This window comes from Esox lucius, chromosome 21, assembly GCF_011004845.1.
Source record: "Esox lucius isolate fEsoLuc1 chromosome 21, fEsoLuc1.pri, whole genome shotgun sequence".
In the NCBI taxonomy this organism is placed as follows: Eukaryota; Metazoa; Chordata; class Actinopteri; order Esociformes; family Esocidae; genus Esox; species Esox lucius.
This window is the reverse complement of record NC_047589.1, coordinates 26332949-26434664: the sequence shown is the minus strand read 5'-3', so window position 1 is coordinate 26434664 and position 101716 is coordinate 26332949. Positions and strand designations below refer to the sequence as shown.

General features: G+C 44.7%; 5 protein-coding genes across 20 annotated transcripts; all 5 read right to left on the bottom strand.

Annotated features, from left to right (window-relative positions):
• Positions 1-703: 703 nt before the first annotated feature.
• Positions 704-6524, bottom strand: LOC105022020 (probable cationic amino acid transporter). The gene is made up of 8 exons (XM_034289245.1): positions 6464-6524; positions 5292-5740; positions 4279-4515; positions 3918-4135; positions 3429-3575; positions 3101-3309; positions 2171-2982; positions 704-2002 (listed from the first exon to the last, which is right to left on the bottom strand). The coding sequence occupies exons 2-8, from the start codon at positions 5584-5586 to the stop codon at positions 1581-1583; spliced, it is 2340 nt and encodes a 779-aa protein (XP_034145136.1). The 5' UTR covers positions 5587-5740; positions 6464-6524; the 3' UTR covers positions 704-1580.
• Positions 6525-9112: 2588 nt separating this feature from the next.
• Positions 9113-11434, bottom strand: rpl22l1 (ribosomal protein L22-like 1). The gene is made up of 4 exons (XM_010890117.4): positions 11333-11434; positions 10462-10575; positions 10147-10268; positions 9113-9365 (listed from the first exon to the last, which is right to left on the bottom strand). Exons 1-4 carry the CDS (start codon positions 11405-11407, stop codon positions 9218-9220), a joined length of 459 nt encoding a protein of 152 aa, XP_010888419.2. The 5' UTR covers positions 11408-11434; the 3' UTR covers positions 9113-9217.
• Positions 11435-14509: 3075 nt separating this feature from the next.
• Positions 14510-20161, bottom strand: eif5a (eukaryotic translation initiation factor 5A). 2 transcript variants are annotated; one of them, XM_034289189.1, is made up of 5 exons: positions 19430-19478; positions 18187-18374; positions 17369-17473; positions 16241-16372; positions 14510-15344 (listed from the first exon to the last, which is right to left on the bottom strand). In XM_034289189.1, exons 1-5 carry the CDS (start codon positions 19461-19463, stop codon positions 15279-15281), a joined length of 525 nt encoding a protein of 174 aa, XP_034145080.1. In that variant the 5' UTR covers positions 19464-19478; the 3' UTR covers positions 14510-15278.
• Positions 20162-27047: 6886 nt separating this feature from the next.
• tnikb (TRAF2 and NCK interacting kinase b) lies at positions 27048-62663 on the bottom strand. 12 transcript variants are annotated; one of them, XM_029116194.2, is made up of 34 exons: positions 62228-62661; positions 59961-60026; positions 54331-54387; positions 54102-54227; positions 53303-53413; positions 53077-53167; positions 52857-52987; positions 51951-52005; positions 51130-51208; positions 50836-51011; positions 50689-50755; positions 50386-50584; positions 49804-49962; positions 49254-49340; positions 48200-48376; positions 47561-47896; positions 45275-45439; positions 44573-44818; positions 43268-43377; positions 42732-42847; positions 42532-42623; positions 42371-42394; positions 41816-41997; positions 41160-41274; positions 40643-40783; positions 38107-38218; positions 37265-37435; positions 35828-35971; positions 35508-35642; positions 35017-35117; positions 34646-34795; positions 33932-34091; positions 30806-30945; positions 27048-29609 (listed from the first exon to the last, which is right to left on the bottom strand). In XM_029116194.2, the coding sequence occupies exons 1-34, from the start codon at positions 62282-62284 to the stop codon at positions 29526-29528; spliced, it is 4362 nt and encodes a 1453-aa protein (XP_028972027.2). In that variant the 5' UTR covers positions 62285-62661; the 3' UTR covers positions 27048-29525. The 12 variants fall into 12 exon arrangements, with proteins under 12 accessions (XP_028972027.2, XP_028972028.2, XP_028972032.2 ...); XM_029116195.2 differs by having other exon boundaries at positions 49816-49962; XM_029116199.2 differs by lacking the exon at positions 40643-40783.
• Positions 62664-65220: 2557 nt separating this feature from the next.
• Positions 65221-98574, bottom strand: pld1b (phospholipase D1b). Of its 4 annotated transcripts, none has more exons than XM_029116314.2 (26): positions 98226-98574; positions 84743-84917; positions 84280-84443; positions 84042-84184; positions 81412-81523; positions 81146-81211; positions 80742-80800; positions 80556-80648; positions 80217-80369; positions 79491-79640; positions 76881-76964; positions 76425-76506; positions 76132-76236; positions 74713-74898; positions 74351-74549; positions 71488-71625; positions 70340-70458; positions 70126-70239; positions 69815-69925; positions 69213-69301; positions 68512-68625; positions 68207-68256; positions 67912-68076; positions 67550-67703; positions 67273-67390; positions 65221-67156 (listed from the first exon to the last, which is right to left on the bottom strand). In XM_029116314.2, exons 2-26 carry the CDS (start codon positions 84879-84881, stop codon positions 66932-66934), a joined length of 3132 nt encoding a protein of 1043 aa, XP_028972147.2. In that variant the 5' UTR covers positions 84882-84917; positions 98226-98574; the 3' UTR covers positions 65221-66931. The 4 variants fall into 4 exon arrangements, with proteins under 4 accessions (XP_028972147.2, XP_028972145.2, XP_028972148.2 ...); XM_029116312.2 differs by having other exon boundaries at positions 76132-76242; positions 98226-98573; XM_029116315.2 differs by having other exon boundaries at positions 67912-68046; positions 76132-76242; positions 98226-98572.
• Between the last annotated feature and the right edge of the window lie 3142 nt (positions 98575-101716).

Here is a 101716-nt window from a genome sequence, read left to right as displayed (position 1 = left end):
AATGTATCAAAATACAAAATGTGTTTAATCGTGACAGGATTGAAAACTTTCTCATTGCCTCCACATACAAACATATAATTTAGCCGTTTGACAAGTTACTTTTGCATTGACAGATTTTTATGTGAGTTGGGGCCCTCGCTCTGCCTCTTCCTCTCAACCATGACCTCATCCTGTCGGCCATGACCTCACATCCTGCCAGTCAGGAAGCTGGCCAGGTAGTACTATCCTGAACACTTTATTTCCCAGAGTTCTATACTGTTCTCTGAAATTCAACTCCTTGCTGAGGTTGTGTTCTAGTGCAGTGAGTGGACACACCACTCATCTCAGATGTGGTAACTACATACAATGTTTTATTGAACATTTTTATGAAGACAATAGAATACAGATCACTCTCAACACATTGCCACACTCAACACACAGTACTTAGCAAATGTCTTAGGCTACTGAAAGTTGAACTAAACACATTTATTTGAGTAGTAAGTATTTATTTGCACAAAAAAAATCTATTTTTTTACAAATTAACCCTTACTAGCAAACTATATGGCTTTAGTTTGAATTTCATCTGGCTAAGACTTTTGCCCAGTACCATAAATGTTCTCCTAAATTATCCTCTTATATCACTTAAATTAGCTTAAATAATTTCAACCAACTTATCCATGTACAATGTCACACCAGAAATGTCAGAATATTATGTAGTGTGAAAGCATGTTTGCTCCCATATTACTGATTGATTGGTTTTGTACACAGCGTGTCTGTATATTAAAGTTTTTATTAAACCATTTTGTGCCTGAGGGACTCACTGTAAGAGAAATATCTGTAAATGTTAATAAAGTTGAATCATTCACTCACTCATTCATTGATCATTTCACCTCTCCTTCCCCAGCAGGATAAAAGGAGATTCTCTTCCTATATCCTAAATTCGTAGCCACACCCACACAGCCACACCCACACCCCCATAGCCACACCCACACAGCCAGTCAGAGCCCCTACGATTTTCAGCATAGGTTGGTGTTATTTTTCAGCATAGGTTGGTGTTATTTTTCAGCATAGGTTGGTGTTATTTTTCAGCATAGGTTGGTGTTATTTTTCATGACCAATGGGTGAAACAAACAAAACAAGAGGTCGCTTCATCCAGTCCATAATTTCACCATGATTACTGCAGTTAGCCGTCTGTTAGAAGTCTGAAAAATGGCAACCATCACATAACTGACGACACACCTAATTTCAAATGGCAGCGTGTCTGTTCTGCCATTCTAACTTGTTAAGGCCCCAGCTAAACATTTTATATGAACAAAACACAATACAAATTATAATGGAAATGGATCTACAGGCCTTTGAAAGGGCCCAGATTTACCAGTCCCTGCTCTGGGTCCTACTTTAGATTTAAGAGGATTGGAAAAGGCACAGTTATGTTTAATATTCTGCTCTTTGATTGGCCTGGGTAGAATTGGTGCCATATTTCTCACCTGTCCTACTCAAATGCCTTTGCAGTATGGGGCGGAGCTAGGGTCTGACAGAGAATTAAGGAAACATCTGCCTTCCTCCCCCTCTAGTGCCAGAAAAACAGGAAGTTACAGCTATTAGTCACAAGAAGAGCCCTCTGGTTCCTGTGGATCTATGTAGCCCTGATTGGTTGGTCCTCTGGATCTTCCTGTAGAGAAGCCCAGAGGCCCGGACTGGTAACCCAACTGGTTTTCCTTCTGGTACAGGTTGTCATATTGGCTTCCTTCTTGATTTTGGTACTGGTCACCCTCCTGATACCGGGTTTCATCCTGGTTCTGATCTTTGCCTTGCTGTTGATATTGATAGCGCTTTTCAGCTGACCAGCCCTGGTAGCAGCCCTCTTCCTGGTTGTCCTGGGGGTCAAGGTCGTTGTCGGGGGAAAAGGTGTCATCGAGGTGGTCGTCATAGTGCTGGTAGGCACTAGCATGCGCTTGTTCCTCTCTGGTGCTGATTTCCAAAGAACTGTTCCACATCCCGTAACAACTGTAGATCAGTACACCTAGAGAGACAGACCATAATAACAGCACATCCCATAACAACCGTAGATCAGTACACACAGAGACAAGACCATAATAACAGCACAACCTGTAACAACAAGGGGCAGTATAACGAGACAGAGGACGGGGGAGCGGGAAAGCTGGTGTGGAAGTGACAATGCATAACTTACCCAGAATGCACCAGACTGCAAAACGTGCCCAGGTGAGAGGAGACAGTTTCAGCATCAGGTAGGAGTTCACCAGGATTGCGGCCGCGGGGACGATTGGCACACAGGGGGCCATGTAGGGCAGTCTCCGCCCACTCTCCGGCTGCCGTGCGATCACGACCAGCAGCGCCACGATCTTGCCCGCCAGCAGTGTGGCCACTAGACCGGAGACGGCCGATTCCGCGCCGGTGCTTCGCTCCACGCCGAAGATGACGGTGGCCCAGAGGAGGAAGGAGAGGAGCAGGAGGAGGAGGGTGCAGCGTGTCACCACGCGGCCGGATGACGGCGTAGGACGGACGGAGGCGTCCGGGAGCCCCAGGAACACGCGCAGGGTGGAGTAATGACTACCTAAAGCCCTCTTCAGCAGCGAGGCGGGGCCTGTGTGGAAGCTGCCGGAGTCCTCTGGTTCCCCGGCAATGCCACCTGACTGGTAGCTGGAGCCGTCAGGCTCAAAGGTCGATGACTCTGATCGTCCAATCAGCATCTGCTCATCGGTGTCGGGCGGGGTTCCGTCGTCGCATTCCGCCAGCACACCCGCCTTCTTGGGCCCCTTCTCTTCCTCTCCGGGCAGGAAGTTGGGTGCGTCTGTATCGGGCTGGTAGCGGAGCAGCAGGATACACATGCTGACCAGCGTGTAGGCCAGCAGAGTCCCAATGGACATCATCTCTATGAGATCCCGCAGGGAGACGAGGAGGGACAGGACAGCAGCCAGACAGCCGGACACCAGACAGGCCACAGCTGGAGTTTGACTGAATGGAGAGACTGTGGCTAGAAACCTACAAACACACACACACACACAGTCACACAGGAATCTGAGTTAGAGCCGCTAGCATAATATCCTGCTGCTAGAAGAACGGTAATGAAGCCTCGAATGGCCACCGCTAGTGGTGTCACCTGAAGAGCAGCCCGTCTCTGGCCATAGCGTATATGACCCTGGGCATGGGGAACAGAGATCCCAGTAGGCTGACGGTGAGACCAGCTACAGAGCCCATGGCCACGATGTATTTCCCCCAGAGGAAGCCGTGCACTGCAAACATCTCCATCAGGGGGGCGGAGACGTCAATCAGGTCATAGGGCACCATCAGAGTCAGGATCACAGACACCTGTGAAGAGATATGCATTAACACCACACAGACACACACACACTCACCGACACACACACACGCCCCCAACAGAACAATTCGGCCAGTACTAGCAAAGTGGATGTAGCAGGTGTGCTTACAGAGACGTATGCTGTCAGGCAGGTGATCAGACTAGCAGTGATAGCATAGGGGATGGACGTGTTGGGACTCTTTGCTTCCTCTCCTGTCGTGGCGATGATGTCAAACCCTATGAAGGCATAGAAACATGTGGCAGCTCCCTGCATCACCTGTTAAACGCGCACACACATACACACAAACACACACACACACACACATACAAACACACAAACACACACATACAAACACACGAACATGAACACATGAAGAAGTTACAGTTTACTGTTTGCCAATTCTAACTTTTCAAAATGCCTTTGTAGGCTTATGGATTAGGGTTAAGGTTTGAGTTTAGGGTATGGTTTAGAGAAGCTAGGTCGGTAAAATAAGAAAAAAAGTTTGATCCTGAAAAGTGATTAAAACTTTTTGTGTGTGTGTGTGTGTGCGCGCATGTCTGCATGCTGGAGTGTGTATGTATGTGTGCTTGAGTGTGTTCAACTGCACTCATCCCTTACCCCTGACCATCCGTAGGGCAGGAAGTTACCCGCCTCCCAGTTGTCCGCAGAGAGGAAGAACAGTCCGGCGATGACCATAAAGCCCCACACCACCAGGTTGACCAGGTTCAGGACGTTATTCAACCCCACCGAGTTACGAACCCCCAACGAAATGATCACTGTGACGACTAGAGAAATGACCATGGCCAGGACGTCAGGGTATGACTCCTCCCCTTTACCTGCCCGGTGGGAGGGGTTTAGAGATTACACACACACACACACACACACTGTAGAAACACACACAATATACTGTACACACAGACACACACACACACACACTGTAGAAACACACAATATACTGTACACACAGACACACACGTACCCAGGCCCCTGAGCGTGCCCAGGTGTGTTATCATGTAGCTGGAAATGCTGTGATTGGCCAGCGAATCAAACATGTTGCTGAGAGCCGACGCCCCGGCTGCTGTACCAATCAGGTACTCCAGGATCAAATTCCAGCCAATGAAAAAGGCTGTACACTCCCCCACGGTGACGTAGCTGTATGTGTAGGCTGACCCCGTGGTTTTTGGGACGCGCACGCCGAACTCTGCATAACACACACCTGGAGGAGAAACACATGTCAGACTGTGACGAGAGAGCGTGTGTGTGTGTGTGTGTGTTCGTGTGCGTGTGTGTTTGAACGAGTTCTATCATCCGGGTGGTTACGAAAAATGCACACATGAATAGTAAAACAGGGAAAATGTGTTGTGCCGATGAAACTGGCTATTTTAGGCTGTGTGGTTGAGTGGTAACATTGTATGTGTGTGTGTGTGTGTTTAGTGTATGTGCATCTGATCTGACAGTATATAAGTGTGTGTGTGTGTGTGTGTTTAGTGTTTAGTGTTTGTGTATCTGACCTGACAGTATAGAAGAGTGTGTGTGTGTGTGCCTGACCTGACAGTATAGAAGTGTTTGTGTGTGTGTGTGTGTCTGACCTGACAGTATAGAAGTGTGTGTGTGTGTGTGTGTGTCTGACCTGACAGTATAGAAGTGTGTGTGTGTGTGTGTGTCTTAACTGACAGAATAGAAGTGTGTGTGTGTGTCTGACCTGACAGTATAGAAGTGTGTGTGTGTGTGTGTCTGACCTGACAGAATAGAAGTGTGTGTGTGTGTGTGTGTGTCTGACCTAACAGTATAGAAGTGTTTGTGTGTGTGTGTGTGTGTGTGTGTCTGACAATATAGATGTGTGTGTGTGTGTGTGTGTGTGTGTGTGTGTCTGACCTGACAATAAAGAAGTGTGTGTGTGTGTCTGACCTGACAGTATAGAAGTGTGTGTGTGTGTGTGTGTGTGTGTGCGTGTCTGACCTGACATTATAGAAGTGTGTGTGTGTGTCTGACCTGACAGAATAGAAGCCACAGCAGCAATGATGAAAGACAGGATCACTCCTGGCCCCGCCATCTCCTTGGCAACCAGACCAGCAACCACGTACATTCCTGTGCCCACGCAGCTGCCCACGCCTAGTGACACCAGGTCAGCTGTAGTCAGGATCTTGGCCAGTTCCCCCGCCTCTGTGATGTCATCGCTGACCCCTGACCCTTGACCCATCCTGCCCACGGGTTTGGTCCTGAGCAGGCGGTGGTACAGATTGTACAACTCGTCGCCCAACGACACACGCCTCAGCCACTCTGCCATGGCGGTGGAAACGGGAGCGGTATTGGTGTGTGTGTTTCGTAAACGTCTTTTACAGTTCTCTCATTTGGAGATATCTGTCACTCTGTCCATCAGAGAGGATCCATGCCAGCCTCAGACCACACTGTTCTGCAGTTGAAATATGTCCTTGCAGTCTCTCCATGAAAAAAAAAAGACAAGCACTTTTGCTGTAATAAATGTTAGACAGACTTTTGGGGGGTGGGTAAGAGGGTCACCTGAACACAGGGGATGTCAGTAAGCCTATAGCTAAAACACAAGAATGGACTGGGGTCATCTTTTCTCCTTTGTCAATAGAGCGAGACTCCCTCTAAAACATTCATCAAGACAGCACCTGATCTCTCGTCACAGAAGAAAGCTCCTACCAAGGTTAACATGTACCGGGTTGATGTCAAGAGGAAAGTGTGGGAAAAGCTGAAATGGGCATACTACATCTGTGAAATAGGGTTTGGGGTGTTATATTTTGGGAAAGTTACCACTGGTGTTCAGGGATTATGTAACCACAGTCACAAACAGCAGCTGGAAGCATTTTGAAGTGTACAGAAACGTCATGCCTGATCTGATACAACCCAATGCCTCTAACCAATGACTTCCACTCACCTGCTCTGAATTTAATTGAGGCAAAATGGCCCCAGAACAAGCTGGAAATGATGATGGTTGAAGTATCTGATGATCTCTATGGGTCACAGCCTTCACGCAATCATTGCATGCAAATTACATACATTCAAGCATTTAACATGATAGACTCCTTGTAAATAATGTTGATCTTTCCCAATAACACCTGCAAGGGGGATTATGCACAAAATGTGCTGCTATCTTTTAGATCTTCATAACACCCATACACAACAAATTCAACACTCACTAGTTTGCTGCTTTACCCCTGGGACTTGAATTCAGTTCCATGTCTTCCGCAGAGAGAGAGAGCAGCCAAGGCCAGGCTAGAAGGAGGACAGAAAATGAGCTAAGGGAGTAAATTATTCAGTAGTCAGTCCATGTGATCAAAGGCAGATCTATTATTCATCATCATTAGGAGCCGGCCGGTTCATGGACCTGTCCTGGCGCTGGTTTGACGACCCAGTGGGTCGGACCATGGAATATGCAAGGCCTGTACAAATGCCCCAAACTGGCATTAAACCCGAGACATTCTATTAATGTGGACATGTTCTCTGTCCCCAGCTAGTAGAAGCTACTTTTTTGATTACCGTTTGAATTTGGGTTAGGTTAAAGTTAATTTAGTGGATGCTAGAAGTGGATGATGGACAGAAGTTTAAGGAGAAGCAGGCTTAATGTAATGACCCTTCTCACTGGGTTATTTCTGTCCAGCTGACGGTGTGGATTTACAGTAGACCAGAGGGACTGGTGGGTTATGTATATGAAAGGCTATACATGAACCACCCAGAGCTGGGTGGGTTAGGTATAGGGCTGGATGGGTTAGGTATAGGGCTGGGTGGGTTAGGTACAGGGCTGGGAGGGTTATGTATAGGGCTGGGAGGGTTATGTATAGGAAAGGCTATACATAAACCTCCCAGGGCTGGGTGGGTTAGGGATTGGGCTGGATGATTTAGGTATAGGGCTGGGTGGGTTATGTATAAGGCTGGGAGGGTTATGCATAGGGCTGGATGGGTGGTGTATGGGGCTGGGTGGGTTATGTATAGGTTTGGATGTGTTATGTATAGGGATGGGTGGGTTAGGTTTAGGGACGAGTGGGTAAGGTATAGGGCTGGGTGATTTAGGTAAAGGGCTGGATGGGTTATGTATAGGGATGAGTGGGTTATGTATGTGGCTGGGTGATTTAGGTATAGGGCTGGATGGGTTAGGTATAGGGCTGGGTGGGTTAGGTATAGGGATGAGTGGGATAGGTATAGGGATGAGTGGGTTAGGTATAGGGCTGGGTGGGTTAGGTATAGGGATGAGTGGGATAGGTATAGGGATGAGTGGGTTAGGTATAGGGATGAGTGGGTTAGGTATAGGGATGAGTGGGTTAGGTATAGGGCTGGATGGGTTAGGTATAGGGCTGGATGGGTTAGGTATAGGGATGAGTGGGTTAGGTATAGGGCTGAGTGGGTTAGGTATAGGGACGAGTGGGTTAGGTATAGGGATGAGTGGGTTAGGTATAGGGCTGAGTGTGGACAGAGGACAAGGTTTTGGCTACTGCACTGTTCAATACTGCATTGTTCTTGCAATCTGCTTGTCATCTGATAGAACAGATCGGGTTTACCTACTGCAGTCTGACGAATTTGTGGTAATGATAACATGCGCACGCACACGTTTTTCTATCCTTGTGGGAACTATAAACTCAGAAATCCCATAGCCTTAAACCTAAACTTAACTTTAATAACCTAACATTTATGCCCACACTTAAGCTGTAATGCCTGATTCTAACATGTAATGTTTAAAAGTAGCCTAAAAGTAACACTAATTATTGTTTTTATTTAATAATCATTGTAGAAATCATAAGTGCACTGTCAGAGCATGCTTAAAACATAATTATTAAACAAGTATTCAGCGATATGCTACAGTGCCTTGAAACAACAGACGGTATTGATCCTTTTGCATGCCTATTTGCAACAAAGTACCGGTTCCACCGGCCCAACAGACTGTAGCACTATGCACTACTGATATCGAAAATCAATTCTCATAAAAATATCAGTTCAACTGGTCGGTCCGAAAAAGTCTCTCAAATCGAATATGTTACTACTACCGTGATCTACAGTTTAAGCATAATACAAGTTTTAATTTCACAGATCTTGTCTCTCAAACAGGAAGCCTGGAGTATGGTCAACTTTCCTGACTGTTCAGTGTGAGGAAACTGACACATTTTTAGGTTAACTTTTGAACTTTCCCAGAGTCTCCCTTTTTAATTTCAAAGCACCAGTGTCCTTGGTTGGTGCAGTGGTCCAAGACACTTCTTGCTCAATTTTCCTTAATTTTTTAAAACAAACTAGATCTTCAACCAGGTCACAAATTGGAGGTGCTGGTTTGAGACCTTTATGTATCCATTCCGGGGGCAGTGATGCAGTATTTCATTTTATATTGTTTGACATTTGTAACACAGGACTCGTAGTGAAGAAACATGCTGGTATTAAATGACCCCCTATAATGCAGTGTTTAACCCTGCTCCTGGGCGCCCCTCTGGCCTGCATGTTTTAGATCTCTACCTGCACTGGCACACCTGTCACATTCTGATTATCAGCTCTTTATCAAGTCCTTGAAGAGCTACATCTGTTTTTTAGGGCAGGGAGAGATCTTAAACATGCAGGGCAGGGGGGTGCCCAGGAACAGGGTTGAGAAACACGGCTATAATGGAAGGTCATTATTTTATGGTTTTAGTATTGTATCCAGCTACAGCGAAGTTGTACCCACTCTCCGTTAACCAACAAACGCTTATCCAGCACTGCTGATAGTAGCTACAACTACAATACATTACATCTTCCTCTAGTGACACCATGTGGACACAATGAGAATTGAAAGTCATGACCATGCTAATATAATACAGAGCTCAAGACCCGTGGTTGGTTTATGCCATTTATTATCCTATGAAGACTCCAATTAATGACAAAGGCGTTGTAGAGGCCAGCCTCCAGTCCGACACGCTTGGAGAAGCCGGAGCTTGGCTCTACTCGTCGTTGTCCGACTCCTCCTCCTCCTCCTGGCTGATCTGGAAGTATCTTAGCTCATAGGTCTCCTTGTCAGAAGCCACGACCCTCAACCAATCGCGGAGGTTATTCTTCTTGAGGTACTTCTTGGTCAGGTACTTCAAGTACCTGTGGAGGGATGGGAGATGAGATCATTATCCATGAAGAACACAAGCCTCCTCCGGATTGGTCCTGTAATGCAGAGCACAGCATGTTTCTCGATCATAGTAATGCCTTAAAAGACGTGTACAAAACACTCTCCTTGGCATGTCCAGCCATGGATTATCAATGGTTTTATGCAAACCAGTTATTTAAAACGTCGCTTTCTTTGCGTATCAAAAGAGGCCCAGTTACATGCAAGACTTCATTCATTGAATGCTATGAAACATTACAAAAGATACATTTTCTGCTGAAAAAATATAAATGCCAACAGGATATATATCACAAACAGACGATCTATGCATTTTGAGTCAGTAGCTTCTAACCACACATTCAGCCCTCACATTGTCCAGACCTACTTTAAAATGTCAAATAATTTTTGTCAAAGCATGGAGCCTTTGGGAAGGCCCATTAAAACTGTGTTACTCTAAAAGTGTAATCCGGTGCCGCCCTGGACCCTGGAGATGTAACTGTCCTGTAGTTTCACTACCCAGCCCAAATGACTAACCTGTAGCTTTTCATGTGTGATAAATCAGGGCCGAAGAGAAAAGCTACTGGACGTAGCACCCCAGGGACAGGAACGGACAAACCATTTTATAATGCACAGGCACGCATTTTCTTTAGGTGATATTTTTTTAAACTTTTGGATATTACAAGAACGGTACTTTTAGGAAACCATTTTATATAAACAATAGATTTGCATTGACACTCGCCTGGCGAATGTGCCTTAACACCAAGCCCTGACACACACCTCTTAGAGAACTGCTTATTTGAGGTGACGTTGATCTTGTTCTTCAGGCGTGCAATCTCGACTACATTCGCCAGATTTCCCGTCTTGCCACAGACCTTGACCCGCTCTTTGAGAAAAGTCTCCTGTTGGACAAAACACAGTGACACTAGGGAAGGGAACCCTAGGGTTTGAACTAGGGAAGAGAACCCTAGTACAACCGCAGAGTTAGAAAACCACAGCACTACAGCAATCTCCATGGCAATAACCTCCACAGCATGTGTACAGTGAGGAAACAGGAGTCCTGTGCCACAAGTCAAAACCAGGCTGGTAACTTACAAAGTTGGCAGAGTCCAGGATACCATCTTCCACAGGGTGGGTAAGGTCCAGTGTGAACTTCCAAGAAACACCCTTCTTGGCTCTCTTGACCATGGTCTGCTTCTTCTGCTTCAGCTAGGCATTAAAATCAAAGAAACGTAAGGAACATGAAGGCCATTACGAGCATTCAATGCACTGGCGTAGCGTGATGACACCGGACCTTAAAAAGTAACGCTGATTTTGCTGTAGATTAACCTACCAAGCTTGCATCTGAATGTGATAACAAGCACAGAAAATAGTGTATTTTTAGTATATAAAATAAAAATCGGATTGAGGCCAAGAACGCCCCCCCCCCCACCACCAACCGCGGGCCCTGGTGCGACCGCACCTCCTGCACCCTCGATAGCTACGCCAGTGATTCAATGTAATATTCCTCCTGATATGAAACCAGGTGGCTGTCGATTACAGAAAATCCAGCATAAGCCTTAAAAAAAAAAAAAACGCTCAATCGATCCGATTCATTCACTACACTCAAACCTCTCATTCAAAGTTCGGCAAAGATTCATTTACGCAGGTGCTAATGTACGTAGAAGATATGCCTACGCATGTATAACATGTTTTTGGGGAAAACAAACATTGTATTAATATGGAAAACGACATGTTAGGAACCTAATTTACTGCAGTTTTGATACGGAACACGTGCACTGTAGTTGGCTAGAACTTAGCCTAGGTACATTAGAATTGTTTGTCATATATAAACCCCGAAACATATCATACAAAGTATAATATCATACAGCGTAACTTAATGTGATATTTGTGTACACTTTCATCACTAAAAATTACAATTTTACAACAATAAAACGTATTTTTCCTTCGAGCACTTTTCACATACCGGCGCCATGTTGAAGCAGCGGAGTAGAAAGGAAGTTACGCCACTCGGGTGCGTACACGTAGACATCAAACCCATGCTGGGTTCAAAAATAATTCAATTCGGGAACTCGGAATTCTCTGATCTCCGCGCTTTCAACACAACTGGAAACTCAGAAAAAACGGTTTTTGATTTTGTCATTCAATAAGTAATTTCAAGCCGGAAAGTCCGGCAACATCTTTTGCCAGGACCAGAGGGATCCGGGAAATCTTAGTTTAGATTAGGAATCTTGGACTATAATGAATTATCAACTAGTTACAAAGAGGGATGTTCATATTAATTCACGACGACAAGAAATCGTGGTCTATTGCTACGTCTTTACACTCCATGTATATGGCTTTATTATGACAGTGAGAGCACCAAACACTTATGACCTACTATGACCTCAGTGACCTGTCTAAATGAACAGAACTTATTTAAAAATATATATATATATTTCAAATAATATAGGGCTTTTATTTCCCCACTCAGCCATAAAAATAGTATATACAGGTGCTGGTCATATAATTAGAATACCATCAAAAAAAGTATTTATTTCAGTAATTCCATTCAAAAAGTGAAACTTGTATATTATATTCCTTCATTGCACACAGACTGATATATTTCAAATGTTCATTTCTTTTAATTGTGATGATTATAACTGACAACTAATGAAAATCCCAAACTCAGTATCTTCGAAAATTAGAATATTACTTAAGTAGTGTGCCTTTGGAGTATTGAAAATATTGAACTTTGTGTTTTGAATACCATGATCTGTGTAAGATCTTGAATTGTTGAAGTCTGGAGTTGATTCAACAGGCAAGAAAGTTGTCTAGGCTATCCTCACCAGTTTTCTGTTAAGATTTCAATGCCCCTCTTTCCCTCATGTCACCTTGATGTCTACAAGCTCTTGGGTTACCGGGGCCTGGCTCTCATCTCACACCTACAGTACCCGAATGCCAACATTAAGCAACAAGTTTAGAAGTTGTGTATTGTCCCAATAAGTTGCCAATCACTGGCCACTATTATACACATAGTAAAATACTGGGTATGTATACAGAAATGGGAAATGTTCTGATTTTAATAACTACCCACCCATTTTTTGTCTAAATAAAAATGTTATGTGCAAATAGATCTAAATGAATTACACATACAAAACAGAAAATAACTGTTTGTATTCCCCCTCCTTTGCCATGACAACTGATTTGAGTACTGGTGCTACCCATTGTTTTTAGAAGTCGTATAATTCGTTAAATGGTGTATGTGAATACGTTAGCATAATAAACTATCCAGGGCGGTCTGGGAACTGTGCAGGCCATTTAAGTGAACTAAAACAGGGTTGCCAGTAATAGTGATGTGTTTTTGAGAAACAGTTTTACCTCAGTTAAAGGTTAGTTCTCTCATATTTTGAGAGTTAAGCTCTAGCTGGCTGAAAATATTTCTGAAAAGCACTGTATACTATGATTTGCTGAATACATTTTGTAAACCACTACTTGGAACATCTGAAGACCACATTTACCTAGTCAGTACAAGGAGGCTAGTTTGGGACATTTTGTATTAGTCCAATTTGAAAAGAACTAACTTCATTTCGGTCCCTGGTTGTGTGAAAAATACTTTTTACAGTTTGCCTCTGAATGTTACTCATGCTTTAATTTTTTTTTTTTATAAATCAAATGTATTACTTGAGGCCCACTGATGCCTTTAATTTGTTTCGTTACAGTACTCATTACAGTCCAAAGACCGGCTGAACAGTCCTCATCACGCCCAAACACAGCATGTCGTCAATAATTGACAGATAACCGGGCCCTCAGATGGAACAAATATTGCAGCAATTTTATGGCCATAAGTTCACTTTTTGGGCCTGCATACATTTTGTAATCAATTATGTCATCGGTTGAATGGACCCGCTGTCTTCATTTTAAGTTAAAATTAATGGTAGCAATTAGTTTAGTCTCATCAGAATGGGATTCTGTTGGAATAGGAGTTGGTTTGAAGCATTATAGAAGACTATTATACACACTCTAGCAGCACACCGAAGTTCAAGGGAAGCAAATGGTGGCAACATACTCAGTTTGGAGAAAAAGAAGCATAAAAAGGCCAAATGTAAGAAACCAGAACAGCACTTTTAAAAAGTTATTTTTAGATCCTTTCCATGATCTTGTCTACATACCGTATGGCAGACTGGCGTTACACTGATCTCACTTAAGCGCCATTGAGAGCTTGGGGTGTGGACAATGTGCATTATTGCACGAGGAAAAGGAATTAATCATCTTCACAGGGCAGTGTGGGACACGCACATAGGGTGTGGCTGAACGGCACTGGACACACCCCGGCTCAAACCCCGGCTCAAACCCAGGCAGTATTGCCCATACACTGCAGGCTAAAGGCTCCATCTTGGTTCAAAAATCAACCAGTGCCACATTCTTAGTTGAGCTTGTGAAGGTTAGTGGCCTTTCACAACCACAAGGAGACTGACCGGTCACCTACAATTCAAAAGTTAAGTGGCTGGAACTCACAGCTTCTTCCTTCCAGACGACCTGTTCAAGCCGGCAGGGGATGACCGAAGACAAGGCGTCGAGAAGTATTGAGGTTCAAGGGGGTAGAGGCTTCCACATGCCCAAAGCCCACCTTCAAACCAGTGCAGTTTGTGCCACATTGCAGATGCACCAAATTGACCAGGGATTAAACGGATCTTCAACACACCCATTGCAACAGTGCCGAGGAACTCAAGTTCAAAGCTCTGGATGCGTCCTTCCCCCACAAACAAATCAGACATTGTTGACAGCGGAAACGCTCACTGTCTAGAGCAAAGAAACACAACCAAGAAAAGCTTTTTCTTTTGACTTTATTTTTTTGCCATCTCCAGTCAGGTGACAAAGGCCTCGAGTGAACAAAATAAGTTTGCAACTCCACCCCCCCCTCCCTCCCCCTGATCGAGCCCCTCATACACACACACCTTACTGCAAACTGCCTTCCAGAACATTCCGGAAGCCCACGCCGCCACACTAACGCCTCACTCTTGACTATTATGGGATGCCCAGGGCAGCTGGGCGGGGCCAGGTTGCCATGGTGACAATAGAGGTAAGCGCACAGGGCTCTCAGCTTTCTAAACAGAGAGAGCGGCATTAACATGAGAAATCACTGAAGTTTGGTTCCATATTGAGCATGTTCTCAAACGTTTTTTTTTGTTGGTTTTTTTTATCTCATAAATCGAAGGGGCTTTGAGATGCCGGGGAGGGACTTAAGACCGCTCGTTAAGTGCTAGCCACCAGCGTCCCTGCGGTTCGAGAGGAAAAGCATCTTGATTTGCCAGAGCAGAGAGGCCATGCTGGGAAGTAGCATTACGGCTGCCGGAGAAGAACAACCTTAAGGGAGTTTGTCAGTAAACGGGGCCAACCTCACCCGGACGGGGCCCCCCCCGCCCCCGCCCCCCCCCAAAGGCGTCAGACCTGCTCTACTCAATCTAAGGAATATAAAAAAATAATCATACAAAAAGCTGGATCCCATCATTATTATTTTAAACATTCAGGAATGTATGTGGCAAGACCAAAAACATCTCGAAGGCAAAAATAAACAGAGGAATGAGGAAGTAGTAAAAAAAAAAAAAAGAAAAGAAAAAAAGATTCTCTATATTTTTTTTAAAGTACTTTTCTTTATATAGTAGATTATGTATAACTAAACAAAACCTCAGTGATCCGGCAGAATGCCACTCTGCACAGCCAGTCAGCCGCGGTAACAGTGGGACAGTCCGACAGCATCGGAGAAAGCGAGAAACCAAAACAAGTGTGAGAAAAAAAAAAAGGAAATAATCACAACAGAAGGATTGAGGTTGTCTGTGAAGGCCGTCGCTTTGGTGACAGAAGAACAAATAAGAATGCTAGAGACTGGTTGTGGGTGGAGTTTGATGCCTGGGCAGCCCAGTCCGGTCTTTCTATTTGCCGGTCATCTGCTTAATGGCCACAGCACACTCCTCCCCCATAGCAGACAGCACAGACACCTGTGGGCAGAAATTATTTGTTGAGGGCAATGTTGAGAACTTCTGGTCATTTACATATCAAATGCACTATGAAATGCCATTAAAGACATGGAGTTGCCAATAATCCCAGTCATGCAGTGTTCACACAGGACTTGCGATACATTTCAGAGCTGCACATCATTTCATTAGTCTGTTTTCACCACTCACATTAGCAGCCAGATAGGCATGTTGTTCTGTACTTCCCTCGCCCACTTAGCTTGGATAGGTTTTTCGCTACAGGCGAGCAAATGATAGACACCTAACACTACGGGAGAGCTCCTCGTTTTAGTCAATGAAGCAAGTCTCAATTGTTTAGTTAGTTCTTCAAAGTAGATAAGTTAGACTTTCTAAAAACCACCTGTTATCTCACTTAAAACAGTCTCTACTCATCGTTGTGCCACAGAGATAGCAGTGTTGTCAAATAATCAACAAAACAAAAGACTTGGTTAAATGCTACAGGTTAAAAAAATAAAAATATCATGGTAGAAGAAAAGTGTGCCATGTAATCATTTTGTCGGCAATCACATCAGATGCGTGTGATCTGATCACTCTGGTGAGACTGTCATCTCCAGGGAGATCTCTGTAGCAAGAACCATTCACACTTACACCACAGATAACAGGCGCAGTGCTGGGTGATCGTCTTGCATTAAAGAATGGTGCTTCTACACATGGTGAAGTCGCCTTGCTTTAGGAACTGTGTTTAATGACAACTGGCCAGGATGAACATGTAAACCAGACACACACAGACCAAGGTAAGGGTTTCAATGACACCTTTCAAAGGGTCTAATATTTCCCAGCCAAAGGTCAGTGAAACCACTGATTCAGTTCTGTCAAGCACCACCCCAGTTAACAGACAGGCATTGCCATGTCAAACTCACCAGGATGTCCTCCTGGGCAGCAAACCTCTGCTCGATCTCCTTGCCAAGCTCAGAATCAGGCACACGCAGATCCTCCCTGACGTCTCCGTTGTCAGCCATGAGGGACATGAATCCGTCGTTGATGTTCAACAGCTGGAGACAAACAGAAACACACGTTTGACCGTCGGGCAAGACATACGAAGGCAAACTCCAGTCAAGCTAAACAGGTAGACAAAGCAACATCCAAAACACTGGGTGAGGAAAACGACCGTGTTAGAGAAAGCATGTTATGCGTTTGTTTTGTCGGCAATCACATCAGATGCGTGTGATCTGATCACTCTGGTGAGACTGTCATCTCCGGGGAGATCTCTGTAGCAAGAACCATTCACACTTACACCACAGATAACAGGCGCAGTGCTGGGTGATTGTCTTGCATTAAAGAACGGTGCTTCAACACATGGGGAAATCGTCAATGCAAGTTGAAAAACATTTACAAACAATGCGTTCTTTGAGTGACGTTCCCACGGAGACTGGCGAGAGAATTACTCTGAACCAATCCTAGGTCAGCGCTGACAGGGCAGATGGACAAAAGCTGGTCCCCACTAAAAGAAACAATCCATTGTCATCGGAACAGCAGCATTATGAACCCCGGAGACTGCAGAATGAAGTAGGACAGAACTAGGAAGGCCCCTATTAACCAGGTTCAGGCCCAAGCAAAAGGCCTACATACAGGTAACAGTACTACAAATTTGAAATCCCAACCAGTAAACAAAGGGTTCCCCTGGAGGCCTCTTTCTGCAGTACAACTCCCTGAACACATCTCTTGATAAGGCGACGTCATGTCGATGAGAGCCAGGGGTTCCGGTCAGGCTGACCTTGGGGCACTGGCCAATAGGGTTTAGCCACCTCACTGGTGATACAGGCAAGGCCAGGAGAACGGGGGCAGTGGCAGACCCAACTACTCCACGACCACCACCGGGACAGCGTGGAAACCCTGTGACCCAACCAAACGACAGGCCAGTCTAACCTCAACGCCTTTCACTTAGAAAATACCCACAAGCCCCTGGCATTGTTCTAACGGCGCAAGAACAAACATGGGATAAGAGCACCTGCGACACGAGCCGCGGGACACATGGAAGCCTGACTGACCTGGAACTCGTTCCTCTTGATGTGCGGAACATCCATGTTGTGGGTAGAAGGACACATGTCCTCGTACTTCTTGTTGGTGAAAATGTCGATGCCCACCATATTAACCTAGAGAGAGGAAGGGCACAAACATCCATTAAGCAAGCAAGTTGAAAGAATAAGAGCAAATTTTACAATCCAGACCGGTATTTATTGATGAACGACCACATATTTAAACCTAATGTCACTTCTGCTAAATTCACCAAAGACTGACAATAACAGACGGAGCATTTAAGGATGGACACGGGGAGTGTGTGTGTGTGTGTTTGTATACGTGTGTGTGTGTGTGAGACGAGCCACTCGCATCAGCGGGGGAATCGAGTGGCGTAAACTGCAGGAAACCAAGATCAAAACCAACCCAGAGATGACGACAAAGCAAACTGCTCAACTACACTACATACAGGGGACACCAACCAACCTCAATTTAAAACAAAATTGATTCTGAACCCCAGCCACCCAGAACCAAACTTGGCAGTTCTTGGCCATCGGCTGACATTGGACACCCCAGCGCAGGCTCGGGTGGCCGTAAGCAGAGACGCCGACTTCACTTCTTGGTTGCTCGTTCATCGCCCCAAACCTAATACCATAATTGTAATCCTGTCGTACATTGGATCAGTGAGCTCAGTAAACTTACTAAGCCCCCCCACCCCCCTTGTTTGTACACCAGTGAAGGAACGCACATGGCCAACTCATTGGTACTGGTCAGACTGAGCTGTCTCATCCACGTTGAACGGCTACAGCCGCCACCTCGCTCAACTTCAGGGGCGTATCAGTCCACCTACCTTGGCGTGACCGTGCTTTCCGGTCTTGGAAGTGGACATCTCCACAATTTTGCAGGGGCGTCCCTTGAGCACCACATAGCCGTTCTTCCGCAGGGCAGAGCACTGCATGGGAATGGTGGCGGAGGCGCCAGACTCTCCAGTGGTGAAGTCGAGTTCGGGGTCTGCCATGGTGCGGTGGATCAGGGGCACTGTGGAGGACATGGGTGAACGGTCACGGCATCGCCTGTCGAACGGAAGTACAGCTTGTGCCTAACGACTGACTATTAAAGTACCAAGATAGACAATTGTGAAAGACCCCAACACTTAATAGAATATTTAGGAATAGTTTCGGATATGTTAAAACCTTTGGTTGCAGAAATATCAAAATTGCAGCCACCCCTTACAAAGGTACCTTTAACAGTATGCATTTTTATTCTAGCCAGGAACACCAAATCTGATTCAATTTGATTCATCATGACCAGATAAGCTTTCAATTATTGGAATTGGCCATTCATGTCTAGGGCTAAAACAAAATTGGGTGCTATCGGAGAAAGCGAAGACATGGAGTCTGGAACCAAAGCAATACATTTATTCAATTTCACAAAACTATACGCCCGTGGTTCGCGGGGGCTACGTCATAGCCAACATGCGGAGGATGACAACGTGGGAATGACGGTCGCCCCGGCATGCGTGGACCGCTAGCAGACAACATGACCGCGAATACCAACGTCTATCTCCACAAATCACAAAATGACTGGATAACCGCCCGACCCATGTCTGGTTAACGATCATCCACACGGCCCACGCCCTGTCCACGTGTCTCAGTTTGGCCTGCACCTTCGTTTTTGAAGCAGAAACAGCAGCAGCTCACCTCGCGATAAACCTGCCGCATAATTCTAGTGTCCTGTTTAATAACGGTGCAGGCTGTCCCGAAGAGCTATTAGCCGACATGACAAATTTTGACAACAACTTCATCGGGTTTTAAGTAGAATAGTTACTGTTATCAGCGTTAACCCAAACGATACCGTTAAGTCAACTTCAGCTCAGACAATAAGTTCGGCTAGGTTAGCAGAAGAGGCTAACAATAAGCTAGCAATTCGTCCGGGCCCGGCCTACACAAAGGAGGCTAGTTATTGTAAAATGAACAAGTTTGGGAATACTTACAGATTAACAAAACTTTAAAGACATAGCATACCACAGCTAAACCAATAAACGACTAATTGGATTTTACACTGTGACTGACCCGACAATTAGCCAACATTACCCAGGTGAAAGAAATGTTCGCTTGCTAGCATCATGACAATTCCATGCCGTTAGCGGAAACCTAAACGTGCGGGTGTAATTTCAAAGAGTTTTGGAATGTAATCAAAGCCAAAATATTACATATGTTACGTCAGCTCATTGTATTAAAGTACGACACATAGCTAATTAGCTAGAAACTCGCCATCTGCGAACGTTAGTGATCACCAACACATTTGTTTCTATACTTAGTGTAGCTGCTAGCCAATTACCGAACGAACGATTACCTAAACAAAATGGTTTGTCTACACGAATTGAGATTTTCAGAAAATGACAACTAATTTGATTCATATGACACATTTTAGATGTTTGTATTGACAAATGGTATAATGACAAGGTGGTTAATTAGCTAGCCTATCGGAGTTGTAAACATTCACCTAGTTTAGCTAACTAGGCAAGTAGCATGGCTAACAAGACATGACTAGCAACTTCCAGACAGAGCGCGGAAGGCCTCATGCTTTTTTTCATTAGAACCGATGATACAGAAACGTGAAACATGGGACCCACAGATCGCGGAGTAGACCTACACTGTGCAAACAAACTGAATTTCGAGCTTTTTATGTCTCTTTCGACTAACACAATGCAAAATGAATATGCCAAGTCAAAAATAAACTGACACAGAACTACTAAAAGTTATATATATCTCCCGTGAACATAAGCACGCGCCATGCAACACCTACCTTCCAAGAAAAAGAGGAACGGGACTGCGCACGCGCGACCAACTTTACTGCGGCATCCGTAGAGGGAGGGACATTTATATGATTTCCGGTTTAAGCGGTAGTCCCGGGTAGTACGGTGTCTGAACGATGTCTCGTAGATACTCCCAGCAAAACACGTCTATTGCATGTGATAGCCCTAACATATTTTAGTATCTTATATCATTCTGACATACGATAGAAACGTTTTTGGGAGGAAGAACGTTTTAAATTGCTTATAACAAGCTATTTTATGACACAGTTGTAATGAAAAGGGGCATTTTAGTCCCATTGTAGATCTACGCAATATGCCTCTTGTTAGCTGAGATACTCGCTGTTGTATGAGTGCAGACTGAAGCGCTAACTTTAGTTTTTCGAACATATTGACGGATTTCATCCCAAAAAGTATTTTTTTTGGCTGTTTGTGTGTGTGTTCGACATTCTGCACACTAATCGCTCAAATTTAGTATATTCAGCTAGTTTCCTTTGGGACCCTAAGAACTATGAAATGCTGGGCTGACCTGCTGAATGAGCAGCCTAAGTGACTCCTGTACTCGTGGCCCCAGGCCTTTAAAAATATATGTCCTCCTAAAGCAGCTAATTACACACAAAATAACTGTCCTGTCTGTGTTGATGTTGTCCTGACTGAATGTCACTCCCGTTCTTGCATGAATCCTACTGGATTATATACATTTGGGAGGACAGCACATTACTGACATGAGAACATTTTCTAGTAAAGCTATAAAAATGCATCTTCCAATTTCATAATTGGTGTAGGACATGTCTCCCTGCTAATTCCACAATTTTGGCTAGTAATACAGTTATTTAGGATGCAGACCTGACAAGGTTTTTCTTACAGATCCTGATCTCAAAGGAAAACCCATTATAGAAATCCTCTCCTTTAAACTAAGAGGTTGAAGCAACATGCAGCTATCCTGTTGATGTCCCTCCATTTCACACCTTCAAAGTCTGATCATGCTATTCAGATACAGACAACAAGTGTCTAACACAAATACGCCTGAAACTAATAATTCTCATAGTAAAAAATAACTTTTAACAAGGTCATTCTTTCTCAAAAGCAAATATTTTAATTTAAATAGAGAATTGTTTACTAAAATCAGACTTTTATTTAGAGAATATATATAAACCTCCCCACTACAATTTGCAATCATAATTTATTTCATTAATATAGTTATAATATTTTTCTTTAATAAAATAATATAAAAAGCACATAACGATTTTAAATATATGTATGCTCTGAGTTATGGGATTTACACAAAGAGATTGTCAAACTTATATTGAGATTTGCAAAGAAAGGGAAGGCTTTTATCCTTGCTAAAACCACATAAAAACTGAAAAATCATTGTCTGGATTGTTCCATCATTCACATCAAGGGTCGGTTGGTTGAATGGTGTCCTTCAAGTGATACATAGAAGATATTTCGATGTTGGAGTTCCTCTTTACTTGAACCTTTGGGACTGAATATAACCTTCATTCCTTGTGGGAGGGAACAGGTTGCGACTCCAGAGGAAAGACGCATTGCGAATGGGTAACAGTGATAACATTCACAAACACGCCTGATAAGGCCCTGTCAGACAACCATTCAGAAAGTTCCCAGGCGAGTGCACACTCACCTGACCGCTACCACCTTGAGCCGTGGCTTTGACTTCCACAACCCCAGAAGTATGGACGCCGCTTGGGAATCACACCGGTCATACATCGTTCATGAGTAATGAGGCTCACAATGAAGGGGCAAAATCTGGACGGTGGTCGTAAACAGGGAGGGGCGGCAATGGAAGGAGGTCAAACCCTTCATTTCGTGCACTGTAGGCACAAAAGACGAACAGGACGGGGCGCAACCTTCGAAGCCACCGACTGCAAACGGTGCACAGAAGGGATGGACCGAAAACATTTGTGGGCTTCCGACATGCTGGGCCCCAATGCCAGGAACAAAAAGGACGCTGTGGGCCTGGTGAAGGCGCATTCATCCAACCCCGAAATGATTGAATGGGGCCTCACATAGTGCGTGGTACAAGACCAGGCGCCGTCACAAGTCCAAAATGCCACGCCGAGGTGGCTGCAGGGACAATATCAAACGTAGCAAAACAACGGCTACACCCCAGAACTCTGCCAGGTGAGCAAGCACATCTGCAACTAAGCTAGACCTCAAGCGGACAAATTTCAGTCAAAAATTGGATAGGACTCTCCGGGACAGTCCTTGATTGGTTCAGATCTTATCTAGATGGCTGGAGTTACTTTGTCACCATTGGTAATCATGAATCTGATAGGGTGGTTATGACATGCGGAATTCCACAAGGATCAGTTCTTGGACCGCTTCTGTTCAGTCTCTATATGCTACCTCTGGGCCAAATTCCTCAGAACAACAACATGATCTACCATAGCTATGCCGATGACACTCAAATATATATGGCTCTCGAGCCATATGACAACAGCTCAATAGACTCTCTGTGTCACTTTATAGGGAACATAAATACCTGGATGAACCAAAATTGTCTACAATTAAACCAAGATAAAACAGAGATTATTGTGTTTGGCAACAAAAAGAACAAGTATTAGTAAAGAGCTGGATTCTCAGGCCCTTAAAACCAGAGATCAAGTGTGTAATCGTGGTGTTCTAATAGACTCAGATCTCCCATTTAACAGTCATATCAAAGCAGTCACCAAAACAGCATTACATCATCTTAAACATATAGCCAGATTCAAAGGCTTGGTGTCCCAAAAAGAACAAGCGAAGCTCATCCATGCTTATATCTAGTAGGATTGACTACTGTAATGGCCTCTAAACTGGACACCCCAAAAAGACAGCTGCAGCTCATTCAAAATTATCCTGCTAGAATGTTAACCAGGACCAAGAGCACATCACCCCAGTTCTCAAATCTTTGCATTGGCTACTTGTCAGTTACAGAATAGATTTTAAAGTGGTGCTTTTAGTTTATAAATCTCTGACTGTTTTAGAACCCGAATACATTTCTGATATGTTTGAAGAATATAAACCGAGCTGGGCACTTAGATTCATGAACACAGGTCAGCTAGTAGAGCCCAACTAAACATGGAGAAGCTGTTATGCTGTACACAACTGGAATAAACTACCAGAAGATCTTAGACGTGCCCCAAACGTATACATTTTTTAAACCAGGTTAAAAACACTGCCTGTGACTGAGTACTTAAACTTAACCGCATTGTTTAGCCTTACAGTTTTTACAGCTTCCTATGTTTTTATCCCGTTTTTATTCTTTTTAATATTTTCTTATTTTATTTTTTATTATGATGTTATCTTGATGTTCTCATTTGAGTATTTGTTTTTATGCTATTGTATTTTTATATTTTCTATTTTTCTTTGTAATGCACACCTTTATTGCTTCTATGAATTGTGCTCTATAAATACACTTGCTTGCTAGAGGGACCGCGTTGAGGAAGCCAGAGCGGCCTGAATCATCGCAACCACATTCAAGGGGAAGCCCCTGTCCTACATATAAGCCCACTCAGGGGCTGGCCCTGCCATTCTCACCTTTATTAGCCGGGCAGCCGACTGTTGGACCCAAACCAGGTTCCTGGCACCACTTGAAATGAATGGCTGCTCAGGGGAATGACGCACAGATCTCACTCCCAGGACCGAAGATGTCAAAAAAGGGTCCAGAACCTGGGCCTGGTCAAGCAGTGGATGAGATCTATGACTGGGAATGCATAAAGGAGAGTCTGTGGCCACTGGCATGAACATGTCCACCCACAGAGCAGCACTCACATCTCCCGCAAACAAACAGCGTCAGTGTGCTTTCCCTGGCAAGGCAAAAGAGAAACCCGGGGGGAGAGGTACTGTGGTGCTGGACCGGCCCACATCTATGACTGCCCAAGAGTGGTGACGGCCACAGGCGGAACTCTCTACCAGATCCACTCTGGGCCCCTGGAGAGTGGATGTGACATAATTAGAGAGTACACTGCCACCTACTGGCGGTATTCCGCTAGTGTAGCCAATTGCCTGAACATGCCACAACAAGACAAATAGGGGACAGATGGACACTGGTCATCACCTAATGGTCACCTGAGGCCTCTAAGGGAATAACACCTGTTGTATTTTGTCTTAATCATTGTACATAAACTGTATGTGTAAATGTATCCGCAGGGCCCAGCTGTAAGAGACTTTGATTTCACTATCTGTTCCTTAATATAAAGGTATTACAATGGTGGTAGCTGGGCCCATGTCTGATAACAAAAGCACCAAACCGCATCGGGGAGACAGCAAAAGGGGCACCCAGTGAGTGCGATGAGCCCGGCGGAGCGGCAAAATCCCTGGGGGGGAATCCTTTCCAACCTGAGGAAGTCACCAATGCCCTCTCCAATGACCCGAACAAAACCCATAAATATCTGTCTTTGGGGCAGATCTGCCTCCAGGGAATGTTTGCGGAAGTAAAACTCCCAACTTTCTGTCCAGAGTGGGTATATTCATTAAAACAAATAATTATGTATTAGGAAAAAAAAGTAGATTTTTCATAATATTACCTACTAATTCATATTCTAGGCCAGGACTAAAATCTGCATGAAACAGCACTTTTTATTCACAACAAACCTTTCAGTCGTAAATTTACTTTCAAGTTATTTTACCAAGTCAGTATTCTAAAATAAACATTGTAATCTACTGCAAAGACCTGGGAGCAAAAGCTTTACACCACGATCACAGTACCGTTTCTTTTCTGACCTGCTGTAACATGTAACAATGACAAAATGTGTAGAATTGCAGGAAATTACATTTAAAATGGAAATAGTTTTCCTTCTGTCCTACAGAAAAAACATCTATATTCTTGTATTTCTTTTGGTGAATGTTTGTACAATTGCCAAAAACTGTCTTCCACATGGCTGAGGACAGTCCTGGTGAACTGTACTTGAATGAGACAACGTCTTGGTGTTGACACTGCTCTCCTCATAGTAGTAATTTCTATTGGATTGGATGTCTAGATATTGAATTACACAAGAAACAGTATGATAATTGAGTTGCCTAGGGTAATCAACTCCCTGCCCATGTAGCGAACAACAGAGTTGTAATTTTAATTTATCAGGCTACTCCAAGGTGGAGTATGGGGTTTTTGAAGTTATGAAAGAGACTACAGAGACAAGGCGTATCTACCTCAAACATATCTGCCTCAAGCAGCCTGCTCGCCTTTGGACAACAAATCCCGTTGTTAGCCCAGAGATTAGATTAGTTTGCTGACAATTCATTTTTATTTTTTTGAACATATTAGCACCCCCAGGGAGGTGAACAGGAAAACAGATCCAACTGAAACTCCCTCTGCTGGTGATTGGCTGAATGTGTAATCCTAAAAAAGGTGGGTTGTGTTTGGTTCATTGCCATATAGTATTGTCAGTTTTTATTAATAACACAGGGCTGGCGTTCAACAGTACCAGAGAGCACACTATGAAAATGAGCTTGAAGAGTACAGCGACACAAATAACGTCTAGAAACAAGCCAATTCAAATCATATTTTTGGAAAATATATATTTAGAATATTTAATATGTGATTTTTATTTCAGAATCTAAACCGACATCCTACTGAAGAGCACACTAACAAGGAGTATAATGACAACAACAAAATGGAACGTAACCACAGCTACTATCAAGAACGCTTCACAGATTATAGGGGTTTATTGTTTTTAGGGCTTACAATGTCATAACTAACTTCTATTTCATTGTTTGCGGAACAAATGTAGTACTTTACTTCCGCCCAATTCAGATTTTACAAGAATGTCCAGAGTGACCAAAGAAACCAAATATACTACACAGCGCTTCAGTGCTACAGAGCTTACCCTGAATATAGGGCCATGGCAACTATGTTTTCATGATAACAGAATGTGTTGTAAACATAAAAAATTAAAAAAGTAATTCACACTAAGTTCACGTTTAACTGATTTTATTTAAGAAAGAAACAGCACATCTTCTATGCATGTTGTCATCTGGAAACATGTAATGTGTGAGAGTAGGCTACATGGAAAGTCATAAAATGCACCCAAAGTCACATTAATGAATCACCATTAACAATCACATCTATCCATGCTCACCTTCAGCCCTGTACCCCACCTGCCTGTGTGTCGGTCATGGGGACACAGAAAAGCAACAGAAGACTGGTGAAGTCAGTAGCTAGCTCTCTTTATTGCTCTTAAGGAAGCTAGAATCCAGTGTGCAGATACCATATAAACCTTCCCTTATAATCAATAAACATTTAGCCAAATTCTACAAACTAATTAAAACAAACATTTGTAATGTGCAAACCTTAGAGACCCCCCCCCCTCACAAAAAATAATTATCTATGAGCATGACAACCGCTGTCCATTCTGCATCTCCCTGCACCTGCCTCTACATACACAGTCAGAACAGAACACTGGATAACTGCTACCAGAGAGGTGACTGAAGTGGGCCGGCACTGACTGGTTCTGGTACCAGTACGCCCAAAATAAAATAAGTACCAGCATCTTGTTCATTCCCCTTCAAACACACACTACAGGTTATGGAGTTGAAGCAAACATAGTCGTCTACTGTAAAGACCATTCTACCGTGACAAGCCATCAACCATACAGGGCAGACCACCATACAGGGCAGACCACCATACAGGGCAGTCCACCATACAGGGCAGTCCACCATACAGGGCAGTCTACCATACAGGGCAGTCCACCATACAGGGCAGTCCACCATACAGGGCAGTCCACCATACAGGGCAGTCCACCATACAGGGCAGTCCACCATACAGGGCAGTCTACCATACAGGGCAGTCCACCATACAGGGCAGTCCACCATACAGAGCAGACCACCATACAGAGCAGACCACCATACAGAGCAGACCACCATACAGGGCAGACCACCATACAGGGCAGTCTACCATACAGGGCAAACCACCCAATAGGGCAGTCCAACTTGCTAGATCACACAGCTAATCCCATTGAGACAGCCTCAGTGACAAATCTACATGCAGAACTAATAACAGACGTTTCTGCAGAAGAAAAGTGATTAGCAAACAAGAGAAAAATCATACGGCCCCTCAGCAGAGCAGGATTTCATCCCATGTTTAGTATGTTAGTGTGTGTGTGTGTGTGTGTATGTGTCAGACATCATGCGACCCAGAGCGTGACGTAATGCTGCTGTGTATTTTACATGTCAGTCACAGACATCGATACAATGTAAAGTGAAGCAGTACAGGACGCCTCTGTGATCATAATCGAGTGTTGTTACAACGTTACATCGTGGAGTTACCACTCTGGGTATTGGTTATTGATCCCAGTGATTCAACACTCATTCTTGCACACGTGTTCACAGTCTCATACTAATAAAAATTGAAATACAAATTATATCACGATAAAAACACGTTTTAGAAATCCCTAAAACCATTTTCTCTATTCTGTAGAAAGTGATGGAAGCCGTATTGTATAAACATAATGGCTGTGTTTCTCTAAACGATTAGGTATTATCACAATGAAATGCTTTATTCATATTTCCCCTACTGTGTTTTGGGAGTCAGCTCCCTTTTCACCAAACTATAACTCTGCCCTGTTCATAGATCTGACAGAACTAGACAGGTGAAAGCAAGCTGCCTGCCGACATGTCCAAGCACCTGTCGGTCATGCTCATATTTCTCTAGTTATTTCAGATCTATGATGACTAATGTGGTAAGGGATTTGTGGATGGAATTGGCTCATTTTGATTAGCCTTTAATTACAGACAAACTCAACCACGATCTGAATCAGGAACCAGACCTTAAAAAACATTTTGACTTCCAACTTAATATGGTTAGGAGTAGCAATAGTAGAATGCCCAATGTACTATTAAAATAAACGTTGTGCATGGGCAATCTTCCTCAAATTTCTTTGAAATCTCTGTACATTTCCAGTTGATCAGCTAGCAGATGTTAGGTAGTTAAGTCATCATCTAAATAACGACCAGCTCATGTGGACTCGTCCAGGACTAATAACCATGTGTAAAATTAGGCAAATGGTGTAGACTTGCAGGAATTTGGCTAAAAACTGTAACTACTTTATTTCTCCCAAAAAATAATGGTCCGAACAGCTTAGGGTCACATGGGTGCCAAAGTTGGAAATTGTTACTACTCCGATATAGGCAATATCCCTCAAGATGTTTTCCGTTTAGGCAGCCTGTGACCGGTCATTCTCAGTGAACAGTTGAGTAGCCACATTTTATGACACACAGCTCCACATCAGTAGTCTATAATGACTGGTTCAGTACGCGCAGACACCCATCTTTTCTTCCACCAACTACCTTGACATGGCTCAGTCACACCCAGTGTCCTCAAAGATTAAAGGTGATTAAACCCTAATGGTGGACTGTGGTCGTTCTACCTGGCCGTGCATTTAAACCAACCCAGTCTAAGGTACTGACTGACGCGGACATTCTGGAAACGTCATCGGTTCCACGGTCACACCTAGTCAGTTATTGCCTTAGTCCAGAAGTCAGAAGCGAATGGGCGTGTTACTATGCAAATATAAAGGACAATGTGAGCGGACGACATGGAGCGATAGAGAGGTAGAGTGCATGAGAAAGTCTGACAAACGTCTCTGTCCATCTCTTCACCTCTCTGTCTCTCTCTCTCTCTCAATCCCGAAGACACATCGAACAGACACCGCGTTTACAGGAGGAAGATGAACTAAAACTCAAGACTGCCCCCTTCTCTCAGAATGTTGTTCGGTCTTACTACCAGAGCGTCAGATTAGAGAAGCAGGTCTGTTTTGGATCTTAGAATGTGTATTTACAGATGTGGAATAGATGAAAAGTCAAACAGAGCAGTCACAGAGAGGGAGCGTGGCTGACATTGAAGAGTGGCACACACACGCCAACAGCATCATATATTCTGTGACCACTGGGGACATTATTTGTATTTTCTTTCAAGTGCTCCTGTAGTCATGAATCTATCCTCAGCATGTAAATCCACACAGGTCAGAGATCCTTGACCCCATGAGGGGAACTAGCCTAGCACGTCCCGAAAACACCCACTGAAAATAAAACACCTGGAACAAACATGGAAGCTACGTCCATAATGGCACCCTATTCCATAACTGGCTAAAGGTATTGTACTAGTGAGAACAAGGTGATGCTCGGGAGTGAGCCTGAGAGAAACTAAATGCACCATAGAGAGGGAAAGAGTTGTCCGTGTGTGAGCCTGAGAGACGCCGTTCCTCTCCGTGTCCTCTGGTGATTGACGATGCTACTACAACCGTCGGAGAGACAACTTCCTCCTCCCGTCTTCGCAGGAGCTCCGCGTTTACCTGTCTGTCTCAGTTCTCCTCGTCCCTCCATCCTGACTACTGGGTAAGGGAGATACAGTGTGGAGGGAGGATGGCGAGGAGGTGGGGTTACCAGTTCATCATGGAGCTGCGGTTCAGGGTCATGAAGAAGACTTGACTACTGCCGCCGGAACGCACAGAGGCGAAAAACACCTGCAAAAAGCAGCATGGCAGGAGATGTTGTGGAAAGTCTGAGACCTGATGCATTCTTACTGTTTAAAGGACTGAGTCCCATTGTTTGGATGTGAGAATGAATGAGTTACTAGTTAGAGATGCTGAGAGGGATTTGGTATTTGTCCTAGGGGGGCATCCTTGACCAGCATCTTTGACCGGCACCAGTGGATTAGATGGTTACTCTGTGTGTGTGTGTGTGTGTGTGTGTGTGTGTGTGAGTGAAAGTGTTGAGTGTATACTGTGTGTGTGTGTGTGTGTGTGTGTGTGTGTGTGTAAATGCATTGAGCAATGAGTGTATACTGTGTGTGTAAATGTGTTGAGTGTTGAGTGTATACTGTGTGTGTGTGTGTGTGTGTGTGTAAATGCATTGAGCAATGAGTGTATACTGTGTGTGTAAATGTGTTGATTGTTGAGTGTATACTGTGTGTATTATAAATGCGTTGAGTGTATACTGTGTATGTAAATGCGTTGAGCGTTGAGTGTATACTGTGTGTATTATAAATGCGTTGAGTGTATACTGTGTGTTTTAAAAATGCGTTGTGTATACTGTGTGTGCAAATGTTTTGAACATTTAGTGTATACTGTGTGTGTGGGTGTAAATGCGTAGTGCGTTGAGTGTATACTGTGTGTGTGTGTGTGTGTGTGCGTGTAAATGCATTGAGCGTTGAGTGTATACTGTGTGTATTATAAATGCGTTGAGTATACTGTGTGTGTGCAAATGTTTTTAACATTTAGTGTATACTGTGTGTGTGTGTAAATGCGTTGTGCGTTGAGTGTATACTGTGTGTGTGTGTAAATGCGTTGTGTTTATACTGTGTGTGTGTGTGTAAATGCGTTGTCCGTTGAGTGTATACTGTGTGTATTATAAATGCGTTGTGTATACTGTGTGTGTGTGTGTGTGTGTGTGTGTGTGTGTAAATGTTTTGAACATTTAGTGTATACTGTGTGTGTGTGTGTGTAAATGCGTTGTGTTTATACTGTGTGTGTGTGTGTAAATGTGTTGTGCGTTGAGTGTATAGTGTGTGTGTGTGTGTGTGTGTAAATGCGTTGTGCGTTGAGTGAATACTGTGTGTGTGTAAATGCGTTGTGCGTTGAGTGTATACTGTGTGTGTGTGTAAATGTGTTGTGCGTTGAGTGTATACTGTGTGTGTGTGTAAATGTGTTGGCGCTTTTACCTTGTCGTTCCTCTCTGACAGGAACTTCAGTCGCTGAGCTCGCTTGTGCATGAAAACTCCGTCGAGGTGTCCCGTCTCCACGGAGCGGATCTCAATGGCCTTCTCTCCCCAGCCCATGATCTGATTGGAGTGGATGTAGGCTGGGGGCGGGACAGGGACACACACAGACAGGGGGGATTGGACAGGAGAGCACTCACTCAAACTACAGTCACAGATCACGACCCTAAGCCACACCTCTGGGAGGAAATCATTGCAGCAGTTTCTGTTTTCTGAACGACGGATACAAACTCGGGTGACGCTAACAGGAGAGACGCCCAGAGTTATTGGGGGAATTGCCAAAGGTGACTGTGGAAGTAATTTGAAGGTCTAGTGGTTTAAAATGCATGTCAGCCTGTTGGCATAGGGATGGGCCTAAGCCGTGGTTCTGTAAGGTACTGATGACTATGACTGGGAGGGTGGTTACAGCAAGACCACACTGATGATGCTGGGATGTTTAACCAGTTCTGTCATTCAGCTCCTGGAGTGTGGGTGTCAACAGTGTGTGTGTGTGTGTGTGTGTGTGTGTATGAGCAGGGGTGGGAAGGCCTTCAAAGGAGCGCGATATAGGCAGCTCCTTGGACTAAGTACAGTTTAAAAACAACACAAGGTCACAGTGTTTCAGACTGAGACAGAACTAGTCGGATGAAAGCAGTCAGACAGACGCAATAAGCTGAAGGTTGACAGAAGAGTGGAAGGACAGGAGAAGTATAAATCGGATCTAAATCAATATCAGATCCATTTTAGGATTGAAGCAACCTGATCCTGGTTTCTCCATCTCTGCCTAACCCTGAGCGGTGTTGCATAGTTAAAGATGTGATGTTAATAAGCCTGAATCTACTACAGTCTAATACCTGAGCTGGGCTTGATTTAGCTCGGAATGTACGGTTTTGGTGCTACTCAAACTGTACCAAGCAAACTATATCAATCACAGCACAAAAGTATTTGAAAGTAGGAGATATTTCACATAAAGAAAAACAATGTATTTGACACATATGCATAGAAGGACAAACAGAAAATGAAACCATCCCAAAGTAGGACAGGTAGATATATCCACAATGTTTCAGTATTATAAAGTGGTACATGTAGATATATCCACAATGTTTCAGTATTATGAAGTGGTACATGTAGATATATCCACAATGTTTCAGTATTATGAAGTGGTACATGTAGATATATCCACAATGTTTCAGTATTATGAAGTGGTACATGTAGATATATCCTCAATGTTTCAGTATTATGAAGTGGTACATGTAGATATATCCACAATGATTAAGTAATATGAAGTGGTACATGTAGATATATCCTCAGTGTTTCAGTATTATGAAGTGGTACATGTAGATATATCCTCAGTGTTTCAGTATTATAAAGTGGTACATGTAGATATATCCTCAGTGTTTCAGAATTATGAAGTGGTACATGTAGATATATCCTCAGTGTTTCAGTATTATAAAGTGGTACATGTAGATATATCCTCAGTGTTTCAGTATTATAAAGTGGTACATGTAGATATATCCTCAGTGTTTCAGTATTATAAAGTGGTACATGTAGATATATCCTCAGTGTTTCAGTATTATAAAGTGGTACATGTAGATATATCCTCAGTGTTTCAGTATTATAAAGTGGTACATGTAGATATATCCTCAGTGTTTCAGTATTATAAAGTGGTACATGTAGATATATCCTCAGTGTTTCAGTATTATAAAGTGGTACATGTAGATATATCCTCAGTGTTTCAGTATTATAAAGTGGTACATGTAGATATATCCTCAGTGTTTCAGTATTATGAAGTGGTACATGTAGATATATCCTCAGTGTTTCAGTATTATAAAGTGGTACATGTAGATATATCCTCAGTGTTTCAGTATTATAAAGTGGTACATGTAGATATATCCTCAGTGTTTCAGTATTATAAAGTGGTACATGTAGATATATCCTCAGTGTTTCAGTATTATAAAGTGGTACATGTAGATATATCCTCAGTGTTTCAGTATTATAAAGTGGTACATGTAGATATATCCTCAGTGTTTCAGTATTATAAAGTGGTACATGTAGATATATCCTCAGTGTTTCAGTATTATAAAGTGGTACATGTAGATATATCCTCAGTGTTTCAGTATTATAAAGTGGTACATGTAGATATATCCTCAGTGTTTCAGTATTATAAAGTGGTACATGTAGATATATCCTCAGTGTTTCAGTATTATAAAGTGGTACATGTAGATATATCCTCAGGGTTTCAGTATTATAAAGTGGTACATGTAGATATATCCTCAGGGTTTCAGAATTATAAAGTGGTACAGGTAGATATATCCTCAGTGTTTCAGTATTATAAAGTGGTACATGTAGATATATCCTCAGTGTTTCAGTATTATAAAGTGGTACATTCCGGGTTGGGGAAGATGCAGGTTGAGTGTCTGTTTACGTGTAGTAATATATGATGTGGAAGGGATACGCTTGATAAGGTTAGAGTTGGATTAGGAGCAGAGTTTCTGGTTTGAGTAGATGCTGGGTTTGGAGTCGATGCAGACAGAGTCAAAGCAGAGGTTGGAGTTGATTCACAGGTTGGAGTTTGAATCAAAGCACAGGTTGGAGTCAAACTGAGATTGGAGTTGATTCACAGGTTTGAGTCAATGCAGACTTTGGAGTTGGTGATGGACCATAGGTTGGAGTTGAAGCAGAGCTTAGAGTTGAAGCAGAGCTTAGAGTTGAAGCAGAGCTTAGAGTTGAAGCAGAGCTTAGAGTTGAAGCAGAGCTTAGAGTTGAAGCAGAGCTTAGAGTTGAAGCAGAGCTTAGAGTTGAAGCAGAGCTTAGAGTTGAAGCAGAGCTTAGAGTTGAAGCAGACGTTGGTGTCGGTGATGAAGCAGAGGTTGAGGTCAAGACTGGAGGAGGTGTTCGGGGTTGAAAAGTGAGGCGCAGCCCTACTGGAGGAGGGCGTGAGCAGGGGAGGAGAGCGGTGCATTTTGTGACACAGTGAGAGTGCACAGAAGTGTTTACGGGGGCGGGGGGTGCGCCGTGAGAGGCGTGGAGAGGTTTACGGGGGTTGTGTGTGTGTGTGTGTGAATACAGGCTGATGTGTGTGTTACCTACCAACAGAGGTGGGCATCTCTCCCCACTGCAGCACCACGTCTTTCGTGATGCGCCCATAGGTGTTGACATACACGCCCTCGTCCTCATAACACAGCAGCATCTCCATCCCGTCGGTCCGCGGCAGCACCACGATGGCATGGGGCGTCACCTGACTCTGAATCTGCCGGGGGGCGATAGATACCACACAGTGGAGGGGTGCAGCGGGTTTGGGGGGGGGGGGGGGGGGGGCTGGTGTCAGCCGGGGCGGAACCCGGAGCACCGCCCTGGCAGCTCCTCTGACCGGCGTTTCTCAAATTCCCGTTTTTTCCCTCCGTCCCTTCATTCCAACCCTCCCTCGGCCCCCCTGGCCCACCCCCAAAACCCCAACCCCACCGCCCACTGTGGGAGGAGAAACTGCTGCAACAATGGAATCTCCCGCTACGTCAGCCACACAGTCACCATGGCAACACATGGTGCAAACAAAAAAAACAAAAAAACTGTACACTGTGCAGGCAGGAAGTGTGAAATCTGCTGCGGTAATCTGCATGGTTGGGACATCTTGATTCATCCACCGTCTTTGGTAAGGTTACCATTTCAGAGGGGTGGCAACATCTCGCCACCAGAGAAAGCAGATATTAGGTGTCCTTCTCTCACCCTGCTTGTGCATGCACACAGACACACACAGACACACACAGACACACACAGACACACACAGACACACACAGACAGCCTTACGTGGGAGGGGACGTAGATATCGTAAGGGTTGCCAGAGTCAACATCAATGACATGGAACCCAACACTGGAGCCATAGATGACCTTCAGCCTCTGACCTTCCTCCACAGTGAGGTCAACGAGCTGGGGGCGGTGCTGCAGGTCAGTGAACGACTGATGGGTGGACGAAGAGAACAAAAAGACACCGGGGAACAGACGGAGAGTAGAGATGGACATTTTTAGTAAGATGCCGTGATCCCTGATGTATGGAGAGCCATCTGCTACAAAATGACTTCAGCGGGAGGAGTTGGGAGCTACATAATGCTAGAAGACGGAATTAAAGTGTGTGTGTGTGTGTGTGTGTGTCTCTGTGTCGGTGTTTATGTGTGTGTTACCTTGAAGGCCATGAACTTGTGGTAGGGCTTGGGTGCCCAGGCGTAGATCTCCACTGAGTTCTTCAGAGCGATGACCAGAAACTTGATCCTCTCATACTTCACTGGAAACAACAAAGGAGTCAGTCACTCACTGAGACCTGCATTAGTAATCCGTCGTGACATTGGTGATGTGGTGCCATAAGACAAGCCAGGTTTAAACTTCACCGGTTCAAACCATGTGTGAATGGGTCTCCCACTTCACACATGCACACACAGGCACAGCATTACACGCACGCACACACATATCCATACACATCCACAGCCATACACATCCACAGCCATACACATCCACAGCCATACACATCCACAGCCACCGCCATACACATCCACCGTCATACACATCCACCGTCATACACATCCACCGCCATACACATCCACCGCCATACACATCCACAGTCATACACATCCACAGTCATACACATCCACAGTCATACACATCCAGTGTTTCATACCGACTTTGTAGTGCACACAGCCCTCCAACTCTCCTACAGTAATCCAACCCTGCTTCTTCTCCACCTCTGGGTCATTGTGTAATATCCTGTTCCTCAGCCAGGACAGGTAGTACACACGCAGCTTGTTCTTCTTCCCTGGAGGAGGAGAAAGATGGGAGGAGTGGGAGGGATAGGTCTGTAAAGTCATTTTTTAAAAAAGATCTAATTTGCACAAAGCAATGTTAAGTCAGCCTTTTTAAGCCAGTCAAAACCACGAAGTCAACAGCAGAATCACACCAGGTACAAGTTCTTGGTAAGCTTTGGTAAAGTGCTGGTCCTACCTGATATGGTGACTAGGACATTGAGTCCCTCCAGAACATCCATCTGTTGGAAGCGTCGGCGGCTGATCAGGTTGTAGACTTTCCCCTGACCGCTGCGGTCCAGCAACATCAGACCATTCTCCGTTCCAACTAGCAAGTTCACACCTAAAGACACACGCACGCACGCACGCACGCACGCACGCACGCACAGACGCACGCACGCACAGACGCACGCACAGATGCACACACTTGCTTATTATAAATAAAAAGTGAGTAGTGATGTATATAAACATATATATACACACATAGATAGACAAAATTAACAGTGCAAATGAAGTATGTTCTTTTGGCTAAAAGTCTGTATTTGTAGAAAAACGTATGAAAATGTGTCAGCGTGCTCCTAAGAGCCATTCCAGATAATAGGGTCTGGTAAATAACTCAAATATATCTGGGAGACCAGGTTTCGAATCCTGACCCCAAACACACTGTCATAGCTACAAAGTCTATTTTAGGCCCAAGAACTGGAAAGTCTTGACTGGCCAAGACAAATACCCAATCTGAATCCAAGTCAGAAGTTCTTTCACATGCTGAACACTAGACTGGAAGCAAAATAGGCCCGAAACATGAAAGAACTGAATACGGCTGCAGTACAGGCCTGGCAGAGCATCACCAGAGAACATACCCAGTACAGGCCTGGCAGAGCATCACCAGAGAAGATACCCAGTACAGGCCTGGCAGAGCATCACCAGAGAAGATACCCAGTACAGGCCTGGCAGAGCATCACCAGAGAAGATACCCAGTACAGGCCTGGCAGAGCATCACCAGAGAAGATACCCAGTACAGACATGGCAGAGCATCACCAGAGAAGATACCCAGTACAGACCTGGCAGAGCATCACCAGAGAAGATACCCAGTACAGGCCTGGCAGAGCATCACCAGAGAAGATACCCAGTACAGGCCTGGCAGAGCATCACCAGAGAAGATACCCAGTACAGACCTGGCAGAGCATCACCAGAGAAGATACCCAGTACAGACCTGGCAGAGCATCACCAGAGAAGATACCCAGTACAGGCCTGGCAGAGCATCACCAGAGAAGATACCCAGTACAGACCTGGCAGAGCATCACCAGAGAAGATACCCAGTACAGACCTGGCAGAGCATCACCAGAGAAGATACCCAGTACAGACCTGGCAGAGCATCACCAGAGAAGATACCCAGTACAGGCCTGGCAGAGCATCACCAGGGAAGATACCCAGTACAGGCCTGGCAGAGCATCACCAGGGAAGATACTCAAATATATTGACGTCACAGTTTTGTTTAAGTCTCTCACACCAGAGGATATTATATGTAATATATAGTATAAGTCTCACCCCAGAGCGAGACCCCAGAGTGAGACTTATGCTATGGGTATAAGTCTCACTCTGATCTTACATTGAATGTGTAAATTAGGTGTCTCACCCCAGAGGGCAGCGCACAGGATCTCAGAGTTGAAGCGTTTCTTGTATTTGCGGATCTCTGGCGTGTCGCTGTGAGGTCGAATGTTGGTTGGGTTCACGTTGACCACGCTGATCTTTCTGGCCTCGTTCAGTCGGGCCTGCTCATGCAGTAGCAACTCATTTGGAAAGAGGGCTGCAAAGGACAGGACAATATCAGGCCAACATTCACAAGCGCCTTTCAAACTTTTAACAACCCCAGGACAACCACAATACTATTTTCAGATGGGCTCCCGGGAACAGAGCGGCATTAGTCACTGCCTCGCAGAAAAGCTGCACCACTGCATCCAAAACATCCAGGTGCCTTGTAGGTGGTGAGGCTAACGGTCTCAGCTCTGTCTCCGGGTTCGTGGAGTTGGTGTTGGGTGGAGTCAGCCAGTCAGCCAGCCTTGTTGCCCTAACAAAGCCTCGTATTGGCTTCTCTGTTGGCTGGTAATTGCGTGGTCCTTCAAATGCGTAGTTGTGGTGCGAGAAATGCGATACGAAGCTGATTATTTTTTTCCGAGATTTGCTTTAGTGCTCACACGCACACGTCTCAATATTCAACTCCCAACCCTGCGGGGAGTGGCTACTTTGAGGCATGGCCGTAAGAGTGAATTCAAATGTTTGATATCGGGAGGGGAGAAACAAAATTGTATGAAAAAAATACAATAAAAGAAACAAAACCAATAAACAAGAATGGTCACAAAATATTGCAGCTGTATCAAAACATTCACGCAAACCTGCTCCTTTTCCGAAGCCACATACTGGCAAGAACAAGCGAGGCAGAAAGAAGGGAAAGAAGGACTGACAAGATGACCAACTCACCCGGGGCAGAGTTTTCATCATCATCTTCAGTTGGTGACGTTCCATAGACTCGTGGATCAACAAAGGGCGTGAAGGAGGAGGACTTGGAGCCACTCCCACTTCCCATGCCATACTGCCAATCAGAGAGAAGGGACTGGCATCAGGGCCACTGAAACCATTTGTGGGTCAGAGTTGTCCCTGAACATGTGACCTGACGGCCAGGGGGCGGAGGGTTTTTCAGCCTCACAGGTCAGCAGTGTGGAGTGGATTAAGCAACAGGAAACCTGGTTGGCCATGCACACACAACATGCAGAGAAGGGAGAAGAGCATGCTGGGAGAAGAGCATGCTGTCAGCAGCGGGTGAAGAGAATGGATGGGAGATACACCGGGGGGCCGTCTCCTGGCTAAAGAGTCTCATAGGGCAGATTCAGAATTTAGGTCTGAGTCAGACCACAGGGAGGTTTTAGGACAGGACGCAGAGAGAGTACAGGGGGACAGAGGCAAGGAAGGTACGGTGCAAGGGGTACTTTTAAGGACCAGCATGTTAAGAGTGTGTGTAGGGACCAGCCTGTTAGGAGTGTGTGTAGGGACAAAGGTTATTATAGTTTTGCATTTTTTATTAGTTATTTTTTTTATTTCGTTTAGAAATAGTGGGTTTGCTAGTTTCGTTTTTATTTTTTGAAAATGCTTAGTTTTAGTTGAGTTTTTATTAGTTTTAGTGTTAGTTTTAGTCTTATTTTGTAATATGGGCTATTTGTCAGGGGCAAGATTCAAAAAGGTCAGAAAAATATTGTGTAATAATAACTCAACAAAAACTATGTTGTTTAGGGGCAAAGTGTCATGATAGGTAAAATTGGAGCAAGGCACAGATTCACAGATGTTTGCACTCAAAACCTGTAATAACCATGAATCATCATACATTTATATGTCTAGCACCAGTTTTGTTATGACCTTTGCCAAGAGCATAAATAGATAGAACTCAAAATGCAAATGATGTTTTTAGCCATCTGATCGCTATTTAGTAGATTTGCTTTAATGTTTTGAAAAAAGTATGAAAGGGATAGTTAAAATAATTCCTTCTTTAATAATGTTACACAGAACTTTATTATATTAAATATGGTTCACGCCTTCACAAAATATACACATTTAACACCCTAGAGGCCTACCAAATTCACACCCCATGGAAATTCCTTTAACGTTAAGGTTACCTCTTACAAAATCCACACGTCGTACCAAAAATCTAACGTTACACATCTTCTAAACAGAATTCACACTCTATACAAATACCACAGCTGTACAATTTTCACACCCTATTCTAAATTTATACAATAGCCTTCTGCCTACTCATCTGGATTGAAGCAGCAAACATTCAGTGTAAAAGTAAAAATGACATAACATTACTTAATATTTGAATCACAGCTTATAGTGTTTTGACATCGACAACCCAAGTGCATTTTACCTCAAACTTGCGACTAGTTAACTTTCTAAAGAAGGCGCAATCGCTTCTCGGGTAGACATTAACACACTGACAAAATTATATTCAGAATTAAAAATATTTTTATACCACTTTTTTAATGTGTGATTGTGTAAAGGTGTTCACGAGACACCAACCTTTCGCGAACTTGCTTCAACGTCGAACACTCGTTCTCATGGAAACGCGGTGTGCACGGAGGGGAGGTGTGTGTGTGTGTGTGTATGTATGTGAGTGAGTGACAGAGAGACGGAGGGAGAGCAGGGAAAGGAAACACAGCTGAGCGAATACTCTGCATGTTTTAAATATCGTTAAAAAAGGAAAGACATTGACAAAGACGAAAACTAAGAACATTTACTCTATAATTATATTTTATTATAGTTAGTTTTGTCAACAACACATTACAGTTTTAGTTAGTTATCGTTTTTTTTCTAATGCCTCGTTTTTATTTTTTATTTCGGTTAACGACAATGTTTTTTCCCACCTAGTTTACGTTTTTTTCGTTCGTTTTCGTTAATGATTATAACCTTGGTGGGGACCAGCCTGTTAGGAGTGTGTGTAGGGACCAGCCTGTTAGGAGTGTGTGTAGGGACTAGCCTGTTAGGAGTGTGTGTAGGGACTAGCCTGTTAGGAGTGTGTGTAGGGACTAGCCTGTTAGGAGTGTGTGTAGGGACTAGCCTGTTAGGAGTGTGTGTAGGGACTAGCCTGTTAGGAGTGTGTGTAGGGACTAGCCTGTTAGGAGTGTGTGTAGGGACTAGCCTGTTAGGAGTGTGTGTAGGGACTAGCCTGTTAGGAGTGTGTGTAGGGACTAGCCTGTTAGGAGTGTGTGTAGGGACTAGCCTGTTAGGAGTGTGTGTAGGGACTAGCCTGTTAGGAGTGTGTGTAGGGACTAGCCTGTTAGGAGTGTGTGTAGGGACTAGCCTGTTAGGAGTGTGTGTAGGGACTAGCCTGTTAGGAGTGTGTGTAGGGACTAGCCTGTTAGGAGTGTGTGTAGGGACTAGCCTGTTAGGAGTGTGTGTAGGGACTTAGCATGTGATTGTAATGTGAAAGAAGGTAAAATAGGGTTTAGGGGGCTAGTTAACCTACTTCAGGGTGGCTGCGCCCAGAGCCATCACCAGGGGAGACCAGGGGGGAGGGGCTTTGCTGCACCAGATCGGGCAGATTAGCATTGTAGCAGAAACCGTTGCCCTCAGCGAGCGTGGAGCTCCGCCTCCTGTCCCCATATGTCTGGAACAAAGAGAGAGTGAGGGGCCACTCTAGACGCTGATCTCAGGTCAGTTGTATTTCCTTGCAGGATTTTGGGGGGGGGGGTAAACTGACTGTAAATTTGGTCTACGGTAGGACTGGGGTTTATGGGGTTTATGACTGGGAATCTGATGTCAGATCTGTGCTAAAGGGGCAAGGCCTGCCCTTGATGTGGAAGATGGGAAACCCCAGAGGAGTGAAGAAGAAGAGTAATGTGCTAGTGACTATGCAGACAGACAGACGCACGCACACACACACACAGGTGCACACACGCGCACACGCACACACACACACATTAACTGCATGCCTGGATGCAGGGTATATAGCGCTGTCCAAGTGAGGGTCAGATGTGACTGACCTCTCTCATCATCAGGGTGCTGTCTTGGGAACTGTTGCCATAGGAATCGTCGTGGGAATCATTATGGCCTCCTATCACGCCATAAGCATCCCCACCGCTCTGCCCCGCAGCCGGCCTGACACACACACACACACACACACACACACACACACACACACACACACACACACACACACACACACAGACACACAGACACACACAGACACACACAGACACACACACACAGACACACAGACACACACACACAGACACACAGACACACAGACACACAGACACACACACAGACACACAGACACACACACACACACACACACACACACAGACACACACACAGACACACAGACACACAGACACACACACACACACACACACACACACACACAGACACACACAGACACACACAGACACACACAGACACACACAGACGCAGACACACACAGACGCAGACACACACAGACACAGACACACACAGACACAGACACACACAGACACACACACACACAATCCCTACATTTGTAAAGAAATCCATGTATTCTGAAGGACGAATTATGTACATTTAAAACAATACATGGCAGCCCCATGTCTCTTATTCAGACTATTCGGCATAGCGATTCAAACGACGCCAAATTATATATCTCACAAACAGATGCGCTCACATGATCCGTGGGATGTCGCTGACCGCTACGGAGCCGTCGTTGCTCCTCCCCTCCCCACCCTCATCCTCGTCACTCTGTGACTCGTCACTGGATGAAGAGTAGTCCGTCACCTTGGCAGGTGGCCGGTTAAGCTCCTCCCCCTGACGTAGATCCCGCAGCTCCTTGGCCAGAGCGGTCAGGTCCTGGAGGTCAGGAGAGATGTACAAAAGGTCAGCGGTCACCGGCGTGTGAAGCGACATTTGCTTGGATTCAAGGGTATTATTTTAGTGGGACAATATCTTTAACGTGTTAGTGAACACTGAACAAAAATAAAGGGTTCAGAGGTCAGTGGTTTGGGTTCATCGGTCTACGGTAATAGACATTTTACCCAACCTAGACAGGGCAAGCGTGTGAGAGAACAGGAAAAGAAATGGACAGACAAAACAGACAGTCGGCGACACGGAAAGAAATTGTGTGTGTGTGTGTGAAAAACCACACGGGTGACTGAGTGAAAGAGCCTAGGGAGTGAACGGATGACGGAGAGGAAGACGGATGAAGTGGAGGAAGGACACTAACCTCATCCACAGCTCTCTTATAGCTCTAGAGAGGATGGACACGCAGACACGGGACAGTAAACAGGGACGTGGGAGGAGAAGACAGGAGAAAATATGACAGAGGAGTGACTCGTGTATTGGTTAGTTCAGAGACGAGAGGGGCGTGCGTGCGCGTGAACTCACAGCAGGCCTGCTGGGCCGCGTCAGGGTCACGTCTCTGTTGTCGTCTTTGGTTTCCTGGGCCGGCCCCGCAGACCCCTCCACCTTACTGACTCCTGTCAACCAATCACACATCTGCTCATCGAGTAGCCAACCAATCAAATATTTTTCCATGTTGGTTAATCCAATTGGAAACCGCGAGCGTGCCGTGTTCGTGTGTGCACCTCGCTCGTTGCTGCCCCCCTGGGAGGAAGGGGTAGATGAGCTGGAAGAACTGCCACTGCTCATCCTCTTCAGGGGAGTTTCCATGGAGACATCAGTCCTCCGCAGGTCCGGGTTACTACGGCAACACAGGCAAAAACACAACATCAACCGTCTGATTCACAAGTGGGACGTGGTGCTTGAGTCTGTGCGTAGTTAGGGGAGGCACTCTGTCTGTGCGTAGTTAGGGGAGGCACTCTGTCTGTGCGTAGTTAGGGGAGGCACTCTGTCTGTGCGTAGTTAGGGGAGGCACTCTGTCTGTGCGTAGTTAGGGGAGGCACTCTGTCTGTGCGTAGTTAGGGGAGGCACTCTGTCTGTGCGTAGTTAGGGGAGGCACTCTGTCTGTGCGTAGTTAGGGGAGGCACTCTGTCTGTGCGTAGTTAGGGGAGGCACTCTGTCTGTGCGTAGTTAGGGGAGGCACTCTGTCTGTGCGTAGTTAGGGGAGGCACTCTGTCTGTGTGTAGTTAGGGGAGGCACTCCGTATGCTCAACACATCTACCTGGCTCGTATCAGGTGTGCCCCAGCTCTGGGAGCGAGGCCTCCTAGACCATTCCCAGGAGAGTTCTTCCGGACCAGGGCTGGAGAGATAGACGTGGTCCTCTGGGGCACCTACACAAATGCAGGAGCGTAAGGAACCGTACGCCGTGTTCTCAATCTGAAAACTGAGTTTGGGACTCCAAATTGGGTGTTGGTAAACAGGCTCAAAATCAGATTTGTAACAGATTTATCTCCCCATATTCCTAAAATAAAGTATGTCCAGTAAACATATAAACTAAACCTTTCTTTTCATAGTAGTTTAGGTTTACCTGGCATGTGTTCAAAACATAGGGAAAAATATGTGTGGTTCCAAGAAACCTGAGAAGTAAATTATAGTACGGTAGATCAGAGTATAAAACATTTCACCAGCCTGCAAAGGCACACTGCAAACTGCAACCTATTTTCCAGTCAGAAAGCAATATCCAACACGCCCGTCATATTTTGCAACCAAGCGCTTCCGCCGTGCCCCAGGAAATGACACTAATCAGAAAATACACCCGGTCATTACAACAGGTTAAATATTGTTGTTGTGACAAAGTTCATGAGTTCCTTGTAGACAAAGCCAAATATACAGTTTGTCCAAACGTTTGTGCAAATGGTTTGGCCTAACAGAGGACTGGAGAATGTTTGGGCTCTTTTAGGGTTGGAGCCCATCTATTGGCTATGAGTCTCTATATTCTAGATGTAAGGTGGTGACATTTTCTTAAATATAGAACATATAATTTACCGTCTAACTCGCTCATTTCCTGCAAAATGCAGTCAACCAAGAAATCAGTCAGATCAGCGCATACGAGGAAACCCTCATGCAACAGACAACCTGTCAGATTTTGCAATCAACCTGCCTGAGGGAGTTACTAGAGCCCAATGAGACGTGGAAATCCTTGCTTATGATGCCAACCACACCCTGGGCGATGCTTAGCCAGTTTAAATCACTGCATGGAGCTCCCAGGCAGATATCAGCCAGCTGTACAGTCAAGGCTCAGACCTAGCTTGTGGTGGACATCTGCGACAGAGCCACGCCACCTGGAAGCCTTTAACAGACTTTTTACTATATTAATTTAAAAATATGTTTTTCTATTGCCTTGGATGGAATTGAAATATATTTTATTAAATGTCTTAGGTTTCAAGATAACATTTTTTGGGGGGATCGCAATGTACACTCCTTCTGTAGAATCACCCACATAAATATCTGAGTTTAGGAAACATACAATTCACAAAGGGTCAGAGATGTTGCATTCAGGAAACAGACAGACATTGTCATGCAGACCTTGGGAGGCAGGTCCAGGTCTGTTCGTAGCCAGGAGCTGCGGTCCAATTTGTCAGGTGGGGGAACAAGGCGAGGGTGAGGTGGCGGAGGAGGAGTGTCTGAGGTGGGGTCAGAGTTCTGGCGAGGCATAGGGGGACGACCGGGGGAGGGGGACGGGGAGGGGGACAGGCCAGTGACCCCTGCAGGGTCATGTAGAGACTGGGAACCAGACAGCCCGTGGGACTTCACCTGCACCAGGTGGGCCATCTGAAAGGACCAGACGAGGAGAAATACAGCAGCACCCCACAAGGATCCAAACCAGGCCAGGACCAATACCATACAGCAGGATCAGAGGGTGAGGATTACAGCAGGATCAGACCAGGACCAATACCATACCAAGAAGATCACAGCAGGACCAGAGGTTGAGGATTACAGCAGGACCAGACCAGGACCAATACCATACCAAGAAGATCACAGCAGGACCAGAGGTTGAGGATTACAGCAAGACCAGACCAGGACCGGAGGATGGGGATTTCAGCAGGACCAGACCAGGACCAGAAAAGGAGAGGGGGAGGTGAGGAGATAGGGAGGGTGTGGGGAAGGTGGGGAGGAGATGTGGAGATGCTCTGGGTGAGAAACAAACATCAAAAAACACGAACGTGCCGATACATAAATTATACACGTGCACACACACACACACACTTCCTCTCTCCTCACACACACCTGTGGTTCTACAGAGTGGTGTGTGGGTGGTGTTCTGGATTGCTCTATGCCCCCACTGCTGAAGGGCTCGGAGCGAGGCGGCAGGGACGGGTCGGAGATACGGTTTGACCCTTTATGGTGCAGCGCCGGAGAACACTGTCTGTTGAGCTTGGAACGCTCCTCCACCTGACACACACATCCACACACACACACACAGACACAGACACAGACACAGACACAGACACAGACACAGACACACACAGACACACACACACAGACACACAGACACACACACACAGACACACACACACAGACACACACACACAGACACACACACACAGACACACACACACACAGACACACACACACACAGACACACACACACAGACACACACACACAGACACACACTTTAATTGGCAGTGAGTGACCGATTTGTCCGCGTACGTGTGCGCGCCTCTCATGTTACGTGTTAAAACACCCCTCGGGGCAGTTGCCATGGAGAAGCCATATTTAGATGAGAACATGTGGCGCGACTGTCATTCCACCAAACACGTTTTAAGGCACAAAAATGTTCTGTCAGTCAGAGTTTCTATTGGAGAGCGATAAAGGACCAACAGAAACAGAAACAAACGTGGATAAAACGTGTTGCAACCAAAATGTTTTTGTTTACTGGACTGAACACATCCCAGTCTACTGTGTGCCTGTCTGTGTGTGCCTGTCTGTGTGTGTCTGTGTGTGTGTGCCTGTCTGTGTGTGTCTGTGTGTGTGTGTGTCTGTGTGTGTCTGTGTGTGTGTGTGTCTGTCTGTGTCTGTCTGTGTGTGTCTGTGTAAATGCCTGTATGTGCACCTGTGTGTGACAAGAGGGAGGTGGATTGTGTGGGCTGAGACAGATTTAGCAACGTCTGGCCTACATCAAGCTCACAGTGGCCACTGGGGGGCTTGCCTATGTGGCTATGAGCATATGGCCTGGTTTGAGGAAAAATCAGGAACTGTATGTCCCTGAGAGGAACACGGAGCTTGACTATAAACCAGATGGTAACAGTCAGTTTAAGGAAATTAGTACCAGGGAGACCGCTCAGTCCAGATTTAGAGTACTACAAAGGAATTGTTTTTAGTCAAGAAAGATTTCTGTGTTTGAGTGGTCATATAGGTGTTGTTAAATGATATGAATCTGAGCAGACTGCTGATAGGTCAGCTGAAACGACTCCTTTAAACCACTGATTGGCCACCTCCTCCTTTTCAAGAGTATGACACCATACTTTATGTTAATGATGGCTCCCATCACTAAGACCTCTACAGAACATAGAGGTGACATTTAAACAAACCTTACCCTAAAACACTGTTAAAGGGAAGTGTTGCGTTTGAAAATAATTTTTACGTCATCTATAGAAATAAAAGACTTGCGACAGGAGCAATATATTGCTTTGGAAAACCCATCACTCACAGCATCATAGGTCCGGTTGTATCCTCTAGAGCTAGTGTGAAGTGCAGTCGCACTAATAATGATTCACCGTGTAAAAGGTTATGCTTGTTCATGACAGCCATGTATTGTTCACCACAAACAAGGCTTATATCACACTATTTGGTTCGGGATTTAACTGGAAAATATCCCAGCCGGCCTCACGCTTGTTACAAATAAGACAACAACTTAGTGAGCGCCTCAGGTTGACGTGTAGCAATCGCTTCACTAACACTGGCACTTCAACCCTTTCAAACACATTTGTTCAATATGAATGCACCAGTTCTATAGCATTCTGGCTGAAGAAGTAGAGGCTAATAACACATTGACCTTTAGAGGCGAGATTTTCACTGGACAGTAACTTTAAGGAAGGGGTTAATGAAATAGCTACAATCCGGAAAAGTCTGTTAGTCTCTGAGAGTACAAGTCTGCAATATATAAGACACCAGACACCATTTCAGAACGTAGACAGGAAATAAAGTTGTTCTAGGACAGGACAGGACAGCAACCTTCTAGAATTCTCCAGACACCATTTTAAAAACCCTCTAGACACCATTCCAGAACCATCATCATTCCAGACGTATTCAGCCATAATTCTAGAACTCTCCAGCCACCATTCTAAAACAGAACATCCCAAGCAGTATTATTTCAGCAAGCTGTACCCTGGTGCAAAGGAAGAGAAAACCGTTAATAAATAAAGAACAGTGCCATTCAGAAGAAAAGAGGGATTGAAAAGAGGGAGAGAGATACCCCCAGACACACGAGGCAAGGGTTAATGCTTGTCCACCTTTGGAGAGACAGAGGAAGTTTCTAAGAGACACAGGAAGTGGGTGTCTCCCTGACTGACCCGTGGACCTGGACTCCTTCCCCTTGACTCCTGAACTTCTCCCTCAGGGCTCCTCCTTCTGGGCTCAGGGTGACGCATGATTGGATAAGAGGAGTCAGGGATGGGATCAGGTGGGCAGGACACACGAATACATGGAACATTCTTATTTTTGAAGTCGGACTGGACGAACATTTCCCTGGGCTGACTTGATTGGGCAGGGTAGGAAGGGGGGCGGGAGCGGGGGGCGTACTCAGGGTTTGATAGGAGGTGTGACAGGCTGTCATCTCGAGGCTGGTTGAAGGAGTGGGACTTCTTGGGAGGAATACGAGGGGAGTTACTTTGGGCTCGACGCATCACCTGAGAGCATTCCAAAGGTCACACAGATCACACATACATATATACACACACACACACATAAGACACACACGTTACCACGGCAGAAGCTGGAGAAAATATTAAGAGTGGAAATAAAAATCGGCAGTCTGGGGGTAAAGACAGACGCACGTTTATACATCTCACAGTCCAGACAGAGCAATGCTTCAAGGCTCCAACTTCTAAAATCTAAATCCAGCCTTGGGAAAAGAGATAGAGGTCGCTTTAAGAAAGGGTGTCAAAGCCCTGCTGGTGTAACTAAACTCCCCGGGGGTGTGTGAGCCGTACCTCCTTGGCCCAGGCCGGCTTGTCATTACTGGGGGCTGTGTCTTTGTAGTGGTACAGCTGTTTCTTGTCCTGCGGTCGGGGCTGCTGGAGGGACACAAGGTAGGCCCGCTCCTGCTGCAACTGTCTTTGGAGACGATCAGCCTGCCGCTGCTCCTCAATCTGCTTTCGCTTGTACTCCTGTAGGCCGATGCATACCGACATAGACAGACACAGACCGACGTAGACAGACAGACAGACGCATACACAGACAGACCCAGCCACAGACCGAAGTAGACAGACAGACACAGAAAGACGCAGACAGACAGACAGATGCAGACAGACACAGAAAGACGCAGACAGACAGACAGATGCAGACAGACACAGAAAGACGCAGACAGACAGACAGATGCAGACAGACACAGATAGACGTAGACAGACAGACAGACCCAGCCACAGACCGATGTAGACAGACAGACAGAGACAGACACACAGACCGACGTAGACACAGACCGACGTAGACACAGACCGACGTAGACACAGACCGACGTAGACAGACAGACATGCACAGACACAGACCGACATAGACAGACACAGACAGACCCAGACCGATGTAGACAGACAGACCCAGACCGACGTAGAGAGACACACCCAGACCGACGTAGACAGACCGATGCAGACACAGACAGACCCAGACACAGATCGACGTAAACAGATGTAGACACAGACAGACGCAGGCAGACAGACAGGCGCAGGCAGACAGACAGGCGCAGGCAGACAGACAGGCGCAGGCAGACAGACAGGCGCAGGCAGACAGACAGGCGCAGACAGTCAGACACAGAGTGACAGACACAGAGTGACAGACACAGAGTGACAGACACAGAGTGACAGACACAGAGTGACAGACACAGAGTGACAGACACAGACGGAGAGAGATGTTTTACAAAATAAATAAACCCAACAACACAAAGTAGATGTTTGTGTGCCAGGAGTGATGAGGTGGTTGTTGAGGAGGACCACTGAGGCGTTGTGTAGGAGCAGGAGGACAGGGGGGGGCAGAGATAGGCTGGGAGGTTACCATCAGTAAAGCCTGCTCCTGGAGGAGTTGTTGCTGTAGAATCTCCAGCTGTCTTTGCTCCTCCTCCAGCTGCCTACGGATATACTCCTACCCAATCACAGGCCAGACAGCAAGTGGATTAGCCATTCAGAGCGCAGAGCAGCCAGGTGAGTCACGAAAGCAGTCGAAGGACAGTCAGGAAGAAAATTATGGTAATAGGAGGAGGGAGGGAGGGAGTGCGAGAGAGAGAAAAAAGGGAGAGGTTATTGAAGGACAGATTAAGAAGATTTATTAAAAAAAGATAAAAGAACCAAATTAAGGATTAGGCCCGAATAGAAGAGACGTGGTGAGAGAAAGAGATGAAGGGATGAAGGAGAAAAGAGATCAGTGATTAGCAGATTCAGTTCGAAGAAAGAAAAAAAGTAATTAACAAGAAAAGCCCTGGTACTTCCTGGTAGTTAATAAAGTCTGTAAGCTGTTTTAGATTAGTGGGTGTTAAAGCAGTGTAAACATGTAAGACAGGGGGACAAGATCGGGGGTGGTGTTGGGGGGCGGGGCACCTCAGTGTTACCTGTGTGTGTACCTGTTCTCTCTCGGCGTGTCGCCGCTCCTCATCCCTCCGCTCCTCATCCCTCCGCTCCTCATCCCTCCGCAGCTGCTCCATCTCTTCGTAGCGCCTCCTCTGTTCCCTCTCCTGCTGTTTTCGGATCTCACGCTCTCTACGCTGTTGCTGTTGGAGAGTGAGAGAGACAGAAAGAGGGAGGAACGGACAGAGAAAGATAACAGAGGGAGAGAGAGATGATTGTCATGTTTTCTTTTTAACACAGCTCACGGACCACAGTTGGTACAAGAGATGTCACGGACCACAGCTGGTACCAGAGATGTCACGGACCACAGCTGGTACCAGAGATGTCACGGACCACAGCTGGTACCAGAGATGTCACGGACCACAGCTGGTACCAGAGATGTCACGGACCACAGCTGGTACCAGAGATGTCACGGACCACAGCTGGTACCAGAGATGTCACGGACCACAGCTGGTACCAGAGATGTCACGGACCACAGCTGGTACCAGAGATGTCACAGACCACAGCTGTGTTGTGCAAAAAATGCTTCAGGTGGGCATGACAGACTGAAGACAAGGCAGCCTCACCTCCTCCAGTCTCCTTCTCTGTTCTTTCTGTTCCTCAATACGTTTCTGTCGCTCTGCCAACAGGAGGCGCTTGTGTTCCTCGTTCTGCTGTTGCTCCAACTGCTGCCTCCTCAGAGCCTCAGACCGCTCCTTATTGGCCAGCTGCAACCTCAGGAAGTCCCGCCTCAATGTTGACTCCCCAGGGATGTTAATAATGGAGCTGGACGAGGGCCACAGCGTAAATCCAATGCAAACATTGATGCATGTATGCAGTAGCACAGAAAAACAACAACTCAAAAACACACACACACACACACACAGTACCTTGGTTCCCCCACATCCCGTTCTTCCTCCTCTTCCTCACTGCCACTGTACTCATACTCTGTCTCATCTGTAACACACACACACAGTCAGAGACATGCACACACACATCCACCAGTTTAAGACAGGATCACTGTTCATCTGTCTCACCCCTCTCTCCCCGCTTCTTCTTGGTCCTGTCGATGTGGTCCTTCAGCTGGATGCGGACCTGTCGTTCGTTGGGCAGCTCTCTGATAAAGGGGTGTTTCAACAGCTGCTCTGTGCTCGGTCTCTGACCGTGACTCTTCACCAAGCAGCTCTCAATGAACGACTGGAACTTCTTAGACCTGAGTACCCACCGTGATAGAGTGTGAGTGGGTGAAAGAGCACCCACAGGGTCAACACTGTGATAGAGTGTGAGTGGGTGAAAGTGCAGTTGTGTGTGTGTTTGTGTTTGTAACTCACCACTTTTTCGACTTGAGTCTGGGGGCGGGGTTTCTGGGGATGAGGAAGAGGGCTCTCATTGGATGCATGTCACACAGCGCTGCAGACAGGCAGGGAGAGGAATGGTGAACACCAGAGCCTTGACATTCACTCATCACTGTGACTGTATCCATGTGTAACAAACACTCATCACTGTGACGGTATCCATGTGTAACAAACACTCATCACTGTGACGGTATCCATGTGTAACAAACACTCATCACTGTGACGGTATCCATGTGTAACAAACACTCATCACTGTGACTGTATCCATGTGTAACTAACACTCATCACTGTGACTGTATCCATGTGTAACTAACACTCATCACTGTGACTGTATCCATGTGTAACAAACACTCATCACTGTGACTGTATCCATGTGTAACAAACACTCAGAGTGATTGTATTCATGTGTAACTAACACTCATCAGTGTGATTGTATTCATGTGTAACTAACACTCCTCAGTGTGATTGTATACATGTGTAACTAACACTCCTCAGTGTGATTGTATTCATGTGTAACTAACACTCATCAGTGTGATTGTATACATGTGTAACTAGCACTCATTCCATGTGTAACTAAGTGTTGCCTTGTGATTGTTGCCTTCAGACAGGTCATCATCACCATAATTGAGAATTAGTTCTCAAATCGGCTTACCTGGTTAAACAGAAGTGAAACAACCTGTATTCTGACGCCCTGATGACAATACGCTACAACTCCAACCAATCACACAACATCTCATAGTGTCTAATGCAGCTCTATATACTGTTGTGCCAGTTTATATTGTGGTAGCCAAACTTACGTGGTGCTCCTTCTGCCATCTCTATAGCCGTAATACCCAGAGACCACAGGTCACTCTGACAAACAGAGAGAGAGAGAGAGAGAAAGAGAGAGAAAGAGAGAGAGGACTGAAACGCTGGACATGAGGCCAAATGGACAAATATCTATCATATCAAGCAGCCTCACTTCAGAGGGGACAAACCAATTCAGTTCATTCTGTCAGTTTAATCTTTCTGATAAGCCCTTCCCAGCTAACTAGATTATAAGCTATTCAAATGGCAGAATGGTGCCGGTTAACACTTTTAGAAGTAATTTCATTCCGATAGACGAGGGTCAAATAACTCAGCATCGCGGTATTGGTTACCGGCTGGACGCGCACCGTTTGTGACATGCCAATCAGCTAACCTGAAACGACAAGCCGGCGTGTGTTACCAGGGCAACACGCCCGAGCAGCTTCCCATTGACTGTCACTTCTCACTGGGACAGCAGACACTCTTCACAGGGAGTCCATATCGCATGTCACTGGCGCCGGTTAAAGTGGCAATTTGTTCCATCCCACTTGATTATATTCAAGTGGGGATAGCAGCCTACACGTGGGCCGGTGGCGGCGCAGTGTGTCGTCTCTCGCTTGCCAAGCAGTCCCGCGGTAAGGCGAGTAGCTAAACAGCGAAGCCCATCGAACATTCATTACAACTTGGCCAGCGTGACGGCTAAAGAAAACGTCCCGCCTTAAGTGAGTTCCCGCTGAAAACGGTAAATAAACCTTTGGCAGACACGTTCAGGTTGGGACGGAGTGAACGGAGTGAATGCAATGCACTAGTTGGTCCGCATCTGTAGGCAGGTGTTTGTCCCTCCATAGCCTCACCCTGAACGCCGGGAATCAGGGAAAACAAGCCCTCAGGCACGGCCCAAAACCCTGCGCAGGTACCTTGAAGTCGTAGGTGGCCTCTGGGTTTTCGTCGCAGGCGATTACTTCAGGAGCCATCCAATATGGTGTCCCTATGAATGTGTTCCTTCTCCCCACAGTACGGTCCAATTGGGCACTCACGCCAAAGTCCACTGGAACAAACACACACACACACAAAGTCCAACATGTTGCTCTGTCTGACTGTCTGAAGGCTGTCTGATGTTCTGTTCATCTAGCTCACCCAGTTTGACCTCTGCATTCTCAGTCAGCAGGACGTTCTGACCCTTTATGTCTCTGTGGATGACCTTGTGTTGGTGAAGGTGGGTCAGACCCTAGAGAGACCGGGCGGGTAAGAAAAAAAAGAGGGACCGAGAGAAATTAAGAGAAAAGTTGGTTATTAGAAAGCGTGGTTGACTGGATTATGTGGGGAAAGAGACAAAAAAAAAGAGAGGAAGAGAAGGTGTTACCCTGAGGATCTCTCTACAGATGTAGGCCGTCCACTCCTCCTTCAGAGAGTTCCCCTTGGTGTTTTTAATGAGATCTGTTACTGAGCCAGCCCCACAGAACTCCATCACCAACTACACACACAGAAACAGAGAGCATTAACACTCTGCAGTACCTCACAAACCTTCTGGAAGAACACGAGCTACCTGCTCGGTAATTTAAGGAAGTAACTTACTACATTAGATTTTTCACAATTTCTTAAGTTACATAATACATGAATTGGTATATGCACACATTCTTTGTCCAGTAGCACACGCATCCTTGTTGACGTTACTGCTCGGCCAGCTCGGGCATTGTGAGCGATACCAACATGGTCCACATGACCGTGAACCACAGCACATTGAAGCGTGTGATTGGTCGAGTTACGTAAGGAATCAAGGGGATTGGATGTGCAAAAACACCCATTAGGATTCCCACGGAGCAGACAGACGTGGGATGGGCAATGTGCTTCCAACGATACTGTTTTCATCCAGTAGGTCTGCTCCCATTACTATTTCAAAATAGCTGTATTTTGACAGCATGTACAAAATTGTGTCCTTACTTTACCCTGGTTGCTTAGCAATTTAGCCTGAACTAGCAGGGTTGAGAGCTATTTCTGACTACATACAGTTTTTCCTCTTTCTTCAGTAGTTTCATAAGAGTGCTACTTTTACCTGCATAACTTAAAATCCCAGGAACAGTTGCGTTTTTTTTTTTATTCAAGCACACACTCTCAGCCTCCTTGCCAAGCTGTGACTTACACAGACTTTTGGATATACATACCCACAGCTGGTCGTCAACGCCCGGGGGGTTCTTCTTGACGAAGGCGCCGTAGTAGGTAGCGATGTTACGATGGTGGCTGTACTTCTTCAACATGTTGATCTCGGCTTTAATCTCCTCCTCCTCATCCTAAACCACACACACAGACCTGTTTGAGGAATCCCTCATCTGGTGTGTGTGTGTGTGTCTGTGTGTGTGTGTGTGTGTGCGCGTGCGTGCGTGCGTGACTTACGCCAGTAACATCCATAACTTTGATGGCGGCAAGCTGGCCTGTTTTGACATGGCGACCCTGAAGAACATGAACGAGAGAGAGAGATAGAGAGAGAGAAAGAGAGAAAGCGAGAGAGTGTGTGAAGAAGAGAGTGGCAGGGAAAACGAGGGAGATGAATATCTCACATCAAGCTGATATCCGTTCTGTTATCTGTGTGTTTTCTAGTCCCAAAGCTACAGCCTGTCACCCAGCTCCCAGCGGGGCTATGATGAAGACAGCAGGCCTGAACACTGAGGACCGCTGCTGAAGCTAACTGAGAAGATCATGTATCCCCTGTGCTGCCCCGCCCCACAGAAATAAATAATACAAACACTGAGCTGGACTTCATTGTACAATATATTGGGTTAAAAACGTGTCCCCCTGCTCTCCAGACCTCACTGAGGTTTGCAGGGGATATTGTCCGCCCTGTCACACTCATAACCACACGTTCACCGGCATGTATCCTAGGCTACCCTGAACCGGTTTTAAACGTTCCTGGGATTTTTGTTCGTAAGCGAGCTCCTAACCGTGGGAGCGAGACGTCTCTGGCCCCGGATTAACCCTTCGTTTGTCAACTCGTCAATCGTCCCCGTGGCAACCACCCAGACTAAAACGTCTTCAGACATCCCTGGTAGGGCGAAACATTTAAGGTTAAGGGCTTTGTGTGGCGCTGTAGACATAGTTCTGCGCTGCCCACAGGCCATGCTAGATGCTGGCAAAACTGAAGCAAGGAATTGAGGCACCTGAAGCAAGGAATTAGTTAACACAGGAGTGTCGTAATTTCTGGTAGATGCAACAACCGGTGGGCCGCCATTTTAACAAACCGCCTTGGATCGGAAACAATCTGTACAGCAGAGACGCTTCGCCAGAAGAAGCAGTGCTTGCCATAGAACGAGGCTTGAGTCAGCATGTGTTTGTTTGTCTTTGCAGAACGGAAGAATTCACACATCATAGTTATAAAACACACAAATGATCACAATGACACTTCCTCATGGTAGCCTAGCAACAGGCCTGGCGGTTTGTTTGAGGGGGGAGGTGTGTGTGTGTGTGTGTGTGTGTGTGAATTTGTGTGTTTTTTACAATGTGGTCCAGACAGGCAGACATGAACCAGTGTAACAGAATTCAAGTGCACACGTTTATTCTTTCTCGGTATTGCATCAGACTGCATTTGACAGGCAGAGCAGCTCAACCTCAGTCAGACTCTTCTGTTCTCTTCTATCCCTCTTTGTCCCCTTCCACATATTCAGATGTGCTGACAAAGACGTGGACTGACAGACGGAGATGGACCGAGACAAGCCCAGACCGAACCAGGCCCGAGAACAAGACAGACCGAGGCAAATCAAGACAGAGAGAAGACGAGACAGACAGAGAAAGACAGAGAAAATGAGAAGCCAGAGACAGACAGAGAAAGACAGAGACAATGAGAAGCCAGAGACAGACAGAGAAAGACAGAGACAATGAGAAGCCAGAGACAGACAGAGAAAGACAGAGACAATGAGAAGCCAGAGACAATGAGAAGCCAGAGACAGACAGAGAAAATGAGAAGACAGAGACAAACAGCAACAGACTGAGACTGACATACATTATGCACGTATTATTTAGTATAACCACATACAAGATAAATATTTTTGTTGTTAAATTACATTTATTAACTGAAGATGAGATGGTTATGACTATTGCTTTATGACAATTATTCTATATTTTTTATATTACTACTGAAGTGAGTATTTTGTCGTCCTCATTGCATTCTACTGTATTTACTGAAAAGGTGCACACATATACTGTGTGAAGGTGACTAGCCTAAATGCTTTGAGGCACAGAGATACTATCCCATAAAACACCAGTGCAGCTAGGGGACATACACACTCACACACACACACACACACACATACTTAAATGGAAGGCCAGATATGTGGAAACCATATCACTGACAGGAAGTCAACAAGACAAGACCAGGTGTCATTTCCTGTGAAGCTTGCAGTTTATCGTTCTGTTGAAGCAGATAAGATGGCAAATCCACATCCTGATTTAACAATAGCTATAGAAAAATATTGAACCTTGAATGCTGATTGGGTGATGTTATTTTCTACGCCAAAGATAGTTATCCAACAGTTGTTATTAGTGCTGGTAACTGGTATATAATTGCAATATTTTACCTCCATGTTGTTCCATGCATCAGACCCACCCAGCTGCTGTAGTGGCCTGTATTACGGCCATGAAGTACAACCCTTACGCCTTGTTTTGTTTTTACGTAACACAGATAAAGCAATACTTGAATGAATATGTATAGAAATACATTTTATTAGAACATAATGGAAGTGGCTGTAAATTGGTGCGGATCTGAATCGACATAGATCCAAATGGATGTGTGCAGGTTGCATACGGTAGGTGTGTCAGTGTCGGAGTGTTAGTTGGGACAGCGCCAGGCTGTTTTAGGCTTGGGGTTCGTGTTATATTGAGGCTTGGTTCAGAATTAGTCAGGTTTAGGAGTTAACTTTAGGTTTAAATTCCAGATTAGGTTTAGGGTTTCAGAGTAAAATGTAGGTAGAATAGGGTTTTTAGTGGGAATACTTGGCAAAGCGGGTGGATTGACTTCCTGCCTGTTGGGCCCTGTCCAGGGCCTCCCCCAGATAGGGCCACAGGAACCCCGTCTCAGCCCGAAGGTTTTTACGCTCCTATATTATTGTGCTGGGGGAGTAGGGTTAGTTCTCCTTCCCCACTGTAAATCCTTGTTAATCAAAGTAATGTACTCTCTAAATTGTCCTCATCTCCTGCTCCTTTTAAACTTAGGAGGACATGAGGTTTCGGACCACACCTCAGGAGTTCCAGGCTCGAAAAACACATAGCTGTCTTGGTACAAAGTCCTCCTGGTTGTGTTGCAGATCAAGACAATACCTGACGATTACAGCTGCCACTACGCTGACCACCCCCCCCCACCCCCCTGGGTTGTTCCTGTCAAGCTTCTGACCTGGGTTATGTTTTATAGACTCTGGACACAGCTCACATGCATTTATTTATTACTACAGTTTGTACTCTTAAAATGTTCACCTGGCACAGCCAGAAGAGGACCAGTCACCCCTCAGAGCCTGGTTCCTCTTTAGGTTTCTTCCTAAGTTTTGGAACCCTTTTAAGGAGTTTTTCCTAGCCACTGTGCTTCTATACTGTTGTTGCTGGCTCCTTGGGGTTTCAGCTGGGTATTTTATAAATGCTCTTTGTGACAACTGCCGATACAAAAAGGACATTCAGAATTATGTTGATTGACTGGTTGATGGACTGAATACATTTTGGTCTTAAAAATGCCCTCTCAAGTATAGTAAAACGACCGTGTTTTTGTGTTGAAAAGGACACCGTGCTCCCTTTTCAGGTGTCTTGAGAAGTACAAGCACATCTTGGTTGGGACATGCCTCGCATTCCTTCTACATGTTACCCTGCCGACAAGACCCCACACGCCGGACAGAGACAGAAATTGTGGGGGAGAGTATGTAAAAGTCATCCAGCAAACAGCTAGACAAGACAGAAGCCAAATGTTCCACAGCTTCACGCTAAATGAGTGCAACAAAAAGGCGGTGCACCAGCCCAGACCTCCTTGTCACCTGACAACAAAAACAGAACGATAAAATATGTCGACAACAAGAAATGACAGGCTTTGCGGCATCAGCCTGGCGGCTGAAAATAGCATAGCATCCCTAGTTCAGCACCAGTGTACACTACAAGAACGGATATCTGAGGAAGCTACTGAATACAACAGCACGGACTGACCCTGTGCATGTGTACCAACTGCACACTTTACACAGTTCATATGTAAAATTTGTTTCCGCGGGTGAGTCAGTTGGAGGGTCAGCCTAAATGTGGTTGTTCCTTTCCAAATGAAACCGCGTCCAAAATGTATTCGTTCATATGTTGGGAGTAAGATTTATTTGAAACAATTATGTAGGAAACAGCATGGATCCGGTCATTTCAAAGTTGTGGATGGTCTCGAATAGCTTTTTTAGTCACCCACAGCTCATTGCTTTGCATTACACAGAACTTGTGGAAGACTTGATGCTAATGAAGCAATACAGACCAAATTGAGGCGTGACACTGAAATAAAAGCCCTCCAAAACATACATTCATTACCCACTGTCCCGAGAAGTGGATTGGCACTCATCTTAAATATATTTCTGCAATATGAAGTTAAAGATATCAATTACGTAGTTATATGTTGTTTTCTTTTTTTTTTTTACTGTCAATCCACCTTCTCCATCTATCCACCTACAGCGCCGGAAAAAATTGAGACCACTGCAACTTTTTCTTTCCTTTCCAAAAAGTTTTAAGTGAGGAACAGAAGCGTTCAATTTGCAGTGGTCTCTTTATTGTAACCCTTCTCACTCAAAACCATCCTTTTCTACTTTTTTGGAAAGGAAGGAAGAAGGTGCAGCGGTCTCTTAATTTTTCCCGGAGCTGTATATCTATACTAGTGCATGATAACATTCTGGACAACCCCTCACCGCTCACTCCCACTCAGAAGGCTTGTGAACGATCAGCAGAAAGCCGAGTACTTCAGCAGGTAGTATAAGTATTTATGATATACGCTATAAATATAATACAGTTCAATCGGGCAAATATATTTGACTGTGTTTGTTGGGTTTACCGAATGAATCGTGGAAGTGCTTAAACCATGTGGACTAATGAGTCACATAGGTGTGCCTTGCTATATAAAGTAGAGGCATTCAATACAAAATCTGAATGCATGAATGTACCATATAAATGACCTAAGTGCCTTTAAATGTGTTATGATCATCTGAGCCAGAGTTTGTGTCCCATTATCTGAGAAAACGTCATTTCTTATGGGGTCCCCCCATGTTCAACAGTTTCTTGTGTTTACTGAACAGTTTGCAAATATCAAGTCACTGGCAGACCAGTGAAATGCCAGGAAGGTCATGCTACAATATTATCACAACTATTAGACAAAACAGGTATTTTAGAAAACAGGCCATAACATGGTTAAAAGGTTTATATATATATATGTCTTAACAATTCAACAGTTTAGACGAAGAGGTATTGTTTGACAAGTTGATTATTACAGGCTAATGGAGAGCTAATTACAAAGAGAGGCTTAATGAATCAGGGCATATTTTACAAGAGAATTGTGTACTTTTTCCTCAATAAGATTGTAGCGATTAGGTCCAAGCTAGACTTTATTGTCTGTGACAAGGAACTAGCAGTCGCAGTGGCCCTTTCTAAATATTCCACTAGAGTATACAAGAAATTTAGTTGTGACCACCAACAGTAATATTCTCCAGACTAAGTATGAACCAGCCTTAACCCACCTGTCTTTCTGATGAACAGAAACACACTGCAGTATGTACAGCAGACCCAGGACTGAACCCACAAGCTAGCAGGCATTAAGTGCTGGGATTTGGGTCTGGGACCAAGGCCTAGTTCAGGACTAGGGCCCTGAAGTGATTTAGTATTTTTCTGTCACTGACAGTTTTTACAGGTCAGTGGAGAGTCAGAGAGACAGTCAGCCCCCCCCCCCCCCCCCCCCCCCCACTGCTAATCCGAGGGCACTTGGTATGAGTCAAAGCACAATCCTCTGGGAGGCCGACAGTGTGGTGAAGAATGTGTCTTACCTTGTAGACCTGCCCATAGGTCCCATTTCCAACCAACTCCACTAGCTCAAATATACCAGCAGGGTCCTGAAGGAAAAAGAGAAGAGGGAACGTGAGAGAAATAGGAGAGAGACCAAGAGAGAGCGAGACAACGAGATTGGTACAGGGAGATAAGAGAGAGGAATTAGACAAAAATAGAAAAAAAAAAGGGGGAAGTTAGTCAACATTCAGAACCTGTGGAATCTCATGTCACACAAACACACACGCACACACACATATTACTCACTGATCTTTATCAGCACACACAAAAGGAATCTCTATGAACTATAGCGAAACCGGAGTGAGAGTGAGAAAAAGAGAGAGTGGGTTTCAGAGGGTGTGAGCGTGTGAGAGACTGAGTGTGTTAGTGTGTGAATGCCTGAGTGTGTGTGGTGGATAGGGTAGGGAATACTACAGTTTAAATCAGACCCATGCTCCCAGAGAGGGCTTGCTTTAAATTGACATCATTTTTTTGTTCAAGGTTGAACAGAAGCCCTTCTAAACCTAGAACACTGCTCCAGAGACCAACTTAGAACTGCACCACACATACTCTCTGACTACAGTATCAGAACATTCCGCATAGCATTTGCTGGACTAATGCCGTCATCAGCTTAATATCCATTAGTGTGCATAGAAAATGTACTCCACATCGTGCTCATTTTCATGTTTCAAAACACTTTTACCCCATTCCACTTCTAGCCACGTGTCGCAGATATGGAAATATGAAGGAAACAACTCATCTGATCTGAGGGAGGTGGAGTGAGGGACAGAGAGAGAGATGGAGTGAGAGATGGAGTCTGCAAACTGTTATCTTGATTCGATGTGCAATTGTAAGGAAACCAGGAATTACTTAACAAAATTCATACAGGTTTTGCACGTTTTAAAGCATACCTATATATATATGAAGCTGGTTGCCTCACAAATGTACATTAACTCTATATGTTTTATCAATGTGCCTTTCTGGAGGCAGGCTATATGAGTCAATGTGCAGAAGGATGTGACAGATTTCTACACCTGTGCATGTGTATTAAAATATAATGTAAAACATTCACAGGGATTACAATGCCAGATGACAGAAATGCAAGCCAAAATACCCAAAGACACACAAAAACACACACACACACACACACACACATGCACACACACACACACACAGACAGACATGGCACTGCACCCCGCCTGTCATGTCCAGGCTTGTTACTGGTGCTGCGAGTAAGACCATGTAATAAGTCACATCTCAACCCGCAAGACTAAAGAGGTTGTCAACACACACACACACACACACACACACACACACACATACACACATACACACATACACACATACACACATACACACATACACACATACACACACACACACACACCGAACAATGAGGAGTGGTATGAGATTTGTTGTTATACAAGTGATAGTCTTATACATCAGCCCTCCCCTCCTAGATAATGCACACACATTCGCGCACGCACCCTTTCTCTCTCTCTCTCTCTCTCTCTCACACACACACACACACACACACACACACGACTAGAGTGCTGTGAGGCCGCTGTCAAGGACTCCCCAGAAAATCGCGAAATGGCGGAACCTGCTTCAGCTGTTACACCTAAAAGAATTACACTGTCTGTGTTTGTGTGTGTAAACCACGACAAGTGTGTAGGCCACAGCCTATGCCCGTCCTGTGTGTGTGTGTGTGTGTGTGTGTGTGTGTGTGTGTCAGGGGGCAGCGGTAGGCAGCAAGACAGACAGCTTAACATCTGCCCCAAATACAAGAGGGCATTATTAGACAAACACACTGACAGGCCCAGGGCTCCATTACACCACGTTCCAATTGTTGAGAAAAAAAAAGGCTTTCTGAGGTTCTAACGCGCGTGGGAGGGAGCAGCGATTACTGAGGAGAAGCGATGAGAGTACACAATCACCGACTCTTTATCTGAATCCCCCCTTCCCACTCCATGTCGCATCGCTTTAGGCCTATAGCAGACGTCGGTTGATCCACATCAAATGTGGTCAGCAGATGCTGTCTCACGGCCGTTAAAGGAAGAAATCACCCCCAAAATAATGACAGTAGTATGTGAACAGAGGACATCGTTAATGAGGAATGGGGCAGGAGCTCGAGACGCCGCGTCTCATTCATACAGCGCCCATTTTATTTCGAGCGCACACAAGCACGCACAAATAAACGCGCGCGCGCGCACACACACACACACACACACACTAACCATACACACACACGCACGCACAGACCATTTACCCGTAGCGCTGACAGGTCTATCTCATCCAGGCTCCGGGCAGGGGAGTCGCTCGCCATGATTCTCTCTCAAAATGGAAGCTTCCTCTCCGATCATTTACCGAGAGGAGAAAGCCCCTCTCTGCTCCCCTATCCAGCCGTTGGAATGTCCCGATCCCTGTTAAGCGTCCGTTAGTAATATTCCGTCAACAATGGGTAATATAATACGCTTTCCGTTGGATCCTATGGGTGGCTCCAGACACCGATGTAATCCAGGTGCTACATGCTGTAGGCGGTGGCACGGCCCCCTGCACAGGCGGATGGTGAAAACACATACACGCACACTCCGCGAGAGAACACAACTACGCACAAACATACACACAGTGTTAAGAAGCAAAGCAGAGCAGCCTGGAACAGTGTAGCCTCGACTCGCGCTCCCCGGGAGTAGCCTATAACTGCACGAGCAGCGGGCGGGTCTCCTGGAAACAGAGACGCCCACAACGTCACACACAAGCAAGCGCGCCGACAGACGCAGCGTTTGTTGTTAGACACATACTAGCCCACCCATTGAAGCGGTATGAATTAAAGTGTGCCTTGAAGATACAGTAAAACATTTCTATCGCATTTCTCTTCCTCTGTCCGTTGCATTTTTGTAGGCTACATGTAGCCTGGTCTACTACTGTGAAGGACTAGCCCATGTTCCTGTCACCACCACCGCCACCATAAACCTCTTCATAATCTGCATAATCATTATCGGCAGTAACAACTGCTTCATCGCAATCTAACAACAATCATATAACAACCTAAATCCTAATTATCTAAACTTTTCTCAACTCGTAATTTGCTGAAGTCTGTCTTAACTCCGGACTACAAAATTATTCTCGTGAAAGTGTTTGTGAATGCGCGTTTTTTTCACACAACATTTATGCTCTGAGAACCACGTTATTCGTTGTTGTGCACGAAGCGGTGTTGAATGTGAGCAGGTCTGTCTTGAAGCAGAATTACTCTCCTATGGAAGTCTGGTAATATAAATAGAATTTCCTGCTACAGGAACTTGACGTTCGCTGGCATCCTCTGGTGGAGGGATGAAGACCGTCAGGAAAGAAAAACTGGGACAAGAGATGGAGAATGGGAATATGAGTGAGAGAGAAAGGCGGAAGGCCAAAAATAGTGTTGAGAGTAAATGGGGGAAGAGACAGACGTATGAGTGAGCCGTGTTGGGAATAGACAGTAATACGTAGAGGGATGAATGTTAATGAAAGACGTTAAACAAGATCTTCCTGAGAGCAGCGCTTGTCTTGGGATAGAATATGTGCAGGAACTGACAAATCGCACAATAGACTACGTTCATCAAAATGTATGTGTTAATAATGTTTGTTCCGTTAAAGTAGCCTATCCCATACGGCTCTTTTGCCTTAAAAAGGAACCGGAACGGTGTTTGCCCAAAATTAGAAGTACTGCACCGGTAAGCTGTTCCTGCCCAAGTCAAGCACTGCCTGAGAGGAACACTGAAAGTCGATTTCCCATGGGAACGAGATGTTCAACAGAGATGGGACGTGAAAGAGACGGGAAAAATGTCTGTTTTCAGTTGGATACACACATGACTAGAGACTATGTGCTACATTACAGGCATAGTTAGACTCTGGTTGGTGTTTTTCAGTATTAAGTTCACTGGTGTACTCCTAGTTCACCTAATGGTCACCTGGAATGGACACACACACACACTTACTTGAAAACAATTGCAAATATTTATGGTGATAAATATGGGATTTGTTTTATTGTTGGTGCTGAAATTCCAGAAAATGTCCATAACATAGTGGCAGTAATAGAGCAATGACAGTGTTTTACAGTATTTGTTTCTCACTAGGCAGTTGTTTAAACATTGAATAGATAATGCAATATACCTTTGATATGTGTTTCTTCTTTTTCCAATTTCAATGTTTACAAATTTCATCATCTTCATTATGGACCAATCAGATCTAAAAAAAAAAAACAATACTTTGCAAGAGCCTAGCTCAAACAAAATGGCTGCTAAGCATGCAAGTTTTTTCCTGTCCACCAGCACCACAACGACACCAAATTGAACCATGCTTTCAAACATAGCTAGACCAGAATCTCTGAGCATGTGTACCAAATGTAGTCTCTCAGAGCCAAAATTGCTAGCACAGACCAGTGATTTAATATCAACATGTTCATTCTGAATGGGAAATACAAACTTCAAACACACATTTTAAGCCCAAACAAGTGTGGTCCGATTGGGAGCACCGCCTTTGAAGTGTTAAAAACCCCACTGGACCCTAAAGACATTGGTTCAGGTCCACCAAAATGTGTGTTGAATGGATGGGGCCAGAGATCCATCCACTCAAGAGGGTCAAGAGGATCTTACACTTGTGCTTGTTGTTTGTTTTTCCTCCGATTTGGCATCCCCCACGACCACTTCCAATTTCAAAAATGCCCCCATTCCCAATCATGGCCTTGCTTCATCGCGACAATTCCAAAGCATCTGTGGAAGGGTTGCATGCCTCCCCCGATACACACGTCGCAGAGACGATGTGTTTTCACCTCCACCATGTGTTTGCATTCACCTCCATCAACACATGGTGGAGGGGAACGCTTTCATTTGGGAATTGTGTGTACTTTTTGCCAACCACACCTGACGCTAAATCCGGTTAATAAGGACATGTGGTTATTCAGTCCACAGTGGTATTTCTGTCTATGTCATCCTGTATTTTCTTGACTCCAGTCAGAGTTATGTAATCTGGAGCATTAATTGAGAAAACAATGAGTCATCTGTCTAACTAGGACAGCCAGACCAGAGGTATAGATGAACCGCGAAAGAGATTAAACATAATTATAGAACGTGGGACCACCCTTGATAAAAACAGAAACATGTTTTTAGTGCCCCCCCCCCATACAGATCTGCTTAATGACATGAAGAAACAAGTGCCAGAGAAAGAAGTGACTTATGAACTGGCAAATATCTTGGTTAATCTTGTCACACACACCGAAACATTGAAGAAAATCAGATACGTTTAATAGTTAATATTCATCTCAACAATGGACAAATAATTTAATACATCATAGATCCTTATTCGGGACAGTCTGTGCAAAAACGTGCAAATTCATAGAAAACAGGCTGAGAAACATAAAACAAAACAGAGAAATGGAACAAGGGAGAGAGGGAAGAAAGAAAAGGACAGACGGAGACCAGCAGACAGAGTAACAACGTCGCGATTTGGTCGGTACTATCTGCTCTCTAGACAGCTACAAATTACTCCCTAGAACGCCTCTCGTACCAGAATCGTCAGGAGTATTTTGCTCGTGACCACAGTCCAGTAATTTATTGCCAGGTGGCGTATGAACTAAACACATACCAGGCCTAGTTTTAAATGCGCCGACCCCGGCTAGCTTTCTAATGACTGTATGAAAAGTTATCATAAACGTGCGGCGATATCTCAATTGCTTTACATTTTTTCATTTTAAATGTGCAAATGCAGTTATGAATGCTAAGAATTAGAATGCTAAGAGTATCATACAGAACAAGGATATATGGGAGATCTTGGGGACTGTTATTTTAAAGAGTGTCCGGGCATGTAGAGAGACCTAAAGCCACACTAGTAAAGGGTGGTTATTAAGGTAACATTCTGGAATCCGCAGAATGAGGAATAAGAAATGTGATAGAAGGTCTGTTGCTTTAACATGTTCAATAATTGGCACTTGTGTTGAGTTAGAGATATTAGAGAAAAGTGGAGGTGTTAATCTTATTGGTCAGTTAATGCAGCAAAGAATTACGCTCCTGTCAATCAGTGTTAACCAATAGTGCTTACGTTGTCTTATGCCGTCATGCATTTGCTAAGCTAATCGACCAGAAATCCCTTGTAGAGAACCAGGATAGTCAAGAAAGTTGAATGTACATAATGTCACAACTCCAAAACCATACCACATTACAAATAATAAGTTACACGTCTCTGAAAAAAATACAGTTGTTTAAAAAAAACTAAAATATATATAGTGCTTATGTTGGTTCCATGAGCTAGCATCCAATTGACATTTGCTCCTTTAAGTTGTAAAGTTCTAGTTCGTACAGTTTCCCAGAATGCACCACGTGGCCCTTTGACAACTCACCAGTAACCTAACCAAAATTCATTAACACGATCTCAGTGAAGTTTCCCATCTACCCAAATATATCGGATCGGATTGAGCTCATGCAATTTTTTTTTTAGTGTATTTGGGTTAAGGTAAAGAAATGTTGATGTCGAGCTGAGATGCATGGCATGGGCTCAGACCCTCCTCTCTCACCTCCCTCCCAGAGTCCAAAAGTCTCTTTGCCTCCAATATCAGTCGTTGCGCTTTTTCTCCAGCCCTTTCTGTCCCTCTCTTTTACTGTCTTAGATCAGTGTCATCAAGCCTTGGCTTGTTTTCATTTAAATATCTACACAACAAGTTCCTGATCTGCATTCTTTAAGCCCTTAGTGTTGCATAGTGTTAGTAAATGGTAAAGAACCGTCACACAGAGTCATTTACAGTACAATGGTAACCCTTCAGGTATACACAGACATGCCTGGGTCAGGTCACACCATTAATCCCTCCTCTCTACTCTTCTCCTTCTTATGTAAACATGAAGGTGCTGTCTGGCTTTCAGGCACACACTGCAAATCAGCGTATTAATCCGGATGTAGAATGTGTAGGGTGTGTGTGTGTGCTGGTGTGAAGTCTCCGGTCTCTCTCTCAGGTCCAAACCTCCATGGGGACCATGGCTTCTTTCGAGCCAATCGGAGGAAGTAAATTTTGCTCGGACAAGAAGTAGAGTGGAAACTGGACTAGGAAGCCGCGAATCTTCTTCAGCTCCTCGTGTGCGCGTGTGGGATCTTCCCTTTCCAAACCCGGCTTTGCCAGGTACCCTTCCAGTTCTAGAATGCTCCTCACATCACTGGAGGGAAGGCACCGGAACACCTGGCAGGAAAGAGGAAGTTCAAGTCAGTCCCCTCCATACTAAGCCAGGTCTAGTTAGCTTTAGCGTAACACTGAATGGGTGGCGCTAGTGTTAGCATGTCTGCACGTTTGCGCACCTTCTGGTAGATGGTGGCGTTGCGAGCGCAGGTGGTCATCCAAATGTCCTTGTAGAAGTGATCACTCACAGGGTCAGACACATCTATCGTCAGATCATTGTGGGCGCCCAGAATAGTCCTGAGGGAGGGACCAGGGAGGTTGGGAGAGGGGGGAGGGAGAGTGGGAGAGAGAGGAGGGAGAGAGAGGAGGGAGAGTTACAACATTTAAAGGGATGTATTGGTTCCTATGGGGAGATCATAAAGTAAAGCTGATGATGGCTCTCACACACACACACACCTAAAACACTCCAGGCGCAGGGTCAGAGCATAGCGACCGGCCTGGTACTTCTGTCCATCCATCACAGAGGCAACAGTCTCGGAGTCCTCAACGACCACCGCCACCTCGCTGTCGCGCTTTCCCAGCATGCTGCGGTCATTGATGTTGGCCGAACCTTTCACGTACAGAGCTCAAGTGTTAGGTGCGTGTCGGCGTTTCTCTCTTCCAGCCCTCTGTCGGTTACTAACAACCCTAACCAAAGTGAACGGATTGACCAGGAGGCCGCAGTAACGGCACTGGCCAGCAGACAGCAGTGTAGAGTCCAAGGCTGGGCTCTCGACAGGTCTGCCCAAACGTACACACGCATACCCTAACACACCCACCTATGATGACGGTGTCGTCGTCTACAATGAGCATCTTGCTGTGGACGTAGATGAGCTCCGTGACCAGGCGTCCCTCCAGTTCAGCGTGGGTCCTCAGACCGGCGAACGAGATGTAGTTCATCCACTGGTCGTCCACTGAGACGCGCACACAAAACAACAGGCACTCTAAGACGGCCACACAAAAATAAACGGGGGAGATGCACGGCCTGGAGCTGAGATAATGATAATGGTGAGCTAATAGTGCAGCTAGCCTGATGGGAACTTCTTGTTTCACCGGCAAGTGAACACAACTTACTCTCTCTCTTCAGCTGGGATGTGATGGAGCAGTCTCCTCTGATCATAGTTCTGAAGGGAAGGAGGGAGGGACAGAGAGAGAGAGGGAGGGAATTAATAAACTCCCGTACCTGCCACTTTACACACTGATGAGTCACACAGAACCAGGGCGGGGTGTACAGACAGCAGGTTGAGTCAATGTTGTGTTCCTTTACATACTTTACATGCCCCTTAAACCACTACTTGGGTTTCCTCAGGCCACCGCTCTTTGAATCACAGTTCATTAAAGCACAGCACGTCCTGTTGGTGGCTACGGGGTTCACCCACCTGTAGTTGTAGTGCATGACAGCCTGGATGGCACTGCCTCCACCCGTGTTGATGTCTCCTTCAAAGCCCGGCAGCAGGGGTGTCACCACGTACACACGGAACCGCTTGCCCTCCCTAGCGGACACAAACGGAAGAGGATGCAACATTAAACAACAGCGAGGAGTCGGAAGAATGACTGGCTGCCGGCCAAATGGTGTCCAGGAGTAACCAGGCTAATGCGCGTCGGAAGCTACGTTGAAGGAGCCGGACAGTTCGATTTCCCAACAGCAGGAGCTCGCTTGGAGCAAGGCCAAGAACCAGACACGTGAAAAAATGCAGACGAATTGAAAGAGTGCGCCGCGAAAGCGAAACGGTTGCATGCGTTTCGTAACACCAGGTGCGTTAAAAGGTGAGCTCGCATAATAATCGGGGCTGTACTGTGTAGTGTGTGTAGGCTATAGGTGTATTTCTTCATTAAAACATTTATGATTTAGCAGGGAAGACACAATGGAAAATGTTTTGCTCTCCAATGAGAACATCACTTTCTTCTACATTTTAGTACACCTTGTCAAAAATGTGAAATTATTAGCAATCACATAGTGCAGTAGGCTCTATGTGTCCAGTACATTTCTCAAATGTCTGGGAAAATAAAATGCTGCCGGTCACATTGTCCACCAACATTTTTCTTAATGGATGCCCTGGTCTTTGTATATATGTTTTACCTATAGGCCTTGATGATGCGTTCAGCGATGGCATCTCCAATCTTGTTGAAGACATGTTTGTTATCAGCACAGCTGATGAAGAACTGGTTCTAAGAGACAAAAGTACACAGGCATTTTGTAGTGTTATGTAGTGCAGAGGTGTCAAACCGGTTCCACGGAGGGCCGAGTGTCTGCAGGTTTTTGCTCTCACCTTGTACTTGATTGGTTAATTAGGTCACTGATTGGTTAGTTTCTACCCTCACCTGGTTGTGTAGGTATGAACTAGGAACCAATTTATAGGAAAAACCAAAAACCTGCAGACACTTGGCCCTTTGTGGAACCGGTTTGACACCTGTGATGTAGTGTACCACAATCCTATGTAGAGTTATGTGGTATAACATAATAGTGTTTTGTAGTGTTATATAGTGTAACATACTCCAACATAGTGTTATGTAGTGTACCACAATCCTATGTAGAGTTATGTGGTATAACATAATAGTGTTTTGTAGTGTTATATAGTGTAACATACTCCAACGTAGTGTTATGTAGTGTACCAAAATCCTAAGTAGTGTGTTGTAGCAGTGGAACACACTCCTGTGTGCTGTTATGTCATGTATAACCACCTCTATGTAGATGTAATGCTGGCTGGCCTTGATAGCGTGGACGTAGGCGTTGTGGATGGACTCCTCAGGGTACTTTATACCAGCAGACCAGTCAGACGCCGACCGCAAGATCTGACAGCGGAACGACATGGGGGGTGGGGCATGGAGTGAACATGTGTAGTACAGGCATGTGTGTATTGGTTTGTGTGTGTGTGTGTGTATTGGTGTGTATGAGTGTGTGTGTTTGCATGTATGCATGTATGTATGTATGTATGTATGTATGTGTGTGTGTGTGTGTGTATGCACGCGCGTGTTGTTGTGTGGGTGTTCACCTGTACATTTGCAGGGATGCAGCCGGGCACCTGGTATCTGATTTCTCCGGCGGTGGTGTGTGACTTGGGCAACAGGTACGGGTAGGACAGAGAGCGATACTTAGGTTTCATTATCTACAGACAGACAGACAGGGGGGGGGGGGTTAAACCAGGGTACTGGGGTGCAGTGTGTAAAATTACGTGACCCCCTGACACCTGTTATGGTCGGTCTGACCTTGCAGAAGTTCCAGCGCTGGATGAAGTGTCTGGCCACATCCCTGGCGGCAGTGCCATGCACCACGGAGCCCATGTCGTGCCACGGCATTCTGGGGTGGGTGTGTCTGTCGATGAAGTCTGAGGAGACATGGGGCACAGGGTCACGGAGTGCGTAGGCGTGTGTGTGTGTGTGTGTGCGCACGTGTGTGTAGCTGAGCATGTATGTTACTATGCAAGGTCAGATACACAGTATTGTAATTGGGGTCAGAGGTCATGTCTGACTACTCCCCCAATCATTCTCAAGGGCGTATATGCATCATTTTGGTATTTGTCTAGACCTAATGTAGTGGCTCCCAACCAGGGGGACTAGGACCCGTGGGGGTACTTGGCCTCTCCACAGGGGGTACTTGAAAACACTCATGACACCATAGACTTACTAGTGAAATTAACATTAGGGGCTACTTCAGGGCTGCTCCGAGCCAAACAAAATTCTGTTGGTGGTACAGAACTGAAAAGGGTTGGGAACCACTGATTATGTATGTATGTATGTATGTGCATATGTATGTGAATATTTAATAACAACAGTTTTTTCATAAAAATTCAAAAAGGCATTTTTTAAATGTACTTTCAAATTTCTGAATGTAAACTGTTCCAGTATGTAAGGCCTTTATGTTTAAAAGATCTTACTCCAACCTCAAAATGCACCCTTGGAATTGTTGCTGTTGTAGAAATGATTAGTGAGAGTCTGGTAATTTGGTCTTTTATATAGTGAATACAGGGGCATTTAAGTTAATGCATTTTAAAAGACATTGGCCTCAGTGCAGCTCCCTTATATCCACTCTCCTGTCATATTGGTTTTCAAAACCACTTTGTCTAGAAGCTATGGGCATTATACTGTTATGGTCATTGCATCTTCAGTTTGCTTTTCCTTACGGATATTTCCATCTCTGTCCATTAATCCACTAGCAGGAAACTGCTCCAGTTTGCAGTGCGCATTTCCAGATAATTATGTTTTGGGACTTCACTCGTATCCCCAACTACCAGCTGCGCTTAACGTTTGTAATCTAAACATCCTGATACATTACGTGACCACTATGTGTGTGTGTGTGTGTGTGTGCGCAGGTGTGTTTCGCCAGGTTCTGATGTGCGTTCAGGTGACGTACTCACCGTCAAAGGGCTTGTCCAGTTGGATCCAGTCTTTGTACACAAAGTTGCAGTAGTCTTTCCCGTGCCAGAACCTCGTGTTTCCGACCAGCTCTCCGACTCCTCCTACTTCTGTTTGCAAGCTCTGAACGGAGCCGGTTTCTGACGGCCATGCGAAGGGGAAAACAAAGGTCAGTTGAACGTCACTCAAGGGAAACATTTAACCAGGGAAAAACAACCTTCCCTGCAACACCCAGAACCAACTGCAGGGGGCAGTGAAAGCTGCACAGACTGTAAGGTCCGTGTGATCTTCATGATTTAACAATGCAGGTGTCCCCAATCTCATCTCATAACGTGCATGAACACCTGTCCAGTACATCTAACCTGGTATATGGTAAAAAACAAAAGCTAACCAGCTTGTAGCCTATTGCAACATATGCAAATGTTCCTTCACTTAGCTGCGTGGCAACTGCCTGTACTTTCATTTTATCACAATGAACACAGTCAAGTGAGGCAGAAACTGCCTTGTTCTGCCCAGAGTCAGCACTGTATCGAGGCAGCTCAGCTGTCCTGCATCATAACAAAGTAGCAATTGGTGCTTAGATGCACAAGACATGTGGGAAGGTGTTGTGGGCATAGTTTGGTAGGTTGACTAAGCCAATGCTTAGTCATCGCGGAGGGAATTTCTACCGACTTTCTGATTGGCTAACGAAGGCAAAGTTTGACCAACAGTTCCACCAGAGTAGTTACAAGAGGTGGTTTAAGAAGTTTAAATTACAGGGCCGAAGACTTCTTGGATGAAACCTTAAATGATCTGCTTCCACTCAGTGTCACATTGTCAGACTTTTGAGATCTAAGACAGTTTAGAGTGAGCTACAGAGCTGCTGCGGGCCTGTGATCTACAACAGTTTGGATTGAACTACAGAGCTGCTGCGGGCCTGTGATCGATGAGTGGTGACAAGCCTATGACCACTGCTTTGGAAGATATGCCCTTGCTTCTGGGCAAATCGACTGCTACCAACCCAAGCCTATCCATGACGTTATACTGCCGACACACTCCAGGCAGTAAAATGTGAAGACTACTAAGGCTGTTGGCTTTTATTAGTGATTGTTACATGCAATCTTTGACAGTAGGCCATCCCAGTTGTAGCATACAAATGACTTTACTGACAGTGCTAACATACTGAGTGGCTAGTGTCAATCAAATATGGTATGCAGATTGACTGGGTCATTTCTGGATAAGGAACTGTAGAAATGATAACGACGTCAAATAGAAAAACAGTTACGGTTTAAAATGTGTCGGTAGGCCTTGGATGGCCCAGCGGTTTCTGACTCCAGTGCATATGCACTGCAGCAGGGTGGGTTCAAATCCGGCCCACTGCTCAGAAACAAAATGGACAACAAGAGCAGATTACCAGTCAAACTAAATATCCAATTTAAAACAGCGGCAGCCCACCTCAGCCGACTTTCATCGTAGGAACACAGAGTGGAAGAGAAAGACTGGAAACTTAAACTTCAATACCCGAAAATGAACGTTAACATCCTATACATGGTGCACACTTGATAAGGTACTGCAATAGTGTTTATTAATAATTATTAAATGACATTTATAAATATGTATATATAAAAAATATTAATAATTAGATAGATGTTCACATTTTTCCTATTTTACACATCCTCCTTTAAATAACTGGTAGGTATATTATAATTAATGATAAAAATAAAACACAAATTGAGAGAACGTTCAAAGCATTTGAAGGCTGTTTGGAAAATTACAACAGGTCACCATCTAATTATCAGGTTCCCCTTTGGTTATGCGGATTTAAATCTGTACCAGCTGAAGAAAAGCAGTAGTGTCTTGGTGGGTCTTGACCTACTCCACATTCCTTCAAACGATTCCACCAGATAACCGTCAAAGAAACCGCTGAGGCCCTAAGCATCATTAGGTGGGGGAGGATATCTGCTTTAAGACGTGACGCAACACAAGCAAACCACACCTCACAGGGCAGGAAAACCTGAGCTATCGTTACTGTCTCAGTACACACGAGGATAAAGCACTTCACAGCACACTGGGCGATGTGGAGTTGCAAGGCAGTCAAAGCCCGACCTTCACAGCTTCATAGCCCAATCAGAGGCTAACTCACCAGCCTGTGCAAGCCCAACGGGAGGAGCCATTCTGAGCTCTGCCCCTCTAGTAAGGATCAGATTGTGTTGACTGTAGACGTTGTTCGTCCAACCTGGACACACAGATGACCATTTAACCTCTGCAACAGACTAGTCTCTAGTTCCATAAGCCGCACAGCTAAAATAATATGGTCCCTAAATGCATGGTAGTTTATGAACCCCATGAGACTAGGAGACCCTGGAAAGGATTGATCAAGCTAGCTAGCTAACTACTATATATTACGATGTGCTAGTGTGATCTGAATAGCTTGCTATGCTAAAGTTGTAGTTATTTACTGCCAAACACAATAGTGTTGGTGAGTATTAGAGGCAGCTAGGGGCAGTCACAGGGGAAGTCATAGAGGCAGCCGTAGGGGTAGTCGTAGGGGGCAGTCGTAGGGGAAGTCATAGAGGCAGTCGTAGGGGAAGTCATAGAGGCAGTCGTAGGGGCAGTCGTAGAGGCAGTCGTAGGGGTAGTCTTAGGTGTAGTCATAGAGGTAGTCATAGAGGCAGTCGTACGGGCAGTCATAGAGGCAGTCATAGAGGTAGTCTTAGGGGTAGTCGTAGAGGCAGTCATAGAGGCAGTCATAGAGGTAGTTGCAGGGGCAGTAATAGTGGTCAAGAGTTATTTATGCAAATTGCACACACATAGTGGCCTTCCATTTAGCTTGTTGGTTATTATGTGTGTGTGTGTCACAGAGATTGAGGCTGTGTGTTTACTTACTCTCTTCTAAACTCTCCACACTGTCAGAGTCGGCGTGGGCCAGTACATGTTTCTGCAGGTGTCTTTTCAGGCTGAAGCGAGACCTCCGGATCCTCCCCTGCCCCTTCAACTTGGGCTGGTCCATCGAGTCCGTCACCATGGAGGCAGCACCGTGCCCGTTGCTAGGGGCCAAACCATTATTTAAGGGGGGACCTTCCACCTGTGGGGAGGCAGGGGAGAGAGGGAGGGGAGGAGACGCGGAGAGGGGAGAGGGGGAGTTGGCGGTGTGGATGTCTGGTCCTCACGTGTACTGTGTTGGCTTGTGATCAAGTGACACTTAGACTGAGTGAGTGTGTGTGTGTGTTAGTGTGTGTGTTTCTGACCTGCTCCAGTGCCACAGAGCGCGTGACACTCCCCACGTCCGTCAGGCGGTGCTCTCTGTCATCCCAGCGGCCGTACGCCAGGTCGATCCCTCCCACGAAGGCCACTGATTGGTCGATGACAACGATCTTCTCGTGATGCGCCCACAGGTAGACGGAGGATGAGACATGGTCTGGGTGACGCATCACCTACGGGTGACGACCGTAACCATGGTCACAGTTGAAAGTCTACACACCCCTTTCAGACTTCACGTTTTGTCAGCTGTCTACATGAAGTCATCAAATACTGATATAAATAGCTATGTATGCACCTTAATTTCCCCTATGTCATTGTCCAAGTCTGTCCACCCACAAATCTCTTTAAATACAACCAAAGGGCCCAGAAGAACATTGTTAAATAGCTGTGAGTCTTTGAGACTTCCTGTTTTCTGTCGTCCGCCTGGGTCTACATAATCTGCCGCTGTATATTAGTGTATTGCATTACACAGGGCAACGCTGAACACAGGGTTTGTGTAAAGGTCTATAATGTGGCACAGACACAAGTTGCACAAGCATCCGTATCAATCAGACTGTAAGCAGAATAACGTAAAGTGCCGCAAAATGACAAGCACACCCATAGCATGACGATGCCGCCCAAAATACTAAAGGGGTGGATATCATTGTATCCGCTCCTCATAACTTATTCTACACAGCTATATGAAGAAGTGGGAGAAAAACACAATCCTTTGTTAAAAAACAAGCTTCTTTACAATTCGTTGCTAAACCTTCTGTATTACTGAGGCAGCATCCAGGCATGAGAACACTAGTCATCGGTAGGAACTGGGGAGTTTGTCAGGATCAAAAGAAATATGAACAAAGCCATGCCCATATTAAAAGTAAGAATAAATTACCTCAGTCTTTTGAAAGCCTGACCTAACCTTGGGATTAGCTTCTTTTTTTTTACACAAATTATAATGCCAAAGTGCATTAAAAAGCTCTTGGATGTCTTTCAATGAGGTATTGAATGTTCCTGTAGAGTCTAGTCGAACTCATGAATTATTTATTGATGTTATTTTTTTTATATATATTGTTTCCAAGCCTTTACACTTGTATAGATCGAGAGTGCACCAAGCAATAATTCTGGAGAGCAGGGTATATATTTTCATATAGTTTGGAAATGTTTTCATAACTTTCTTTCACTTTGGAAATGTAGAGTAGAGTAGACAGTGTGGTCCTTCAGGAAGAATATCAAACGCGATCCGATTTAAAATAAAACTAAGACAGCAGCAAAATGTGCAGACTGTAAGGGCAGCGTAGACATTCACTGGTGGCTGTACACTCATTCCTAATATTTACACACACCCACACGCTCCATCACACACACACACACACACACACACACGCACACGCACCCACACACGCACCCCCCGCCCGGCGTCCTACCTTGACATTGGGATGTAGGTGCATCAGTGTTCTCTTGCTATATTCACTGTTGATGCCCAGAGCAAGCTCCACCTCTTTATAAAGCATCACAAAGATACGAACCCCCTGTTGCTGTGGGGTGGGGGGGGTTGGGAGGTGGGGGGGGGGGGGGGGAGAGAGAGAGAGAGAGAGAGTGACACGTCGCGAATCAACACATCGGTCAATTCCTCAATAACCCCACCGGGACTATTCAAAAGGCGCTTTATCACAAGGCCTGGGAACGGACCAATGAGACGGGTTCTCTGTTTGCTCACCGCTTTGCGTCTAAGGATGTAGTCAAGGCGCCAGCGGTTTCCCTCGACAACGGGACGCTTCATAAAGATCTCGGGACTCAGCCTGAAAGAACACACGAAACGCACACAGTGACGGCTGAAACACACACACACACACACACACCGGAGACGAACACAAACACACACTGCGGCGTCCGTCGGCAGTGTGTGGCATGTGTAACAAAACGCCGGGTCTCAGACTGTAACCAATATGTTTGACCACAGCCGGCCTTGGAGGTGACCACTAGATGCTCTTCATAACCCTCAGAAACACACACACACACACACACACACACACACACACACACACACACACACACACACACACACACACACACACACACACACACACACACACACACACACACACACACACACACACACACACACACACACACACACACACACACACACACACAGCATGAACAATACACTTACCACCAGTCAGTGATGAAGATCTCCTCTTTGGATTCCTCCAGGGCATCAGCCACATCCTCCATGTAGGTTTTCCCATTCACATACCTACGGCACACACAGTTATACTGAAGTCACACACACACACACACTACAAATAACAGACGGTATCACACACACACACACACAATATCTCACACACAGTTATACTGAAGTCACACACAGTTATACTGAAGTCACACACAGTTATACTGAAGTCACACACACACACACACACTACTAATAACAGACGGTATCACACACACCCACACAATATCTCACACACAGTTATCTCACAGTTATACTGAAGTCACACACACACACACTACTAATAACAGACGGTATCACACACACACACACACACACACACACACACACAATATCTCACACACAGTTATCTCACACACAGTTATACTAAAGTCACACACACACACACACTACTAATAACACACAGACACACTCTATCTCTCATCGTGTCCCCCACCAGCCCTGTTCACTCTCAGCTGGATATAGTGTCGCCCAGCCAGGGATCTGCAAGCGATGAACAGCCAAGTGTCACTTTCCCTCTCTCAGTTATCCAGTTACTCCAGCGAGACACATGCCTTTATGGGCTGTACTAGGGCCAAACTCCACCCGGGCCAAACTCACACCAGGCCATATGGTACCCACGCCAATCCGTACTTGTGCCAAACTCTGCCCGGACCAAACTCCTATTGGGCCAAATCAAATTCAATATTTTTTTATTACAGGTCCTTTTCCAACCAAGCAGAGTAAGAGAGGAATCACTGTCTAACATTTTTATCATAACTGTAAACCCCAGCTAAGTAGGACTCAGACAGGGAGAGGGAAAATGTTATTTAATCAGGAAGCAGATATGGCGATAAACTTAATAATTAGCCCATGACACACACAAAAAAAACATTTGCATTTGCTGTGTATTGCTTGTCCAACTGCAATATCCATCACAACAGGCACAGAAGGCTGCAGCCTTCATAAAATATAGGTAAAAAAACATAGGGTTGTATTTTGACAAATAATTTAAAAGGACATCATAATGTCTCATAGTGTGCCAGAAATACACTGAATAGAAATATAAACAAAAATGCTGGTGGTGTTTGTAGACAATCAGTCCAATCTCGTTAATCCATTATGGTTTGTTGAACAGCGTACAGAAATGAAATAAGAATATATAAACGGACCCCTTCTTTCAGCTATATATCAAACTGAACTTTAGTAATGGCTTGGCCATAGCCTTCACACTGGCATAAGTATTTAAGTTGGCCTCGAACCTATCTTGATAAGACCCAAAAACTATTATTATTTTTTTTTAAACACCTGTTTTAAATAAACTATGCCTAGGAACGCATAGTGTGCTTAAATGATTCAAATGAGGTTGGTTCTAATTAAATTAAAACCCTTTTTCTTAATAACTACATGTAAAAATGTACAAATAGACAACACTTTGCTGTTGAACCACGCTATTCAACCAGTCTTGGAGGTCTGAAACACTTCTGTTTTTCATCCAGTCATTCTAATAAGGGACTGAGGTAACCGTTTTAAGAAATTTGATTGTAAATTTGAGATTGAGCAACATAATCCTCCTCTGTTGTTTCATGTAGATACACAAAACCCACATGCAGAGGGAGACTTTACGTAAGCCCCAAACGGTGCTTGGATTGCATAATGTACACGGATAACCTACATAAATGGGGATGTCCCCTTGTCATTTCGCTCCTCTCACGCTCAATGTTTTAATGACACTCTGGTGATTACGATGTGTTTATAAGCAGTCTCACAAGCCAAAACCTTTATCGACTGACAAAAACAAACTTCATTTCGGCAAGGTGGCTGTGCCTAGGGTTTCATTTGAAGAAAACAAAAATTGGGGAAAACAAATGTTTGTGTGTGTCAGAATGGAAATGTTCAGGCGTCATGCCACACACGATCTCTGAAAACAACTTATTCAAATAGGATTTACAAAACAAGGGCTTATTCCCGTTAATATTATAATCATTTGACTTATCCAAAGCAACTTGCACACATTATCGACTGAACTCACTTGGTACGGACAGTGCTGTTACTGGACATTTTACAAGGACACTGGGGGTTAACATCCCTGCTTGTACAACAAGCATCATGGGATCTGTAGTGATCCAAGACAGCCACGGATGGCATCACCCCTGACTCTAGACAATAACACGACTTGTCCCCTCATCTTCCCTTTACCGAACCAGACCGGAATTGTGCTAGCTAGTCCAGGATGGTTTAGGGTGGGAAGGACAGTCAAAAGCGATTATAAGGAAATTACAAGTCAATACAAACTGATAGACGGACCAGCATGGTGGAATATTTCGGTCACTCAGATTAATGCAGTAGAACTGCAGATGTCTACCGGCCATTTGTGCTTGTTTTTGTTAGGGGTACAGTACACATTTTACACATTGCCCCTTTAACTTCCCATCAAGAATACTTTGAAATATTTAAATGTGCAGTATAATACACACGTTGTGGCTGTGTGTTTCGGACAGAGGGCTTGTTTGACTACGACGGCACTGACCGTGTTGTGGTTAACAGTTGTGGTGTAGCCATGGTTACCATTTGGCAGGGATGTTGTGCTTTGGGGAGGCGAAGGAGCCAAAGCGATGGTCGGTCAGGAAGGCGGAGCCATGTTTCTTGACGAAGCCCTCAATGGCCTGACCCCACCACCTAGCATGTCTGTAGCTGTTGAATTTCAATACCAGGGACCTGCAGAACAAACCAGCAGAGGTTACTACCAGGGACCTGCAGAACAAACCAGCAGAGTTCAACACCAGGGACCTGCAGAACAAACAAACAGAGGTTACTTCCAGGGACCTGCAGAACAAACCAACAGAGTTCGACACCAGGGACCTGCAGAACAAACCAGCAGAGGTCAACACCAGGGACCTGCAGAACAAACCAGCAGAGGTCAACACCAGGGACCTGCAGAACAAACCAGTTCAACACCAGGGACCTGCAGAACAAACCAGTTCAACACCAGGGACCTGCAGAACAAACCAGTTCAACACCAGGCTGAGCCCACTACCATCCCGGACCTATTCTTATCTCCAATGCCTAATTTCTTTACTTAATTTCAACCCTGCATTTATGGAAAAGTATTGTCACTGTGTGTCTAAACCTGCTGTTAATGTTGAAGCAAGTGACAAATAACTTCGGACTGAAGACAAAAGAAACATTGACTTTAACTCCTCTCTGGACAGTTTCTCAACATTCCCGCTCCTTGGCAAGGTGAGTGCTATGCATTTCAAGAAACTAGCATCGGCCTTCTTCAAACACACCAACCTGGAAAGGGTGTCGATACGTACTCCATGTTGGGTCTCTGTGTCTTTGGAGTCCATTTTGATGCTGAACTCCTTATCCACCAGGAGAACAAAGGAAATGGATCCTGTGTCTGGCTTCATGTAGAGGAGGAATGAGTCCTTCACCACCAACCAGCTACAAACACACACACACACACACACGTTTATCATTAAAGCTCTACACCCTGCTTTTTCAGGTGTAGCAGTGAAAGCACATGAGCAAGATTACACATCTGGACCCAGAGGGGGGCTTAGAATCATGTCAGACTGAGTAAAAATCAAGTAAATATCCACCAATCCGACCCCTGCTCAGGCCACCGACCGTTTGGACCAGCGATAGCACATCTTGCTGTGACCACAGCAGTTCAGTCCCGGGATGCGATGTCCGCCAGAACGCTTGTGCACCATCCCTTCCCTGGGGCAACGGGGAGAAAGAAAACATTTGGAGAAGAACCGAAGTGTCGCCGTGGCGATGAGCAGTGTTTTTCCTGTCGTCAGTGTTACTCACAGGCCTTTAGGACCCAGGTCATGGATGAAGGACAGCTGACTCACGTCTATAAACTCCATCTGACGGAGATAAACAGACGGATAAAATGACCTGGCAAACTTTGACATCTCCGGCAGGGCTGTTGTACGTGTGCGCGTGTGTGCGGGCTTTTGCGATACTTGAGGGGACAAAATGTCCCCACAAGGACAGTTATTAAAGGACACTTAGACCACATGGAGATGTTCTGCCAGTTCCCCCATGAGGATGAAAGCGATTCTCGGCTTAGCAGTACAGTTAAGTAAAAGGGACAGGTTTTTTTTTTGTTTAATGTTATAGGGTCGGTTAACAGCTGGTGTAAATAGGATGTTCTGGAATAATTTTTGGGGTCCACACACAGATAGTAAAACAATAAACACGTGTCTCACTGTAGCATGGTAGTTTTTGTACATAGGCATCTTCAGCAGCTTGTTCAGGTAATCCTCCAACGCTTTCTGTAACCAGTAAAGACGTAACACAAATATAACAAACACACACTGCCCATAAAAAGGAACAACAGAACACATCCCCCATATTAAAGGAACAGTAGAACACACCACCCTTATTAAAGGAACAGTAGAACACATCCCCCATATTAAAGGAACAGTAGAACAGAGATTGCCAAATGATTATCGTGTGCTGGTGATTGACATACCCTCCTGCTTGACACCTGTTCTTCCCGCACTAGCTCGTCCCCACCTCCCCTTGGTAGATTGGGCATGGCCCTGATCTCTGACTTGTAAACACTATGTCTCTTCACTGTGTGGCTGGAGGAGAGAGCGTAGAAAGAAATGGGAGAAAGAAAATTGTGTGTGTGTAATATTTCATCAGAATTTCTGATTGTTTCTTACAAGAGTGTTTCTTCTTATCTGAGGATTTTTTAACATGAAGGAACTGGATTTTGACCCGTTTTAGATTATTTTCAAATGCTCAATGAATTAATGTAACAAACTAATTTAATATATAAAGAGAGTATTACAATTACAGTACAAATATCAACAATAAAAGTTAATCCGGAGATTGGAGATGTTTGCAGAGCAAAGATGCATGCAGAGGTGAGGAAAATGGAAGAGAGCCTTCCCAAACCCCGCTCTGGTTTATATCCTGAAACTAAAGTTGTGGGGGTTGGTTAATTAACATAGAGATACCAAGGCTAGTGCTGTAGAATAGACCCCTTAACATTAGGGACACATTTCAATCTGTTCCTGGCGCCATTCATATGAGGGAGTGGTGTTATCCAGAGGATCAAGCAAGCTAGCCAATTAAAAGCAACCCTTTTGTCCCTGCATTCACACCTTACAGAAAACAACTGTTAAGCATTAACATTCCAACGATAGCCTACTAGGACAGAAATTAAGTACATAGGTATAAATGTCTATCCTAAATACTTAAGAATCATTTAGTGTGCAAATACACATAGAATTGCCATTTTTTGGCTCCTTCAAACTTGCCCTGTGTGTGTGTGTGTGTGTGTGTGGGGTTGGGGAACTGTAATCCGTTACCAGCTAAAATATTGAAATCCGATTACATTTACTGCCTCAATAGGAAAAGGTCTAGTCATCTGAATAAGCCTCACGGCCTAAAGTCCCCATAAAGACCCGACCTTCATAAAAAAGGTGCAGCAGTTTACACGTGGGCTCAACTAGATGATGGATTGGGAGAGTGCCAGGACTGAGACAAGAGACAAGCCCGGGGAATCACCTTGACAGTGTATCTCTGGTTTGACATCATTGGTCACAATAAGCCATTTAAGTGATTGCTCATGATTAACCGTCCACTTTCTCTTTGACAGGAGTGATGAGAACAGTTTGTAACAGCATGATGTGGTCATGTGTGCACAGTGGTGTAGTTTGTGTTGTTTATTGGAGGGGGGGGGGGGGTCAATGATCCCAGGATTTTCACTATTTTATAGGGGGCCCTCACTGACCTGCCCCCTCCAATTTTACAACCCTGTGTGAGTCTGTAAAACAGGGACCTCCTACCAGAGATTCCAAAGACTCAGCAGGAGGCATACAGGTACTTTTGAATGATGGGATTAATGTATTCACACAGTATTGGTTGATGACATTTACAATGTTCTGTAGAAGACAAACTGTCCGTACATTCCGAATTCAGTCTCCTGAAGAAAATACCTCGGTTCAGGCTAAACTGGTTCTTCATCATGAACACACTGCAGGTCAACATAAAAAGATTAATGATAGCGTTGATCAAAGCTCAGGACACTTTCTGGCGAATTCTGATGGCGCTTCTGGGAACCGACATCATCATAAACAGCAGTTGGTTTGTTACTTATGTTTGCATACCCCAGAATTGTCCGCTCCATTGACTTTCTCACCTCTCAATCAAACAGCCATCAGCCAATCCTGCCATGTCTACAGACATCCCCATGCATTACAATTAGTCATTTAGGCATTTTTTCCTGTTCTCCAAATGGTATTTTCTAGTTATGAAATGGTATAGAAATTATTTAAAGTAGCATAAACTCTCAGCATATAAATGTAGCCTATTTATTACATGTAATCCAATAATGTTTGAATCAAAGTCGAGGACAAACTGCCTATCAATCATTATTTTTGTGACCTGTGGATGATGGACAACCAGTGAAAAGCAACAGTTTGGATCGCAGCTGAAATTAAATGGAAAAGGTTTGGCAACATTCTCCTCGGTCACTGACCACAAGTGGGGAATTTTTTATGCATATTTGGGCCTGTTTAATATTTCTCTCCACACGCCTCATAGAGACATTCTGATCAGATGTCTGCAGATTTAATAGGCAGCTACATTTACTGACATATGATAATGTTACCAACAAAAAAAGACATAGGCCTATTGCATGCAGCATATGGTATTTGTGAAAACAAAATAAAAACAACTGAGTAGGTTAATAAATATTTTTAATAATAATAATAATAATTGTTGAAGATGTGAAGTTAATCATTAGTTTTTAATGTAGAGATACAGCCCAATCATATTATTATACTGAAGTAGATAGCAATGGTTTAGCAACATACCAAACCCACAAAGTAAAATGCAACATCGATATATGGCCAGCTATGTAAACACTAATTGAACCAGCAAGAAATCTAGTTGAATTACTAATATTTCTTTGCGTCTTTTAATTATTTCATTGTTATTTAAGTTAAGTTGCTTGAGAACCAGTTCTCATTTTCAAAGATGAACTGGACAAAGGCAGGGTACCATTTTGGAGAAGTAATTCGCAACTGAAACATAAATTGCATTTAGAAAGTAACCATGCCAACCGTGTGCATGGACACAAAGGTGTACCTGCGAGATGGTAGAGGTATCCTCATGAAGGTCTTGTATCGCAGCAGCTCCCTGTGGAGCTCCATGAAGTGTTTCTCCTTTCTCTTGACCACCCAGACGAACTCTCCATGTCTCAGCTCAATCTTAAACACTGCAGGAAGACTCTGCACGGATACAGAAGGTTAGGCTGAGCGTACACGTGTGTGTGTGCACGCATATGCGAGACAAAGTGGTCCTCTGCTGAGGTGTGTATTTGTACCTTGTTGACGCTGCGCTGTGTGGTAATATTAAAGCGGTCTTGCGCTGAGGTAAATCTCTCCACGGCTAGAATCTTCGCAGTGATGGGTGAGGAGAGGAACACCTTGCCTTCTGCTTCCTTAAACCCCACAGTATTGTAGATGGATGCAAAACCCTGTCGCTCCTCTGGGGGAAAACAAACAAACAGACAGACACACACACACGTCAAATATGCTGCACACTTCTATTAGAAGATTAATTCCTCACAATCAGCCAAAGCCTTGATCAATACTAAACCGCCCACAGTTGTTGAGCACTAAACAGTTTTTTTGTTTAAAAAAAAAAAAGTATGGACAAAAACAAAACATTACACTCAGACATGCATGAGCACCCACATACACACACAAACACACAAAAAAACACATGCATAAATGCACACACTACCACACAAAAAAAATGCACACACACACACACACACACCACACCTGGAGGTTTAGAATCAGTAGTGTCATATTCCCCATCTGCTAGGTCCAGCTCACGTGTGTCCAGATTCTCCATGATTTCACTCATATCCGCAGCAACCAGGTGCAACGTACTGCTTGTGGGATTGCTTGGGTGGTGCATTGCTATTGGCTAGCACGCTCGGAGCCAAAGGCTCACCTGGTAGACAGGTAAAGAGGTATATATCGATGAGATGAGGGAGAGAATCAGACTATTCAACCAGGTCAACACGAGGAAGGAATTTGTTGACTGTGTGTTTATGCAAATATCACGAGAGGCCAACGGCTAATGTGTTCAGTACAGTATGTAATATCAAGATCTGGTAAACGAGACCTCCTGGAGTATGTGGGGCCTTTCTTTTTTTAATTATTTCAAGATTATTCCCAGGTTGTTTAACACTCTTGTCACATCTCTATTCAAAAATACATTGCCATGTATGACAAATGTCTTTGAACATACAGCATTGTCGATTATTTGTCTATTAACTGCAGGAAGAAGAAAATAATACAGGAGAGCTCATCTAAAGCATATGGATGACATTTTTTGTTTCTTCCCTAAGAAGATATTTAGTAAAACACAGGCTGAAATAAAAATATACAATAAAATTGTTTTTTCCAGGCTAACAGGGAACATGATGACAGTTCCAATAGAGAAGGGGTGTCAATCTGCATGCTCACTTATGTCGCCAAGCTGAAACACTAGTCCTTAGGTCTTGAACTAGAGGTTTGATGGCCAGAACGAAAAATTGCAGTGAAAGTGCACATCCCTTTCTTCGCCCACTTTGTCGAATTAATTAGTGTGTCAGGGATTGGTTAGTGAGTATTCCAGTGCAGGGGACCCTGAATGGAAGTTACATTCTATGAAGTCAATATTTTCCTGAGGTATTGACAAAAGATAGAAACATTTTAGCAAAGAGGAGATGGTAATCTTATTTTAGTGGTTTGTGTTTCAGTGACAAGCTTTAACATTATACGAGCTTATAAAGACTTCAGCAAGTTTCCCTAATGACAAAGACATTTCAATAACATTTACATAATATGTAAAAACGATTTCCTATTCACACCAGATAACAAGAAACTGTACAGAGGTATACCGTAAGGCTCAATAAATGAGTGTGCAGTGCTTTGGACTCCTGTCCTGAAAAGCAGTATAAACACAGACTATGTTGTTTATATGGTAACTAACATGATGCTTACCACTGAACAAGTGTTGTTTCTAGTCAATCTTCATTTATTTTCTGATTTTGTTTAGCACGACCAGACTTCATATGTCAACGCTCATTTAACTCCTATAAACATTGAAAAGGGTATCGTCTTTAGACCTCAGTAACCACAGGGAACATCAGTCACGAAAGTGTACCACATAACCACAAAACGTCCTGTGTGACATTAAGGTTATCACGTGATCACATCATTTTATTATTATTTTTTTTAATCTCTGATGCAGATTTGGTTGTCTCGTTGTCTCGTAGATCGAGATAAAACAACACAGCGTAAAAATAGTCCATGAAGTGAACTTTCCAGTCTTTCCAGCTCCATTTCCTTGCATTACTTTGATATTTTCAGAATGTTTGGAATGCTATGATGCAGCCCATTATATAATCTTTGCATTTCTCACAGTAAAGATGTGGAGGCCCGTCTCATTCACAGAGGTTGAAGTAGAGCAAAGGGGTATTGTACATAACCACATTGTACACGATCCCCACTCACTGAATTCAACTTTGTTAGTATGCAGAAAATATAAATTTTGGTCAAAGCTCACATAATTTGTATTATAAATATAACTGAGATATGATGCATTTTATGAAACATTTGGGTGGTCACAATTGTCCCCATCCTATCCATTCGCTCTGTCAAGCAGAAAAGGCTTGCATCTAGTCGCAGAAGCTATAGAAGTTGGATAACAAGCCATGAAAAATGACTAAATAATTCCCAATATTCATGCAGTTTGTTAAATAGACTAGTAAAGTAGTATTCCAAAAGATGGATAATAAGGAACATGGTTTCATTAATTTCATTTATTTGGGGGGCTGAAGTTGAGATGCGTAAACATTAGGAGCAGGTGAAAGAGTGGGTTTAAATGGGAACTGGTGAACAAGTAAAGGAAGTTACCAGTCCATGGAAGACAATGAGGACCGAAGAAAAAGAAGGGGAATTCGCTAACCGTTGCCATGGTGACCTTATGTTAGCTACAGCAGAATGATAACGCCCAAAAAACAAAAACAAGTGTCTTTTAATCACGCTAAAAGGTCAGTCTAACCTACTCCTTCTGTCTGTCTTTCTCTCTGGTCTGAGAACAGACTGTTAACAGGAGAGAGAGAGAGACAGGGTTTGACAGCATTATGGAGTTCAAACCATTTCTATTTTATGCTTGTTCTCTTGAAAACAAAAGAGATCACAGTACTTGAAAACAGGTCAGACATGCGCAACTGAACACTTTCAGGGATTAGAAGATGTGCAGTATGTTTTGACAAAGGGACACGGAGGAAGGGAAGCTGCTGAAATATGTTGAAAAAACGTAGAGAGATTATACATAAATATAGCATTTCATGCTTTATTATCAAGACAGAGAAAGAGTTTTTGTTGAAATCCCTTTGGGCTAGATTCAAACTGATGCTGCAGCAGTATTTCACACTAGTCCACCCTAGAACACAGCAGGCTTTTTTCACTATTTCTAATTATTTAATACAATAACTCATTAAATGGCTTTTCCCACCATAAACCCTAAGGGGCTACGAGGTTGATGAGGCGGGGGAGTTGACGAGCAATGAAAACAGACTCCCTACCTCAACTCGCAATTTAATTTAAAGGCTAAGTGGACTTGGCCTTGACTAAACCTGCCCTGGAGCCGGAGGATCTGTTGCCATACAAATGTACCTGGCAATATAGTTAGCCATTTGTAACCTTTTATCCCGAGTTTGAACTTCACAAATGGCCGTGCTAAGTCCTCCATCTTGCTTCAAAGTGCTGCCCTCAGATGTGTAACAAAAGAATAGACTTAATTGGCAAGACAGACGTTCTCTCATGTGGATTTAGGCAAAAATGAAAACATGGCACTGACTTGTCAATTGATGATTCAACTTTGGCCATGTTTGAGAGGATCAAAGTAAGGGTCTGTGACTTCTTAGATTACATTCAACTTTATTGTCACTGAACAGTACAAGTACAGTACAACCAGAAGCAGTCAGCACCTAACTAGAAGTGCAAATAGAAGAGGGCAGAACATTTACAAGTATTAATTATAAGGAATGTTACAAGTGGGATGTATATATGTGCAATGAAGGCAGATTGATGGTAGCATGTGCAACGGAAATGCAGGGATAGCAGCAATGAGGTTCCCGAGGTAGACATGTACATGTAGAAACTGAAAAACTTCCTTACCAGACTTTCCAAAGCAGTGTCAGAGTCTAGTAGTACAATGAGAGTAGTGCAACAAGGTCCCTGAGAGGCGGTACTAAGTGGAGGGCGGGTGGGTGTGGTTATTCTGACTGACAGATCGACCAATGTCCTTCAAAGGAGCATTCGTTATTGTTTTTGTTTTGAGGCAATGAGCATAGATCAACAAATCCACACAAGAAAGTGAAGGTCGCATTAAAAGTATTGCAGCCATGTCTGAATTCAAGCCATAGCAGCACAGTTAACTACATAGTTTCTAAACATATAAAATGTACATTTATAGTTATATTTTGTTTAAGTGGATTATAGCTTTGTCCAATTGTCAGATTTACTCAATAAAATAGCCATCAGTAAAATCCATGCGAGAACAAAAATAATAGACGTGAGGTGTCAGAACAAAGACTTTGTGTGTCGAGTTTGAGCGTAGCCTAAAAGTAGAGACGGGCAAATCCACTTGCTTCCCCAAAGGCTAGATGCACTCATACAACTGAATGAGAAAATAGTCATAGTATTTAATCCAAAGGTAGATTGAGCTATATTACTTTGGCTCTTAAAGTAAACTTAAAGTAAAATAAGATTATAGGTGTTACCTTAACGAGGCTAATCAACCTGTATCAGACAGGTGTCCTCCACATGGTACGGTCCATTCTGACAGACTCCCCCTAACCAACCTGTATCAGACAGGTGTCCTCCACATGGCACGGTCCATTCTGACAGACTCCCCCTAACCAACCTGTATCAGACAGGTGTCCTCCACATGGCACGGTCCATTCTGACAGACTCCCCCTAACCAACCTGTATCAGACAGGTGTCCTCCACATGGCACGGTCCATTCTGACAGACTCTCAACATCCCTTATTTGGTGAATATTATATGCTTCCCTCAATGCGCGGATACCGGACACCTCAGTTTAAAACCATTAGGTTCAAATGTTAATTTATTCCTTTTGCAATACATTTTCTTAATAAGCCACAGTGATGCTTAGCAACTTTGTATGTGCAATGTCTATTGTTGGGTTTTGGTGTTTTTGTATTTAGCCTTGTATATTTATGACTACGTATTCTATTTCACTGTGTGTTGCAAATCAAATTGCCCCTAGGGGATAATAAATACTCCTACTAAATGACTCCCATTAAACAGCCAATTACGTCAAATTCTGCAACAACTGAGTTGATGGGAAACACCACACATCTCTGCGGTTTGGTCTTGTGGTCAAGTGGGCAGAAAATCGTACAAAGAGAACCTGCACACGTGCTGTGAATGTGAAGGAAAGAGTAAATTACTAACTTGGCAACATCAATTTGCTATTGTACCAATACGCATTGCAGACATGCTTTGTGAAAGTATATAGTTTCGAAACACATTTGGAAACTGAAACATCGTCCACATTTTGTAAATAATCCTAATCTGTTTTTCCCCAGACGATGCACATATGGTTTTGTAATGTTGAAGTGTATTTTACGTCTAGTTTTCAACAGACTGTTCATAGCCAACAGGCTTAAAGTAATGGGATGTGTATTCTGATGTCTGTAAAGAACGACCGTAAAGTTTTTTTTGAGATTCAGTTCAGATGAGATCGGGTTTGTAAGACCGAGTATGAAGAACGAGTCTGTAACATCATGAACAAGAGACTATAATGCCGCAATAAATAATTGAATTACTATCTCCCTTGACGACCGGGTATGCAATCATTATTTCAACCACTAAACGATGCAGTTTAGTGGTTGCCAAAAAGCACACTCTAACAGTTGCCAAAAAGCACACTCTTCTACGTGTTCTGTCAGCCGAACAGGTCCGGACAGTTTTCTGAAAAGTTTACATACAACTAACAGGAGAGAACCACTCCCTTTACCTCCTGCTTGACCGACACACACTCAGCCTTTCAGTTTGCTTCTTCCTTTCTTACTAATAGCTACACACTCCAGCTATCCTTCTTCCTCTCATACTCAAGTAAAGTAAACCATTTAGTGGTATCAATCAATCAAATGTATTCATAAAGCCCTTTTTACATCAGCAGCTGTCACAAAGTGCTTTTACAAAACACCCGGCCTTAAACCCCAAGGAGTAAACAACAGTAGTGTTGAATTTCAGTGGCTAGGAAAAACTCCCTAAGAAGGCCGAAATTTAGGAAGAAACCTAGAGAGGACCCAGGCTCAGAGGGGTAAACAGTCCTCTTCTGGATGTGCCGGGTGAACATATTAATAGTACAAATTGTAATAGTTAATAAATGCACGTGGGCTGAGTCCAGAGTCTATTTAAACTTAGTCCAGGTCGGAAGCATGACCAGATGGACAAGGGCAGGGACAACACGGGGGAGGGGGAGATGTCAGCACAGTGGCAGCTGAAATCGTCAGATATCGTCTTGATCTGTAACACAACCAGGAGGACTTTGGACAGGGACAGCAACGGGTCTTTCAAGCCAGGTACTCCTCAGGTGTGGGCCAGGACCTCATGTCCTCCTAAGTTTAAAACGGCAGGAGACAGGGAAAATTTTGAACATGTATTCCTTATCTCTACAAGGATTTATAGTGGAGAAGGAGACCATGGGCAGCAGCATTAGACCATGGGGCTGAGACAGGGGGGGTCCGGTGACACTGTGGCCCTATCTGGGGGAGGCCCTGGACAGGACCCAACAGGCAGGAAATCAATCTACCCATACTGCCAAGCATCAAACAAAGGGACACCCACCAACCGCAACCACCCTGTATGAGGGCCGAGTATTGCCAGCAGAGTACAGCCCAATTGCACAAGTGCGCAACAGAGAGACAACAACAAGCCAGTGACTCCGCCCCTGAATGACATTGGAGGGAGGGCAGCCCAGTGGCGCCCACCTGGCAAGACAGCAAGTCTGGACAGTAACAAGCTTTTCTGGTCAGCCTTTCTGGTACGGTCCATATCATTTGCATCCCGTCTACAGGACAAATAAAACTTGAAACTTTTCTCAAAGAGCATTTCTTTCAAGAGCTTGGTACCCAACTCTGCCCCTCCGTTGTGCAGTCTCCCCCTGGCTCTTCAGTGAGATCGTGTTCGGGGGAGTGTCCTGGGAATATTTACTGACTCACTCAGTTGGACAGAATAGGATCATTGTACTGAGCTTCACCGCCGCAACAACTCCCCACCATTCTAGCAGGGCGTTGCAGAGCTTCCCTTGCCAGGAGAAGGGGGGGGGGCACCGTGCAGGGAAGAAGCAGGGGTCAGGGGAGTGGGAAGAAGCTTGAATAGAAAGAATAGGAGACGGTAACCCTTGACTCCTGACCCCTGTATATGGTTGTCGGGTCCGAGTTCAGTTAGCCACACTGGGGACCCGTTGGTGTTTAAAGATCAACACAAACACGTACAGGATAGTGAACCTCAGGCCAGGTCGGGAACATTGATTTGATTGGTTAGGGGGAGGATTTTGAACTAATGGCACTTCGAAACCAAGGACTACTGACCACAGACTACTGTCTCAGTGTTTATGGTGGTTTAAACACAAAGTGACGTCAGTTTAACCCTGGATTCTATCCCGGGACAGTCGCCTCCCACAAGCAAGGGCGTGTGTAAAGTTCTGTCCTGTTCAAGACAGATATTCTCTATAATGACGCCAAAACAACATATTCATAGTGTCATGGCCTACAGTTGAGCAGAGATATTTCAGGATTTCTACACATTGGTAAAAGGAACACTGGCTGTGTCCAAATCCAAGCAGAATCGGGAAAGTCAATGTCAAGACGTGTGTCTTCTGAAGGACGTCTGATGCTGTCCAGATTGTTATCCAGTGCTCACTCAACCAGGAATATCCACTGGAATACTAACATGTCGGAATGAATTCACTCTCCGTGCTTTTACCACGATTGAGTTCACAGGCACCCAAGCCACCACAAGGAATCGTCCAAGCATGACAATGCAACGCAAACATATTTCATTACTAACCGCCCACACACCGCACTCCATGGGAAGAACTTGGTCTTGCAATGACGCGGCTAATTGCCAGGCAGTGACTTCTCCACTACACCATTCAGGGGGGCATGTTAGCACAATATTTTTTTAACACCCCACACATTACTGAAATGGGCGGTCACTCTGACAATGACGAACTGAGATCAGTAAAAAATTACCCAAGGGGTAACCCAGATAGCTGGATTAGAAATTCAGTGGGCTCTGTCGAACCGGAACTTGAGCAAATTGAGTTTTTGCCTCAGTTTGCTCAAGTGTAGCCTGATGAAAACCATAGCAACAGATTAAGTGTAGCATGGCGAGAAACCATAGCAACAAATGCTCTGAACCAACCCTGCTACCTACTAGGTTAAGTTAAGATCTTATCCTGTACAAGAGAATAAAACGTATCCACCAATCAGATTAAATTCTGTCACCATGACCTGTGCTTGGACAGAAAATCCAATTGACATTGAAGGCTTGCTCAGCGTGCATTATAATGAATTACATTATTATATTGTGCTTCATCTTTTGACTGTGTGATGTCCGTCACATCTTTTGCCATCGTCATGATTACCTTTTTAAATGTTGTTGACATTTTAGATTACCTTTTTAAATGTTGAGTTGTCAGATCAACCAATCTATGCTTTACTTAGCTTAATGACTGAAACACCGTGACACAGTGGAACCAAAAACTCTGGGATTCCCTCCTCTGATTAAGAGAAGCCGGATGTGTTGAGGGAAACCTGACTTTGCTCAGCCATGTTTCTGGAACATACCTTGGGTGTTGCATAAACAATAGAACTGGCCAGTGAAGAGACATAAAGATTGGACATTATTAATAGCAAAGAGATGTATAACAGGCTACAGTAGCATATTAAAAATTCCACAGACACATGTGTTACTTTAAAGTGTTGCTGTTCAGTCCGTGTGTCTTAAGAATATAGCCTTCCCTTTACATCAGCAGGCACTTGCAATCCAAACTGTAAATTACCTCCATGGTCCTACTTTGAAGTTAGAAAGGCGACACTTAACAACACCAAACAACCGTAATCCCTAGGTAATCATTATGTCTTTCAAGACAACGCCTGGCAGCCATTGACAGCATTGTCCGCCCCTTGAGTTTCACAGTGAAATTGGTTTCCGAAACCCTCCCAGAGTCGGCCCCTTCTTTTCTATCCTTCTATTGACCATATTGAGGGCCTGTGTTAATGGTCACGATGCAACAAGCGCACCGTTATATACTTGGCTTGTGTGACATGACACAAGAACTCTGTAAAGTACATACACACACATGTGACAGGCATATACAGCTCTGGAATAAATTAAAGAGACCACGGCACCTTTTTCTTTCCTTTCCAAAAAAGTAGAAAAGGAAGGTTTTGAGTGAGGAACAGAAGGGTTAAAATTAAGGGACCACTGCAATCTGAACACTTGTGTTCCTCACTCAAAACTTTCATGTTTCGACTTTTTTGGAAAGGAAAAAAAAAGGTGCCATGTTCTCTAAATTGTATCCGGAGCTGCAAGTCCTGTACGTGAGTAAAAGGTATTTATTTCCACGTTATCTGTGTCCGCCTGTCTGTCCGTGTGTCTGTCTGTCTGTCCGTGTGTCTGCCTGTCTGTCTGTCCGTGTGCCTGCCTGTCTGTGTGTCTGCCTGTCTGTCTGTCCGTGTGCCTGCCTGTCTGTGTGTCTGCCTGCCTGCCTGTCTGTGTGTCTGCCTGCCTGCCTGTCTGGTTGTCTGCCTGCCTGTCTGTGTGTCTGCCTGCCTGCCTGTCTGGGTGTCTGCCTGCCTGTCTGGGTGTGTGCGTGCGTGCGTGCGTGTTTGTGTGTGTGCGCGCGTGTGCACTGAGGCACTGTTTTCCTGAAAACTTCTGGCAACTCGTTATCTTGACTTTGCTAAAATGGTTCCTGAAGCCACAGGGGGAGATGGTCCCCATATTTCTATTCACTCTGTGTCGTCGTCCTCCTCCTATCTCTTTACCGCATGGAAATAACACTATCCCACCATGCAAATGCTTTCACGCCTGCAAAGTGTGTACACTACCACATCACCGTAATGTGGGCGCGTGTGTGTTTTTATCAACTAGGAAAAGCAGACGAGAAATTCTCCTGGCTCTGTTCATTTGAGTGTGGTCCTACCATACTCTTGATCCAGCGTAAGTGTTATGGTGGTGTTTGTGTGTGTGTGTGTGTGTGTGTGTGTGTGCGTGCGTGCGTGCATGTGTGTCTGTGTGCACGTGCTAGCCAGGAAGCAGACTCTGTTACGGCAGCCCCCCGCGCGAAAACAAGATCATTATCTAACAGCGCCTAGGCATAACCACAACTCTCGTCATCAACCGCGGCGAAGGCCAGACCAAGTCGAAAAGACCCATCTGTGATATTCACACTGACAGAAAGGCAACGGAGTCTAGTTTGACCGGTGCTACAGGAACACGTTTCTAGGACAGGATGAAAGGTGGGAGGACAGGAGGAAGTGGGTGAATAAATACAAGACAGAGAGATGTCGCACTCAGATTTCTGACGAAGTCTTTACCAGCGCCAGCAAACCGCGAAATCGGTAGCAATTGACTGACACGGTTTCTTGTGAACCAGTGATGCAGTCTAGATGCACTGTGTGCTGGAGGTCTGGTCCCTCGGGTGGCTTATCAGACGGCACAGACCAGCCAGTACTCACCCCTGATTGGTCACTTCCCGTCCCCTGCAAACCCATGCAATAAGACACACTGCTATAAAAAAAAAGGGTTTTTGTAACAACACAGAGACAGGGACACAGAGACAGGGAGACAGAGAGAGAAAAATGTAGAGTGAAAACCAAGTAGAGGACGGGGAAGAAAGAGAAACGCTGTCTAACTGACCTGTACCCCCTCTTGGCATGGGAACCCCTTCATGTCTGAGCTTGTCCTAATAAGCACGCTCTCTCTGCAGATCTGACTGTCTTCCAGTTGCAGGTTGGGAGGGAAAGTGAGCGCGATAGAGTAGGTGGTGACTGGAGCAAGGCTATTTGAGGAAGAGATGTCAGTCACTGACCCGACAGCCAATGGGGTTGACTGGGGGGGCGGGGTACATGGCCAGGATCTTCTATCTTTGGCACCTGTCTGCCTGGGTTGCCCTCTACACTGTGGAATGGTGTAGGTGTGTGGGCGAGTGTGCTGCACTGAAAACAGAATCCATACTAACCCCTATTTCACAAGGTAATGTCAAGACGCACTGTTTACTCCACGGACAACAAGCCTTAACGTTCTGTCTCACCTACATACATATCATTGGTTAAATAAAACACACAGACACACACACAGACAGACAGAAAGCGAGAGCTAAATCCATACAGTAGATTAGCTCCAGTGATAACCACATCCTAATTGATCGCATCCATCCTGATGATTACTCGCCCAAGCAGGTCATTGATCAGATTAGTCACCTGATCCAGTAGGTTACTGATTGGCCAGCTTTGTTTTAACTGCCACGTGTGTCCCTATAGTACAGTTGTTTCTCCTTTATCGGCACTGATGGGAAAGATCTGAAGAAGTGAGGCTTAATGGAAATCTCATATGCTGTACAGTGTCTCTTCAGTGTATGTTCAGATGAGGGGAAGGGGAGTGAAGCCACTTCAGAACACTACGAGGATTAAAGACAGAAAACACCCTGTACATTTTGTGGCTTGGCAATAATATGTTCAGATGTGGCTAACAGATGGGGTTTTTCAGTCTGCACATTACACGCACGTGCGAATACTCACACACACACACACACACAGAGTGAAGTAATTAAAGACCCATGTCTAAAAAAATTCACTAACTATTTATCAGTCTAAAAGTAACCAGACAAATCTGGTTCATTGGCACAGCTCATCTATGTGACTTGGGCGTCATGAGAGAAGCTTCCCTCTGTAAATACTCCCACGCTCGCAATCTACACACCATCAGCTGAGCAACACAGACGAGGTGGCAATCAACTGCCAAATGCCTCACCTGGGACAACCTTGGAGAAACCTGTCTTTTTTAATCACAGCATTAGCATTAGGAAAAGAGGAAATGGCTACATCCTACAGAAAGGCCTATGTTAAAACCACTGCAATGCTACACGTTGTCTGTGTGTGTGTGTGTGTGTGCGCGTGTGTGTATGTGTGTGTGTTGCCGCTGCCACCTTCTGGTAGATGGTGCTCAATGCACCACACATATTCATGTGTGTGTCGTAAAGAAAGAGAGAGATTTGATGTGTGCATCTGTAATATTCACACAGGCTGATATTTTTAACAGTTGTGTTGTAAATACAATATTGTTGCAGCTGATATTGAAGATAATATCTGAACAGATATTTCCCCACAATTTCCTCAACAGACACACACACACACCACACACACACACACACATACACACACACACACGGTAGACCAAATAAGAATCTCATGGTTTAGTGACACAGAATCACAAGTCCCACTCCACTTCCTGCAACCCTGGTACACATCCGACTCTATTTAAACCACTTCCCCTTTCAATACAGAGACTAGAAAGATACAGATAGATGTTGTAGATAAACACAATATACCTGAATGCAATGGACATACACATGAATACATACCTAGAGGGAGACAGAGATGGAGAGGAAATGAGACAGAGCGACAGAGCCTTCACTAACTAGGTACATTTATACATGACCCAAAACACAGACCGAGATACAGGAAGATGGAGAACATGTTCGCCCCTACACCCAATTCTGTATATATCTGGTAGGCCAAGTAAGCCCATCCTTCAGGGTTCTGTCAGTTGGGGTTTGTATTAGGATTGTCTGTGGAGGTCGGGTGCGTTACAATATTGAGATCGGCTTGTATTGATTCCTAACTGGTTCGCTGATGTCCGTCTCATGACCCTCTCAAATTCCAATGCTGAACACAAACAGTGAACTGTGCCAGGCCACACACCACACTTCCTTCTTCTGTGCGCGTGTGTGTGTGTGTTTCTCTAACCAATAATGTTGTTCTAAGGTTGAACCTCCCTCCACCTACTGGTCCTTGAGCTCAATGTATCTGAAACCAATCTGGGCTATGGGGAGTGTGTGTTTTAGCCCACACCCAAAAAGTCAACCAAGCACTCCAACACAGGGTTTTCCTGGCAAAAGAATGATAAAGAGCACACAGGATCCTTTCACAGTGCTTATACACACCCTAAATGAGGAAACACAGACATGTTGGAGAAAGATTACCTTTCCACACACACAATGCCATTCCGGAATGCGTGACACCACAAGAAATTTTCTCCATCCCTTTCACTCTAGCCTCCCCATCTCAAGGCTGTTGTTCCCTTTCCTTTCAATTTTCTGTGAGGAATCCTCACCATATACATACTGCCTGACATTCTTTCAGATCTCCACATGGGCCCTAAATTGGGTCTGGACTTCTCTGCATGTCTCCTGCAACGTTCTCTCCACCTCGCCTGAGTGATGGACCAATGGCTAAACCTCCGCGTGCTCGACGCAACACATGGCAAAAGGACTCCAGTTCGAGAAGTGAACATGCACGACTGGCAGGGCCACAATCCCGGTTCAATACCCAGTTGGCTGCCGCGACCTAGATTTAACATCTATTACAGGGTTGAGGAAGAACGGGGCACGTTTAAGGTCCAAAAGTGTGGCTCAGCTCGCTCATTTCCCTCCTGGGATGATGTGTGGCTGATTGACAGGTATATGCATCCACCTTAGTGATATAACGTGATGTTAAATTACAAAAATTGTAACAGGATCTTGAATCGCATTCCTATAATCTAGGCCACATAAACACCCTTGGCGAGGGAGCCCAATATTGCGCACGCACGAAAAGCTGGCCATCGGCATTGGTTACAGTAACCCAGAGGCGTACAGAAGATATCTGCATTTTCAACAGCATTTTGCAGAACCGCAGTCACCCGCGCAAAATGTGACAATCGGTCAAGTGGACGATTATCTGATCTTGTTCGAGAGATCATCCGTTTTCGAACGACCTTATACTAGTTTTCGAATACAAATTAACTGCGGCGTGACTGACAGCCTCAAAACTTTTTCCTAGGCTATTTGTCTTCTTCATGAAGCTAACTGTTTAATAGAAATGTATAACATGTACGCGCAACACAGTATTTTTTTTTTTAAATGCTACATGGTCCTAAGGATTCTGAAAATGAAACATACCTCGTTAAGTAGAATCGGTGATTAATGTTACACGGTTGAAGGCTGGAACGGATCCTCCCAGTCCGAGCATTGGACGTCAAATGCGTGTAGACTACTGCGTGGAAGAGCCGCTCCAGACCCAATACCCTTCATAACCACGCCCCCATTTTCTGTCACTCTCCCCGTCTTCACACACACACCCACACACAACACAACAAGACACAAACACAAGAGACAAAAACAATTTACAACTTTTCCCAGTCAGACGCCTGCCACCTTCCCCCTGTTGTATACAACATTAAGAATCACTGAAATTAGGATATTAGCTGAGAAGCGGAGTTGAGGAAAAATTTGTGCGGACAGAATGCAGATCTGATGTTCACGTTTTGCAGCAACCAAAGAGTCGCCTGTTTTTAGCTAGTATTTACACATCCGCTTCTCTTTTGGTGCTGATATTCGTTTTGTGTGACGTCGGGGCTGCAGTCCGCCCACTAATCGCCACACCACTCCACTTTAGTATACTAGGCTACACTGATGTTTGACAGCCATTATCCTAACAGAAACGGTTACAGACTCCCTCAAACTGCCCATTTCGTTCCCAGTATCTCATGTCTGCTCTTTTCAGTCACCGCCCTATTGCTCACTCACTCACTCCCTTCCCTGGGCACCTCTGTCCCCAGATGTCTCCGCTCGTTCACTCTCGCCGCGTCTCAGCCGTGGATGGTGGTGAATAGGGAGGCAAGCAGAGATAAGCAGAAGGGTTTCGTTGTGCTCTAAATAACACACATTCTTCAATGGGCGCAGATGTGTTTACAAAGCTTGGCGAAGTGTTACGTAATAACACTTACCAGTGGTGTACGATCCCGTGCGTTTTATGATGGATGGATGTGTGTGATTTCTACACGAGAAATAGGAAAACATAAAATCGATAAGTTAGCCTATGTATACTGAAGAAAAAAAGCCATAATGCGCATAAACAAAAAGGAAATAGAATAATAAAACGATAGAATGTACGTATAATACAGTGGTAAATATAGAGTTGTTTACAATTCCAATTTTATCCACCACTATAATGGGCAGGAAAGACGATAAATAATATCGGACAACACAAACATTTAGGTCCGGAAATAATTGGACACTGACACAGGTGTTGTTATTTTGTCTGTTTACCAAAATATATTTAAGTTACAGTTAAATCCTTTCAGGGAATTCACATCCAAATTGGAGGAAGGGTTTAGGAATTACAGATCTTTATATATCCCCTCTTTTTCAAGTGAACAAAAGAAATTGGACAATTGACTCAAAAGCTGTTTAATGGACAGGTGTAGGCTACTCCTTTGTTAATTCTTCATCATTTTAGCAGGTAAAAGGTCTCGAGTTGAATCCAGGTGAGGCTTTTTCATTTGGAAGCTGTTGCTGTGAAACCCACAACATGGGGCCGAAGGAGCTCTCAATGCAAGTGAAACAGGCCATACATAGGCAGCAAAATTTTTTTAAATCCACCAGAGAGATAGAAGGAACATTAGGAGTGACCCAATCAACAGTTTGGTACATACTGAGAAAAAAAGAACTCACTGGTGAGCTTTGCAACAAAAAAAGGGCCAGTGGTGGATGATTGTAGGATCCTTTACATAAAGAAAAACCCATTCACAACATCCAGCCAAGTAAACAACACTCTCCAGGAGGTAGGCATATCATATTCCAAGTCTGTCATGAATTGTACCTGATGTAAAGCGTCTTTGGGTCCCAGAAAAGTGCTATATAAGTGCAATATATTATTATTATTATATGAAGAGAAGACTTCACGAGAGCAAATACAGAGGGTTCACGACAAGGTGCAAATCATTCATAAGCCTCAAGAATAGAAAGGCCAGATTAGACTTTGTCAAAAAACATCTAAAAACCCCAGCCCAGTTCTGGAACAACATTCTTTGGACAGATGAAACTAAGATCAACCTGTACTATAATGATAGGAAGAAAAAGTAGGGAGAAGGCATACCAAATCATCTGTAAAACACAGTGGAGGCAGTGTGATGGCATGGGCATGCATGGCTTCCAATGGCACTGGGTCACTAGTGTTTATTGATGATGTAACAGAAGCAGCCGGATTAATTCTGAAGTATATAGGGATATATTGTCTGCTCTGATTCAGCCAAATTCAGCGAAGTTGATTAGACAACGCGTCACTTTACAGATGGACCACGACCCAAAAAAATTTACTTGCTGAAGACAAAACTTAAGGCAGAAAGACCCATGAACAAACAACAACTGAAGACAGCTGCAGTAAAGGCCTGGCAAAGCATCACAAAGGAGGAAACCCAACGTTTGGTGATGTCCATGTGTTCCAGACTTCAAGCAGCCACTGCCTGCAAAGGATTCTGCACAAAGTATTAAAAATGAACATTTTATTCATGATTGTGTTAATTTGTCCAATTACATTAGAGCCCCTGAAATAATGGGACTGTGTATGAAAATGGTTCATAGGATATTTTTGTTCAACCCCTTGAACTAAAGCTGAAATTCTGCACTTGTATCTCGGTGGTTTCATTTCAAATCCATTGTGGGACCTAACTGTATGTACAAGAGAAAGACATATATTTCGTGAGAAAAATCTCTGGGGATGATACAATATCACAAAGGCAATTAACCAGTGTTTCTGGGAAAGTATGCGCTACAGAATAATGTTATCAACTAATTTTAGCCCTATCACAACACAGGAAGTTAATACGCTGTTAATTAAAAAGGACTGACTTTCTGCTGAATGTCTGGCACCAATCAAAGCCCAGACTAAAAATGACTAATATAAACCAAAAATAACCGCGGTTATAAAGGTTTGATAGCAATTCTGGAAACAAGTCAAGTTAATTGACAACATATCATTGATTAAACAAAAACATTCCTTCGGTTTTATGATCTGCTATTTAAAACAACTGAGCTGAAGCAGAGGATAGGGACCTCCGCAGCGTGATGTCATTCACCAGGCACGTGCACAAATTGACCCCCTGGGCGGCTCCGGGCGGCTTGAGCCCCGGCCCTTTTACCCTCAGGCTTAACAAGTGCCTTTCCTTTCATTGCGATAAGCCCTTTTTTGTCATTTTGGCCCAAGCCCCTCCAAAGGTCTGCGCACGGCTCTGTCATTCACTCAGCTTGACGGACGGACGGAGCCGATAGTTTTCGACAAGCAGCCTATAACACAGAGCCTGCAGGGCATCATCTGTTACATAAAACTTAACCTGCATTTCAAAACTACCAGCTGTTTTAACCACTATCACAGCAACCGCAACGTCAAGCCATCAGGACAAGAAGGCCTACCACTGGTTTATGAATTAATACCATAGCTGCCTAAAAGAAATTGCGCAACCATAAACAAAATAGTACCCTAAAAGCAGCCGAGTATCTGCAAGCGCACATACACACGCGCAAACTTGGCCTACTATCAATTTTGTGCGTGGAGACCAATATATTCGCACCCTCACTTTCCTGAGAGAGAGACATTTTCCTGTTGTATTCAA

Excerpts from the sequence above, each read along its gene's own strand:
- rpl22l1 (XM_010890117.4), bottom strand. The coding sequence starts at position 11,407 with ATGGGTTTGATGTCTACGTGTACGCACCCGAGTGGCGTAACTTCCTTT. Across the intron at positions 10,576-11,332 it reads GCTGCTTCAACATGGCGCCG|CTGAAGCAGAAGAAGCAGAC; the intron begins GTATGTGAAAAG and ends TTTAATGCCTAG. Across the intron at positions 10,269-10,461 it reads TCCTGGACTCTGCCAACTTT|GAGACTTTTCTCAAAGAGCG; the intron begins GTAAGTTACCAG and ends TTTGTCCAACAG.
- tnikb (XM_029116194.2), bottom strand. The coding sequence starts at position 62,284 with ATGGCGAGCGACTCCCCTGCCCGGAGCCTGGATGAGATAGACCTGTCA. Across the intron at positions 53,168-53,302 it reads TCTGTAGAGAGATCCTCAGG|GGTCTGACCCACCTTCACCA; the intron begins GTAACACCTTCT and ends CGGTCTCTCTAG. Across the intron at positions 42,848-43,267 it reads GCACACCTGATACGAGCCAG|TAACCCGGACCTGCGGAGGA; the intron begins GTAGATGTGTTG and ends GTGTTGCCGTAG.
- LOC105022020 (XM_034289245.1), bottom strand. The coding sequence starts at position 5,586 with ATGGCAGAGTGGCTGAGGCGTGTGTCGTTGGGCGACGAGTTGTACAAT. Across the intron at positions 4,136-4,278 it reads GGGCACGCTCAGGGGCCTGG|GTAAAGGGGAGGAGTCATAC; the intron begins GTACGTGTGTGT and ends CCCACCGGGCAG. Across the intron at positions 3,576-3,917 it reads TGCCCTACGGATGGTCAGGG|GTGATGCAGGGAGCTGCCAC; the intron begins GTAAGGGATGAG and ends CGCGTTTAACAG.
- pld1b (XM_029116312.2), bottom strand. The coding sequence starts at position 84,881 with ATGCACCACCCAAGCAATCCCACAAGCAGTACGTTGCACCTGGTTGCT. Across the intron at positions 70,459-71,487 it reads ACTGGACAAGCCCTTTGACG|ACTTCATCGACAGACACACC; the intron begins GTGAGTACGTCA and ends ATGTCTCCTCAG. Across the intron at positions 67,391-67,549 it reads CTGCGCCTGGAGTGTTTTAG|GACTATTCTGGGCGCCCACA; the intron begins GTGTGTGTGTGT and ends TCCCTCCCTCAG.
- eif5a (XM_034289189.1), bottom strand. The coding sequence starts at position 19,463 with ATGATGCTAGCAAGCGAACATTTCTTTCACCTGG. Across the intron at positions 17,474-18,186 it reads GAAAGCACGGTCACGCCAAG|GTTAATATGGTGGGCATCGA; the intron begins GTAGGTGGACTG and ends TCCTCTCTCTAG. Across the intron at positions 16,373-17,368 it reads TCAAGAGGAACGAGTTCCAG|CTGTTGAACATCAACGACGG; the intron begins GTCAGTCAGGCT and ends GTTTGTCTCCAG.